Source organism: Gymnodraco acuticeps, unplaced genomic scaffold (genome assembly GCF_902827175.1).
Source record: "Gymnodraco acuticeps unplaced genomic scaffold, fGymAcu1.1, whole genome shotgun sequence".
Taxonomy (NCBI): Eukaryota; Metazoa; Chordata; class Actinopteri; order Perciformes; family Bathydraconidae; genus Gymnodraco; species Gymnodraco acuticeps.
Genome location: NW_022990707.1, coordinates 617,661 through 744,561, shown reverse-complemented (window position 1 = coordinate 744,561; position 126,901 = coordinate 617,661). Strand labels below are relative to the sequence as shown.

At 43.6% G+C, this 126,901-nt stretch overlaps 1 protein-coding gene across 1 annotated transcript; it reads right to left on the bottom strand.

Moving 5' to 3' along the window:
- Positions 1-6,000: 6,000 nt before the first annotated feature.
- shroom3 (shroom family member 3) lies at positions 6,001-102,866 on the bottom strand. Its single transcript, XM_034231603.1, is given in 28 exon segments — positions 6,001-9,389; positions 10,858-10,979; positions 11,083-11,248; positions 11,592-11,691; positions 11,967-12,106; positions 12,467-12,695; positions 12,813-13,518; positions 14,071-14,162; positions 16,496-16,570; positions 21,146-21,177; positions 21,971-22,283; positions 22,890-23,085; positions 23,185-23,412; positions 24,086-24,576; positions 25,364-25,513; positions 25,606-25,739; positions 25,863-26,193; positions 26,195-26,260; positions 26,700-26,978; positions 27,193-27,631; positions 27,768-27,823; positions 30,814-31,054; positions 31,144-31,463; positions 32,344-32,547; positions 38,601-38,726; positions 59,723-59,902; positions 92,745-92,899; positions 102,323-102,866. Coding segments are annotated over 28 exon segments (6,105 nt in total). The 5' UTR covers positions 102,464-102,866; the 3' UTR covers positions 6,001-8,996.
- Positions 102,867-126,901: the final 24,035 nt, after the last annotated feature.

The window sequence follows — 126,901 nt, the reverse complement described above, 5'->3', positions numbered from 1 at the left end:
CTCTCTCTCTCTCTCTCTCTCTCTCTCTCTCTCAGTGGCCCAGGAGTGAACTGGCCAGTCAGTGCCAGTTTTCTATGGGCTCAGAACAGTCTCATAATACACACATGCACACAGAAGGATTCACACTTGTATTTCCGGATCCATACTTGTGTTTTTCAATGCACACACAAATGTGTTCCGTTTCATATACATGTAAATAAAATCCAAATACAGAAAAAAGTTTTACATATGTGTTTTTGATCCTCACATATTTGTTTTCCGTTTAAAACCTCTGAACCTGCAAACACAAACCACTCTCTGTGCACGGATCGCTGTGCATTCGTGTGTGGTTTTTTAGAGACTCCCCTGACAGCCGATTCGTACTTGTGATTTTTTCTATCTATAGCCAATCAGATGTTTCCTTCATTCTAAGACAATCACATGAGCGCGCCCCCACGAGGGTTGTTAGAAATTAAAATCAATGTTTTGATAGCATAATGTACCCTAAACATACCGTCAGTTTAAATGCTGTTTTATACTGAAAAACCAGAAGTTCTTGTGCACAACCAGTTGTTAAGCTTTTATTCTGAAAATCCTTCATGACGACTTCCGGGACTACCGCCCATTAGTATCATTAAAGTGGCTATTGACGCCGTTAACATGTATTACATATAAAGTTATGAAATAGATAAGGAGGAGAAAAGGCATGTGGAAGTAAGCAATGAATGTAAAATGTCGAAATCCTCTGTTTAACGCGATATCGGACACAGACGAACGAGAGGGGGAAGTCCCTTACGTCACTACAGCTCACAGAGAGGAGGAGCGAACAGCGAGGAAGCGGGAAGGACGAATGCTTGTAAGCTCTCTTCTGCACGGCCAGCACTTGGGAGAGGAAGCTGCAGACTTTCTCTCCTGTCGAACCATATCCTGTTTGTGACTTTACCGCGCCTTTTTATTATTAAATTACCAATTTTGAACCTCCAGAGAGTCGAGACTCCATTTAGTCTCCTTTTTAAGCTTCTCTTTCCTGGACTTGAGAATAAGAACACAGTTAACAGGGTATGATTTATTGCGTTCATGACACTTCATATACGCATTTTGCGCTGTCCGGTCAGCTCGCTAAACAGAGGGCGGAGCATCAGGTGATCATGCAGAGCTGCGTGTCTCAGTCAGACTCAGCAGCTGGTCTGATCGCTCTCTCTCGCGTCCGGTTATACTTCACTCGCGTTTATGTCCGTATCGATCAGATCCAGCTCTCCTGATCTACCTTTATAGAGAGCACCGATCAAACTATTAAGAGTGAATATCGGCCGATAATGACCGGCGGGGCTCCCCCCCGTTAACAGGTCACTGTCTAGCACTGGCTTCGTAGTGCACTGATCGATTAGGCTAAGCTAACCTGTAGCTGCTCCCTCCACACTCACAACAACTTCATACAGACATAAATAAAGCAGCTGTATTCGCCACACAGGAAACACACATTTAAAACGGTTTTGCCTGCCGTTTTTGTGTACACAAGCATTCATCAATGGTTCGGAAAGTGGCGCTGTACCTTAATAATATAAAAGATTGTATTTGCGTGCATTTGCTGTTCAGAAAGTGTCAATGTACTGAGAGTGGAGGTGTCCTGAGATTAGCGCCTGCAGGCAGGCTACATGGACCTGTCAGCTCCGGACAGCGCAAAATGCGTACATGAAGCGCTACGTCATGAACGCAATAAATCTACCCTCGTGGGGGTGCGCTCATGTGATTGGCTTAGAATTTAGGAGACTACTGATTGGCTATAGATAGAAAAAATTACAAGTACGAATCGGCTGACCGTCAGGGGAGTCTCAAAAAACCCACACACGAATGCACAGCGATCCGTGCACAGAAAGCGGTTTGTGTTTGCCGGTGCAGGGGATTTAAACGGAAAACAAATATGTGAGGATCAAAAACACAAAACTTTTTTCTGTATTTTGATTGTATTTACATATATGAAACGGAATACATTTGTGTGTGCATTGAAAAACACAAGTGTGGATCCGGAAATACAAGTGTGAATCCTTCTGTGTGCATGTGTGTATTATGAGACTGTTCTGAGCTGGACTGAGGCCTGTGGTGGGAGAAGTATTTAGGGTTTTTACTTCAGAAAGTAGCAACACTACAGTGTAAAAACACTCTGTTACTAGTAAAAGTCATGTACCAAAAGAACATCTTCCTAAAGTAATTAGCTCAAATGTTGTCAGTATTCTGGTATCAGAGATGACTTTGACTATGTCTGTCTGACCCTATGGTCTGACCCAGTAAGTCACAGATGTAAGATATGTGATGTACCAATTGTATAAATATGTGATTGATCTACAAAACAAAAGTGATTGATCTTGCCCGGAAGAGTTTCATTTTGACTAATACTCCTTCAACCATGATCCACAGCACCAATACATGTTAGGAACGGGAGCTGCTTATAACATTGTTGTTCTGTATATAAAGTGCCAGGATAAAAACTGGAAGTGTTTCTTTTCTTTCCATGCAATCTGATACTGTACGAAGTTTCAGGTGTATGGTTAAGGGGCAGGCAGGGACACACAAAGACGTGTTCCCACAGTGAGGACATACAAACAAAGTATATTTATGACTGTGAGATTTTGTGCCATCTGTTGGTATTGCTCCAGGTTCTTGGTCGATGTATAATATTAAGAGTACACAATCCCCTCTGAAACGGTTATATTCTGCTTTATGTTTTGTGCTGAAAATCGAAAAGTTCCAAAGATTTCCCCTGGTCTGATTTGTGTCAATTTAGGGGTCTTTGACATGAAACAGTTTGAACCACTGCTGCAATTAAAACTGTTTGTGTCTCTTGTTTCTTTTCCCTACCCTTTTTGTTCACAATGACACCCTGTGCACCCTGGCCTGCAGCAGTTTCACATATCAGACACAACAGAAAGAAAATCTCTTTGTACGTTTGTCTTTCTTTAAACTGCCTGCCCCTGAAACATAATGAAACTATTCTGTTCAAGATTAACCAGATTTATTATAGTTCTATTACAGTTTTTTATGAAGCTGTCACTATTTGTAGTCCTCTGTAGTTTACACACACACACACACACACACACACACACACACACACACACACACACACACACACACACACACACACACACACACACACACACACACACACACACACACACACACACACACACACACACACACACACACACACACACACACACACACACACACACACACACACACACACACACACACACACACACACACACACAACTTTATTTCATAAGAACATTACAGGGTGTTTTGATTCTGCAGTGATTAAGTGAAGAGAACATGTCAGGAAAGTAGAGAAACACTTCTTCAGTCAGCGTCCATGTCATTTCTAGATTTTGTGGATTTTTGTCTGAACTCCTCCAGGGCTTGTCACGTTGCTGACAGTCAAACAAATATGTCCTGGTTTGCGCATTTCAAATTCAAACCACGTGAACATTCATACCATTAGTCTGTGTTCAGGTGTGGATTAGGGATTTATTTACCTTGTTTATTCATCCATTCATTTCTATCATCCAGCCAAGACAGCTAGTCTTTAAAAAAATCTGTCTTAAAAAGCTAATCAAATGCTGCATGAAAAAAACACAAATATAGAGATTTTATTAAATGCTTTAATCTTAATAATATTTATTTAGAAGGTGGTGCAGTGATCTTGCTGAATAAACACAAATCTCTTCATTTCAAAGTATCAATACATAAAATCTATGTGAAATCATTTATGTTTTAATTTGAGACTGCTGCCTGTTGAAACAGGTTGTATTTGGTTTTCTGCATCGCATTGAGCAATTGTATTGGGTCTTCCGTCTCATCCAATAATCCTTGTAATGTCGCATTTCCACTACACGGCCTCGCTCAGTATTGGCTAGGCCTCGTTAGGCCTGGTTCACTTTATGGCGCATTTCCATTACAGTTTAGGAACTGGGGCAGTATCTATAGTAACGCAGTGTAGGCGTGAATGGAAACGAGTAATAAAGTATATTCATTACTCGTTATTCTCTATTAATAGTTAATTAAAGACTGTATATTATGGCTATTTTGCACATCCCTTTCAAGATTTCTAGATTTTCAAAGGTTTATTGACATATCATACACAACTACGGTGTATGCAATGAATGAAAATCTTGGGTCACAGGTTCCTCAACAGTGCATTACAAGACATCTATCAATATGTGTGTTTACCTCCACCATTAAACTGTCATATTCTGCACATTTCTTATACTATCTACATACATAAGAGTATAATTCATATGTATAATATCAGTTAAAATAAGTGCTTCAACATACACTGAACAAAAATATAAATGCAACACTTTTGTTTTTGCTCCCATTTTTCATGAGATGGCTGGCCACGCTTACGTCGAGGAGGGGGCAGAGGCAGATCAACTCCTGAACAACAACAAAAAGCCCGCGTTTTATCCAGTTTGTACACAACGATGGAGAAACTTAACAAGCAGCAGTGGTCCACTGAAGAGACCAGCTACCTACTGGGAATCTGGTCTTCCTAAGAGGTACAGAGGAAGCTGGAGCACAATCGGCCATTGTTGTTGTTGTCGGTGTGAGCTGTGAGGGGTTTCCGCACGGTTTGGCTTTATGAAGCAGGCACGCAAACGGTTACGTCATGACGCAAACGATGACGCAATGACGCAGCACCAGTCGGACTCTGGGCGGTGTGAAAAGAGCCGGAGCTAAACCGAAGAACCGGTTCTGAACCTAAAAAGCTCTAGCACGGAGCTTGAACCGGAGTTGCGTTGGTGTGAATGAGGTATAAGAGGCTGCTCCGCTGCGGTGTGAACAGGAAAACCCCGTGCTTTTCAAGCTCCAGCTCCGAACCGGCCCTAAAACACTGTTGGTGTGAATGAGGTAATATGTCTTTTTAATGTCTGTATATTTTTTACTGTTGAGTTCTGCACCTTTTCGTGGGCAAAATAACAATAACTGAGCACATATTCGCAACATTTACAGTATAAAAACTAACTAAAACTGTTTTGGTTGTGCCAATTTTCTTTGTTATTTAAGTTTTTCATGACCACACAATAACTAGTTCCTAGTTCCAGCATCTATCAATCCATGAGAACCACATTTCAAAGATAAAGATCATTCCAATAGTTTACTGGTGATATATATATTTTTTAGAAACAATGTCACTGTGTAAAAAAACACGGCCATAGTTTCTTTTTATGCAATCATAACAGTTTGAATTTATCAAAGACCCTGCCACGTCCACATTAGCACTACTTTCTGTGAAATCTGAGGAAATTAACATTTCCTTTTACAGTGAAAAGTGCTGGATAATTAAATAAATACAAAAAGTGAATTCATTTTGACAGTGGCAGTGCAGCTCATTAATACTGTGGACAGAAAGGACTTCTGCACCTCTGCTGCCTTGCATTACATTTCCATCTGTTTGCACTACGCTCTGCATCAGCCAAACGACTCGTTGCGCCCTCGCTGCGAGGGGGACCCAAGTTCCCATCGGCGAAAACACGTGGGTTTGCTATCCTGGCTCCAAGATGGTGGAATGAGCTCCCCATTGACATCAGGACGGCAGATAGCTTGCACATCTTCCGGCGCAAACTGAAAACTCATCTCTTTCGACTCCACTTCGAGCGTTAGAACGATTAACGAAGCACTTTTATACCAATAAAGGACTGGATTACCTAAAGCCAGTTGAGTAGCACTTGAAATGTTTGGCTCTATGAAACCTGATATACTTATATGATTCTGTTTTCTTCAAGGTTGTGTCTTCCTGGTCGAATGTACTTATTGTAAGTCGCTTTGGACAAAAGCGTCAGCTAAATGCAATGTAATGTAATGTAATGTTTCTATCAAGCCCCCCAGCTTTAAAGGAGTGAAGCACAACACTGCTGCAGTGCTCCTTTAAAATGTGCTATAGCCTTCATCTTTGAAGAGTTCAAGAAAACATGAGGAATGATCCCACGAGTGTCCTTGTCTGATCAGTAACTGAGAGAGTCCGAGTTGATGCTGATACTTTACTGAATAAAAACACTTAAGAAAGAGATTTAAATGAAGTATTTTGTTTCTCATTTATGAAACAAGTAATAGCAGTAGTAATAGTAATGAATTCCACAGTGTTGTAATGTGCAGCCTGTGTTTCTCTGACAGTTTGATCAGAACAGGACTTAAAACTAGATTACTAAACATTGCTTTATTTCACATATACAAACAAACAACACTAATGAAATACAATAATACAAAAAAACGTTCATCTTTCATGTATGGTAGTTTCAGCAGCTGAAACTGAGCGAGTTTAAGGATTCAGGCGATTTACATCTGTCAGCATTTTCATTGATTGTTTAATTGTTTCTTCCTTTCTGTTTTTCTTTTATAATATGCGTTAAATATTTTTTGGCATAGTTAATTGTGGAATTTTGAAATTCTTGGTATTTTATGGATTAAATATCTGACCAATTTATCAGAAATTGAATAAGCGATTATTCAGAATTTAAGATTTTTGGGATTCAGTTGTGGCTCTTGTTAATCTTGAAACTTTGAACAGGGAAAAAAAAACATAAAATCAAATCCAAAATTAAACAATGTTGATGCAAACAACTCATCCTGTGAACATCTTTGGAATACAAACTCCATTTTTGACATCAAATGTTTCATCACATCAGCGTTTAAAGAGGCACAAGGAAAACATCATTCAGTGTAAGGTCTGCAACAACAGTTATCAATGCAGGAGCAGAGTTACAGTAGAGTTACAGTAGAGTTACAGTAGCAGTGTTACAGGAGCAGAGTTACAGTAGAGTTACAGTAGCAGTGTTACTGTAGAGTTACAGTAGCAGTGTTACAGGAGCAGAGTTACAGTAGAGTTACAGTAGCAGTGTTACTGTAGAGTTACAGTAGCAGTGTTACAGTAGCAGTGTTACAGTAGCAGTGTTACGGTAGCAGTGTTACAGTAGCAGTGTTACAGTAGCAGTGTTACGGTAGCAGTGTTACAGTAGCAGTGTTGCAGTGTTACAGTAGCAGTGTTACAGTAGCAGTGTTACAGTAGCAGTGTTACAGTAGCAGTGTTACGGTAGCAGTGTTACAGTAGCAGTGTTACGGTAGCAGTGTTACAGTAGGAGTGTTACTGTAGAGTTACAGTAGCAGTCTTACAGTAGCAGTGTTACGGTAGCAGTGTTACAGTAGCAGTGTTACAGTAGCAGTATTGCAGTGTTACAGTAGCAGTGTTACAGTAGCAGTGTTACTGTAGAGTTACAGTAGCAGTCTTACAGTAGCAGTGTTACAGTAGCAGTGTTACTGTAGAGTTACATTAGCAGTGTTACAGTAGCAGTGTTACAGTAGCAGTGTTACTGTAGAGTTACAGTAGCAGTGTTACAGGAGCAGAGTTACAGTAGAGTTACAGTAGCAGTGTTACTGTAGAGTTACAGTAGCAGTGTTACAGGAGCAGAGTTACAGTAGAGTTACAGTAGCAGTGTTACTGTAGAGTTACAGTAGCAGTGTTACAGTAGCAGTGTTACTGTAGAGTTACAGTAGCAGTGTTACAGTAGCAGTGTTACAGGAGCAGAGTTACAGTAGAGTTACAGTAGCAGTGTTACTGTAGAGTTACAGTAGCAGTGTTACAGTAGCAGTGTTACTGTGGAGTTACAGTAGCAGTGTTACAGTAGCAGTGTTACTGTAGAGTTACAGTAGCAGTGTTACAGTAGCAGTGTTACAGTAGCAGTGTTACGGTAGCAGTGTTACAGTAGCAGTGTTGCAGTGTTACAGTAGCAGTGTTACAGTAGCAGTGTTACAGTAGCAGTGTTACAGTAGCAGTGTTACTGTAGAGTTACAGTAGCAGTGTTACAGTAGCAGTGTTACTGTAGAGTTACAGTAGCAGTGTTACAGTAGCAGTGTTACAGTAGCAGTGTTACTGTAGAGTTACAGTAGCAGTGTTACAGTAGCAGTGTTACAGTAGCAGTGTTACAGTAGCAGTGTTACAGTAGCAGTGTTACTGTAGAGTTACAGTAGCAGTGTTACAGTAGCAGTGTTGCAGTGTTACAGTAGCAGTGTTACAGTAGCAGTGTTACAGTAGCAGTGTTACTGTAGAGTTACATTAGCAGTGTTACAGTAGCAGTGTTACTGTAGAGTTACAGTAGCAGTGTTACAGTAGCAGTGTTACTGTAGAGTTACAGTAGCAGTATTACAGTAGCAGTGTTACTGTAGAGTTACAGTAGCAGTGTTACAGTAGCAGAGTTACAGTAGAGTTACAGTAGCAGTGTTACAGTAGCAGAGTTATAGTAGAGTTACAGTAGCATGTGACAGTGATCAGTTACTCTTCAGGATCTGCACACTCAGTTTTGATTCTTCTCGTAGCAGTAAAATAACAACAGTGCCCCTTCAATTTTGGTGTTCATTTACTTTGACTGTACATGTGCAAAAACTGGGCTGATTTTGTGAAAATCCCTAAATATTTAACAAGATGACAAATGATATCTTATTCTGAAGATGATAATATTTTGTCTTAAAAAAACACCAGTTTACTGACGAAAAAGTTCCTGGAAGAACGTCTGAATAAGGTTCCTGAAAGCACCGTCAGGGTGGTGTAAAGACAATTCCAGAGTGATCGTGACTTTTCTTATGTTACATTTATATCAGGGTGCTAATGTTGTCGAATCAGTCTGCAGTATAATAGCTAGTTTTATTAAATCCCTTCGGGTCTTCAGACAGGGTGTCTGAAGAGGCAAGTGAGAATTTATTTTTCGGGTGACCCATTTTCTCTGATCTAAATCATTTCTTGTGAAGATGTGAGTGTGACAAAAAGTCGTGTTGAGCCACAGCGTGGGTTGCTGATGTTTCGGTGAGGTTAACATACAGTCAAGTGTTTATAGAACGAGGCACATTAAAGGAGTTTATTCTTCATGTGTAAAGTCTGCATAGTTGTTTAGTATTCCTTCATTAAAGCTCCTTCTCTTTATGGAGCCAAAAGTCAATCCTTCCCACCCTGCTACTTGTAACTGTCGGTGACATCACAGTGAAGTCACAGTGGTGGACCTGGCTAAGTGGGCGGGGCCTGGAATCACAGCAGGTTGATAAGCAGAGGACCAGTGGGCGATGATAGATGACGAGAACAGACACCCTCTCGACCAACCGCGGGCCTCTGCCAGCTCCTGCGGCAGGCTCTCAGCTAATCGTGTCAGCTGCTCCTCCCCCTGCCGGATGAGCTCGTCCAGGTGCCGCTGGCGAATCAGAAGGCATGGTTTGGTGCTGACGAAGCGCTGGTAGACCTGGAGCTGCGGCTCAGTGAGGTAGCTGGACACGATGGTGTGGACCACTCCCTGTCGCCGGTCCAGGTTGTCCTTCAGCTCCCGGGCGTCTTCGGTCTGAGCGAGGAGCAGAGAGCGCTTGTGATGGAGGCAGTCCTGAACAGGAGGAGACAGCCAGATATACGTCAGCTGACACAACTCATATTTGATACTGTTCATGGCAACATGGATCTGCATTTCAAACAGCAGCAGTGTCCTTCTCGGACCTGCAGTCCCTTTGGTCCTCTGGCATGATGGACACAGTGGACATTCAGCCATGCTGCAGTTAAAAGCAGGTAAACTGTGCTTTTCCAACTGCAACATACACTCTGATTAAGTTCAGTATCAGGGTCCTGGTATTGTGCATGCTTGCTCCAGTAGAGATCCCGTTTTTAAAAGGCTTCATTCCATAATGCAATTCAGGACTGTGACTGCAATCCAGGCTAGCCATGATCAGAATCATTTCACACTCTTTTTTTATATAGATGAACCTCTTAATAACCTTAATAACATGAGTTTTATATATGATACTAAATGAAGGACTCTATTGAATTGAAATAAATGGAAGCCGGGACTTAAATGATGCTGCACTTCCATCGTCATGGAGACATGCAGAAAATAAAGTTTCTCTTCAAGAATTTAAAGGGAGTAATTGATAAACAAATGGCCACTCTGTTGATGAAAGATTTCTTCAAAGTCACATGAGAAATTAAACCCAGCTCATGAGTCCTCTGCAGACACATAGATGGGAAGGTACATAGGCTCATGGGTCACAGAGTCACAGAGTCACTGAGTCACTGAGTCGCAGAGTCACTGAGTCACAGAGTCACAGAGTCGCAGAGTCACAGAGTCGCTGAGTCGCTGAGTCGCAGAGTCGCAGAGTCGCAGAGTCGCTGAGTCACAGAGTCGCTGAGTCGCAGAGTCGCTGAGTCGCAGACTCTCTGAGTCGCAGACTCTCTGAGTCGCAGAGTCGCTGAGTCACTGAGTCGCAGAGTCGCAGAGTCGCTGAGTCGCAGAGTCGCAGAGTCACTGAGTCGCAGAGTCGCAGAGTCACAGAGTCACAGAGTCAATGAGTCTCGCAGAGTCGCTGAGTCTCGCAGAGTCGCAGAGTCACAGAGTCACTGAGTCACAGAGTCACAGAGTCACTGAGTAGCCGAGTCACTGAGTCACTGAGTCACAGAGTCACTGAGTCACTGAGTAGCAGAGTCGCAGAGTCGCTGAGTCGCAGAGTCGCTGAGTCGCTGAGTCGCAGAGTCGCACAGTCGCTGAGTCTCGCAGAGTAACAGAGTCACAGAGTCACTGAGTCGCAGAGTCGCAGAGTCGCAGAGTCGCACAGTCGCTGAGTCTCGCAGAGTAACAGAGTCACAGAGTCGCTGAGTCGCTGAGTCTCGCAGAGCAGCAGAGCAGCAGAGCAGCAGAGCAGCAGAGCAGCAGAGCAGCAGAGCAGCAGAGCAGCAGAGCAGCAGAGCAGCAGAGCAGCAGAGCAGCAGAGCAGCAGAGCAGCAGAGCAGCAGAGCAGCAGAGCAGCAGAGCAGCAGAGCAGCAGAGCAGCAGAGCAGCAGAGCAGTAGAGCGTCCTGTCTCACCCTCTCGCCGGCCCTGTCCTCCTGCGTCTGCTCCTCTCTCTCCAGAGCCAGCAGAGCTCTGTGGATCCTGGACAGCCGGCTGCACAGAGACAGCAGCAGGTTGACCATCCTCTCCAGATCCCCTGGAACACAGGCAGCACAACTCACACTGTGATACACGGCAGCATGTTGACATATTTCTGGCTTCTTAAATCCATTCTGTTAGAGTGAGCGTCAGCCGCGTACCTATGAACATGCTGTACTTGTCCCTCTCGTTGGGTCTGAGGTGTCCCTGCAGCAGCGTCTCCACGCCGGCCCCCAGCTCCTGGTGCCCCCTCTGCTCCTCACTCAGCGCCTCCTTCTCCTGCCGCAGCGCAGCCACGCTGCCCCGCAGAGCCTCACACAGCTCCAACTGCTCAGCAAATCATACAGTTAATAATACTTTTTATAGTCTTTATTATAATCGTTAAAAGCTAATATGTATAATATTAATAATAAGAATATATTTTATAATCGTAACTATAATAGTAATATTTAATAGCTAATATTTATTATAGTAATAATAACAATAATATCATATTTATAATAATAACAATAAGAAGAATATGTATAATAATACAAATCGTTTTTATAATCTTTATTATATTATATATGATTATGAAAGACTTTGTGAGCTATATCTATATAATTATAGATATAGCTCGTACAATTATGATAATTATTATTCTGATGATGAAATGAGAGAAGCCTCAGACCTTCTTGGTGTTCAGGTCCTTCTCATGCTCATCCAGATCTGTCTCTTTCCCTGGAGCAGCCGCCGAGCTCTGTGCAGGATCACAGACGCCATCTTGGATCCTAGGCAGGGAACATCATACATTACAAGTGTTGGGAAAATACTGAATGTACTCTTTCAAGGAGGTGCACATGATAACAAAGGCATTGAATTTGAATACTTTGAATACTGCTTTATATTATGACTAAATAATACCAGGTGACCAGTGAGATTTTTCTTTTTCATCAGTTCACGATCAGGAATATAAATGAAACATTCACACAGAAAAGAGTTTTGATAATAATAAAACTCAGGCAAGTAGAAGAATATACAAAGGCAAAACACATGAGGGAATTACCTGTCCTCCAATCTGCCACTGCCTTGCCACAGTGAGTTACCAACCAATCTGCTGTTTGGAAAAGTCTCCTCCATAAACTCTACGGTGGATTTACCCCCCCACGTGTCCAGGAGGGGCGCCAGAGAGCTGTCCTGCAACACCTAGAAACAAAGAAGTGAGAGTTATAATAAAGTGTCCAGCGGATAAATGCTGTAAAACCAATCCATAGGCGCAGTGTATCTGTAAATGATCTCAAATAAAATGTTGAAATACTAGTGCTAAACCAGAAGAACTAAGACATCAGCACTTAAACCATGGATGTATAAAGGATTAAAATGGAAGTTTGAAAATGAGCGGGGATACATGAAGTGAATTTTACTACACAGAAGGATTCAGAGGACACAAGATGAGTCATCATTTTGGCCAAAACGAATAAAGTTTGAGCCAAGTAAAACAGAGTCAGAAATTGATGTACAAAAACAAAGGTTTATCCAAACAAAGTTCTGACTGGAGGAACCCACCAGCTGCCGGGCCAGCGCCTCCACTCGCAGCTCGTCCCAGGTCTTCTCCCTCCTGGGCAGGTGCTGGTACTCCAGACTGAGGCTGTCCAAGGGTTGGGTGGATGTGGTGAAGGTTGAGGGCTGTGGCGTCAGGGTAGGAAGGAGGATGGGTTCAGACAGAGGAATTGAGGAGGAAGAAGGTGACAATGGAGGGGAGGGCAGGGAGTTGTTTAAGAACTCCATGCTTGGACTGAATAACGGGACGAGAACAGAGAAAAAGTTAATTAATTCAGTCAGTAAAAAAATAATCTAAAAGGTCCATAATCATTATATTTAGATTGAGGTTTAAAATCATTCTTCAACAAACCTCCCAACAGTCTGGTGTCCAGCTTCCTCCTCCAACTCCAGGGGAGGAGGAAGAGCAGGGAAGTCCTCCAGGAGGCTTGTCTCTTTGATATGTGGTGATGGAGGGTCAGGATTTTGAAGGAACACCTCATCAAAGTCGTCCAGCGGTCGGCCTGGCGTAGACTCTACCGGCTGCGGCTGGTCGCTGCAGCTGAAGAGGCTGGACTCAGAGATCCGCAGGGAGGACAGGTGCTGGGGGATGGACGGATGGTAGGATGGGGGCGGAGACGATGGAGTGGTTCCGCTGTCCTTCCTGTTTGGTGGGGATGCCAGCTGGATATGGGGCAGGTGTGTTGGCATCACCGGTGAAACTTGTTTGCTGTTTTCTGCAGAAAACCCTGCTATCATGTCTAAACTGGACGCTCTCTCTCTACACATGTCTCCCGCGGTGTCTTCTAATCCTCTGGAGTCACTGAAACTGTGTCTGGTCGGTCCGTCCGTCACCAGGGTCGTGTTGCTGAGTGTTCCGGGGAAGGTGATGGCGTCCAGGTTGGCCTGGCTCAGCCGCTCACTTGCATGCCACTCAGCGCTGCCACTGTCCAGAGCTCCAGGGGAGGAGAGGGGGGAGGGCAGGCCCACAGAGGCCGCCAAGGTGGAGGTGCTGCTGGCTCTCTGCCGCTCGCTGAGCCTCTGTCGCTCCCTACAAGTGACAGGAGTGTGGGAGGAGCCTGGGTATTGGATCAGAACACAAGGAAGAGTCAGAGAGGAGTCACAGTGCTCTCACATATGTCCATGTGCTCAAGATTCCAGATTCAAATAAATCTCATCCGGTCGTGCCCTAAAGTTATATATTTTTGGCGGTCAATTCGAAGCGAGATTAAGAAAGTGTTTGGTATAGATTCATCTCAAAATAGGAACTGGTCCCCATATAATAGCACTATACATGAGGGAGGAATGGTTCAGTGTTATAACTATGGGCATAAATCTAACGGAATTAGTTTTCACACATGAGTACCGCACGAGTTACTGTTATTTTTCTCATTTCTTTCTATCCTGGTCTGGTCTGGTCTGTTGTGTGGGTTTTATTATGTGTTGTTGTTTTGTCCTAAATGTTTTAGTATTGTATCACTTTGTAACTGCTGAAAATAATAACATATATATTTTTTTAAAATGACAGTTTGACCCCAAACTAGAAGAACATCAAAATGTAGAGACATCTCTGTGTGCTCAGACATTTGTCTTCTCAGTTTAAATGCAGTTAACAGAATGTTTTGAATCACCTTGTGAAGGCCCTGCAGGCTGGACGGAGTTCAGACTGTTTCTGGAGCCTCGCAGAGAGAAGAGTCCGTCTGATAGTTGGACCACTGCAGGTCTGAAAGACAGACACATTTAGAGACAATTAAAGAAATGGGGGAACATGATGAAGGTAATATGTTTAGTTTTGTTGTTGCTGTGTCAGAGAATTACATTTGACTTCATTTAACAATCGAATATGGTTTAGAAAAAGACAAAACAAAAAGAACATATAAGAGCATTGTACACAGTTCAAAAACAAACCATACCGAAGAAAGATATTAGAGAAAAACTAATAAATGTTAATGATATTGTTATAATATGTCCGGGTCACATTCCTTCCTGCTTGTAAGCTTCATCTGTACAGACTCAGGCGTGTGCTTGGTTCTGATTGGCTGTAATGACCGGCACAGTCTGTGGGGGGTGCTGACAGGTTGGAAAGGAATCAGGCCCGGTTCTACGGGGGTGCATACGGGTGTCGTTATGCACCCTCATTTGAAAAATGAAAAGTGAAAAAAAAAGAAAAGTGAAAAAAAAAAAAGTGAAAAATATTACATATATAATAATAATAGTAGTAATAATAAGAAGAGTAATAAGAAGAAGAATTTAGTTGAAATAAAATAAATTGTAATTGTGGTTAAATAACATTGTCTGCTGCATTTATTTGGTCAATTTAAACGGTAAGTAACGTTATTATGTCAGGTGCGCGTGACCTGTGCCGCTGCGCGTTCGTCATCTGCAAGGTGCTTACACAGCAGTCAGTGATGGACATCAGACAATGGTTAAAACAACCAGCCCTTATCGCCAGCAGTAACACTGCATCTACTGCAGGTAATAACAGTTCAGATCATGGGGACATTACGTTACCCGCGGCCACTGTCGTGGACACTAACGCCCGACTCGTCGGCTTTGCCCGCCTCGCCCACGGAGGCGGAGCAGCCGCAGCCATCTTCATTGCCCCAAACACCGCCACCCCTCAGCGGCCCGCAAGTGTCAGAGGACCTCAGCAAAACAGAGCCTGCCCAGGTATATTTAAAAAAGTACCCAACTCGCCTGTACAGCGGGGTAAGGCGCTCATTTTGCAGCTCATGGTTTCAAAACAGAGATTGACTGGAATATTCATGTGAAAAGGATGCCATCTTCTGCTATGCATGTAGACATTTCGGTTCAAGTAAGTCAGATGCCTTCACCACAACTAGCTACAACAACTGGCGCCATGCTCTTGTACGTGATAAGGGACTGGGAAGGCATGAATCAAGCAAAGAGCACATAGATCCATAGATCTCTTCATGTTGCTCTCAAAATGCACCAGATTGATGCTTTTAACTTCAACATTTAAAAACAATTCTTCCCGGGGGAGCATGCACCCGGACCCCCCTAGAGGAGGTGAGGACCCCCCTAGACCTAGAGGGTCCACTCCCCACTTATAAAAATAGCACTTTACCACTGCACCCTCTCTAATCTCAGATGCAGAGTCACTTTGTTCTGGAACCGGGCCTGAAAGGAATACATCTAAAGTTTTAGAAGTGTTGTGTATTAGAATTGTCACTTTCTTATTTCTTCAGCCCAGAGATCATTCACATTCCTGAAGTGACCTTTGACCTTCACATTTATAGGGGGAACATATTTGAGAGTTTCAAGTGAATTATGTCGCTGGACTATTTTTCTTTCTCCGTGTCAGGGAGTTTTCTCTGCTTGTTTAGATTCCTCTGTTCCTCCCTTCTTCACTCCTCTCACTCACTCACTCTGCCCTTTAGAACCTCACTCCTCTTAAATCTTTCTTCCCTTCTTTCTTTCTGGTCATCTGACTCCTTGATTTCTTTGTCTCCTTATTCACCTTCCTCCTCCATCTTCCCCCTGTGCCTCCTTTCCAAGGACCTTTCCTTCTTGTTTCCCCCATTTCTCCTTCCTTTTCACCTCATGCACTTCCCTTCATTAACTTCCTTGATTTGCTCTGTACCTCCTTCACATCTACCTTTTTACTCTGTCCCTTCTTCCCTTCATCTATCCTTTGCAAAATATTTTCTCTTATCTTATGTTTAATCTTCTGGCTGGAGTGGACCACAGCCACACATTCTAAATAGAACTAAATACATTTGGGTTTTCTTCGCAGTATATTTGAATATCTCTATTAAGAGAGATACATGAGGTACATGATGGCCACGATGAGGGTTACAAAAGCAAACACTTAGAAAAATGATCCTGAGAATTCCTAGCTTTTTTAAACCCACTTGTTTTCATAGAGGACTTCATAGAATTAGTTTTGGATCAGCAGAAATAAAGATCATGACTGCCCAACATTTACTGAACTGAGAAACATGATAAATGAGATGACAGGGAGGGGCAGGTGAGGGATTAGAACCATCAGCTGTTTGTTCACGATCACATGACCAGAGTGTGGATGGGACCTACCTGTCCTCAGCCAGAGAGGGGCGTCCAGGTTCAGGATAACAGACCCCCCAACATCCTGCCGTCACCTGCAGGGTCCTGCAACATGCACGCACGCACGCAGGCACGCACACACACACACACACACACACACACACACACACACACACACACACACACACACACACACACACACACACACACACACACACACCACACACACACACACACCACACACACACACACACACCCACACACACACACACACACACACACACACACACACACACAACACACACACACACACACACACCACACACACACACACACACACACACACACACACACACACACAACACACACACACACACACACACACACACACACACACACAGTGACCCCCCAGAATCAGTAAGGTTTGATCTTATCCTATTGTATTTTAAAAGCCATGTGCAATCTTTGTCTTGTTATCATCTTCATTTGAATACTTCAATAGCTTAAGAGCATTGTTATACTGTTATAGTCATCATGAGAGTAGTTTAGTGCAGACATAAATCAAGAAAAGCATCTGTAATGTCTCCATTCTTTCACCTCACCTTTATGGTATAATAACAATGGGCTTTTGATAAGGTTTTTTTTATGGTTGTAATAAATATAAAAAAAACCTTAACAAGTTGTTGTTGTTGGCTGGGCACTTTCTAGAGTCTGTGCTAAAACGTGAGCTCGATTGCAACAGGAGAGTTAAGCAGGAGAAAGAGGGGGACAATGAGCAGCAGAGGTCTGTGGCTTGAATTGAACAATAATTATTGCATTCAGACGGGATGTGTCTTAACCACTAGGTCCCCGGGTGCCCTGATATTCATTTGTTCCTGGAACTTTATTGTTTACCTTTGTTTAATTGTACAGTTAATAGTACCAAATTATTGTTTTTAATTATGTGTTTTAAAAAATATATAAACCTTACGCACCTGCTGCTCTAAACAAGTTGTTGCTTCTGTGTCTCTTACGGATTGGAAAGCAAAATTCCGGTAGTGGCCCCTGCGATCCCTGAGGGACCACAGACCTCATCACACACTAAACTGGAGTCTGACGCTCCTGACTCAGAGCTGTCAGTAGCTTCAGTGCTCAAACCAAAACCACTGGTGTCAAGTAACTAAGTACATTTACTCAAGTACAATTTTGAGATACTAGAACTTTTTGAGACTTTGTACTTCTACCCCACTACAATTCAGAGGTAAATGGTGTACTTTTATTCCACTACATGTATGTAATACCTTTAGTTACTTCACAGATGTGAATGATGTGAAATATAATCAGGTGTTAAATCAGCCTTTAGTTCCACCTGGAGTAAATCCACAAGCTACCCTGCAGTATACAAAGTCATTCAAACTAGCTGCACCTTTACCAGCTTTCAGAACACTTTCATGATCAATCATTATAAAACATATCATATATATTATTCTGAAATGGACCAATCTGCACAACGACTACTTTTACTGTCGCTACTTTCACTATATTTTGATGAGAATACTTTTCTACTTTCACTTGATGAACATTTTGAATGCAGGACTTATACTTGTAACAGAGTATTCCTACACTTCTACTTTGACTTTAGTACAATAAAGTTGCTTCCTACATTGAGTATTTAAAATCTTAAAATTGGGCATATATATTCCACAGTGTGGTAAAACATACACCAAAGCAGTGAGTTGTAGGGTTAGGATACAGCCTCCAAAATGGTCCTTGCTGGTACTGTATGTTCAAAGACTTCTTAATTAAGTGAGATGTATTGTTTAAGGCCCCGTCTACACGGAGACGAAACGGAGATGAAAACAAACTGAATTCGATGTCAAAAAAGTAATTGGAATCGGCTCAAGAAACGTGTCCGTCCCCACGAGACCGCTCGACACGCTGGAGACGCTATAGTACATATGCCGGGCCTGTAAGTGGCGCTGTACTTCCGCCACAAAATACACCAAAAGCAGCGAATAAGACCCCCCGAGCATGGTTGCCATGGTTGCCTGGTTGCCCTTCTGTTATTCTCCGTGGTGGATTTAGCAACATGTAGTTCATGTAGTTCTCCATGTCCACTTGTTGCTGATGGTTGTGGTAGAGGAGCTGTAGATTTTGCACTAACATCTGTAGCATGGTCAGTAGCGTCTGGAGCACGAACGCAACCCTGTGTTCCGCCATTGTTGTTGTTGGCGAAACACATCAGCAATGACGCGGGTGACGCGGGGGTGAGCAGGAGAGGTGGGGAGAGGCGGGGCTATGGCGTCATCGTTATCAGGAAATGATCGTATAGGGCGTACACACGGAGCTGCAAGCATTTCGTCCGCAGATCTACCCACCTTGGGAGCCGTTATCGTTATCCACGTTTCCGTGTCGGCCTCGTGTGGATGAACTATATGTTTCTATGTTCTATACCAGGGGTTTTCAAAGTGTGGGAAGGTGAGCCTCCCCTCAGAGAACATAAGAACAGCCGCGCCCCCCCTCCCAATTATTATTGCTATTATTATTATTATTGTTGTTGTTGTTGTTGCTATAATGCAGGGGGTATTATTATCCAGTGGAATGCCCTTACCTACTGGCCTAGTTAAATCAAAGTGGTTACTTTCTTTTGGCTGGGCAGTGTAGTTTTACACACCGTCTTATTTGACTTTCTCAGGACTTCAAACTGTTTTTTGGGGGCTGACCCCCTCAAAGAAAAAAATATATTTCCACACGTAAGGTCATCATCTTAACAGTTTTTTATGCTCATCGAGTCATCCGTGAGCAGAGCATCAAGTTGGCATGCCTATAACAGCTGAATGCGGCGATTACCATCTTGTTCAGCAAAACGCCTCAAAAATTGATTAAGATCCAAAGCTTTAGTGCGTTTTGATTCAATCCTGAGTACAGCCAAACTTGACAGTCTCTTCTCTGTCATTGTAGACCGCAAATACCTCATTCCTTCAGTGCTTGAGTCCGAATGCGCCGTCCCATTCAAATGAAATCGCCGCCAATCACATTTCCTCGCTCGCGCCAGGCCCGGGGGAGGGGTTACAAGGCTCGCGTCTAGTGCTGCATTCACTTGCACTCGGACATTAGGGATTTTCTCTCATAATGTCCGATGAGCCACAACTTTTATTTCAAAACAAAGCTGACGTTTTCTGCCAGACGCTGTCTCCTCTTTCACTTTAGGTAACTTCACTAAAAATCGATCCATGTTGCCGCTCGTATAAAGTTAGCTGAAGTGAACTAGCTAGATTTCACTGTTTCTCGTTATTTTTTTCTCACGCTGCGCCTCCCCTGAAGCTCTCTGGCGCCTCCCAGGGGAGGCGCGCCTCACACTTTGAAAACCGCTGTTCTATACGATAGATAGAGAACTTTAGCGGATACAACCCGTTTCGTCTCTGTGTGGACGGGGTCTAAAGTTAGAGGACAGAGTGTCTGTTTGTCTGACTGAAGTGTAATGATGTTTATGTGGCACAGCATGCTCTGATCACTGAAGCAGATAGAAGAGCAATTAATCCTTTACTGCATTCTTTAAGAACTCTGTAGACGTGTGAATGATGAAGTTATGTGTGTTATCTTTGCAGTCATCCACATCGGACAGCGCCCAGCCACTGGCTCTCTGGCACCTCACAGGAAACGCTGAAGACTCTGGGTATTTCCTGTGTGCCTCTGCGCCTAATGTCCCTTAATGGCAACATGTCATGAATTAACTGGATACACCATGAGGGCCGGGAATGTCTACATCCATTCTTTACTCCATTTGAGTAGGATATTTCATTTTGGACCAATAGATGGCCAAAAAATGTATACTGGTACACCTTTATTGTATACTTATTAAACATTATACTATTTTTTGAAGCAATATGTACAATTTGTTTTTTATTAACTATGCCAAGAAGTTGACTAGATTTTCCTCTTGCTTTGTGTGTCTGAATGTCTGTTAGCAGGAGTGAGGAAAAACTGCTGGCCCGACTTCAGAACATTCAGTTGAACGATGGAACGAGGATGAATACATTAAATGATGGATCTTAATCATTGGGGGTTAACACAATTATGTTTCACTTTCGTTTATATTGCAAGATATGGAATTTGTGCTGCATGTGATGTTGGAAATATCAGAACAAATATTTAGGGGCTACTTTTTTTGCTGATACAGGCAGGTTCTTGTGTATGTAATTTAGCATTTTAACCCGCACTTACATTGTATGGAATTTGAAATGTCCTTCCTAGGGGTCCCTGTTCTTGTAACGGCAGAAGGAAATGGGAAAGTAGACATGTTGACTAAGTAATCCCTATAAGAACTTTATCGGACATACAGATACCAAACAGAGGATACAACTATCATACATAACTATAAACGCCTTATTGAGCGAAAATCCTGGAACCTAAGTGACAATTTAGCCCGAGGGAAGAGAACAGGAAGCACAGGATTACATCAAACAGGCACCCCACTGGACTATGCACACATTGTAATAAATCACATATTGTCAAACATGTACTAATAGACATTCACAAGTAGGCCCTATGACAAAGAAAGAAGATAATTATTGCCAGGATTATTTGGTGAAAATCTCAGTATTACATTGGGGAATTCTCCAGAAAACATATTAGAGAAGGTTCCTATTTCTCCATGTGCTAGTTGCAGTAAGGCACTTGGTAATGTAAACGCTGACTAACCTCAAAAAGGTGTCGGCCAGTTTGAACGTGTCCTTTCGAAAGCATTCATCAAACCTGATTTATACACTTTAAAAGGGCTTTGAGTTTGTTGAGGCCATAACATTTTCATGTGTGCACAGACTCACTTCTAAACCCATTGAAGCAGCCACACAGGCACATCTCTATCAGGCACTGCACTTTAACTCCCGAGTAACCGTCTGCACCAATAACCAGCCAACACCTAATACTGGTGTACTTTTACTTGAGTAAAAGTAGAAGTACTCAGAACTTGTACTTGAGTAAAAGTAGAAGTACCAGAGTGTAGGAATACTCTGTTATAGTAAAAGTCCTGCATTCAAAATGTTCCTCAAGCAAAAGTAGAAAAGTATTCTCATGAAAATATAGTTAAAGTAGCGACAGTGAAAGTAGTCGTTGTGCAGATTGGTCCATTTCAGAATAATATATCTGATATGTTTTATAATGATTGATCATGAAAGTGTTCTCAAAGCTGGTAAAGGTGCAGCTAGTTTGAATGACTTTGTATACTGCAGGGTAGCTGGTGGATTTACTCCAGGTGGAACTAAAGTCTGATTCAATACTTGATTATATTTACCATCATTCATCCACATATGTGAAGTAACTGAAGGTATTAAATACATGTAGTGAAGGAAAAGTACTAAGTAGCAGACAATGGAAATAACTACACTCATCAACAAATCATTTCATATTATGATTATTTTATTTCTTGGTTATATTATAATAGGGCAAATATTGTTCCTGCTAACTTGCAACTCGCAACAACGATAGTGATAATTTGAAATGGATTATGAGTAGGAGCAATGTTACCTGATGGAGTCTCTGGGCTGTAGGGGAGGAGCGTGAGCGGCAGTGTTGAGGAGTCATCTGTCTCTCCTCAGACCTCCCCAGGAGGTCCTCAGTGGTGGCTGACCTCACAGAGCCTCGAGTGGAGCCAGCCCTCTGCAGAGCCCCGTTCAGCTGCTGGGACAGGCCCAGGTGGAGGGGGTGCTCTGAGGCAGACTGCTGCAGGTCTCTGCTGCTGGAGGTCTGTCTCCTGAGCCCTGCTTCAGGAGGGACATCCTGGAGGAGCCCGTCCTGGAGGAACCCGTGCTGGAGCTCAGGGAGGGAGTCAGAAGGAGCACTGGGAGAACAAACCAGGAACTTTGTCATATATTCATTCATTCATTGACATTATATGAATCCGTTTAAGTCTACCAGACTAGAACATTTTTCATTTCTAACTCATAATGTGTGTATATGTCTACATATCTGTATGAGTATGTACAGTATGTGTATGTGTGTATATATATATATATATATATATATATATATATATATATATATAAGAGGGTGTTCAGATGTGTGTGTAAGTATGTATATATATATATACGTATATATTGTTATATATCCTTATTCTTGGGGACAGTGAAAATAGCACTTTGGTCTCCCTGTTTGTATCACACACACAGAGAAATTGAAAATAAACTGACTTGGACTTGGAAGGAGTTCATCAATTGTAATAATACTGTACAAGTTTAACAACAGAAGTTTAGTTTGTCACTGAATTATTGAACACTTTGAACTGCTGGAGGTCTGAAGTCGTTCATAGCAGTCCATGTTGTTGAGATACTGTATTTTAGTCTGGACCACAGGGATAGCCCTCCACCTGAAAGGCCAAAACAAACAAGCCTCATTGCTGGCATGGTAAAAAATTGATGTTAGATGCAGCTGGTATGGTTTATATTACCCAGTAGATGAGTGCGATGCTGGCCTTGGAGTGGTCACCCTGCCCGGGTAGAAGAGGTTGGACTGGAGGCTCCACAGGTCCTCTCCAGGAGGGAGGGCGGAGCAGGAGGAGAAGCTTCGATCTGTAACAGAGTCCTGGAGGGAGAGCAGGCTGGAGGTGGGGGAGAGACTGCGGGTGTCTGATTGACAGGAGGACGCTGTAGAGATGGAGGGAAAGAGAGGAAGAAGATAAGAAGGGATCCATCCATCCACCACACCTAAATCCTCATTCTACTTCCCTTCCTACCCCAACCCACCTGAATGGTTGTTGTTTTCAGGCTGTAGATAAGCACTCCGGGGCCTCAGTCCACTCCTCTGTCCTCCCTTGTCTCTTTTCATGCTTCTCTTCCTCTCCATGTAATCAGCCAGAGCGTCGTGCTGAAGCTGTCGCAAGTCGGGCCTTGAAGTGGCATTTTGCAGAGGCCCGCCCCCGACTCGATTTGTCTCCAGCTCAAACATCCTCCGACGCTCTGCCACGCTGGTATCTGACGACAGAAGATCAGAGCGCATGGTCAGTCACATGCGGACACTAAATGATATATCTGTTACATATAATGTATATTATATAGATGTTATACTGTATATATATTAAATATATATCTATATATATATATATTTATAAACAGCATATACCAACAAAGACATTGGTTCTCCTTAGGGCTGGGCTCAGTCTTTGCTAAACTTAGTATTCAATAACGTTTCCAGAAGTAAACCTTTATTAGGTACAATATTAAATTATGTTAATATTTGTTTTTGTCCAATATGAAATAAAAAGCCAATCTTATTAAATGCATTGATGCTGAACATTGTCAACACATAGCAGTCGTACAATAACACTTTATACATAAGATAACAAATAAATCTGAATCTGAAAACTAAGCTGTGGGTATAGAGCTATTGCTGCAGCTAGGTTACCACTGATGTCAACTCTTAGCAAGCCTAATTTAGCAGAATAAGTATATAATTTCTGGAAACCAAATGCTTGACTCATCCAGTTATTACTTTTTAACCAACGTTTGGCTAGTTTGTGCAAAAACCTAGCTACGTTTCTGACAATGCAACAGATAACTATATGCCTCTCTAAACCAAGCCCCTAGAGTGTTGTCAACACCATGAGGCATGTCGAGCAATAGTTACTTTTAAATCTGCTTCACTTACCTCCTCCACGCCTGAAGAGGGCAGCAGTCTCAGCATCTGAAACCCCGACCTCATTCATGTTCTCTGGCTCCGAGTATGATCGCTTCTTTTGGTCTAAATTCAGACGTTTGCGGCCGCAGATTCTCGTCAGACCAGGAGGACCAACTGGTGGGACATTGGGGAGGGCAGGGGGGCTCGGGCCTCTAGTTTCCGGGTTGACCACATGCCGCTCCTTCGGAGTGTGAAGGGAAGTGACCAGGGGGAGCAGCTGTGGTGCCATGACGACACCCTGTGGTTTGGGCATGGTTTTTGGACCTTTCTTCTCCAGCGAGTGGTTCTTGGCAGAGACATGTTGAGTCTGATCGGTGATAGAGGAGGAGACGGGAGGAGGAGCTGTGGGAGGGGGAGCTGGAGGAGGTGTAGGGCTGATTGACGAGCTCAGGTCTCTCCTTCTGAAGGAGGTGGAACCCAGGACCTTAGACTGGGCATCTTTCAAAGAGTCCCTGTAAGATCTGATAGAGACATGTTTCCTGTGTGAGACTTATGATACTGATTAGAATAATCTTACCTGTTGGAGGATCCTGACCTATTGTAAGACCCTGACCTGTTGAAGGACTCTGAGACGTTAAAGGACCCTGACCTGTAGGAGGACCCTGACCTGTTGAAGGACTCTGAGACGTTAAAGGACCCTGACCTGTAGGAGGACCCTGACCTGTTGAAGGACTCTGAGCAGTTAAAGGACCCTGACCTGTAGGAGGACCCTGATCTGTTGAAGGACTCTGAGACGTTAAAGGACCCTGACCTGTAGGAGGACCCTGACCTGTTGAAGGACTCTGAGACATTAAAGGACCCTGACCTGTAGGAGGACCCTGACCTGTTGAAGGACTCTGAGCAGTTAAAGGACCCTGACCTGTAGGAGAACTCTGACCTGTTGAAGGACTCTGAGACGTTAAAGGACCCTGACCTGTAGGAGGACCCTGACCTGTTGAAGGACTCTGAGACGTTAAAGGACCCTGACCTGTAGGAGGACCCTGACCTGTTGAAGGACTCTGAGACGTTAAAGGACCCTGACCTGTAGGAGGACCCTGACCTGTTGAAGGACTCTGAGCAGTTAAAGGACCCTGACCTGTAGGAGGACCCTGACCTGTTGAAGGACTCTGAGACGTTAAAGGACCCTGACCTGTAGGAGGACCCTGACCTGTTGAAGAACTCTGAGCAGTTAAAGGACTCTGACCTGTAGGAGGACTCTTACTTTTTTGGTGATGCAAACTAAAGGACTCTGATCTGTGTAAGACTGACCTGTTGAAGGACGTGTCCCCCACGGGGCCCAGTATGTCCTGGATGTCCTGTGTGCAGGGGAATTCTTTACTGCTGTCGACCTCTCTGGATTCAACAAGCTGGAAGGTGCTGCGGCTCCTCTGGAGGGCTGAACTGGGATCTGCTGGGGTCCTACATGGTAGGATGGGAACTTGTCATAAATGATTACTAATATTTATTGTGATAAATTATAGTAACTATATCTATATAGTTGTATCAATTACCTGTATTTCGGGTGTTCACAGCTGCCTCCTCTGTAGCTCAGAGTCCGGTGGGCTTTAGTCCTACTGTTGCTTCTCTCCAGCATATTTCTGAGGTCATCTGGTCCACATGGGGAGTTACGACCCTTCTCAGTCATCTAATTCAAAATCATAAAAAATCAATCAGTGAAACAGTGTCACAGCCAACAAGGGTCAAGAACTTCCAATTTGAGAGGAGTTACGCTGAATTGGTGACCAAATCACAGCTTGGTTTGAGTTACCCTCAGATGTGAGGCTTTGTCCTGTGCGGTGGTGGTGCTGTGACTGCGCTGCTTCCCGGTGCGTTCCCGACGCTCAAAGCGACTGACCTTCTCCAGGACAGAGAGGCTGCGTACAGGTCCCTGGCTGCCATCGCCAACGCTGCTGTTGCCATGGCTACCTGCAGAGATGACACTGTTGGGGCTAGAGCCTCGCTGGACCTCAGCAAGGGCGATCTCCAGACGGCTCAGTGGGTGTTCTCTGTCTTTGTCCTGCTCTCGGTGGTCCCAGTCACTGAGGTGACTAGGAAAAGGGGGGGGGGCAGGAGAGGGGAGAAGGTGTGTGGGTAGGAAGAACCTGTCCCTGTGCCAGCCTAGGTGATGTCACTGGCTCTGAAAGAGTACTGGTCTGGTCCATTGATCTGTAGGGCAATAGGAAGAAACCATTGAGGAAAAGTACAGGAGGGAAAATCATTTCTGATATTTATTGATTTTGCCTGACAAAACATACAAGCATTGAATGAACAAAACAGCGATTAACCGTCAGGTAGCGGCTGTTATAGATAGAAATGTGTTGAAAATAGGGTATGCTATTGTGTTGTTGTGGCTGTATCTGGTTGTGGTGCCTAGTAGCATGATGTTAGTGCATGAGTTTAATGAAAAAAAAAAAAAAGCCTCTCCAATGGTTAAAAGATTACAATCCTTGAGCATGCTTTTGGTTTTCTGCAAAGATATCTCAATCTGGAAGCCTCCTATGGACCACGTTGAAGTACTCTAACTAGAATTCTGACCTAAAGAAGTCTGGCAGATCAATGAAGGACTCTGGTTTCAGTCACCAAAAGTAATTCCTCAATACTTTACCTTCTCCTGTCTCCCCTCGACTGGACAGGTATGCAGGGGTCCCTCCATTCTTCTGAGGATGGAGCCCTGTGTCCAGCGGCCGATTGGATGTGGGGAATATTGAAATCCTGGTTCTCTTCCTGGAACACTAAGCTGTGGGGTCTCTTGCTTGTTTGAATTTGGGACCCTTGGAAGCTTTGACCATGAGGTCCCTGGCGGGTTGTGTGTTCCTCTGATGGATCTCTAGCTGTTTTCATGTAGGGTCTGTAGAGTTCAGAGTAAGACTCTTCCTGGTGAGGCCTGATAAAGGTAGAAGACTGAGTTAGCATTATAGAATAGAATATTATAGAATCGGAAACACCAACAAATAGCATGAAGTTGTGCATTTAGCAATTATTTTATTTAAGTATGACTCTTGGGAACGAACTACACACTAAGCTACACAACTGCTACAGCTACTGGTAGGAAGTAATGACACTAAAAGCACAGCTTTTTGTCAAAAGTATAGTATTACCTGTCTGCCTGTTGTGCTCGAGGCCTGGGCTGAGTGCAGGAAGAAGAAGGGGGATAGGAGTACAGTAAAGAAGAAGGGTTGTTTTGGTATCCGTTTTCTGTAGCTGATATCCTTCTTTCCTCCCGTCCCTCGGTTGTTCCTTCCTCTCTCCCCTCGATGCCCTGCTGCTGCTGGGTGGGGGCAGGGTAGCCTCCCAAGGAGCTTGGCCCCTGGATTGGACTGGGTATCTTTGCATTGAGGGGCTGATGTTGGGGGACATGGTGTATCCCTGTGGGCACAATGAGCTGGGGGCCGGGGCCTGCATGTCCAGAGGTAGGGCCAGGACAGGAGGGGGGGCTGGGAAAGCCTCCGCCCTGCCGGGGCTTTATGGTGGGGCTGCTCTCTGGACTCTTCTCTATCACGGTGTGGAGCTGGCCCTCGGCCCCGTAAGAGCATTTAGCTGCAACCAGAGGAACCGAGTCAGTGTTGTTGGGGGTCATTCAGGGGAAGAAGATTTGGGGCTGTATTTGGGGCTTTTTAGCAACCTTTAGCAGATTAAAAAAGTGTACAATCATGGAGATAGAATTGATATATACCTGCACTTGATGCTACAGGGCCACTGGAGTGATGCCAGGAACCTTTCTGCAGAGACCTGAACAAAATATATAAAACACAATTCATTATAGTGGAAGTTCATTTTACACAAGTATTTTACAACAACAATTTATACTAACTGTTTTATATTATATTGTACCTTACAGGGCAATTCTATAATGTATTGTGTTATAGTGGATCGTAGAGAATGGTAACATAGCCTAGCATATTGCATTGTGTTGTATTGATTTGATCCAAATGGATCCTGGACATCTCCGCCGCATTCGACACAGTCTCCCACACTATCCTACTCAACCGCCTATCCGTCTACCGTGGCCTCTCTGGTACAGCCCTCTCCTGGTTCCATTCCTACCTCTCCAACAGGCAACAGTTTGTGACCATCGGAAAATCCAGCTCTCCCCCAGCCCCTGTCAATCAAGGTGTGCCGCAAGGTTTGGTGCTCGGCCCCCTTCTATTCAACATCTACATGCTCCCCCTCGGTGAAATCATCCGCCGACATGGTCTCAACTTCCACTCCTATGCCGACGACACCCAACTCTACATCAGTACCAATCCATCATCCCAGCTACCCCCACTGTCACTTGTCAACTGCCTCCGTGACATCCAAGCCTGGATGTCAAAAAATCTACTTAAACTCAACAATAACAAAACAGAGCTCATGGTTGTGGCCCCAAAAACACTGCTCCGGAAGGTTGGATATCTGCTCCTCACCATCGATGGCAGCTCCATCCACCCTTCCCCTGAGGTTCGCAGCCTGGGCGTCACTCTGGACTCTAGCCTCACCTTCAACTCCCACATCAGGTCTACTGTCAAAACTGCTTTCTTTCACCTACGAAACATCTCCAGACTCCGGCCCTCTCTCCCCGACCCCGTTGCAGAAACATTAATTCATACCTTCATCTCCTCTCGTCTGGACTACTGCAATGGAGTTCTGATCGGGGTCACCAGCAAAGCCCTGGACAGGCTCCAGTACGTCCAGAACTCTGCAGCCAGGCTCCTCACCCACACTAAGCCCTGGCAACACATCACCCCTACCCTCATCCACCTTCACTGGCTCCCGGTCAAGTCACGCATCCAGTACAAACTCCTCCTGCTAACTTACAAATCTCTCCACTCCCTAGCCCCTCCATACATCTCTGACCTCCTTCAGCCCTACACCCCCTCTCGTCACCTGCGGTCCTTTGACAAAGGGCTGCTCTCCATCCAGCGCTCCAAGCTGAAAACATTTGGCAACAGAGCCTTCAGTGTCGCAGCCCCCACCCTCTGGAATTCTCTCCCCTCTGCAATCAGGAATGCAGACACTCTGGACACCTTAAAAAAACACCTCAAACACCATCTGTTCACTCAGGCCTTTGGCCTCAACTAATATACAGTACTCAGCAACCTGTTCCTGTTTTGTTTTCTTCAGCCTATGTATCTGTATGATTATTATTACTTTTTGTTTTGTTACTTCCCATTGTAAAGCGTCCTTGGGTTTCGTGAAAGGCGCTATATCAATTGAAATTATTATTATTATTATTAAATGCATTTAATCATAGCATTTTATTGCAGATTCTATCTATTGTATAGTTTTATAGGATAGAGAGCATATTATTGCGAGATGTTTCTTATCGTATCATGATATCCTAATTGTATCATAGTGTAATGTGTTAATATCATTGTATCATATATTGCATTTTTACTGTACTGTAGCATAATAGGCTATGTAATGTATCTGAGAATATTTCATAATGTATTAAATTGTACAAGTAATTTCCATGTCATTTACAGAGGTTGTTGTTTGTTTAAAGGTGGGGTGGGTAAGTTTGAGAAACCGGCTCGAGATACACTTGTTGTTATATTCCATGGAATGCTCTTAACATCCCGATAGCAATGAATATCTGAAGTGCTTTGACAAAAAATCCATTAACAAAATGTCATCTGTGGAAGCCGTAATACTGTAAAAAGCACGACCAATCATCTGAGCCGGCCCGGCTAAAGTAACTGGATGGCCTACCTGCCTGTCAGCCTTCCATCTGTGTACAAACTTATCTCGTGCCCTCATTGGTCATGTGCGCGTTCGTGTGTGTTGGAGGAGGGGCTCTGTAAGGAAGTGGCAGATTTCTTCCGGCTGTGTATTTTCAAATTCTAGCGCCCTCGAGCTGGTCTCTCCAAAATTACCTACCCCACCTTTAACTAGTACTTTACAAACACCTGTATTTTTTACTGTACTACTTAACTTATATCACCTGGTCAATAAAAAAAGATACATAAAAACCGTCATATTCTTAGCCCATCAGCTATGATGCACATCATTTATAAATACAAGAATAAAATAATGAGTTGATTTTACTGTAAATGAATTAATACCTATTTAACTTAAAGGGGATCTATCATGCAAAATGCACTTTGGTACGTCTTTTATACATGAATATGTGTCCCCGGTGTGTCAGGGAACTCACCAAGTGTCAGAAAACACAACCCTCTCTCTTTTCCTCCATACCCAAATCTCTAAAAACGGGGCTGCAACGGATTTGATACAGACTGATACAGATTTGAAATTGTTCTGACGTCAGAAACGGGGTGCTCTGCCTATATGGGCAACTCTCCACCTATCAGGTTGCGTGGCATGGTAACAGCATGGTAACATGAAGCTCGTGCCTCGCCCCCCTGCAAAGGTCAGCTGCAGCTCATTTGCCACAGAATCAGCCCTTGCAAAAACAGGGCTGGAAAAGAGCAAATAGAGCGAAATGAGGCATGGCTAAAATGCAGGATCTGTTTGGTATTTTGAAAAAAAAATTCACAGACATGTTTTATATAGGTATGGCCCTACAATATATGTTTCAAATATAGCATTTAAGACTTTAAGAGACAGTGTAGCCCAGTTTCATATCTGCATGTCTGGAAGATTAAATGGATCTAAAACTCATTTTGGAACGCGAATGACTGAAGTTGGGGCGGACATTGTGCTCTTGAATTACATGCTCATCACCATTGTTTTGATTAGTGTTGTTGGATGAGAATGGATATCCCTCTGATGTGACTGACCGTAGTGAGCGGGCGTGATCCAGACTGGACCAGGAGTTGGGTCTCTCGTGGTTCCTGATGGCTGCGTAGCTATCACTGCGCATCGGTGGAGCTGGCGCCCCCTTCAAGTTCTCGTATGAGCTGCGGCTGGCTGAGGGGCCCCATATTGGCCCCACACTGTGTCTTTGTGATGCCGGTACACCCCCACTGCTGCTGCCACTGCTGCTGCTGCCACTGCTGCTGCCACGGTAACAGACCCCACCTAATGCACCAAGAACACAAATAGAAGAAATGATGTCATCAGATAACAATTAGAACATCCCAAAACTATTCCTGAAACAGGAAGTTCACCTTGTAGCTCTCTGCTGTGCCCCGGCCTCGCTTCTCCCTCGCCTCTGGAATCTCTGTTGCTTAGCAATGCGGCGGAGGTGGAGCTCAGCTGGTGTTCGTGGCCCCTCTGGACGTCATACACCGTCTGGGCGTAGCACACGTCCGCCTGCTGCATCTCTCCACCTCTTCTCTCTCTCTGAAGGACCGTCTCGAGAGAATACGAGCGCTCCGGGCTGAAGGAAGGCGTGGAGGCCAGGTACTCTGGGATGCTGGAGCTGGTGGAGAAGGAGGAGTAGGCCGAGTCTCGCTTGCTGTGCAGGTGGTCGATGCTGTTGGAGGACCTGGAACATGACGAGAGATTCCATTTAAAGTCATGATATTGAGATATCTACAGCTCTGAAGCAAACGTCAAATGGCTGGTGAAGCTGGACTTTGTATTTTCAGAAGGCAACCGGTTAATTATACAAAAGCTTAATGCATCATACTAAATAAAGCTTCCATGGTCCTTTCATTCTTTCCTGTAGTGTCTAAACGGTGAATTGGGGAAAATGGGTTGAATAATAATGAATAAATATTTGAATAATTGTGATGTCATATGTTTCTGTATGGTTGTTGCTTTATGTTTTAAGGCTTAATGTGGGCGGTTCTCAAAGTTGCCATCTTGGCGTGGGGGTTGTCAGTGGAGCAGCGATGACCCCCAATCATAAAACCTTTAAATAAGTACGACTGGTGATAGCTTCAACACCAACTTTAGTTACAAGAACAATGTCCCCTTAAACAATAACGTTCCTATATAGAAAATAACATTGTCAATTAAAGGGAAAGTGTTTCCTCCCAGATTACGTTGGGTTTCACCGTCCTGCATATACATTTTAGTCACAGTTTGCAGAAGTCGATGTTATAAAGAAGACAGGATGGATTGATAAAACAACAATGGATTTTCACCCATGATACCAGTATTTAAGTGTGAAAAAGCAGTCAACGTTCACTTATTCTAATTTACGCCTGTAACTAAAATAATGTAACAAAGAATATTTTAAGCCAAACCAGGACCTATGTACCTATGTTACCTATGAACCTAAGCAAGTAGTTGTGTCTCCTCAACATTAGATAATAGACGTGCTTTTCTGTCGTTTTCTATAGTCTTAGTGCTTAGCTAAGTCAGACAGAAGCTGTCCTCTGTACTTCCAGACGTTCAGACGGTAACAGCTGGGGGGGCACCTGGCAGAGGAAAGCTGGTGGCAGGAGGAGTAGGCGGGGTGGGGTCCGCTGTTTGTGTGGTGGTTCTGTGCTCCGGGGTTAAGGTGAGTGGACTGGGGGGGGTCCAGGCTGTCCATGCTGCCCCTCGAGCTGTACTGGTCCGGACTCTTCCTCAGGGAGCTGCCGCCAGAGTCGTAGCCCCCGGACAGGTCTGTGGTGGAGGCACTGACACAGAGACACAACATTTACTCTTTCAGAAGGAGACTCAGAAAAGCTCTGGCGATGGGAATGTTGCTAAATTACCACACAGACTTAAAGGTTTCCTATTATACTATTTTTAGGCATATATTATAGGTCTCAGATATATACAAATGTATAAAAAACATGTCTATGAAGTGTTTTGCTCAAAATATCAATCAATCAATGTTTATTTATATAGCCCAATATCACAAATGTTACATTTGTCTCAGTGGTCTTCACAGTTTGTACAGAATATCAGTATCACAATACGACACCCTCTGTCCTTAGACCCTCACATCGTACAAGGAAACACTTCCAGAGAAAAACCACAGTTTAAAGGGAACATGGGAGAAACCTCAGGGAGAGCAACAGAGGAGGGATCCCTCTCCCAGGACGGACAGACGTGCAATAGATGCCGTGTGTAAAAATACCAAACAGATCACTCATTATAGCCATGCCTCATAGTCCTCTATTTCAGCCCTGATAGAGAACTGCAGGTTTGGGGTCCTTAGCTTTAAAAAGAAAAGAAAAAAAAGAGGGGTAGTGGGAGCTTGTGCCTGCTCAGAATTGGTCAGAAACTCAGCTACATGATGAAATGCCATACCATGTTCAAAACCACATCAAGAATGATCTCTGAAACAGTATGGAGCTCAAACGCTTTTTCTCTCTCAGGTTTACCACAAGGTGAGTTCCTTTTTAGATCCTGCACATACTCTCTCCAGCACAGGTTAGCTCTGAGTGTTAGCCATGCCTGCTAATGAATAATCACATATGTTCCCCATAAATATTCATCTGTGGGAGTATTTGCAAATGATCTGAGTGATCACTGTGTTGTAGCCACAATTAGGGACACTAAGGTCCAAAAGGTTAAACCTCGCATTATCATTAAGAGAGACATAAAACATTTTGTTGAGCAGGGTTTTGTGCATGATCTGTTTGGGTTTGATTGGGGAAAAATCGATCTGTGTGCTGATGTGGAAACCGCATGGTCTTATTTTTATCTTGGTTTTATGGAGATCATTGATAGACATGCACCCCTGCGTACACTTAGAGTGAAGGGACGAGACAATCCTTGGTTTTCTGCTGAGCTGTCTAGTCTCCTTCATGAGAGAAACAAGGCCTGGGCAAAGGCTAGGCAATCAGGCTCAGAGGTAGAATGGCTGCGTTTTAGGCAGCTAAGGAATAGCTTCACTTCAAATGTCAAAAGTGCAAAGTCGAAGTACTATTTGTCAGTTACCACAGAAAACCTAAATAATCCTAGGAAATTTTGGAAAGCCATTAAATCGATATCCACCGGTGAGATCCGTAATGAGCTACCTCCGTGCCTTACCACAGCATCTGGCTCTATATCGGACAGGGCCACTATGTTAAATTGCTTTAATGAGCATTTTGTGTCCTGTGGTTCTCTATTTGATTCTGTTTCTAACTCTGCTTCTGTGAACACCCCAATCCGTGACTCTGAACAATGTGGTCTGGAAAACCCTTTCAGTTTTACTCCTTTAACTGTCAATGTTGTTCATGAAGCCTTATCTAAGCTAGATCCTAAGAAACCGGCTGGCCCGGACAACGTAGAACCTTTCTTTTTAAAGATAGCTGCAGATTTTATTGCTCCTCCTCTCACTACTCTTTTTAACCTCTCCCTCAGCACAAATGTAATTCCAAAAGTATGGAAGTCAGCTTATGTCTTGCCTTTGCTAAAAGGAGGGGAGGCAACTATTTTAAATAACTATAGGTCAATCTCTAAGTTGTCAGTTCTGTCTAAGGTTCTTGAACGCTTAGTGAGTGAACAAGTAAAGGAGTTTTTATGTAAAAATGATATTCTGTCTAAACATCAGTCAGGCTTCAGAAAGCAACACAGCACCATCACTGCCACAATGAAAGTGGTAAATGACATTATGAGTATTTTAGACAATAAGCAGAGTTGTGCAGCTCCATTTATTGACCTTTCCAAAGCGTTTGATACCGTCGATCATCGCATCTTAAAGCAGAGGCTACTCAGTATTGGCATATCCAGCCATGCAGTGGGTTGGTTTGTGAACTACCTCTCTGAAAGGTCCCAATGTGTTCACTTTGATGGGCTGTCTTCTGAGTGGTTAAACATTGCTAATGGTGTTCCTCAAGGCTCTGTTTTAGGTCCACTTTTATTCTCCATATATATCAACAATTTAGGTGATAATGTGAATGAAGCTACTTTACATTTTTATGCTGATGATACCGTGATGTATTGTGCAGGTCCCTCCATTAAGGAGGCTGGTGTTAAATTACAGGCTGTTTTTAACACTATTCAGACTCAGCTCTCTGAATTAAAGCTTCTTTTAAATGTGGATAAAACCAAGGTAATGCTCTTTTCTAAAGCTAAAAAGACACCAGAGACTGTTTTGGATATTGTTACTATGCAAGGACAAGTACTTGAAGTTGTTGCCTGTTACAAATACCTAGGTATCTGGCTTGATGATTGTCTGACTTTTAAACTTCATGTCAATAACCTGCTTAAAAAGCTGAGGGTTAGACTAGGTTTCTTTTTCAGAAACAAGTCCTGTTTCTCGCTTGAGGCCAAGAAAAGGCTCTGTGACCTTTTGACCTGTGCTGGACTATGGTGATTTGATATATATGAATGCACCTGCCCATTGCCTGGATAAGTTAGATGCCGCCTATCACAGTGCCCTGAGATTTGTTACTAACTGTAAAGCACTTACTCATCACTGTACCCTGTATGCCAAGGCAGGTCTGCCTTCACTAACTGTACGGAGGCTCAGTCATTCGTACATGTTCATTTACAAAGCCATGTTGGGTAAACTACCTTTTTATATCTGCTCTCTGATCTCTCGACGAATTGAAAGTACATATTGCCTGAGATCTCATGATGTTGTTTTATTAAATGTGCCAAGTGCTAGGACTGTCTTAGGGAAGAAAGCTTTTAGTTGTGCAGCTCCACTAAATTGGAACAGTCTGCAAACATGTTTAAAACTGATCACTTTGGTTCCCCTGCATCATTTTAAAACTCAGCTGGGTGACATGCTGTTTGATACTCATGATACCTGTCTCTGTGAATAGAGTTTGTAAACTGTACCCTGTACATTATGTTGTTTGTCATCCTTATTGTTGTTCTGTTGTTTTTATGTTACATGTGTAACTAATGTCCTGCAGGTCACCCTTGAAAAAGAGATCTTATGATCTCAAGGGGCTTTCACCTGGTTAAATAAAGGCTACAAACAAACAAACAAATGTAAACAAAGACCATATTACTTCCAAAACACGTCGCGCATTGTTTCTGATACAGCAACGTTTCTGATAGGGCCGTGAGCGTAAAGCCAGCCCACATTTTAGTAATGTCGTCAAGACCGCAGCAAATCTGGATCAGCTCCGTTGTAGCCCAGTTCTTTAAGATTTGGGTACGGAGGAAAAGAGAGTGTTGTATTTTCTGACACAAAGGGGACACATATTTATGTATAAAAGACATAACAAAAAAAGTGCATTTTGCATGATAGGAGACCTTTAAACTTAAACACAACTGTGCTTTGTGCTTTGAGCTCACTAAGGCCGATGGTAACATGCTGATATTTAGCAGGTAAAAACTCCTATATTCACATAGCTCAGTTTGGCATGTTAATTACATTTTACATTCACATTAACATTTATCATCAGCGCTAAGCACAACGTACAGGTTAGGCTGATGGGCATGTCAACAGTACTTGACTTTTGCATATTATGGTATATATTTGTTGATAATCATCTCAATGTTAATGATAATCTGTACTGCTTTGGTAATAAAGGTTTCTGAACTGTCATCCAATAAAGCTTATTTAAAATGTAGAGTGAATTGAAATACTATTTGCTCAGAAAATACTATTAAACAGTTTTGCTTATGTTTAATTTCCTAATCTATGCAATGAAAGAAATCAAGAGGGGGTCCTGCTGCAGTGGTTAGTTTAATGTGTAAATATTCATACAGACAGGTAACAGGTTGGAACAGGGTCAGATTGGCGTCGTAAGAATTCCAATTAAATAAAAGAAAAAATAAATTAGGAATATTTGATACTAACAAGATAAACGATGTAACCACTTGCATGTTTCAAAAGGACGAAAAGTCTGTGATTTGCTGCTGAATCTGCCGGAATTTTAATGTGTGGTTTGTGCCTGTGTGCATGTGTGTACGTCACAGTTTGACCCACCAAGTCCTTCAACCGAACACAATGCAATTACTGGAAAGGGGACAGTCTCCGTCTTCACCAGTTTCTCTATGTCTCCACTCTGTGTCTCCACTCTGTACTCCCTGTCTCTCTTTCTACTTTCTGTTTCCTAACTTCTGTTAAAGCAGAGCTGCAGAAAGGTCACCACAAACCTTTTATTAAAATCCCCACTTTACTAACATGACACGGCATTCAACAGTGTGTGTGTGGGGAGATGTTGTCATGGGAGACCGGGAGGTGGGGGGAAGGGCATGCCCCTTACTGCAGGCATCCATGTCAATGCCCTATCCAACAAACACGCACGCACGCACGCACGCACGACCGCACGCACGCACGCACGCACGCACGCACGCACGCACGCACGCACGCACGCACGCACGCACGCACGCACGCACGCACGCACGCACGCACGCACGCACGCACGCACGCACGCACGCACGCACGCACACACACACACACACACACACACACACACACACACACACACACACACACACACACACACACACACACACACACACACACACACACACACACACACACATCATAGGCTTTTATTTTCTCTTCACTGCTGTTTAAAATAAGTAGTGATGTAATTCCTTCTGAAGCTGCTCTGCTTCACACACAACACTAAATAATGATATTTTTTAACTAACAGTAAGATGGCGTCGAAGAACATTTTAAAAACATTGTTAAACCTTCCAAAAATGTCCTCTCTCCCCAGGAAGTTCCTTACTTTCTGAAACAGTCCTCTCTTTCCCAAAGATATCCTCACTTTCCAAAAAAAGGCCTATTTCCAAAAAGACCCTCTCATTCTGAAAATGTTCTTTTGTGAAAAGAAGTTCAATCACATATTGTAAGGTGTAATGTAAAATCTTGGGGTCAGTGTTGGTACAAACAGATAGTTTCACTTCAGAATGAAAACACAGCGTGTGCACAGACAGTCAGATGTCAAAGGTCACATCATATCACAGACAGACAGCAGCTGAGAGCTCCTCACATTGATCCGTCTGTTGACCTATATCGCCTCAAAACATTTCAAATGGAAACACTGTGCATGTTCAGTAAAATACTAAATCATCTGTGTGTAAGAGTAACCGTGATTGGCTGAGACACTGGCAAAGTCTTTAAATTCACACTGTGTTTGTGAGATCACAGTTAAACCTAATTCCAGAACACCAGAAGGCTTCTAATGACTTGCTTGTCAACGTTTTCTTGTGCAGTCAAGAACTTTTTTTCCTGCGAGCGACAGTAAAAACACATGGAGCACCATGGAAACACCTGCAGAGATCATTCATAGGACTTTGAGCTAGCAGCATTGATATAAGGTGTAATGTGATGTGAATGTGAAAACAAGAAGACATGTCTTATCTTTCAAGACCATAAGCTCAAACTGTTCTTGGGGAAAAATATCTGGGTTGCATGGTTTTCATATTCACATCAGTGTAATTTAACGTACATTGTAGGTATAGCATATATTGTTCTTAAAATGGATCTTTGTTATTGAATTTAAGCAGTTTTTTGTATATTGATCTTGTGTTTTATATACAATTGTGATTTTTTAATATTATTTAGGTGGAAGTTTTAAATAATCCCAATGGGTTTTTTGCCTCATCCTGCACTATTTATCATGTATTATCTGTTATGTATGTGTATTTTTAAATGGTGCAAAACCATTAAATACAAAATTAAAAAAATACAAAAGGCTGCTGTCTCTATTTTGGCACTGATTTTGACAGATTTACCTCTGGTAGCAACATAGCTACACAGCTAGCAAAGAGCTCTACCAAGGGCCCTAACGATGGATATGCATTGTCGAAGTGGTCTGTTTTAGACATGTAGACAGACCTGGCGTGGTAGTTGTGGTGCCAGGCGCTGCTCATGGTGTCCATCCCGCCCCGGTCCACCTGCTGCGGACCCTCCCCCAGCTTTGTGGAGTGCCAGGAGTGAGGCCGAGACGCTGGCTCACTGCGTCTGTGAGAGGAAACACAGAGAGAGGGTTTGTGTACACGCACTCCTTTACTTCCTAAAACTCAAGGAAAGTGTATGGCTTGCGGGGACGAAAACCATCACACAGTCAGCCATGACATAAACAGCTCTGTGTCATTTTCTGTTCCACCATCGGCACATGACACGAGAGAAAAGCCTTCATGTAAGGGTGAACACATCACTAAATGAAAGAAAACAACATAAGAGGAGAAATGCAAAAGAGCCATTTTCTAAAGGAATAGTGTCTTTTTGGGAAGATTGATTAACAAATCATCAAACCCCCATATCTGTACATCTGTAGCTGAGCCAGCTTCCAGCGTTGATCAGTATGTTTCAACAAAATAAGAAAACACTGGATTTAACGGAAAAAAGCCATCAGGCCAAGAAAAAAGAAGCACATGTGCTCAGGGATCCGTTTGTCTCTGGAAACTAGTTGATGAGCACAGTCATGGTTTCTATTTTTGATCTAGTTTGTGTCCTGTCCTTGTTGCACAGATCCTCATTCAAAGAAAGTCTTTTTTTTAAAGCTCCGCCCAGAAAAAAGACAATTTCAACATTAAAAATGTTGTCCTCACGCATGCACGCACACACGCACACTGTTTTCTGTCCAGACTCAATATGTCCTGAATGTTGTCTTGATAAATGATGTATAATGCCAGTTCACAGAGAAACAGTCCTATCATCCATGTCATATTCTCCATTCTGTTCTTTTCAGTTCCTCTTTTTCTTCAGTAAATGTTTTGCCATTGTTAAGCTACTGTCACTGAAACTCAACACTGCTAATAGTTCACATTGACAGCTCTCATGTGGCTCAAAGGGCAAAATGACTGCTTCTCTGATTGACGTTTAATGTAAATTGGGTGTTTGAGAAGAGTTGAATTTACCTTCATGATAATCCAAAGAGAAATACAATATTTGACCTCTGTAACAGTAATGTAATGTAAAAATGTGAAGTGAAAAGTACTGTATGTGAATGCCGCACATTGTGAAAAATATAAAGCAGCGGCCTCGCTGGCGCTGATATTCATTAAATTGGTACATTTTTGTGTTTAGTTCAAATACGAATATTTATGACCTCACCATCATTATTTGAATGTGTTGTGATAAGAGAGACGTTGTGGTTACAATACTCTTCCCTCGTCTGATGTGAAATGTTCTGTATTTATCCACACAGATAAACAGGAAGAGATTGTATCTGAGTAAGTAGGAGACAGAGACATGAAAGCCTGCATGGCTGCGGACAGCAGGAACCTGGGTACAGCCGGACGTGACTGGAATACCTCGACAAGTTATCATGGCTGTGACACGTGTGCAGATATTCACCCTCTCTGGGGACTGGCCTGAAGACAGTGTGGTAACATTTGAGTTTTACCACAGAGTTTTAAATCAAAATATCATTTTTGAAACCTGGACGTCCTGACGCTGCATTCAGAAGCAACCAGGGTCCAACACATAGATATCCTTTCGGAGTCCGTATGTCATGTCTGAGTAATGAATGTCACATCCTGTCATAAATGTTTTGGCATATCAAAGTTAAAAATGTAGTTTGTTGTCCTAAATACATATCTCTTTCCAGTTATAATAAACCCCCAGTTTACTTTACTTGTCTTCCATTAACTGACCCCCCACCCAAACTGTGTGGAGCCACACTCTGCTTTAGATCCTTTCTGTTTTAAAGATTGTAAAAAAGCAGAAGAGGGTCAGGTAGTTGTTTTAGTTTGTGCTACAATATAAGTCCAGAATATTCAGTGTGCAAATGAGTCAAAATTAAAAGGTTAGGACTAAAGTCAGACTCCATTTCGCCAGCAACCATTATAATTAGTTTGATCCAAGCCAACAGTTATGGATTGAGTTACAAAGAGATCCTCAAACAGTTTTCTTTCTTGCACAAATACTAAAGCATAATGTACCAGTCTATTGTTAAGTTACTTACTTCTGAGTATTTATTATGTAAAATCTCTTTCTGCAAAACTTTTCTTGAACAGATCAAAGCTAATCCAGGCTTCCAACTTGTCTAAATGTCTTCTGTGTTTCTGACTAAACTCAGCATGTGCCCTGTGTTACCTGGAGGTGAACCGCAGGACTCTGGAGATGAGGCCGCTGGCCAGGACGCTGACGTTGGCCTCTGACGGGGATCGGCAGAGCGCCCCGTCAGACCGGCCCAGCTCCGCTTTCTTCTGCTTTTTCCGGAGCTTCCTGCGGTAGAACGCCTCCAGCAGTTCCATGGCTACAATTCAAATTACTCTTCTCTCCTGCTTTCTTCTTAGGTGTACTCTTCCTGTCAAATTGTTTCGTCTTCTTTTAGAAAATCCCAGAAAGTCCCATTTCCACACCCTTGAAATGGTACTGTTTGTTTGGTGTTTCCTTCTAGAAAGCTACAAGAAAATATATGTTGTCTGTGTCAACTGCACCAACCCAACAGCTCACATGATCTCCTGAGTAGAAGAGTACTTCCAAAAACGTCTCGTTCTCTCATGAAATTAGAATACTTGGATGCATAGTCCACTACACAACTTGGACCTTTATTTTCTTTGTTTGCGATATCTTTTCTTACCTTTGTGCTGTACTTTCCCTCTTTTAAACTTTAACCTAAGATACCCTACCTGCTTCTTCTCTGCTTTAACTCAATCAACTGTAGATGTAATACACACAAACACCTCTCTCTTTGTTAAACGTGTCCCACATGCTGCAATCCACAGTCAGCCAATCCTTTGAAAAATGTGCAACCCAGAGAAGAAAAATTGCTTCAGCTATTCCTCATTTCCATCAGAACTCCATTGCAGAGACTCTGCACTGCTGATCCGTCTCCACTGTCCTCTGATCTGTCTCTTTGCTGTTGCTCCAGTCTAGGGCTGCCTGGTCAAGTCGCATTGCATTGGTCCCTGAGCTCGTTAAGCAAACGGAGCAATTAGAAGTCATTAGGCTGTATGATAAAAGCATAAAGTAAACATCCTTGGACTGGCTTGTTCTGGATGGTAGCTGTTGATACAGTGTGTGAGCGAGGGACATTCAGAGTCTGAAGAGAGAGAGAGGGAGGACGGGTACAAGATAGTGAGAAAGAAGGAGTAGTAAGAAAGGGAGGGGAGATGGAGGGAGATAAGAGTTGTTAGGGAGAAGGTACTGTGGAATGAAGTAACTGAAAGATTTTCAGAGACATGTGGAAATAGGGAGAGATGTAAAGGAATGGGAAGAGAGGAAAGACAGGAGGACGAGAGAAATGGAAATCCACAATATCTTATTTCCTGTCGAACAGTCTACAAATACAAATCAAACAGAGAATAGCTTGAGGAAGTGCAAGTGCAAAGAGAGATAGAGTTTGTGAACACAGAGGACAGCTGAGCAGAGCCGCGGGGGGGAACATGTCCCATGATGCAGCGTGTGCTCCACACTGAACAATGAACTGACTCTTATTGATTGTTAGATTGTCACTGCAAGACTGGAGCCCAAAGCACAAGAACAAACATGATGTCAGAAGATAGGAATCACTGACCAGTAGTGGGGAAATGCAGCATGACTTTGTTAATGGTTCCTTACTTTGAAAAGTCATTATTTGGAAGGATATTTTCCTTCAATCCAACTTGACAACTATCAGATGGATGGCCAGGACATTTGCTACAGACACACTAGAAAGTAAATGCTAGTGACTTTGATGATCCTCAAGCTTTCCTCTGGCAGCATCAGGTCAACGTTTCAATACGTCCAATATAACGAAAGACATTCCCATCATCCTTAGTTGACTTGTATGTGCTAACTAGCTAATGCTAGCATGTAGCTCAGAGCATCGCCTAGTGCTGCTTGCCTCGTTATGCCTTCATTTTCTTTCAATATTAAAAACGAGCTGAAACCAGTAACCTTTAAAAACTAAAATGACTAAATGTTTTCGGTCCTCGTGGTGAAACAGTCCCTACTCAAAGACCTCTGGTAACTTCTCAAGGATCTCTGGAAATCGCTCTGGACTCTTTTTATTTTCCTCTCTTCTACAACCCACTGAAGGACTCGATGCTTCCTCAAGAACATCTTTCATTCACAAACGGTAAAGGAGTCTGTGAGGACAACTATGATTTATTCTAGGACTACTGTACCTTCCTGGGGAGATCTCAAGGTCCCTGGAATCAATGGAAAAACCCTAAGCTTTCTCGAAGACCAGTGCATTTTCTCGTAATGTCTTTGGACCTCTTTTACAACATCTGGTAGCCTTTTAACCCTCTGGAGTCGGTGGACGCGCCGGCGTCTCTCAGCATCTCTCCTGGGACCACTAAAGCCTCCTCAAAGACAGGTGCACCACCAGGACCACCTTTGAGTAGGACTAGAGATGAGACTTCATATATCAGTCAATACTCATTGTTGTGTCTCAGCAGATTTGTTAATATTATTTCTCTGTTTAGTTTATATTGTCAAGTCCGCGTCTGCTAACCCTTTTTGTTGTCTGCCATTTCCTGTTTTACTTTGTCATTTCCTTTCTCATTTCAGGTAGTTCGACTCCTACCTTGTCACTATGCTCACTGACCTGATTACCTGCCCCGCCCTTATTGTTTGCACCTGTAGAGTTCTTTGTATGTGTATATATTCTGTGTGTTCCCTGTGCCCAGTGCCAGATCGTTTTCAACTCTTGTGTGGCCTGTCAGCCAGTTGTGTTCTGTGCTACAGGAGATTTAGGTTAGCTTTTTTGAGAAGTCATTTGTGAGTTTTTGTATTTCCTTATATCACCACAAGTAAAATCTTTTTTTTTAATCATCTTTTGTCTGGAGTCGTGCATTGCATGCTTTCCCCAGCGATCTAGCCAAGGTGGCATTCATTGTTTCCCACCTCACGGGAAGAGCGGAAGCCTGGGCTACGGCGGAGTGGGCACGGAAGTCTCCGGTGTGTAAATCACTACAACTATTCACGGAGAGTATAAAAAAAATCTTTGACCGAACCACACCAGGGAGAGAAGCTGCCAGAGCCCTGACACAGATCTCCCAGCAGAATCAGAGTGTGGCTGACTACGCCATTAATTTCCGCACTTTGGCCACCGACAGTGGATGGAATGAAGACGCACTATATGACATGTTTTTCAGCTGACTCAGTGACTGTGTGCGGGATCTTCTTGTTCCTCTTGATCTTCCGCCGGATTGGGACAGTATGATCGCCTTGGCTATATGCACAGACACTCGGCTGCAAGAGCGACGGAGGGAGAAAGCCAGGAAAGCGCCACCTCCGCTAACGGCCCGTCCACACTACAGCGTTGACAGCGTCGACAGCTTCAATCTGCCCATTCACTTTGAATGGGGTGACGTCACGTTGCCTCGCTTTTCGCCGAACTGAATTGTGGGTAGCATAGCGGTCCGTCTCCGCCGTCTCTGGTCTGACGCCGGAGACGCCGGAGTAGCCAGCGCCAGCCAATCAAATCCCGTTTCGGAAAATCTGACAGCTCAAGCCGTAGCCAATCAAACCGCGTCTAAGCTGGGAGAGATATCCCGCCGTTCATTTCTATATTTCAAAAAAAGATGGAGGAGAAACTAATTATCGCCGTAGCAAATCACCCGGTTTTGTATGACCAGACCTTCTTCACCTACCGGGATACAAACCGGAGGAACCAGGCATGGAGGGAGGTGGCAGAGACAGTGGGTGAAACTGGTAGGTTTTCGCCTGTTTGGGGAGTTTATATATATATTGCTCCCATAAAATCCCCGGGGGTTTTTGCTTTGTATGTCGGGGGCGGGAGATTCATGTGATTGGTTGTTGGTCGCGTTGCTTGAATAACATCCCCAAGCTTCAGACACGCCCAGCTCCAAGCTTTTTTTGAAGCTGTAGTGTGGACGCTCCGTAACTAAACGAGGAAGCTCACCTCCTGCACGATCTCCACGACAACCCGGATTTCATACCCACTATCCCTCCTTTACCGTGAAACCTGCTTCGTGGAACACAGAAGAGGAACCTATGCAGCTCGGAAGGGCCAGGCTGTCTCCCGAGGAAAAGCAGCGGCGTCTCCGGGAGCGTTTATGTTTCTACTGTGGGAAGCAGGGACATTTCCTGGGAGCCTGCCCGTTAAAAGACGGGGCTCACCAGTAAGACGGAGGGTGCTGGTGAGCCGACTGACAACCGCAGATTTTCTTTCACATTCCATGACCCAGATTGAGCTAAGTAATAATGAGCACAGCATAGCTTTGAAAGTACTTGTAGATTCCCTGACGCTAATCTAATGGACTGGGGTTAGCTAAACGTTTAAAAATTGCCTCCGTGCCATTGACTCAGACACTTGAGGCTCGCGCTCTTGACGGTACTCTCATGTGCAAAGTGACTCATAGAACCATGCCTCTTAAAATAACTATTGATCATGAACACACAGAGCATATGACTTTCCATCGGTTTGATTCTGCACAACATGCAGTAATTCTGGGCTATCCCTGGATGTGTAAACATAACCCTCACATTGATTGGCGGACTGGTAAGGTTTTGGGGTGGGGAAGCGACTGCTCTCATTCGTGTTTCAGGGGTAAAACTGCTGAAACTATTAGAGAGCCCATTATAGACACTGACAGGGAAGATGAAAAGAACCAAGACTCAGACTTCCCGACCTTTCGAACGTGCCCAGCTGCTACCGAGATCTCAAGGAGGGGTTCAATAAGACTAAAGCGACATTCCTTCCTCCTCACCGCACCTATGACTGCGCCATCGATCTCCTGCCTGGGTCCCCCTTGCCCAAGGGAAGACTGTACTCTCTCTCAGCTCCAGAGAGAGAGTCTGAGGGAGTACATAGACAGCTCTCTCAAAACGGGTCTCATCCATCCCTCGTCATCTCCTGCTGGAGCTGGTTTTTTTCTTCGTCGAGAAGAAGGATGGATCCCTGAGACCCTGCATCGACTACAGCCCCCTAAACGACATAACCATCAAGAACAGGTACCCCCTCCCGCTTATGGCCTCAGCGTTTGAACTTTTGAAAGGTGCTAGAGCTTTTTCAAAACTTGACCTAGGTAACGCTTACCACTTGGTAAGGATACGGGAGGGGGACGAGTGGAAGACTGGTTTTAACACTCCAAGCGGACATTATGAATATCTGGTAATGCCTTTTGGTTTAACAAACGCACCTGCCGTTTTTCAGGCTCTCATAAATGATGTGTTGAGGGAGTTTTTGAATCATTTTGTTTTTGTCTATCTTGATGATATTTTGAATTTTTCCCGTGATGAAGATTCACACGTTTCGCATGTTCGCCAAGTATTAAAAAAGTTGTTGGACAATCAACTTTATGTTAAGGCTGACAAATGTGAGTTTCATGTTAGTTCTACTTCATTTCTGGGTTTCATCCTGGGTCCTGACCAGATAATGATGGATCCTGCTAAAGTGAGCGCTGTGGCTGATTGGCCCACACCCTCTTCCAGGAAAAAAGTCCAACAGTTCCTTGGATTTGCTAACTTCTACAGGAAGTTTGTTAGGAATTTTAGTGCTATTGCCGCACCTATGCATGTACTCACCTCTCCTTCTGTTCAGTTTGTGTGGACCCCACAGGCAGACCAGGCTTTCCAGAAGTTAACAAAAGTTTTCACAACAGCTCCAATACTTACCATCCCGGATTCCCAACGGCAGTTCACGGTGGAGGTGGATGCCTCCAACAAGGGCATCGGGGTGGTCCTCTCACAGAGGGCAGAGAAAGACAGTAAGCTCCATCCATGTGCCTACCTTTCACGTAAGTTGTCTGCTGCTGAAAGAAACTATGATGTAGGCAATAGAGAGTTATTAGCCGTGAAGGTAGCACTGGATGAGTGGAGGCACTGGCTAGAGGGGGCAAAACAGCCATTTATTGTGTGGACAGACCACAACAATTTGGAGTACATACGCAAGGCTAAGAGTTTAAACTCCAGACAGGCACGATGGACCTTATTTTTCAATAGGTTTAACTTCACTCTCTCCTACCATCCTGGCTCACAGAACACCAATTAGCGTTATCCAGGCTTTTTGACCCAGAGTCTCTTTCCAAGGAGACCGAATCCATTTTACCGCCCACTCAGGTGATAGGAGGGGTGACAGGGCCAATTGAGGCTAAGGTAAATCAAGCTTTAGAGGGAAAAACTGTACCCAGCAGTAGTCCCCCTAACCGCCTCTTCGTTCCCCCATCTGTCCGCTCTGACGTGATTCACTGGGCTCACACATCTGTATTAACATGTCATCCAGGTATCAAAAGAACTATGTACATGATAAAGCAAAGGTTTTGGTGGCCTAAAATGGAGAAGGAGGTTACTGAGTATGTGGCAGCCTGCACCACCTGTGCTCGGAATAAGACCTCTACCCAGTCTCCTATGGGTCTACTGCAACCTTTGTCCATTCCAAGCCGCCCATCTCGCTGGATTTTGTCACTGGACTGCCGCCCTCTGCAGGTAACACCACCATCTGCACTGTTGTTGACAGATTTACTAAAATGACTCGGGAGGGACTCGGAGTTGAGCCGCTCCTCCTTCGCGTCGAAAGGAGCCAGTTGAGGTGGTTCGGGCACCTAGTTAGGATGCCACCTGGGCACCTCTCTAGGGAGGTGTTCCAGGCACGTCCAGCTGGGAAGAGACCAAGGGGTAGACCTAGGACCATGTGGAGGGATTATATCTCTTCGCTGGCCTGGGAGCGCCTTGGGATCCCCCAGTCAGAGCTGGTTGATGTCGCCAGGGAAAAGGAAGTTTGGGGCTCTCTGCTGGAACTGCTACCCCCGCGACCCGACCACGGATAAGCGGAAGAAGATGGATGGATGGATGGATGGACTCACTTTATCCCCATGCCCAAATCTCCCTCTGCTAAAGAGACAGCAGAAGGGCTCTTATCTCATGTTTTCATGCTGCATGGATTTCCTCGAGATGTGGTGTCAGACCGTGGGCCGCAGTTCGTTTCCCAGTTTTGGAAGGAATTCTGCAGCCTGATAGGAGCCACTCCCAGCCTCACATCTGGTTACCACCCACAGGCTAATGGTCAGTCAGAGAGGATCAACCAGGAACTGGAGACGTGTTTACGGTGTCTGGTGTCCCAGAATCCCACAACTTGGAGCAAGCAGCTGATATGGGTGGAGTATGCCCACAACACCCAACCTACATCTGCCACGGGTCTCTCCCCTTTTCACTGCGCCTATGGTTACCAACCTCTTCTTTTTCCAGAAGTAGAGAAGGAAGTGACTGTACCGTCAGCACATGCCCTGGTGAGGCGGTGTCGCAGAATCTGGGCAGGAGCTCGCCAGGTTCTTCTGAAGAGTGCTGCTCGCATGAAGAGGGCAGCAGATCGACATCGTCGTCCGGCACCTGCCTACAGACCGGGGCAGAAGGTTTGGCTATCTACAAGAGATCTACCCCTATGTGTGGCCTCCAGGAAGCTGGCTCCGAGGTTTGTGGGTCCGTTTCCCATAACTAAAGTGATTAACCCGGTGGCTGTTCGCCTGCGCCTGCCCAGGTCCCTGAGAGTCCATCCGACCTTTCATGTTGCCAAAGTCAAACCGGTTCGGGAGAGTCGTTTGGTTCCTCCATCTAATAATAATAATAATACGTTTTATTTCGAGGCGCCTTTCAGGACACCCAAGGTCGCCTTACAGTGCATTTAAAAGTTAAAACAGCTAAAACAAAAACGGAACACAATTTAATCGAACCGACAAGGCAATACAGCAGCATAAAAGCATAAAACAGGCAAGACAAGAGTGTGGAGTGACGGAGTGAGAGGAGGATCTGTGATAGCAGGTTGAATGTGTTTTAGAGTGAGTAGGCCAGTTTAAACAGGTGGGTTTTGAGGTGGGATTTGAATGTCGTGATGGAGTGACTGTTTGATGTGTGGAGGCAGAGAGTTCCAGAGCCTGCAGCTAAAAGCCCTGGCTCCCATGGTGCTAAGGCGGGAGGTGGGGACAGTCAGGAGTCCGGCTGAGGATGAGCGCAGGGAGCGGGAGGGGGTGTATTCCTGGAGGAGGTTTGAGAGATAGGTGGGGGTGAGGTTGTTGAGGGCTTTGTATGTAAGCAGAAGGTTTTTGTAGTCAATCCGGTGCTGAACAGGGAGCCAGTGAAGTTGGATGAGGATGGGGGTGATGTGGTCAGACGATTTGGTACAGGTAATGATCCGGGCAGCCGAGTTTTGAATGATTTGGAGTCTGTTGAGTAGTTTTGTGGGTAGGCCAGAGAGGATAGCATTACAGTGGTCAATCCGGGATGTGACAAATGCATTAACCAGGATTTCGGTGCTGGATTGTGAAAGGGATGGGCGGAGTCTGGAAATGTTGTGGATATGGAAGAAGGCAGTCCGGGTGATGTTTTTTATGTGGGGTGCAAACGAAAGGGTGCTGTCCAGGATGACGCCAAGGCTTTTGACTTGGCTGGTGAAGGATACAGGGAAGCCGTCGATCATGATGCTTGGGGGTGGGGTGGTTAGGATTTTCGAGAGGGTGTTTTTTGAGCCGATGAGCAGGGCCTCAGTTTTACTACCATTTAGCTTCAGGAAGTTCCTGCTCATCCAGCTCCTGATATCCTGGAGGCAGGTGGTGAGGGAGGTGAGGGAGGTGGGCGGGAGGGCGGTGTTGGGTTTGGTTGAGATATAGACTTGCGTGTCGTCAGCATAGCAGTGAAAGTGGATGCCATGGTGACGGAGGATTGTGCCTAGTGGGAGGAGGTAAATGATGAATAGGAGTGGACCCAATACTGACCCCTGGGGGACACCCAGTGAAACAGGAGAACACCCTGACCTGTGGTTCCCCAGCTGGACAAACTGTTGTCTGTTGTTGTCTAAGCCCCCTCATCCACCCCGGATGTTAGACGGTGGTCTGATCTACGACGTCAAGAAACTGCTAGCAGTCAGGAAGAGAGGACGCGGCCGACAGTTCCTTGTAGACTGGAAAGGATACGGTCCAGAACATCGGTCGTGGGTACCAGCAAGCTTCGTTGTGGATCAGAAGCTGATAAAGGACTTTTTCAGGCTTAATCCACAGGACTCTGGGCCGTCCGGAGTCGGCCGTAGAGGGGGGGGGGGGGGGGTACTGTTGTGTCTCGGCAGATTTGTTAATATTATTTCTCTGTTTAGTTTATATTGTCAAGTCCGCATCTGCTAACCCTTTTTGTTGTCTGCCATTTCCTGTTTTACTTTGTCATTTCCTTTCTCATTTCAGGTAGTTCGACTCCTACCTTGTCACTATGCTCACTGACCTGATTACCTGCCCCGCCCTTATTGTTTGCACCTGTAGAGTTCTTTGTATGTATATATATTCTATGTGTTCCCTGTGCCCAGTGCCAGATTGTTTTCGACTCTTGTGTTGCCTGTCAGCCAGTTGTGTTCTGTGCTACAGGAGATTTAGGTTAGCTTTTTTGAGAAGTCATTTGTGAGTTTTTGTATTTCCTTATATCACCACAAGTAAAATCTTTTTTTTTAATCATCTTTTGTCTGGAGTCGTGCATTTGGGTCCTATCTTTTGTGTTTGCCCCAGTCGTAACACTCATGTGGTGTCTGTTCCAAACTAATATCAGTTCATCTGTTCTCATGTTTTTGGTTGTGACCATCCTGTCATCAGACAGAGAAGAAGAAACTGCTGCAGGATAAATGTGAGATGTAGCTCCTTCTAGTTCTTCAACAGGCACGTGTGTGTGTGTGTGTGTGTGTGTGTGTGTGTGTGTGTGTGTGTGTGTGTGTGTGTGTGTGTGTGTGTGTGTGTGTGTGTGTGTGTGTGTGTGTGTGTGTGTGTGTGTGTGTGTGTGTGTGTGTGTTGTGTGTGTGTGTGTGTGTGTGTGTGTGTGTGTGTGTGTGGGGGGACCTTATCTGTTGATGTGGGAAACTGTTCCTCAAGAATAATAATCTCTTAGATCTGCTCTGAACCAAAATGGGAGAGAGTAGGTGGGCTAGAGTGGATACTGGGGACACTCCACATGTTTGAGAGACTATGCCAATAGCTTTCCTCTGTGCGTGGGCCGGAGGGTCAAACAATTTTTTTTTAAATATATATTTTTTATTTTATTAATTTTTTCAATGTTTTGCTTACCTAAATCCTACCGGCCCACATTTGTAAGTGTTCCGGCCACTCCCTGGAGGCCCAGCCCAGCCCAGTGGGGTGTGGGCTGGGCCGTTTTGATAGGCTACCTATGTTCTATCTATCAGATAGTTTCACTTTCACACATCAGGCCCGTAGCAGCTGTCACTGCGCAGTGAACGATCAGGAGTGAGTGACTGAGAGACCTAGCTGGCAGTTGCTTACAGATGGATAAACAAGCTCCAAAGCGTAAAGGCGTTTTTGTATAGTTTGTGTATACAGTAGGGGTGTAACGGTTCACAAACATTTCGGTTTGGTACGTACCTCGGTTTTTAGGTCACGGTTCGGTATGTTTTCGGTACAGCAGAACAAATTATCACAAAACATAAAATATTTGTTGTTTTTTTTATTATTATTAAACTGTGAATAATGTATTCACTCAAATAAATACAAAATATAATAAAATAAACATTAAGGTGCAGCATTTCGGTGAACTGAAATAATCTGTATTTGAACTTTACTATACTAGTACCTAAGCAGCCAGCTTGACATTATGACTTGCTTGTCATTGTATTTTCATGTTTTTTTAAAGAAAGATGAACTTGTCCACATTACTTGCCGACAGGGCAGATCTGCTGGCACTAACAATGTCTCCTGCTGTGGAGAACACCCTCTCTAGGGACAGAGGTAGCAGATACAGCCAGGTAGCGCTTTGCTAACATGGCAACATAAGGATATTTGGCGTTTGTAATAGCTTTGGCTCGGTCTGAACTCTTTGCGAGTGGTGGAGGCTTAAATGCTAGCGGGAGTTGGGTTTGCACTTCAGTCTTTTTTCTTTTGGTACCGGTGATATTCACGTTCGTGATGCCTTTTCAAGAGTGTGCAAGTTTGATGTATTGCCAGCCGCGTAACCCATTTTAGTTGAACAATGCAGACAAACAGCTTTGGTTCGGTCCACCTGTCTTTGTCCGTCATCCTTGTACGTAACTGCGAAACCAAAATGTTCCCAAACCGGAGACTTCAATGATGCTTGAGGATTTTCGAGCTCAACTTTATCTGCATTCGCCATTTCGACAGTTCCCAACATATCCCTCTGACCAGCTCTCATAGTATGCCTCTCGTCCAATTAAATGACTTGCTCGCTCTATGACGCGTTGAACCCAATGTGAGCAAATTACTCTGAATGCTGCGACGCAGCACCTGAGATTACTTCCAAAAAGTTGTTCACGTTCTCAATTTTTTACGTTTAACGTTATATTCGTTCGGTACACTTTGGTACACACCTGTACCGAACCGAAGGGCCCATACCGAATAATTTGGCTGGGAAACGGGGTTCAGGGGGAGTGGCTGTACCCGTAGGATAGAAAAGGGGGAAGTCACGTCTGACTCAGAGGTCGCGCGGCGGTAGAGAAGAACGTGTTGCCCACATTCTGTTACTGAGTTTAGGCTAGTTAGCTAGCAGGTTTATTGTTTTGGGTGCAGTCACTTTTGCCTCCACTTTCTGTTAAAATAAATGTTGAAAGAAAAAGTAAATTTGTTTACAGTTCTGTTTCATATGGGTGTTGAGAGATGTATCCATAGATTTAGCCCCTAATTTTGCTCTCAAAATGGACCAGATTGATGCATTTAACTTCAACATTTTAAAAAAAAATCTTCCCGGGGGAGCTTGCCCCCGGACCCCCCTAAGGAGGTGAGGTCCACCACCTGCCCACACCCCCTGTTAAATGGTCTCACCCACATTGAGGATGCTTCATACGCCCATGTTTTATTCCATGCGTCAAGTCAGGCAAATTGGGTCAAAATGTTATTGCATCAATGATCTGTTAACATTAAAATCACTAAATATATGCTGTAACTATTCTGCTCTAGGCAACTCAAGGGCTCAGGTAATGTGATTACTATATGAATAATGGTCCAAAATAACATAAAATGCATAGGGTTTTTTGTTAAGTAACATACTTTCGGCGCCGGCCGGCCAATACATGCCGCGCATTAAGTGGGCCTGTCTGTCAATTAATCCCCGGGCCACTTTTTCCTCCCAGTCCGCCCCTGCCGCTGTGTGTAAAATATATATGTAAATGCTGTGTCTATGAAGGAAATTTATCGTTACTAATCCTGTTTTTTGATTGGCTGGCAACAAAGTTCTAGTCAACAATTGAACCACTTGGCACTGAAACGGCAAGAAGCCAAACAACAGTTATTGATCATTATTGGACATTATTGATCATTCATACCATGTTACCAGGGGATATTGTAGGCTAGGTACAGCATGGGAGTGCCGTAGGGGGTCTAGGCACCACCTAGACCAGGGGTAGGCAACCCGTGGCTCTAGAACCAGATGTTGCTCATCAGCCCCTATGCCGTTTCTTCCTGTACCTTTGACATAAATAAGAGCTATTTTTCCAGTGGACAGCTAAAATATGCCTCACATCCCACTACGTCTATGAGGGAGGCTAATCCTACATTTTATGAAAACTAACCATGAATAAATCCAGAAAAATAAGTTACAACAATGCTGGTTTACCTATGCTTGATACTGTTTGGGATAAATTAGCAAACCACAAAAGTGTAATTTTGAAAGACATTTCCAGGTAAAAATAGCAATAGACTTTCAACATGTTTCTGCGTTGTCGATATATAAGTTTGCAGATGCTACAAACTAGTTATTGCATATAGTATACAACTTGAGAATCTGTGTTGTCAAATATGTCTTGGGCTCCAGACATATTTCATTTTGTGGCAAAGGGGGCAAAATGTCTTTTTTGACAGTGAAGGTTGCTGGACCATGACCTAGACAGGCTAGATGATGCCTGGCTGAGGAAGGACACTTCAGGCGACAGGAGAGGAGACTCAGAAAGGCTGATAGATGTGCCGGAGCGTTCTGTACGCGTGCTGCCGGAGGATGTGAGGGGGGAGGGACATGGAAGTGTCTGACAGCTAACTAACAGAGCCCAGCTGTGCGTGTGTGAGGGAGTGTGATGGTACTGCGCATGCATGTGTTTTGTGCAATTACACAATGATGTAGTTTTAGAAAAATTTGATGATTCAACTAAAGAAACATGTTCGGAGAGGAAAGGAGAGATTAATAGAAAGGAGAGGAGGAGAAAGAAGAAAAGAGAGATTAAGGACAAATGAGAAGGACAACACAGGAAAAGAGATGATAGGAATTGAAATATGGAGAAGTGAGGGGATGAAACAGGGAAGAGAGGAGGAGGAAGAGCAAGGTAGGACAGGAAAGGAGAAAAGAGGAGAGGAAAGGAAGGGAGGACAAAGGGAAGAAAAGGAAAGGAAAGAAGGAGTCAGATAAACACAGTGTCCTCTCAAAATAAACACCCAGCCCCACTTCCTACTCACTCAACCCCCTACTCTCTCTTTTTGAATCTGATAGCCACCCAGAGCCCAGGGGATTGTGGGTGGAAAGAGCCAGAGCTTCATTAGCATACATTTTAACGACTGTTGTTACAATCACCTGAAAACATGTTGCTGCTTAAAGGCACTTCAGCAGGAAGCTGAGGAATACCTTTAAACCTGCAAGACGTTCAATAGAACTGTCACCCTTCCAACATAAAAGTATTCTAAGTATCATGGAGCTGTGAGTTTTCCAGATCACAAGACCATGTATCTGTAACTTCACAGTTCAAAATATTTCAAGTATTTGAACTACTTTGAGCAATGAGAACCTCTCCTACTTAAGGTTTTAGAAAGAAAAGAAAACAGGGTAAAAGTCTGTAGTGACACTAGCACCCTCCAGAGGCTGAGCTGTTCAACACACACACACACACACACACACACACACACACACACACACACACACACACACACACACACACACACACACACACACACACACACACACACACACACACACACACACACACACACACACACACACACACACACACACACACACACACACACACACACACAAAGTGTGTTGGCCCTTTCTTGGTCATATGTTATGTCATTATTATATTACAGCTTGATGTCAGATATAATAAGGGGAGGGACCACTTTGAGTGACAGGTGGGTGCCATCTAATGTCGCTAGCTGCTTGCTGTCTGCCCATCTCATTTAACAGATGATACCCATTTTAGATTATCTGGAGTTAGATGCTGGCGTCCCCCCTCTCCCATATTTAAACTGTCATCCGTCCAAGAAATGTGGAAATGCTAAATAATAGAACTAAATAATAGTACTTTTTTATACAGTTCCAATTGCACTGCTGCACATGTTGACAGAGACGTTTCAAACACAGGAACCCCACAAGGTTGTGTGCTTAGTCCCATTCTCTTCACACTTTTTACCAACGACTGCACCCCCATCCACACCTCCAACTCCATATTCAAATTTGCAGACGACACTACAGTAGTCGGTCTTATTACAGACAATAAGTAGACAGCCTACAGGCTCGAGGTGGAACATCTGAAGGACTGGTGTAAGGAGCACAACCTTGTCCTTAACACCTCCAAAACTAAGGAGCTCATTGTTGATTTCAGGAGGACAAACAAGGAAGTCCATCTCCCCCTCCACATCCATGGAGAAGCAGTGGACAGCGTGGAAGACCTACGGTTCCTTGGAGTCAACATCTCCAATAATTTAACATGGACCTCAAACACCTCAAACCTGGTGAAAAAGGCACAGCGAGCAGAGACGGTTTTTCCTGAGGAAACTGAGACAGGCCAGGCTTCCACAAAAACTGCTGGTAAACTTCTATCGGTCGACTATTGAAAGCACCCTGACCAGCCGCAGAGCGGAAGGACCTGCTCAGCGCATCGTTGGGACTGAGCTGCCCAACCTTCACAACATCTACAGGAGTCGACTGCAGAAGAAAGCCATCAGTATCATCAGAGACATCACACACCGGCCACTCACTGGTCGAACCGCTGCCGTCCGGCAGACGGTTCAGGTCAATAAAGTCACGCACCAACCGACTGAAGAACAGCTTCTTTCCCAGAGCTGTGGCCTCCATCACTCCCATCCCTGTCCAACCACAAAACTCACTATAACTTTGAACATGCACACATACAAACACACTACTTCCCATCAAAGACTGCAGCCAAAAATGCCATATGTTATTTATTTATTTGTATATTTATTAAATATCAAACAGATATTTTTAGTAACTATTTATATTTAAACATTGTAGCTTTTCTTTATTAAATAATCTTTAAAAATGTATTTTAACATTCTGGTAAAGTGCATTTAAGTGATGACCCTGATTATACTATCTCTGCTTTATCACAGCTTTTATGGATGTGTTCTTATTTATGTACTGAGAGACGCCAACTGAATTGCGTTTCACTGATGTGTGATGACAATAAAGATATTCTATATTCTATTGTAAAACAGGCTTTTTCCTCCTTCTTTTCTAGAAAAAATGTTCCAGTACACAAAAGCACGGTTTTCCCTGTAGCTGTGACCTCTGTAGCACGTTTCCCAACATAGTGGGTATTAACTATACTTTTATGCGTAAACATATAAACCCTCCTGTTAGCGAGGTTAGAAGCAGCACCACACTGTCCATGTCCACTGTCTGCACCAAATATTGGCTTCTAAAAGTGAATAACAGATCACACTGAAGTTTCAAGTTTCCTGTCTGAAGATATGTACCTGAAAGGAGTTCAACAGATGCACCGTTTTCACACACCTAAAACACTATTCTGGTGTGATATTTAAATAATGAAATGTCGGTACTATGTCATACACATAATATACTATTGTGTAAATAACCTGATGTCTTTTAAATAATTTACTTACTTTACTTTACCTGTTTTGATTCTTATCCCAGCTTCGATCATATTCAGGTCAATATTTGGATGGAACATCACTTTTCGGTTACTGATATCCCTATAGTACATAAATGATTCTTGGACAGTGACAAAATCACAAACTAAAGCAAACTAACAAACAGCTGAACTGAGCAGCTAATAGAGACACAGGAGGTGGTTACCATAGCAACTTATCAGACTGCTCGCACAGTTTGTTTTCCTTTCCAAACCCTGAGTCACAAACACACAACAGGACAATGATGAATCCTCTGCCGAGACACACAAAGGAAGCACCGACAGGACATGCTAACCCAGAGATGATGACCTCTTCAGCTGACCGCACTAAACCTGTCCCTTATCTGACATCACTTCCTGTTTTAACCCGTACAATAAGGTTAGAAAAATAAGAAGATTTATCTATGACAGAAGAAACTGTTATCAGCTTCCAGACAGGAGGCGACAGCTACTACTCTGAGGGCTTTCTTTGAGTTGTCTCACATGGGCCGTCCCTCTCTCTCTTCAAATCACTTTTTTAAAATGTATTATAATTGGCATTTATTATTTGTATTTACATTTTCTTTCAGTTTAACACTACAAGAGGAGAGATTTTAAAGATGAGAACTGCGGTGGCTGACAGGTGCAAACGCGCTACAGCAGCCCAAAACATTTCCATTCATAAAAACAGATTGCACTTAAAAATACACAAATGTGAGGTGCACTACATGCAGGGTTGGGAGGGTTACTTTGTAAATGTAATCAGTTACTGATTACTGATTACATGGCTCTGAAAGTAATCCGAATATAGTTACAGTTACGTGTCTTAAAAAAGTAACGTAATCAGATTACTTTTAGATTACTTTTGGATTACTTTCTTTTTCCATCACAGATGGGTATGTTTTGGTGAACAAGAGACACAAAAAGCAAAAGGAATGTGTTTTTACTGTTTTAATGGCTTATCAAGAGCACAACTGAAACATCACATCTGAAACGATGTAACAACATAATAAACTTGTTGGGGATGCAGCTTGGGATGTGAGGAGTGAGGACACGCTTAGAACGGGCGTGTCGCCTTCTGTCCTGCCAGTGTTGGCAGGACATGAATTAAAATGTCAAACTCGGACTTCATTTTAAGGACATTACGGCCAGGGGTGTAGAGCTATATTTGTTTAAGCACCGGATTGGCAAAACAGGAGAGTGTGTGCACCAGTCTGCCTTGATCTATGAATTCATGTTCGTGACTCTCACAGTATCTGCTGCCCACAGCTGTTTTATAGAAGGAACACCTCCTTCACTTCATGAAATCTCTGCAGCACCAGGAGGCAGCGGGAGGGTTAACTCAGCCTCTGAGAAGAAGAGCACGCAGTGCCTTTCACGCACCGCCTTCACTGTGTTTACCTTCAGAAATAATCATTAGTAAGGCTAAAGAAAGAGCGACCGCAGGCTGATGTGTTTTAACCACACACACGCGATTTAAACGCAGACTTTTGTTCCTCCATGTTTCGTTGTTATTGTTTCACTGAGCGGACCCGCGATTTTTTTTCAAACGCTTTTTTGGTCCATCTGCGGCGGTAATAGGTTTTGTGGGCTGTGATGATTCGGCTGTACCTTTAGTAATGAATATTAAATGTTGAGAGGAAATCTTTCCACCAATAATTCCAATAAGTAATCCAAAATGTATTCACTTCAGGTTTACGAAAGTAACTGTAATCAGATTACTCGTTTTTCAAATGTAACGCGAGCTGAATACAGTTACTTGATTTTTGTATTCTGATTACGTAACGCCATTACATGTATTCCGTTACAACCCAGCCCTGACTACATGCAAATGAACAAATATATTCACCAACTTAACAACACATGTGCAGTATTTAGAAGACATTCACCAGTTTGACAAAACATATGCAGCATTTACTAAAAGCGCTGCTTAAACCAAACGCTGATGTTCAGGGATGATGAAGTTGGCCAAATGTAACTGTGTCACTGGAAATTTACCTAAAATGTTTAATCGGCTTATTTTAACTATGTGATCACATGACTCCTTCTGATGTTACTGGAGATCTGCTGTAAGCTAGCTAGCTAACGTAGGTAACCTAGTCATTTCAGATATACTGACAAACACTTACTGTTATGAGACAGACTAACTCTGCAACAGAGAAAGTTGTCCAGCTTTATAATCCTGAACGTAACCAAGTGCTCTGGTCCCAGCTGTGTGCCTCACTTTTTAGTATCCCCTGGTCTCCCAGCTGTGTGTGTCACTTTTCAGTGTCCCCTGGTTTCTGTTGTGTTTTGAGCTATTGCAGCGTTTCGTTTAGGCAGCGCTTTGAGTAAACGCTGTTCGTGTTTCGTCAAGTTAGTGAAGATGTTTCTTATTTGCATGTGTTTCGGCACATTTGTGTTTTTATATTTGAATACATTTTGAAAGTGTAGCACGTTTCTCCTAATGGAAGTGTTTTTGGCCGTTGTAAAGGCCCTGACACACCAGGCCGAAATCGGCCGTTTTCGTCAGTCGGACGACGAAGCGTGCCCTGTCGCCCAAACTCAATTTGGTGTGTCCCGCATCTTCGACCGTGACACGCCTTATTTGGCCTTTCATGGCCGACGCACGGCCGATTCGAATCGGCCGTGCGTCGGCCACAGGCAGTTGGACAAAGAAATCACTCTGATTGGCTGTTCAGCTAGTGAATCAGTGCATGAGTAGCGAAACGGTTGCTTGAGAATGTCTTCCACAAGCAACACTCCAATGGCTGATAGCTCCAGTACCGCACGAAACATGTTTTCGATGGACGAGAGTGAAAATGGAACGCACACGCTATTTGTTGTTTGTTTATATCACGTAGTCTGTTCTTCTTCTCTGTCTTCCGGTTGTTGCCTCTTTTGAATGACGAATACACACTACCGCCGCCTGCTGGTAAGGAGAGTTATTGCCACTCAAGCATGCGCAGTTCGTACGTGCTCGGCTGAAGTCTTTGCGGTGTGTTCCAGTGCGACACATGGCCAAGACGCAGGAGAACACGACAACGCAACAGTCGGCGTCGGCGAGTTCTCTGGTGACTGCTTGGTGTGTCAGGGCCTTAATGCGTTTGCACCTGTCTGCCACCATATAGGGAACTGATCACTGTGTGTGCTGAGCACTATATTGAGTAGCCAATATTAGCTAGGATTGATGGAGTGTTAAGTTAAAAGTCCAACAGAGCTGGACTGAGCTGCTAACAGTAGCCTAAACTCTGATAGCAGCCACGAGGGAGGGTTCAGGGTCTCAGCCGTCTCCTACCTTTTCTTGATGCGCAGTTGAACTCCTCCTGACGAGCATGGTGTACTGTGGTGGGATGCGGGTGGTGATAGGGGTGATGGGGGTGATGGGGGTGACGGTGATAGAGTGGATGGAGGAGGAAGAGCAGGCAGGGAGGGACGTGAAGTACCAAACTCTTTGATGTATCCTGGATCCAACTCCCTGAGGAGAGAGGCACAACGTGGTTACGGTCCCTCCTCATGCTGCATGTTGTTTCATCATTTATACACTGGTTTACATTTGAAGCAAGAGGTTTGCTTACATATGTTTATAATGTACATTTCCAAAATAAAAGCGGATCGCCAAATGGCTCAACATTGAAGAGAGGTGGAAAACTCCCAAAACAATTCTGGCTCAGAGCAGATTGGCTAATCTACAACCATCACTCACATGACTGCCAAAATAAAGCAGGCCTGCTGCGTTCAGGTCCGACCGGTTCAAACAGGACTGTCTGCATGTCTGTTTCTCTTTCACTTCACATCACATTCATAATTTGGTCAGAACAGTGGCTCATGGAGCTGTAGTCCCAAGATGGTTGATGGTATCAAAAACAGTGATAGAGAGTACAGGTCACATGATCCTGGCAGTAGAAAAACTCCTTTAAGCCCTTTAACTATCCAAACAAACAGATAAGTAAATTACCTTCGGTTTAAGTATTTGAGCCAATCACCTGTCAACAAACACAAACACACACACGCGCGCGCACGCACGCACGCACACACACACACACACACCCACACACACACACACACACACACACACTCGCACACACACACACACACACACACACACACACACACACACACACACACACACACACACACATGCACACACACAAACACACACACACACACACATTGAATACACAGGTGTACTTAGCGTAGTGACTAATTATTGGTACATCTGTACTTAACCTAACAACATAATGTGTTTGCCACTTGGGGGCAGCTGAAACACGTTGTGGACATTGACATATCACCATAAATAGATTTATTGAACTTCTTGCTCTGTTTTTGTCTTTCTCTACTCCTGAGCTAAATGTTTTCCAACAAGTCTCTATCTGTTCCTGTCTTATAGCTTCTTTAAAGCACCAGTCCAGTATTAGTAGCTGTATTCATCTGCTTTCAACTAGCCTGCTGGCTGGCACCAAAAAATAAGGAAAGGTCCGATCAGAGAGCTGGTGGTCTCCGAACTTATTTCTTGTAATAAAAATAGCAATTATTAAACCAATACAAGGAATCGGAACAAAGATACAAACGTAATAAACTATGGAATGGAAGAATCTAGGACAGTGAAATTCATGGAATGGAAAAAACAACAATGGGAATCAGAAACCAATTTCATATATGAAAGATTGTAATAATATAATACATTAACCGTGCTTTACACTAGAGAGGACGGCAGGATTTTAATTTCCCGTGTTCAGTGAATGCAACAGAGGCAAGCACCGGTGCCAGCAGGGACCGTGTTGTTAGCATCTGGTTAGCTAGCTGCACTAACGGACATACGGAGCTGTTTGTTCCACAACAAGCTGGAGGAGAGTCCTCTCCTCTCAGACTGAGAGGCTCAGGTGAGCTAAAGGACTCTCTGAGTGTTTAGATAGTTCACTTTAGTCTAAGTCAGTGATTCTCAAACTTTTTTCAATCATGTACCCCCTTTGAAAAAAAAATTCAGCCAAGTACCCCCTGATCAACACAAAAACAATTTGTTAAGGAAAAAATGCCTATATAAAGAGGTACAGTACAGCGCTGCACCATCAGTGTCTGATTCATTAAAACAACAACCTTGTAACTGAGAAACACTTAAATGCTACATTTCAAATGTGTACAATCCATCACTAAATTCATGGCAAACCAATTTTAACATCAATAACACTAAGACGACATTAGTTGCATTGAACTGATGTTTTTAATAAGTTGTACTTACAATGTAGTGAGAAACATGGGCTTGTGCTTCACTGAGGATATTTGTTATTGTCAGTGACAGGAAGGCCACTACAGTTATTACACTTCGCTTTTTGAAATATGTGTAACTCTGTTAATATAAAACCCACACTGCTCAAACTTTCTTACTTTTCCTAAAATTGGTATTTTTTTTTTTTTCATTAACATAAAAATAAATCTCACGTACCCCCTGCAGTACTCCAACGTACCCCTAGCGGTCCGCGTACCCCCATTTGAGAACCACTGGTCTAAGTTATCTCAGTGGGTCTCAAACGGTTTGGTCAATCACAAATTATGTAAAAGATTATTTCCGAAGCACACCTTCATACGATCAATTAGTTATAAAAAAAACAAGACAATAAATGAAAAATAGTCATGAAATAGCATACTATATGGCAGTAAAACAAGAATACAGTTTGAAAGGGGAGTGATTTGTAAAATATCCATAAAGAAAAAGAAAATCTGTTTACAGTTCTGTTTCATCTGGGTGTTGAGAGATGTATCCATAGATCTCTTTATGTTGCTCTCAAAGTGCACCAGATTGATGCTTTTAACTTCAACATTTAAAAAAAAAATACACTGTGTGTGTGCGTGTGGGGATTGTTGCAGTAGAAAATTCCACTGTAGCGTCCGGTACCTTAATGGGAAACCCTACATGTTTGAGCACCCTCTATTCTTTCACACACAGTGACGTCACGAGCTACCCACAATGCAACGCGCGCCATATATATATATATATATATATATATATATATATATATATATATATATATATATATATATATATAAATACATATAAATACGCTATTTTCCTGGAGGTGCTAATATCCTGGAGGTGCTAATATAAACAGCTAGGTAACGTACTCAGGCAGAGCGCACTAGGTTTTTTTTCGGAATTAACGACCGAAGAAATCACTGCATGTCTTCGGATTACATCTCTGGACTTGAGGGGTGTGCTCTAGGTCGTTACCAGCGTAAACTAGAGCTGTGTGGGTTGTCGGATTGCCCTTACAGACTGCCTGCAGATGTATGCAAAAACGACTCTTGAAAGTGGCCTTCGGTCAATTTTGGCAGCATCTACGTCTATCTTCTGGAAACACCAGGTGAATACCCCACTTGTCACAATAATATTATCATGCCAATGCATATATGTGGTATTTTAGAGTTGACTATATTGATTAAGGCAATAGACTATGATATTCTGGTTGCACTTCGTGTGAAATGGCGGATACCGGAAGTACGGTGTCGCCCTTGGCCCAAAACCTGTATGTGTGTGTGAAAGAATGAAACGTCAAGCTACCCCACAGCACCCCCAAAAGAAAATCTCTGGCGCTGCCACTGTGGGCTAAGCCCCGAATGTTTCCAGGTCCAGGAAACGCCCCTGGTGGGTACGGAGGAAAAAATAAAGGGTTTTATTTATTTATTTTCACATATTTAGGTATAAAAGACATCAAAAAGTGCACTTTGCATGATAGGTCCCCTTTAATGTTGTATCCATTATGTGTTAAATATACCTTATAAGTTATTATCAGTTTTTGTTTGATTGTTTTTCTGATTTGTGGATTGTTATGTAGTTATTTTATGTATTTAAGTGTTTTTTTTTTATGTATGCCTTGTAATCAAATAATTTCTTAACATGCAGAAAACAAAAAAAAGGAAACAGAGAGAGAGAGCTTGATGGTTGATGGCCACTGATGGTTAGAGCAAGTGAAGTTAGAAGTTCATATAGTACTTGTTGTATATGTAAGGTAACAGCCTTGACAGGCCACTAGGTGTTGCTGTTGCGCAGCAAATTGTTGTTTTTGGTCCATTGTGGGACACCGTATTTCTCTTGTTGTTCTGGGTGCGGCCGCCATCTTGGCGCTAATATTTATATTCACTCCGCAAAAGGTGAGCAGTGTTAATGGCGGCAAATAATTGTACACATTATTATGTTAAAAACGTCCATTTCCATTGGAACATTGGAACATTCCATTTATTTAATTAATGGGTTAGTTTAAATGTTTATTTACCTGTTTGTGTATGTTTGGGAGTGAGATGTTTATGTTTTGTCTGTTCATTTGGTTATTGTATTGGTTAGCATGTAGCTAATGCGCTAATGTTTATATTCACTCCGCAAAAGGTATGTCAGAAGAGCTGCCATTGTGAAGAATAAATCGCTACTCAGCGTCTCCACCACAATCCGATCTGCTGTGTCCTGTTTTCCACCCCTCTGCATAACATCCCATCACCAATAACAAACACAACGCAGAGTCCCGTGGTGTTCAGAGAGGCTACGGGACATTTGGGTTACATCTTTGGTGCCGTGACCCGGATGGTGGTGCTCCGAGACTGCTGAGAAGGAGAGATTGATGGCAGTACCCCCCCCCCACACACTTTGCCACTGTGTTGAACTGTATGTACTAGGCTGGTGAGTGAACAGCTTGTTGGACTGAGCTATTATCATCTGTGTAGCTGTATTGGCAGGAAATTCACCTTCTCCAATATATCCTTTAAAGGCTGTGAACTTTGCTGTTTTCTTTAGAGAAATGTTCCTGTTATTATAGCAACGAATATTAAGCTATTGTTGCCAGTTAATCTCATATATATTCTTATTGAGCAGTGTTCTAGATGTAATTTAATTACGAGCTGATATTGTGCTAGACATTATAATTTGTATTGATTGTTTTTGACTCATTACAATACACTAGAAATAACATTTCCACATAAACACAAGTTAACACACAAACAGATGTGGAGTGCTCGTACAGATTCCCCATCAAAGCTTGAGGCATCAGGCCTGCAACCTCTCCCTGGGCCTGCAATGAGCCTCAACTATGACTCCCCTATTAAAACACACACACCTCTTGAGTGAAGGGGCATCCGCTGACACAAGCACAGCGAACCACCAGCTATCAGTGAGGCCAAAACTCACCAACCAGCCCACCAGGTTTGCAAATGCTTCACTACAGTTTGATACTGAAGACCACCGGATCAGCTGGAACCCCACAGACTCAGGCTTGCATAATACCCCACAACCCCCAATCCTATCACCTTATACTGATCACCGTGTTACTCCAGCTCATGTATCTTCATTTCCAGGCCCTGGAGGCTCTGGGGCAAGCAAAGTACTTTTCTACACTTGACCTCACATTTGGTTACTGGCAGGTGGAGGTAGCGGAACAAGACAAGCACAAGACAGCATTCAGCACACCCATGGGGCTGTTTGAGGCCAACAGGATGCCCTTCGGACTGCAGAATGCTCCGTCCACCTTCCAGAGGCTCATGACCTGCTGTTTTGGGGATCTGAACTTCACCCACCTCTTGATCTACCTTGACGACCTCATCATCTTCTCCAAAACCTTTGATGACCATCTGGAGAGGTTGCAGCTGGTGTTTGATCGGCTTCATGAACATGGCTTGAAGTTAAAGCCTTCCAAGTGCCAGCTTGTGAGAAAGGAAGTGCAGTACTTGGGTCACTTGGTATCGGCGGAGGGGATCAGGACAGACCCAGAGAAGATCAGCAAAGTCAGGGACTGGGTGAGGCCCACAAACAGGAAGGAAGTGTTGCAGTTCTTAGGGTTTGCTGGATATTACAGGCGGTACGTTGGTGGCTACTCGAGCATCGCTGCTCCTTTATACCGCCTGACAACTGGTGACCCCAGGAAGAAAATAAGAGGAAGGAAGACAAGTTTGGGTCTAGGGCTGCAACAAACGACTAATTTGATAATCGATTAATCTATCGTTTAATGAAACGATTAATCGACTATTCAGACTATTACTGTATGCCTTGCACAATTTCTCAAAAGTTCTTATTTAGCCATCAACTTTTAGATTTAGCTTGAGGTTGTTTTAGGCATGTGGAAACTAACAATGAAGACAATAAAGATGAATACTTGATTCAAAAATACATATATTATTAAATTAACTTAACAAATTGTGAACAAAATTAACATTGCTTTTTATTTTAATTAAATAAATAATATTTCACATCAAAAGAAACAACAATGTTTTAACAAATCGTATTAAATAATCTGATGACAGAACTGTAAACAGAACAGCTGAAACTTTAACAAAATAAAGAATAACTCAGTTACCTCTAATCATTAACCCATGTTTGTATAATTGAGTTAACTCCGTGTGTTGCTGCTAGCATACATAACACCTGACGTGGAAACGTTACTCGTGGATGGGGCTACAGAGCTGCTAGAAAGACAGTCGAACCCGGTGCATTTCTCCGTCTGAATGTGGAGCACTTTTGCTAAATGTTTAGACAAATTGCTCGTGTTACCGCCCTTACATGCTAAACTCTTATTGCACTTTTGGTAACGAGTATTGTCCACATCGACACGGCTATAGTTTAACCACACCTCGGAGCGCGTTCTCTCCGCCATCTCCGCAGTGTGTTGCTGCATGTAGCAGCCGTGTGTGTGTGTGTGTGTGTGTGTGTGTGTGTGTGTGTGTGTGTGTGTGTGTGTGTGTGTGTGTGTGTGTGTGTGTGTGTGTGTGTGTGTGTGTGTGTGTGTGTGTGTGTGTGTGTGTGTGTGTGTGTGTGTGTGTGTGGCGCTGCATGTAGCAGCCGCGTTTGTGTAAACTGCCCCGCCCCCTCTGACACAGACGGGGGAGAGAGGTCGCGTCTGGATTAGAAAGATCGAAAATACATCAGACGCATTTGTTTGTCTTTTTGCATATTAGAAACGAGTTGGTGACACTAAGACTGCGATATAATGTTTTTGTAGCAATAATACATGACATATATTTTTTAAATGTCTCCATTACCGATAAAAAGACCAATAACGTTGGAGCTTAATGGCGCGTAAAACACACGTGATGACGTCACCGACGAATCGACGACTGAATTAGTTGGCAACTAATTTGGTAATCGATTTTAATCGATTAAGTTGATTAGTTGTTGCACCCCTATTTGGGTCCTGAGCTGCCCTTTTTGTGGACTACAGAGTGTGAAGAAGCCTTTCAGTCCCTGAAGCAAAAGTTGACGACTGCTCCAGTACTGGGTTACCCGGATTACAATCTACCTTTTGTGCTTCAGACCGATGCGTCGGGACAGGGGCTTGGTGCTGTCTTGGTTCAAGTCCAGGTTGGAGCTGAGAGAGTCATAGCCTATGCGAGCAGAGGCTTGAGCCCGGCCGAGTCGAGGTATCCTGCACACAAACTGGAGTTCCTTGCTATGAAGTGGGCAGTGACAGACACGTTTTACGACCATCTCTATGGGCGTCCATTCTCTGTCCAGACGGATAACAACCCCCTCAAATATGTGATGTCCTCTGCAAAGCTGGATGCTACCGGTCAGCGATGGGTGTCTCGGCTGTCTACATTCCACTTTGACATCCAGTATCGGAGGGGACAATGTAACGCAAATGCAGATGCCCTCTCCCGTATGTCAAACCAGGAGGTCACACAGGTCCTACAAACCTGTCCTCAGCGGGTGGGGATCGATGTGAGAGTGCATGGGGAGACACAGCCCACACTAGAACCAGGAGGGCCCCCTGATGAGAACACTGCCGCAGAGAACCCTGACTCACAAGACCTTGGGCCGGGCATGTCAAGTGAGCCCTACAGGGAGGTGGGGACGGAATCCCTGCCTGCCATGACAAAACAGGAGATCCGTGTGGGGCAGAAGGAGGACTCTGTCATTGGCCCCGTCTTGCACTACAAAAGTTTGAACCGGAAACCAAGCCGCAGCGAGAGGGTCAGTGGTGGTGGGCAGGTGTGCCTTCTTTTAAAAGAGTGGAGGAGGTTAATGGTGAGGGATGGTATCATGTACCGCCACATCCAGGACGGCCAAAGGGGAGTAGTGGAGCAGCTAGTATTGCCAGAGAAACTGCATACAGCAGTAAAGACTGCTCTCCATGATGATTCAGGGCATTTAGGATTCGAGAGGACGTTGCAAATGATAAGGGAGAGATTCTACTGGCCAAGAATGTTTCAAGAAATCAAGGCTTGGTGTGAGCAGTGTGAAAGGTGTTGTCTCCGGAAGACCCCTACTGCAGGCTCCAGGGCTCCTGGTGAGTATCCACAGCAGTGCCCCAATGGAGCTGGTGTGTGTGGACTTTCTGACTCTGGAGAAGTCCAAAGGTGGCATAGAAAATGTGCTTGTGATTACAGACCACTTTTCCCGCTACGCCCAGGCCTACCCGACAAAAGACCAAAAGGCCTAAAGTGGCTAAAACACTGTGGAAAAACTTCTTCTGCCGGTTTGGGTTCCCTGCGAAGCTGCATGCAGACCAAGGGCGCAACTTTGAAAGTACAGTTGTGAAGGAGCTGTGTAAGTGCACTGGCATCACAAAGACTCATACGACCCCTTACCACCCACAAGGCAACGGGACCACCGAAAGGTTCAACCGGACCCTCATGAACATGCTGGGGACCTTGGAGCCACACTTGAAACCCCACTGGCATGAGCATCTTGACGCAATGACACATGCCTATAACTGCACACAGCATGATTCAACGAGTTACACACCATACTACCTGATGTTTGGGAGACATCCTAGGCTCCCAGTGGACCTGATTTTTGGGCTTTCCACCGCAAGTGAGCCACGTGGATACAGTGATTATGTCCAAATTCTGTACGACAGTCTGTCACAGGCATATGCACAGGCTAATCAAACCTCTCGGCATGCTAAGGCTCAACAGAAAAAGCACTATGACAGAAAAGCAAAGTCTTCATACCGGGGGATAGAGTCCTTGTAAAAGTATGTCATGTGGAGGGACGGCAGAAACTGGGAGACAGATGGGAGGCACGTCCATACATTGTGGTGAAGAAACAACTCAACACACCTGTATATATGTGAGACGATTGGAGGACAGCGAGAGAGAGAGGGTGGTGCACCGCAACCTCCTCACACAGTGTATGTTCCTTCCAGTGGAACAAGTCAGTGAAGTGATGGGAGAAGAGGTTGAATCGGATGCAGCAGAGGACTGTGAGATCGATCATACAGAGGAAGTTGAGGAGAATGTGGGACCTAGGACACCAGTGGTACACGATGAGCCCAAACAAATGGAGGAAGTGGATGTGGATGAAGGACAAATGGATGAAGGAGATGAGGAAAGTACGACTGTGAGTGACACCAAATCACTTGACAAGGCTCCTAGGAGAAATCCACCAAGAAATCGGTGTGCCCCGAAGAGACAGTCATGTGAGTCACAAGTCCTGAGTTCGGAAGAGGACCAGAGGAGGAGAGAAAGGGCATGGAAGTTGTGGCAAAGGACCAAAGCAAGTAGAGAAGCAGGACAGGGGTGACACAATCAAGCCACAACATTCTGACTGTTAAAATGTATAACACACACACATTTTATAAGACAATCATACATACAGAAAGGGTATTTGTTTCTCTTTAACTGTTTAAATTGTTTGTGCTACATGGCCTTTGTTGTATTTTGTTTGGCCTGATGGCTGGGACGCCATCAATTAAAGAAGGGGTAGATGTAAGGTAACAGCCTTGACAGGCCACAGGTGTTGCTGTTGCGCAGCAAATTGTTGTTTTTTGTCCATTGTGGGACACCGTATTTCTCTTGTTGTTCTGGGTGCGGCCGCCATCTTGGCGCTAATGTTTATATTCACTCCGCAAAAGGTGAGCAGTGTTAATGGCGGCAAATAATTGTACACATTATTATGTTAAAAATGTCCAAACATTCCATTTATTTAATTAATGGGTTAGTTTAAATGTTTATTTACCCGTTTGTGTATGTTTGGGAGTGAGATGTTTATGTTTTGTCTGTTCATTTGGTTATGGTATTGGTTAGCATGTAGCTAATGCGCTAATGTTTATATTCACTCCGCAAAAGGTGTGTCAGAAGAGCTGCCATTGTGAAGAATAAATCGCTACTCAGCGTCTCCACCACAATCCGATCTGCTGTGTCCTGTTTTCCACCCCTCTGCATAACATCCCATCACCAATAACAAACACAACGCAGAGTCCCGTGGTGTTCAGAGAGGCTACGGGACATTTGGGTTACATATACATTGGATTTAGAATAGTGACAAAGCTCTGTATTAGTATGTAGTATTATACAGCTCAGACCCTCACTACGGGCCCTTTGAACGTGAATGCTGGGGGGATTTACTGCAAGACACTACAGTAGGCGATGAGAGAACCAAAACCCTACTGGATAGGCTCGTCTCACTGCCATAGAGATATTTCAATAATCCATCTTCAATGAAGTCAGAGCTCTTCCTCCCTCCACCCAGCAGAGTCATTTAAATCTACAATCCTTTTCAACAGAGAGAAGAATACAGACAATACACAACTGACAAACACACAGTAACACACCCAAAGTTATATTATTCGCCGGGGACATTCCACTGATGAGTATTCAGAACAAAGTTGTGTACAACAAACACACACACCCATTAGAGTGAAACCTGTCGAGCTGGTCAGAGGAATGTGTGGCAGCTACAACAACCTGAAAACACCTGAACACACACACACACACAAGTTTCCAAATATACAAGGCTGCATGGCTGCATAAGGCTGTACATTTGTATGGATGTGAAATAAAAAATGGGGGGGGGGTACAGGTCTCTTCTGCGTGGGGCCACCAGAGTGTCTTGAGACAAAACCAACCAGAAAGGCTGAGCCGCTCAGGGATATTTTGCTAATCGTCCTATAACAGCAGACCATAACAGGTAAATAACATGTGGTAACATCATCTAAAGAGGAATACAATTGGTAATATTATTATAGATTAAGTACGGAAGAGGATTAGGGCCACATAAAAGGTGAGATATTAATTTAAACTTTAATTAAAGTCAGAATCCTGGGAAGAAAGATTAATATTAAAAAAAGAAAATCTGGAAAGAAAAGGCATTTATCTTCTTCAGAGAATAAATACTTTTTTCCTCAGAATTCTGAGATTAGAGACAAAATTCAGATTTGTTCTCAGAACTCACACTTTTTAAAAACTATTTGTGACATCCCACTGAGTTAAACAAAGTTTGAAAAGGTTGTCCTAATTCCTACGGTAAAGGGCTAGGAGCCACCAGGGCCTGGTGGGTTACATGTTAGCTTTGTGATCCTCTCCATCACATCCTCCTCTTCTAACTATATCTGTAGACTTGGTATGTCTTAAATGTCCGGTTAGGATGTATTAGAACGAAATCTAAAATGAAAATTGTAAATAAGCAATCTGTATGTAAAAAACCACCTGTATGTAAATTGTAAATAAGCCATCTGTAGGTAAAATATGTCTTATATGTCTTAAATGACATGATGAATTGGAAATGGGGGACCCTGATGTAAACAAGACGAAAGTCTTTCTCTGGTCTGCATCCCCTTAACAATTGTATGTTTTGAGCTGTACTGTACAGTACCCAATATACAAGCTGTTAATAAACTTTTCAATCAATCAATCAATCAATCAATCCACAGCAGTCTGACTTTAAAAGACGTTTTAGGATCACTAACATGTACACAGTGATTCCCTAAAAGAGGGCTGACAGATGACCCCTCCCCCCCAGTCCCTGTGGGGGAGCTCTGTGTCCCACAATGCTGTCAACACACAGACACGCACATAGAGCAGTTGCCCAGGAAACGGTTGTGCTGTAATGACTTCTTCCTCTTCTTTTTCAGCGAGAAACTCAAACATTCATTAAGCTCGATTACGTCAAGCAACAACAAAAGAGCACAGAGAGATACTGGAGATGAATGGAAGAGGACAAAGAGAGAGAGAGAGCGAGAGAGCGAGAGAGCGAGAGAGAGAGAGAGAGAGAGAGAGAGAGAGAGAGAGAGAGAGAGAGGGAATACCTGCAGTCAGCCTCACACTGGCTGATAATATGAGACAGTGTTAAAACGTGTACATTTACATATACATATATATATGCACCCAGAAATATGTGTAAAATATGATTTAAAAATAATTTGCACAAAATATATGCTTTTCCTAGTACACTGTATGACTGAAGTACTGTGCTGGGGCTTTTGAGCTGGCTTTGCGTGGGCATGACGACACTGACTCTTCAGTCAGCCCTGGCATTTTCAGGGGATTGGTGGATTTTGTTTCCTCCCTGCACATTGTGCTGGGGGAGCACCTGAAGACCACCACCCTTTTTAAAGGCACGTCAAAGACCTACACCACATTGATTTTAAGAATAAGAATAATTATTATTAGTTTGAAACATCTTCAGCTTTTTGTATTACTGTTGACTATGCTGTTGTTCTGTATATATATATATATACAAACATACATACATATGCATATATTATATATATCATATATATATATATATTTCCATACATATATATATATTATATACATATATACATACATTCATACATATATGTATTAGGGCTGTCAAGTTAACGCATTAATAACGCATTAACGCAAAAAAATAATTAACGCCACTAATTATTTTAACGCGATTAACGCATGTGTATTTTTTTTTCTCGGCCGCCCCGTAGTTTCAGAGCGCATCGAGTTTAAAATACCATCTATAAGCTGATGCTGACAGCCCCGCTCCTGCCGTCCGCTTGCGGCAGACCACACTTCCACGCTCACCGGCAGGCACCAATTGGCCATCGGGAAGACCGGGAGGGTGTGTGTATGTGTGGCTCGAGCGAGAGAGAAACCTTACGTGTATTGTTGTTGTTAACATCTGGTGCTAGCTAGCTGCACTAACGGATATAAGGAGCTGTTTCAATGAAAACAGAGGAGCGACATTTCGCCGACAACTGCGCCGAGCACTTGACTTTATGCAGGAAGCCAGACAGTGGGACATTGTATGAAAAGTCAGCACACTCCGCACGGATAGTGCGCAACATGATTGCAGCGTCCAGGCAGCTCCCGTTCGAGCATATGCCTTGAGTTGCACATAGCTCCAACGAACACACACACACACACACACACACACACCAGTTGTATTGTATTATTGAATGAGAGAGGTTCCAGGTTGAATTGAGGCGAATATTTGTAATGTTCAGAGGTTGTTGTGTTTAATATTCATGAGAATATTTGTCATTGTTCAAATGATAATAAACATTTGCATAAAGCATATTTGTCCACTCATATGTTGATAAGAGTATTAAAAACTTGAAAAATATTCCTCTAAGGTACATTTAGAACAGATAAAAAATGTGCGATTAATTTGCGATTAATCGCGATTAACTATTTTAATCGACTGACAGCCCTAATATGTATGCAAGTATTGCTAATGCCATTGTTTTTAAGTTTTTGTACATAGTCCTAAGTCTCAAATGCTTAAATTGTTTATGGAGGCATTAAAATGTAAGACTGGTAAATTAACACTGAAAACTCCTGTTTTCTTTGCATGAAGTCATACTGGGATGTTTTCCGAAATGGATTGCATGTGGCACAGCCCTACCTAGAAAACATTCCACCAGCCGCCACTGGGGCCAGTATAATACCGGCATAAACGAAACAGGCACGTTTCCATGAACTGGTTTGGAGTTAATAAACTACGCTACCACTAACACTTCCTCTCAGCATCAATCCATACTATTGATTTGATAGCCCTGAAGGAGCCAACATGCTCATTTAGCTGGAATACATTATATTTATTTATTCCCACCACGTTTGTCACATGGGTGTGGTTTATGAATTCACCTGTTGCATGCTGGTTTTGTGGATGACAAAGAGGGGGAACTTGCCCATATGTTCTGTTGACCAAGTGGTCCTACTAGTTATGGTTTGTTTCTTTGTTAAACCAACGTTAACTTTTCCACTTCACAACATAAAGCCGAAATTAGTGGGAATTGAACCGACACAAGCCCAATATCACAAATACACATCTGTCTCAGGGGGCTTTACAGTGTGCAGAGCATACGACCCTCTGTCCTGAGACCCCCGCAGCGTACAAGGAAAAACTCCCCAAAAACTCACGCCAATACACTCTTAGAAGGGATGTGTGTTGTGCGTAGACGGCTCTGCTAAGATTGTTCCCTAGTTTAGGTTTCATGTTATGTGTTTAGATAGGTTCCTGTTTTATTTTGATAGTCTTGTCTACCCTCATGTGTCTAAAGTACGTTTCCTACCTTGTCTGTTTTCCCACGGTTGTGATTGTCTAATTGTCTTCACCTGGTGTTGTCTGTCTAGTATATATAGTTCTCGTCTTCCCCTGTCTCGTTGCCAGATTGTCTTGTGTGTTCCAAGCCTTCCAGCGTAAGATCCTTTTGTCATTGTCCATAGAGTTATCGTCCATAGAGTTAGATTAGTGTATTAGTAGTTTTTGTTTTGTTGCTTTATGTATTCAGTGTGTTATGACCTGTCTACATTAAAACACTTTATTTTGATACTTTGTTTGTCTCTGCATCGTGCATTTGATTCCACGCCCTTGTACAGCCCTAACAGTACAATCTGGCCAAAACATGGAATTAGCAGATGCAGAACCAGTTAAAACAGCGATACGACTTCAGGGCGAACTTCTACACCATCATGAGGAGAAGTTCTCTGTCATACACCAGGCAGTGAGGGACCTGGCGGAGCAGCAACATGGACTCCAAGCCTCTGTCAACACCCAAATCAGCGACATGGCGGAGGCGGTGCATCGTGTGCTGGCACGCCTGGATGCCGGTGCCACTGCTCCGGCATTACCTGATGCTGCGGCTCATCCTCAACAGCTGGCAGCCCCTCCTACTACAGCGGCGCCGCTTCCTGGATCTCATGGTGTCCCGTTGCCTCGCTTGGCCCCTCCAGATAAGTTTTCCGGAGATTCCAATGACTGTAGATCCTTTCTGAGTGTGATCTACACTTTAAGTTAATGCCCTACATATATAGCTCTGATTATGCTCAGATTGCATTTCTCATTTCTCATCTGTCCGGCCGTGCGGCTGCATGGGCTACGGCGGAGTGGGAGAAAAATTCTGCAACTTGCAACTCTGTCTCTCAGTTCATCCACTCGTTTAAAAGAGTGTTTGCACATCACACACCAGCTGTAGAGAGCGCACAGAATTTGACATACATTCAGCAAAATCAACGCCGAGTGGCGGATTATACAATTGAGTTCCGCACTATGGCTATTGATTGCGATTGGAATGATTCAGCGTTAAGGGACATATTTCGGAACGGACTATCAGAGAAAATTAAGGATCATTTATTGCTTATGGATCCTCCCACAGACTTAGAAGCTATGGTAGCAGCTGCTATTAAGATTGACAATCACATCTGTGAGAGAGAAAGAAAGAAGACTGCCGTTTCGTCCAGCAGAACCAGAGGGTTCTCAACAGCTGTTCATCCTGTCCGGAGGACATCATTGGGCTCGTCACCTGCTTCAGAGGCCACAGCGCCCCCCATTGACTCGGAGGAGCCGATGCAGCTCGGCAGGGCCAGAATCTCACCGAAGGAACGACGTCGCCGCCTAGTGGAGGCAAGATGTTTCTACTGCGGTCAACAGGGGCATCAACAAGCCATCTGTCCAGTAAAAGAACAGGCTCACAGGTGAAAGGGAAGACACTGGTGAGCCAATCTGACTTTTTTTACTTCCCTCCACGCACATTAACTCAAGTTATGCTATGTGAAGGTAATCAGGTTATTGAACAGGGGGCACTTGTAGATTCTGGAGCCGATGAGAGTTTTTTGGATAAAGAGCTAGCTCTTAGGCTTAACCTGATGTTGACGCCATTACCTTCGCCGTTAAAAGCGAACGCGTTAGATGGGCGCCTACTATTCACAGTGACTCATTGCACCACACCTGTAAAAAGGACAATCAATGACACTCATGTTGAGAACATAGTTTTTCATGTGTTTAAATCAGCTCAACACCCGATCATTTTAGGTTACCCTTGGTTACTTTTGCACAATCCTGTCATTGATTGGCGGTCAGGGAAAATACAAGAGTGGGGAATGTTGTGTAAACAGAAGTGTGTACACGATCAGAGTAAGTTGATACTGAGGAAAATCTCCACTTCTAAAGCAGACTGTCACAACGAACCTCTTTCTGACTATTTTTCTGATTACCCTGATTTATCAAAGGTCCCCACATGTTATCATGATCTAAAGGAAGTCTTTAGTAAAGCTAGGGCGAGTGCACTACCACCCCATCGGCCTTATGATTGTGCTATAGACTTATTGCCAGGATCCACGATTCCCAAGGGCCGTCTGTACTCCCTGTCAGCTCCAGAAAAGGGGTCCATGAAGGATTACATCGACACCTCACTCAAGGCAGGACTCGTCCGACCGTCTTCCTCTCCTGCCGGAGCGGGTTTCTTCTTCGTGAAGAAAAAAGATGGTTCTCTCCGTCCCTGCATCGATTACAGTCCACTGAATGACATCACGGTAAAAAACAGATACCCCCTCCCTCTCATTGACTCTGCTTTTGACCTATTGCAGGATGCTAAAGTGTTCACAAAACTGGATTTACGCAACGCTTATCATCTGGTAAGAATAAGGGAGGGGGATGAGTGGAAAACTGGATTTAATACCCCAACAGGACATTACGAGTACCTCGTAATGCCTTTCGGGTTAACTAACGCCCCAGCAGTTTTCCAGGCGCTGGTCAATGATGTACTCAGGGAGTTTTTGAACGTGTTTGTCTTTGTGTATTTGGATGACATTTTAATCTTCTCTCCTGATAAGGAGACTCATGTGCAACATGTCCACCAAGTACTACAGCGCCTACTGGATAATCACCTGTTCGTAAAAGCAGAGAAGTGTGAGTTCCATGCATCAACTGTCTCCTTCCTGGGGTTCATCATTTCTCCTCGACAAATCCTGATGGACCCTGCAAAGGTCAGTGCAGTGGCAGACTGGGCCACCCCCACCAATAGGAAGAAGGTACAGCAGTTTTTGGGGTTTGCTAACTTCTACAGACGATGTATTAGGAACTTTAGCTCTGTTGCTGCTCCCCTTCATGCACTGACCTCACCAGGGGTTAACTTTGTGTGGGGCCTCAGGGCCGAGGAGGCTTTTAATGAGTTAAAAAGAAGGTTTACCACAGCTCCCATACTGACTGTTCCTGATCCTCAACGACAGTTTGTTGTGGAGGTGGATGCCTCCAATGATGGGGTGGGGGCCATTCTCTCACAGAGAGCGGCTGGGGATCATAAGATGCATCCTTGTGCCTTTTTGTCTCGCAAACTATCTCCCGCAGAGAGAAACTACGACGTCGGAAACCGAGAGCTGTTGGCAGTCAAGATGGCTCTGGAGGAGTGGAGGCACTGGCTTGAGGGGGCGCCACAGCCGTTCTTGGTTTGGACCGACCACAAGAACCTTCAATACATCCGCAAAGCTAAGAGGTTGAACTCACGCCAGGCCCGGTGGCAACTTTTTTTTAACCGTTTTGACTTTACATTGTCTTTCAGACCTGGGTCCAAGAATGGCAAACCTGACGTCCTCTCACGCCTCCATGACCCAGAGCCCATGGCCAAGGATCCAGAGCCAATCCTTCCACTCTCCCGTGTGGTTGGGGTGGTGACATGGCCTATAGTAGATCAGGTGAAACGTGTCAATGGTGAGGGGCCGAAACCTAGTGGCTGTCCATTGGACAGGCTATTCGTGCCTGAATCCATGCGGTCACAGGTTATTCATTGGTTACACATTACTGCTCACTTGTCATCCAGGGGTTAAGCGGACCGTATTCGTCGTTCGACAGAGGTTTTGGTGGCCTTCCTTGGTTAAGGATGTCTCCGAATATGTGGCTGCCTGTGTAGTTTGTGTCAGGAACAAGACGTCATCAAAATCACAGATGGGACTGCTGCAGCCTCTCCCCGTTCCCAGCAGGCCCTGGTCTGACATTTCGTTGGATTTTGTCACGGGTCTTCCTCCATCCAAGGGTAACACCACTGTCCTCACTGTAGTGGACAGGTTCTCTAAGATGGTCCATTTTATTGCCATGCCAAAGTTGCCGTCAGCTAAAGAGACTGCTCAGGCGTTATTGACTCATGTTGTCCGTATTCATGGTATTCCCAGAGACATTGTGTCGGATCGAGGTCCTCAGTTTTCCTCCAGGTTCTGGAAGGAGTTTTGCACCCTCCTGGGAGCATCCGTCAGCCTCACCTCAGGTTATCATCCCCAGTCCAACGGACAGACGGAACGGCTGAATCAGTAGCTGGAGACGTGCCTGCGCTGCCTGGTTTCTCAGAACCCTGCAACCTGGAGCGAGCATCTGACATGGGTGGAGTATGCACGCAACTCTTTTCCCACCTCTGCTACCGGTCTGTCTCCCTTTCACTGTGTCTTTGGCTATCAGCCTCCTCTATTCTCAAAAACTGAGAAGGAGGTGGTGGTGCCATCTGCTCACGCCTTAGTCAGAAGATGCCACCGTGTCTGGGCTGCAGCTCGTCGGGTCCTCCTGAGGAATTTGGCTCGGATGAAGACGGTGGCGGATCAACGGCGGCGGGCGGCACCTACATACAGACCGGGGCAGCGGGTGTGGTTGTCCACAAAGGATCTGCCACTCAGGGTCTTGTCAAAGAAGCTCGCTCCAAGGTTTGTGGGTCACTAAAATAATCAATCCTGTATCTGTCCGTCTCCGTCTGCCCAGGTCACTACGGGTTCATCCAACGTTCCACGTCAGCCGAATCAAGCCGGTTCTGGACAGTCCCCTGGTTTTGTCATTGTCCATAGAGTTATCGTCCATAGAGTTAGATTAGTGTATTAGTAGTTTTTGTTTTGTTGCTTTATGTATTCAGTGTGTTATGACCTGTCTACATTAAAACACTTTATTTTGATACTTTGTTTGTCTCTGCATCGTGCATTTGATTCCACGCCCTTGTACAGTCCTAACAATGTGTCAAAAATGACACAACATGTGTTGAATTTCAACACACCTACAGTGTGCTCAGGGACAACACGTGTTGTGTTAATTTATGTGTAAATCATTTTACACACAAAATGTGTTGCATGCCCCTAACACACAATGTGCACATTTTACACATTGTGTGTCATAAATGTGTAACCAAGATGAACACACTCATTTCTTATTTCTGCACATTTTGTGTTCTATTTCTTTAACCAGAATTAACATTTGATTGTGTTATATCTGCACACTGTGTGTCAATGACGATTACTGGAAGTACCAGGTGGTGGATATGGTTTTTATTCAAAAATCAAATGCAAGAATACATTCATTGGACATTTATTTACAAGGATTTCATTAGCACAATATCTCATTAAGGAAATTATTTTTAACATTTAAAAACATTAATATTTTTCGAATTCATCAAATGTTGACAGAACAGATAATTCATAAAATCACACCTAAAAAAACCTTGGTTAAAACAAACTGAATCTGCAGCAAACTATTGTTGCATGAACATAATCGTCAAATGTTTAATATCACAGAGTCACTACAAGCAGATATGTTATTAAATATTAATATTAAATATACAGTACTTAAGAGTTTTTATTATGAAAATGCCAAAACATTTGAAGTCTTTGACATTGCGATGTGTTTCCATCCAGCTGTTATCATACACATATTTAATTTGCACAATATTTCATTCAGAAAGTCATTTAAACATGAGCATTTTAAAACAGATCAGTTTATAAAAGCCCACCTAAAAAATCTTATACCTCGGATTCAGATAAAGCTTGTCAGTGCTAAAATCCGAAAGTAGATCAAGAGGTATAACATCAGCAACATCGCCTAATGTTATCATTTCAAAGTCTTCAGTTTCTTGCATAACGTATGCAAAGAAATTATCATCAAAGTATTGAACTTGCAGTATTCTAATGAGAGAGTGAAATGCCTCACAGTGGTTAACATAAGTTGAATCATTTCCCCAAATAAGTGCTCCCCTTGATGCTGTGTTTTAAGGGGCAGCACAGATCCGGCCCTGTATGGTCAGCGAATGTGTGACATAAATGATGCTATTCATCATGACATTTCCATCTAGGGCTGATTTCAGTCCCTCCAGTATAATATCAGCTTTTTTCAGAGACCCAATATTCACAGGGCAGGCATTGTCGACGATGCACTTATTACTGAACGGGTCACCAAGCTGGAAATAATACATCTGTTAAACCTGATGTTTCTGAGCTAGAGTTTTTGCAATATTTTCCTGAGGACAGGGTTGTGTCTTGCGTCTCTGATGTGTACAATATCATCACGGGACACACCCAGAGACGGAGGGTCCCCGTGAGGCTCCATGTTGAGATTGACCCGCACGTAGAAGGAGTCGATGCCTTTAAAAGAAGGCGAGGAGAATTGGGAGCACAGCTCGGAGTATCCTGAGGACAGGGACGAGAAACGGAGATGGATTAGTCTCACAGAACACAAGACTGAGGTTTCAAGAATACAGAAGAACACAGACTCACCCTCTGTGTTGATCTGGTGTTTGAGAGACGGAGGGTCGGCCCACCATTGCAGAGAGAAGTGTGCGACCTCAGCGGTGCACTGACCCAGCGAGACACTGCCCCAGCCCCCCCCCCCAAACAAAACCCGCTCCAGCTGGACGACAAGAGAGAAAACATGTTATGTTTCAGCCTTACTTTCTTATGTTTAGGTGATTTTATTTCATGCCGTTTACATTTTGTGATCAATACACTTAAAAAACATCTCTCCGCTGTTGTCAGTGAGTATTTTACAAAGACTGAAACAGCGCCCCTCTTAATTAATCTGTGGTGAAACACAGTATTGCACGCTACACTCACTATACTACACCCACAGTGCGCTGTGTCAGGGACATGTCAAGGAAAGCCGGCCAGCCTTCCCTTCCAACGATTTGATTATCAAATCGTCGGAAAGGAAGGCCTGACGTGCGTGACGCTGCGTCTCAACTGCCGTAGCGACAAGAGGCAGATATGAAATCTCCCTTCTACACAATATAATATTTGTAAGTATAGAGTAGTGGCTGATGTTTTTAGTCAGAAACAGGTAACCTGTAGTGTACACTTACTACTAATAAATAACTTTAGTGCCGTGTTATTTATTTGCACTGTAAGAGACTATATTAACGCAGCCTCTGTCGGTCTTCTCACTCTCACTTTCCCGCCACATCTGGCCGAACAATGAAACCTAGCCAAAGTAGCTAGATAGCATTAAACATATAGCTGCTAATGCTATCAATATAATGCCAAATGAAGAATGATGGTCACAGAAAAGAGTGTAAGCTAAATTAAGTTAAAATAAATATAATAAAAAAAGAAGATGGGCCTAAAGGAAAATAATTTTCATCAAGGCAGCTAAACTCAAACAATATTTAGCTGTTCAACATTGGCAAAACATATTTATTTAAGTTAAAAAATATTTATTTAGACCCCTTGCTCACATTAGGACAATATCTGCTCACTTTGTTAAAAACGTTTTGTTTCTGTAATAGCTTACCTTAGACTCTCCTCCGCTGACACATCCATCCTCCACAGCAGCCAGAGGTGAAAAGGGCAGTTTGGATATTTGATGGACAGTTGAAAAATGATTCTTTCACACACAGTGTAGTCACGAGCTACCCACAATGCAACGCGCGCCATATATATATATAAATACGCCATTTTCCTGGAGGTGCAAATATCCTGGAGGTGCAAATATAAACAGCTAGCTAACGTTGCCAGGCAGAGCGCACTAGGTTTTTTTTCTGAATTAACGACTGAAGAAATCGCTGCATGTCTTCGGATTACATCTCTGGACTTGAGGGGTGTGCTCTAGGTCGTTACCAGCGTAAACTAGAGCTGTGTGGGTTGTCGGATTGCCCTTACAGACTGCCTGCAGATGTATGGAAAAACGACCCTCAAAAGTGGCCTTCGTCGATTTTGGCAGCATCTACGTCTAATTTATGGAAACACCAGGTGAATTCCCCACTTGTCACAATAATATTATCATGCCAATGCATATATGTGGTATTTTAGAGTTGACTAGATATTGATTAAGGCAATAGACCAGGGGTGCCCAACCAGTCGATCGCGGTCGATCGCGAGGAGATTCCCAGTCGATCACGAGATGTGTCTAAAAATAGAACAACAATATTCTGTTTTATCGTTAATGTCCTATAAGTTAATCTTCCTGTGCCAGAATAATGCACTTGAACGCATCAAAGCTTTGTGATTGGCCGGCGTGACCCCATGTGTCGGGGCGTGGCTGCTGGGCAGTGTGAACTAGTTAGCTAACGTTGTCCGTGTCAACAGGAGTGACAGTCCACACACACAAGACCGCAATTACGGCAGAAGCAAAATAAGCCCAAAATATATAATTTTCACTCCGAGTGGGAGGATGATTATTTTTGTATCTATTCCAATTCAAAGTCCATCTGTCTCATCTGCAATGCGAGCGTGGCTTTATCGAAGAAGGGTAATTTAGGGGCGGCATTTCAAAACAGTGCACAAACGCTACGAGACGGAATTCCCTCCTAATTCTGCCCTACGCTCCAAAAGGGGAGGGGCCTGAAAGGACAGCTAAATGCACAGCAGTCCATTTTCACCAGGCCCAACAACAAGAGCAAGGCTGCTACCAGAGCATCTTATCGTGTCAGTCACGTTCTTGAGAAACACATGAAGTCTTTCAGAGACGGCGAAGTTGTGAAAGAAGCATTCATGAAGGCTGCGACGCGCTTTTGGGGGACAGTAAAAATAACAGCAGCATTTCAACAGGTTTTTGATATTTAAAAACTCAAGTTAGATACCGTTATTAATCAGCTGTGAGTTTTAGTTTGTTTGAACTTATTCATTATAATTATTCTAAATGGTATAAGTATGGTATCATGTTGTCTTTTTTATTGCACTTTGGCAGCAGATTCCTGTGTAGCTTCAGATCTGAGTTGTCTTATTAGTAAGCCTAATATATACTTTTGTAGCAACACTATTTTTATATAATGACAAAGAAAGGGTTCAGAGTCTTTTCTTTTTTCCCTGTGTCATATGTGGCAGCACTGTTCAATGTTTCTTGAAAACATTACCCACTGTAGTGACGTGTGAATAAACTCCAACTCTGTATCAACAACACTGTTGTGTAACTTCAGTTAAATACTTGTATGTGTGTAGATTAGAAAGAGGTAAGATAAAGGATCTGCAGTATTTTATGAAGTATTAATCGTACAAAGGTCAGTTTTATACAAGTAGAAGTGTGTATTTACCTGGTAGTAGGCTGTCAGTAACTACGCCTCTCTATTTGGACTGGTAGATCTCGGCAGACTGGCAACTTTAAAAGTAGCTCTCGGTTCAAAAAAGGTTGGGCACCCCTGCAATAGACTATGATATTCAGTACAGGAAGCTTAGTAACACCTAGACATTGTACGGCAAAACCCTCGGCCTGCTTGCACCTCGCGTAAAATGTCGGATACCGGAAGTACGGTGTGTCGCCCTCGGCCCAATACCCGTATGTGTGTGTGAAAGAATACATTTGAAATAACCCCACCGTGATTGGGCAGGACAGTAGACACACTAATATGTTGACTATGTGCATTTTTATTTTACACGTGTGTGTAAAATGCTTCAGAAATGACACTGAATGTGTTGAATTGCCTTTGACACAGCAGTGTGTTAAAAAAATGACACATTACTTCTAAGAGTGTAGGCTATTTTTCTAAACACGTTCATGCTGTGTAGTGTATATCAAAGTCATTATGATTAAAGGTATCGTGCTCTTCATGGCAGAAAGGTTTTTTAGTTTATTGGGTGGAGGTGAATCTCCGTGGTTTGAGACATATCTTTCCAGAACACACAGACTGGCCCGGTTAGCTTTGCATTCTGTCTGAGTCACACAAACAAAACAAACAAAGAACATGCAAATAGTCCTGCAGAACAGGAACACGTTCCCACTGCTGCTCCATGACACCAGCTGACCGACTGCAGAGCAGCCCCAGCATGGTGGGGTCATTCATATTGAGGAGAAATCTCACCACATGCTGAATGTCATATGGCTAAATGAATGGAAAATCAACAAGTCACATTTGTTATTTGTCCAAAGCTTTGGTTTATTTAAAGATGGATTTAGGTGAGATGAATGAACAAACAGGAAGCTTTAAACACACAGCGGCGCTGGGTGGTGATCAGTTTAGAAATATGTGGAAAAGTGCATCCCTCAAAATGAAATGAAAGTTTGGCCTTGGATCTGAAAAGACACGTGCAGTTCATACTCTATAAGGGTGGGACACAGTGTACTGCTCTGTTGGTTATGTATAAAACATGGCCAACATTACAAGCTGCTGCAGCTCACAGAGGCAGCGCTGCTAATGACCACTACAGACCACAGACTGAGAGCATTCACATTCTGTCCCGCTGAGTTCGACCCTAAAGAAGCCAAGCCATTTCTGAGGTTAAAAGCTGGCCCAAAATGTGAGTTTAGACATCCTGCTCTGACACAAAATATTGCAATCAGGGAATTACTTAAAATGATGCATGCTATTGGAGTAGCTCAGGTGCCTCCAGGAAAACAAAAACTCTTCATGTGTAACCAAACGCCATGAAGAGCAGACTGCTAACAGGATCAAAGAGACACAAACAGCCGCAAGGCACACACAAACACAAACACACACACACACACACATATGTCGTATAACCTCAGGTTGAACCTTGTACCTCAAGTTTTTTGGTGAAACCTTGTTCACAGTATGTTCATTCAAATTAAAGAGGGGATGCACAAGTTTCCAAATATACAAGGCTGCATGGCTGCATAAGGCTGTACATTTGTATGGATGTGAAATAAAAAATGGGGGGGGGGGTACAGGTCTCTTCTGCGTGGGGCCCCCAGAGTGTCTTGAGACAAAACCAACCAGAAAGGCTGAGCAGCTCAGGGATATTTTGCTAATCGTCCTATAACAGCAGACCATAACAGGTAAATAAAATGTGGTAACATCATCTAAAGAGGAATACAATTGGTAATATTCCAAGAAGGCTATTGATTTCATGTTGGGATGGAATTACGAATAATCATCTGCCTAATAATTACAACTAATGCAATTACTACTACCAGGGTTTCCCACACATAGACTATACTTGGGCGGGTCGCCCAGGTATATTAACGGCCGCCCAAGTATATTTCGCGACCTGTTTTTGAATTTTTTTTATTTTTATTCGTCCGCGATCACAACGCCATCTGCGATCGATTAACTTGTGGACAATGATCCTCGCTCTGAAATCTCGCGGGACAAAGACGCCCGCAGCCTTGAGAGCGAGGCGCGGCGAGGCGGCGCAGTTCCTCTCCACGGGCTGCGGAAGCTAAATGCTTGATGGGAAACGACTCGCTAGTATCTCGAGCTGAGCGCTCATTGGTGTTTTTTACCACGTGCTGCTGATGAAACTCTCCAATTGGCTCGGCAAAAGTTTGTTGTTGTTTTGTGTCAGTTTTACGTCGCCACTTCCATTCACATTTTTCCTCATTGTTCCACAATGTTTATCATCATGGAATTAATATCTATATATTTTATACTATACTTGCACTGCTTACCGTTTTCATACTTTATATATCTTAGCACATTCATACACACTGTTCATACTGCTCACAGGCTGATATCTTGTGTATTCATACCCCTCAATGTTTATTCATCATTCAATTCATTCTATATTTTATTCTGTAGATTGTGTACATTACTTTTCACTTCACTGCTTGTTGCTCCTGGTTAGAAGCTAAACTGCATGTCGTTGTCTCAGTACCTGTAATATGTGCAATAACAATAAAGTTGAATCTAATCTTGAGCAGGAACAAATGTATTTACTTAGTACATATCTGACATTAACGATTAAACACATGTGTGCATTCTATATAAATGCAAACCGAGTCAAGCCGACTTCGAGAGAAGAAGAAGAAGCCGACTCCGAGCTGTCCGACTTCAAGCGAGCTTTTTGAGACCTGCCCCGGCTGCAATCGGCTATAGAGTGGCAAAGTCTCTCCCCTTCCGGTGTACCGGACCTTATTTCGAAAAAATTATGTATTGAAGTCAATGGAGAGAGAAAGATTATCTTTCGATCCCGTTTGAATTGTGCCATGAATTACACATATGATGTTTGTCAATTTAAAAGATAATTTTGCAAGTCAAAAAAAAATGTGTCGTAAAACTGTGAAGTTACACATTTGTTTGTGTGAAACGCTCAATGAACTACATCTCTGGTCTCGCAGAACAACACACGTCAACAAGATGGCCGTCACTACTGTCAACAAAACGATTGACTACCCTCACTATCACCACAATGAAACACGTCCAGAAGAATGTCATGCAAAGCTGCCTGCCTGCCTTCCTTTGGTTCTCTCTGAACTGCCTGGTCTTTTTTAATGTTTAATGTCAACCATTTGTGCCGATAGCATGAAGTAGAAAAGATCGCCGATGCTAATGTAGCGTTAGCGTTTCTACCCCGGGCTTAAATTGTGTATTATAGAATGATCACACCGGTGACAGTACTCTTCAAAGGGTTCACGAAATATGACTACTACTCTTACTGTTTAACATTTTGGGTTACTTAATGTTACTTCATGTTAAGGCTAATAAAAATGACAAGGCTGTAATGCTAACTAACGTGCTAGCTACTAGCTAGGTAGCTAACTTGATCCAGCCATTCCTGGTCCTTTCATCAGACGGGAAGCGAAAGAACGAGCAAGACCCATTGCTGGTATGATAACCACCTGGTACTAAGCACACAGGCATCTTGTTAAAGTTATCTTATCTTAGCCAGCGCCATATAGATAGATTATACCTATATGGCGCTGATTTGAGCTATCTCTTAGTGGAGGAAAACAATTGTGACATCACTTACGCGACTCTGGGATTTGTAGTCTTTCTATTTGCGTATTTTTCATAGTCTGATATTTCAACAGTTTTACGACAAACTGTGACTTTTTTGACATGGAAATTATTTTTTAAGATTGACAAACATCATATGTGTAATTCATGGCACAATTCAAACGGGATCGAAGGATACGTTTTCTCTCTCCATTGACTTCAATACATTATTTTTCCGAAATAAGGTCCCATGGACCGGAAGTATGGGCGTGACTTCGCCACTCTATTCTTGTCTACTTTCGAGGCGAGCCGTAGCTCGTCTCAAACAAGCCTCGTGTGTTTGTACCGGGGACAGGGTTGCATTCCCATAGTCCATTTAGCTTAGGAACCTTCCTAACCAAGTGAAATGACCCGGAAGTCCCTCAGTGGCAGCCATGATAAGTGCCGTTCCAATTCTCTAAATGAAAGGAAAGGAGGTTTCAAACTTCCTTTATAACCTCCTTTAGCTTAGGAACCACTGGACCTCCCTTGACGAAAGGAGAGGAGAAAATGCTGCCCCACAATGTCGGAACAGTCGGCCGTTCACGGAAACAACCGATTATGACGGAGAAATGATATCATGAAAGTTACGGTGCTTATTAAGCATTTTAAAAACGTATGTGGTAAGTTGCCAAAGTGCTTTTTTCTGAACGTTCATCAGTATTATAATCAAAAAGAGAAATATGAACGTTAGTTTTTACTGAAATGATCAAATAAAGTCAACATTTCACAGTCTTTACTGAGCTGTGTGGGGTTTGTTCAACTTTTAAAAGATGTTTGAATGGTGATATACACAGTGATAGATGTTAAGGACTAACGTTTATAATAAATACATTTGTATTGATTTTAAGATCTTTTCATACAATCATATGTATTGGGATCATTTGTATTAATGTGGACCGGAGGGAGAGGGTGACGAGCATAAGTTTCACTTTCCTTGTTTATTTCAATTCCAACTTTGGTCATGAAGAATATGTTTCTCTGTTGTCCACGTTCATAAAGCAAAACAACAGCATCAGAGCACGGTGCAGAGTCTCTAGATGAGTTTACAGTAGTCCCTCGTTCTTATTAAACATCCATGTTGTAGTCCGCTGTATAGAAAACTGTAGTTTCCATAGTTTCCCCACAGCAGCAGACGCACATTCATGACGTCCGCTGGCGCATCATAAACACGTCGGATAGTGAAAGTGCAGTCGGATTCTCTAAAGCAGTGGTTCTCAAATGGGGGTACGTTGGAGTACTGCAGGGGGTACGTGAGATTTATTTTATGTTAATGAAAAAAAAAACGTAATTAATGCAATTAAACAAACTACTAATAGTAAATTAACTACTTTCTTCACAAGTTTACAGTAATTCTGGATAATAAAATGGGAACAATAAACGGGGCGCTCTCTTTTCCTCTCACTCTCCTGACAGCTCGTCAGGCTCATGCAGCTCGCTGAACCTGTAATAAGTGACCCGACAGTAAAGAATAAATATATGTATAACTAGTTTAGCTTGTTCCAGAGTAGATGAAATAGCTAAGTTTGTTAGGTCTAACTCTTAGTGTATTTTGCTCCGCTCAACGGTACGTCACAGCGGACAGAGCTGTGACGGAGCGTCCACACAGCAGCGTGCGTTGACGCTTGGAGGTGGGCGTATCTGAAGCTTGGGGATTTTTTGCGAGCAACACGACCAACAACCAATCACATGAATCTCCCGCCCCCGACATACAAAGCAATAGCAATGTTAAAACGAAGTAAACTGGATATAAAATCCCCAAACAGGCGAAAACCTACCAGTTTCACCCACTGTCTCTGCCTCCTCCCTCCATGCCTCGCTCCTCCGGTTTGTATCCCGGTAGATGAACAGAGACTGATCATACAGCACCGGGTGATTCACTACCGCTACAATGAATTTCCCCTCAATTTTTTTGAATATGAGGAAATGACCTGCGTAGTCTCTCCCAGCATACACGCGGTTTGATTGGCTATGCGATTGTACTGGCAGATTTGAATAAAACGGGATTTCATTGGCTGACGCCTCCGTCGAGGCGTCAAAAGTTGAACATTGCTCAACTTTTGACGCCAGCTACGCCAGCAACGCTCCACGTCGCTTCCCAAAATGCATTTCGGCTAAAAGTGACGTCACCCCATTCAAAGTGAATGGGCAGAAGCGTTGGAAGCTTCAACGCACGCCGCTGTGTGGACGGGCCGTGATTATGCAGAGCTGCGTGTTCTCCGTCAGCAGCAGCTGATCTGATCTCTGATCTCTCTCTCGCGTCCGGTTAGACTTCACTCGCGTTTATGTCCAAATCTATCTGATCTAGCTCGTTCTAGTTAATGATATGACTGCCCGCTTATCAGAGGACCTAAACAATAAGCGTTGCTTGGCGTATGGCCGCAAAGTATAGCATTATGCATTATGTTTATATTAGGGGTCAAAATCCCATGCTCATAAAATGCTCATATCTTTTTCTCTTCATTCCCCACACCCCAAAATAAATAAATATACTAATTTTAGGAAAAGTAAGGAAGTTTGAGCAGTGTGGGTTTTATATGAACAGAGTTACACATATTTCAAAACGCGAAGTGTAATAACTGCAGTTTGCCTCCCTGTCAGAATGACAAAGATCCTCAGTGAAGCACAAGCCCATGTTTCTCACTACATTGTAAGTACAACTTATTAAAAACATCAGTTCAATGCAACTAATGTCGTCTTAGTGTTATTGATGTTAAAATTGGTTTGCCATGAATTTAGTGATGGATTGTAAACATTTGAAATGTAGCATTTAAGTGTTTCTCAGTTACAAGGTTGTTGTTTTAATAAATCAGACACTGATGGTGCAGCGCTGGACTGTACCTCTTTAGGCATCTTTTCACTAACAATTTTTTTTGCGCTGATCAGGGGGTACTTGTCTGCATTTTTTTTTCAAAGGGGGTACATTATTGAAAAAAGTTTGAGAACCACTGCTCTAAAGTACCGCAGTCTCTTCTCCTAAGTCCTTTTGAATTCTCCTATCCACTATCCCTTAACGTTTCACTCAGAGGTCAAGGAATAGGAGATAGGGTTAGCATTTAGGAGCTGATTTTTGGATTATCGGAACGCAACCCAGGAGAAACCCCCTTGATGAGAAACTCTAAGAAATGATCGGGGAATCCCTCCGGAGTGGAGTCATGACGACAGGATCTGAATACTTTTTTTGTATTTGGTGATTTCTGTTCCAGCTGTCGAAATACAACTAATGTGTTGTGTTATATTAGCTGTTCAATTTACCACATAGGTGTTCTTAGTTTCATACCTCCTGTGTTTTACGAGCGACTTATCAAGTAGGCGGCGAACGGCATAAAACATGATTAAACATGATAGTATATAAAACCATGCTCGTACAATCTATAGAAATGCAAAACGGCGTCAGTTTAGACGTAATTCTGTCCTCCTGCTTACCGCATCATTTATGAGAAAACATTTCATAACATTAACACAACATATTCGAGGTGGTTTTAAATAACATTTCCGTATTTATTTATTTCTCCAAGTTATGTGTTTGTGTGCACTGAGGAGTCTCAAACAGGCGTTTGTTTAATCATTTTAAGATTGGCTTTAATCAATGTTTGAAAATGAATTCTTCATATATGATAAATGAGAGGTAACATTTTGTTTATGGTATTATTTCCACATATGTCTCTCCATTCTTCCTTCTGCCAACGGTGTCACAGTTTCTCGTCTCTCCCGTTGTTGTGCTTAGTGCGTACGCATGGGTTAGAGTTTGCGTGGAGGACTGCACGTTTTCCCGTCAAGTTAGTATTTTATAAATCGCAAACATTGCGTAGAAACTGGCGTACGCCATTTTCTGAGCATATATCGCTTTATAAATGAAGCCCCTGATGGGTTACATGTTAGCTTTGTGATCCTCTCCACAGCAGTCTGACTTTAAAAGACGTTTTAGGATCACTAACATGTACACAGTGACTCCCTAAAACAAGAGGGCTGACAGATGACCCCCCCCCCCCCAGTCCCTGTGGGGAGAGCTCTGTGTCCCACACTATTTTCACTGAGACTTCCTTCCCTACAATTTTCTGGGGTTCCGAGCCAGTTCATCTCCAGGCACCGCTGAGGGACCCTTAATTGTATGAATGATTGTAAAATAATAACCACCAGTGTGGTTGAAATTGAAGTGATATTTCAAACTACAGAATGTGTGGTACAGTTGATGGACCGGCCCTGCAGACAGCAGGCTGAGCACATCACTGTATTATATATCACTTATTCTACAGAGGTCAGTGTGTCCCCCATAGTCTGTATAGAAGAAGTGGGTGTAGCCACTGAAACCTCTGTAAACTAACTCACAGAGAGCTATGCAACCCAACAAGCTGTCTCATCTAATGACGATTGTTCAGTGTGGAGAAGGTTAAATAAGTAGAGTGATATTCTCACTCTAAGGGTGACTGACAATGGGTGCACTTCAAGCTGTGTTCATTTTGTCAATGAACACTAAATACAAACTACTAATATACGTTGCAAATCACCCTTTTTATCCACGAATATGACAAAACGATGATGAAAAGGAACCGATTAAAAACCTACTATGGTATTCAATAGTGTTGATGGGACAGACAGGAGTGGATTGCAGTTTGACTGAGCAGTGTTTGATGCTGCAGAGCTGAAGCAGAGGCCAACACAAAGCTCAGCGCAGGGATTACTATATCTTTATATTGCAGGTTGACTAATAGGCGAAAACTAAGAAGAACACAAGACAAAGATATATAGCTTACAAAAAGAACACTTCCTACAAGGTGTTGATGGATATGTATCTCTCAAAAAAAACAACAGCTGTGTTGGAAATACACTGAAAAACCTGAAACGTTGAATTAAATATAACATATTATGTTCAACTTCATATTATTGCTTCCAACTAACCGAACACAGTTATGTGGAATTTGTTGACATAATACGTTTAATTAAAGTCAACGTTTCAGTTTGTTCAGTGTAGATAGAAGAAGCCTTAAGACATAACAAAGAGAGGAGTCAGTTACCTGTGCTCTCTGTCAAGGATAACCTGGGTCAACTCTCCGAAAAGCAGCGGTTTATCATCCTCTCCTAGCCCAGATGTTTCTGTCTGCACCGTGAGAGTTGCAGCTGTTAGCTGACTCACACAGTGTGTATGTTATTAGAAATGAGCTTGTTATTGTCTGCTTGGATTGCCAAAAGACACTATAGTCCAAAGGTGAGTCCCAGGTGTGTGACTGCAGTTTGACCTGCTGCAGTCCTTGACAGCACGCACACCAAGGTCCACTTTTAAGCTGCTGCTGAACAAGCCAGACAGAACGCAACAGATATAGATATGAGCACACAAGGATTTAGGATATATATATATATATATCTTTACAGCAGAAAAAAAGACCTGTGAGCAGAGGACTTCTCGTGGATCCCCATCAGGAAGAAGATCAAACCAAACACTGCGCTGCACACACCCTCCCACAATGCCATGTGAGCTTCTACACCTGTCCTGTGTGTGTGTGTGTGTGTGTGTGTGTGTGTGTGTGTGTGTGTGTGTGTGTGTGTGTGTGTGTGTGTGTGTGTGTGTGTGTGTGTGTGTGTGTGTGTGTGTGTGTGTGTGTGTGTGTGTGTGTGTGTGTGTGTGTGTGTGTGTGTGTGTGTGTGTGTGTGTGTGTGTGTGTGTGTGTGTGTGTGTGTGAGAAGTCTAAAGTCCTGCTTTGTGTCATGCCTCTCACGCGTCCTGCGGTGAATACAAGCTGAAGTAGCAACATGCTAGCTGTCACATCCCAAACCCAGGTACATTCCTTGCTTTGTACCTGCATCAACCTCAACTCCTCCATCCCAAAATACATGACTGTGACCGGTGATGGGAGAAGATCTCAGATCCTGATGACATTGATTACTTGTTATGGTGCCAGATGTCTCTATCCATAATAGTACATCACAGTGTATTAGTTAGTTGTATAAATAATATAAACCTGCAAAAGTAACTAGTAACTGATGTTTTCAGATAAATGTAGTGAGTAAAAAGTACAATATTTGCAGCCAAAATGTAGTGGAGTAGAAGTATGAAGGAGCATAAAATGGATGTACCTCAAAATTGAACTTAGGTACAGTACTTGAGTAAATGTATTCAGTTACTTTCCACCACTGACTGTGACTGATATAGTGTGTGTCCATCTCCACTAAGCTAAACAGATGTGGTTAATACCTGTCCACATCTGTCTAGAAATCCTTCATTTAGTAAATGGTAAATGCAACGGTATGTAAAGAAAAAAGAAAAAAAAAGTGAATTTATGAAGGATGTTGAAATATAATTTTGTTAATTTAAAACACCTTTACACACACTAAAGTTCAATATGAGGTAAATCAAACTAAAGAACGGCTTTGGAGTTCAGGTTTGGTTTTGGCCAGTCTCAAATTTGACAACATTTATCATTATAGATATGCTGGGTTTGGGTCTCAGTTATATGCCTTGGAAGAAAACACACAAACACACACACGTACCTGCGGACGGTGAGCTGCAGAGTCTTGTAGGACCCTTTGACCAGAGCGATGGCCTCCTGTCTGAACCCGGTCAGCTCCACGTCGTTGATGATGACGATCTCATCCCCCGTCAGCAGAGGCTGGTCCAAACTGTCGGCTTTACCGCCCTCCTCTACCTGCACACACACAAACAAGTAAGGCCAGATTCGCTGAGGAAATGGAATAAGAGCTGCAGAGGTCAATGATTTTTCTGCCACAATTTGCATGTCTTTAGCTAATGATTTACAAAGCTCATAATGCATTGCAGTCCTGAGCTCCAAACACATTCTTTAAGTCTTTAAAAATTGCTTCCATGCACCATGTTTGTTCAAATTCCACCAGCATATCTAATCAGCATATTGAGATCTGATCACAACTAGGACCGAATCAAGATAATAAGAAGGATTTATCATGGGGATTTATCATGTGTGTATTTGTATTGTACACCTGTAATTTAGCAAACAATGCCGGATTTGCTCTGTACCTGAAGAAACGTTCAGAAAGCTCCAGTGGAATCAGCCCTACTATTGAAATGAAAATGTTACCTCGTGATGTAAGAGAAACAGCATGTGGTTCCTGTCATGGCTACAAGATGCTAAGAAACCTCTGACTATAGTTAAAAGTAAGCCCGAAACTAGTACAGATCGAGGTAAATACAGTTTGCATTATTTGCTTCTTCATTGACTCATTGACATACATCCTGTCTTTGCCTAAATCTAGATTTCTGAAAACAAAACTTTGCACCCCTCAGGTACCTCTATATGACCTCACAGATCAAAGGTCTGCGTTACCCTGAGGGAATCCGGCAGTACCGAACACCAAAGTGCCAGTATTTGTTTTGACAATCCTCAACTGTTTTCAGTGATCGACAGTGGTTTCTAGCTCTGCTCTGAAACAATTAACCCCGCCTATCTGGACTCTTTGAATGTTAAAACAACTGCCAATAATTTCTCACAGGGTGTGTCTGACCTGATGTGTTACCTTTCATTCAAAACATAGTGTGTTTTGGCCCACACACTGAAGTGTTTTTGCTCATGAACTGTATTCACTGAGTGACTTTAATCAACTATGTGTGATGGCCCTGAGGGGGAACTCACAACATTACACAAGACAACATGGCAGTTCATAACATGTATCACCCAATGTGAGAATGAGGTGAGGCCCAGGCCACTGAATGATACAGATGTGTTTTCAGAAGAATCTAAATAGTTCAGAAGTATGTCTGAGTACATGATGTGCTGTTTTTCGAGAAATGAAACATCCTCTCAGAGCTGTTCAAATGTAAACTGCTGCTCAGCTCTGAGGAGCAGTGCACATGCCTTCACTGTGTGCCTGATTCAGGAATAAATATACCCAAATAAGGCGTGCAGATCACTCAGTAACCCTGTGTGTGTGTCTGTGTGTGTTACGGACTTCGGTATTCCAGCTGAAATTCATTATCCTGCAGCCGAGATATCCAAACAGAGCTCATACCGTGACTATAACAACATACCTCCTCTAATCAATAAAGACTGTGTGATGGGAATAAATCCTCAGACAGAGCGGGGGGGGGTTCTGCTTAGAAAAGGTTCTGTTACTGAAAGGTTCTCAATAGTTTTAATTCAAGCCAACGCTTGAATAAAAAATTGAAGCAGTACACCCAGCCTTCATCACAGGGTGAGACTTTGGTGTGGATGCGAGTGGTGCAGTTCAACCAAAATGATTCCAATATTTTAAAGGGGGGGAAAGCTAAATATCTAAATGTTAAGCAAAGAATCAAAGTGGTTAGGACAAATGCCACACACTCAGGGACTTCTGCCTCTGGTCTGTTACTACACTATTAGTATATATTAAAGGCAAACAAGCAAATAATTGAAGCTACAGAGACCTGGATAAGGTGACCAACTGTAAGGACTTGGTCAATGTTAGGTTTGTGATTTAAAGCAGACTTTGTGATCCCCTTTTCTAAAGTTGGAAAACATGTTGTGGGTAAGATTATTAATCATCCCTAGCATGGGTGTATTGTGTGTGTGTATGTGTAGCACAAATGCCTGTGTGTGTATTTGTAAGTATAACAAAAAAGAAATGCATGTGTATAACAGAGTGGAAAACTTAAAAGGGATCTATCATGCAAAATGCACTTTTGTACGTCTTTTATACATGAATATGTGTCCCCGGTGTTCCAGGGAACTCACCAAGTGTCAGAAAACACAACCCTCTCTCTTTTCCTCCATACCCAAATCTCTAAAAAAGGGGCTGCAACGGATCTGATACAGACTGATCCAGATTTGAACACTGTCCTGATGTCAGGACGGTGGTGCTACGGCTATTGGTCAACTCTCCACCTATCAGGGGAATGAGAGGTTGGGCCACGGCCGGCCATTGCTGCTGGAAAGCGCTGGAGACGCTGTAGTACATATGCCAGGCCTGTAAGTGGCGCTGTAGTCTGCCACAAAAGCAGCGAAGAAGACTTCCCTTGCATGGTTGCCATGGTTGCCCTTCTGTTTATTCTCCGCTGTGGCTCTTTTTCTCCCTCCCTGAGGCAAGCGTTTGCACCTCCTGCTTTAAAACAAATGAATAATGACTCTATATAATCATATGTAAGGGATAATGTGCAGCGACGCGGTCATTATGGGGAAAAGAACATCGACAGGCTGATCAGGAGCCCGAAGTGGAGGGATCTAGATCGGCATGAAGGCACATTATGCAATGTGCACATTATCCCGCTTATTACATGGCCACATTCTCGACAAAGTAACGACATGACTCCCAATATTAATTGAAATGCTTTTATGGATTTAGAAAATGATTTTATTGATTTAAAAAATAGTTGTATTGATTTAAATTGACATGCATCCGCTAAGAAAAGTAGTCCGTTGTTACTGTTTGAACTAACGTAGCAACGGCAGGAACTGCTTCGATAGCGTTTTTGAGGAGCTTTTTGATTACAGATTTGAAAACATCGCTGCTTGCTTTAAAAGTAGCACAATTCATTATGTCAAACCTTGGAAAGTATTTAAAGCTCGGTTGGATGCTACTCAATCGGAAGCTCTAGGTACCTGTTTATGTGGATAATTATGTAAATTATGCTGTATGATGTCCTTTTGTTGTTCTATTTATGTTTTTATGTTTCATGTGGAACTACTTGAGCAGGTCTCCCTTGAAAAAGAGATCAATGATCTCAATGGGATTTATCCGTCTAAATAAAGGTTTGAAATGAAATCTAGATATCCCTGCCCTGATGCCAAAGTAACTGCACACTGAATATGTGTCGCCGTTTGATGTCTATGTCTGGACCGCTGCGTAAAAAGGAGGGTTTCTGCCCCGTTACTTCTCTTCTTACTTCTATAAGAATAAAACACGGTGGACGGAGATCTCTTTTTCTCCCCCTCTTCTCCCCGCTGCAGCCCAGCAGCTGATCTCAGAGCACGCTCCCCTCTCCTGCAGGGGGGCGTGGTCAGCTGCAGCTCACAGAATCAGCCCCCTGCAAAAACAGCGCTGGAAAGAGCAAATAGAGCGAAATGAGGCATGGCAAAAATGCAAGGTCTGTTTGGTATTTTGAAAAAAAAACTATATTTATATACTTTATATAGGTATGGCCCTACAATATATTGTTCAAATATAGCATGATAGGTGTCCTTTAAGTTTGCAATCCATCCATCCATCCATCTTCTCCCGCTTATCCGTGGTCGGGTCGCGGGGGTAGCAGTTCCAGCAGAGAGCCCCAAACTTTCTTTTCCCTGGCGACATCAACCAGCTCTGACTGGGGGATCCCAAGGCGCTCCCAGGCCAGCGAAGAGATATAATCCCTCCACCTGGTCCTAGGTCTACCCCTTGGTCTCTTCCCAGCTGGACGTGCCTGGAACACCTCCCTAGGGAGGCGCCCAGGTGGCATCCTAACTAGGTGCCCGAACCACCTCAACTGGCTCCTTTCGACGCGAAGGAGGAGCGGCTCAACTCCGAGTCCCTCCCTGATGACCGAACTTCTCACCTTATCCCTAAGGGAGACACCAGCCACCCTGCGGAGAAAACCCATCTCGGCCGCTTGTATCCGCGATCTCGTTCTTTCGGTCATGACCCATCCTTCATGACCATAGGTGAGGGTAGGAACGAAAATGGCCCGGTAGACAGAGAGCTTTGCCTTCTGGCTCAGCTCCCTTTTCGTCACAACGGTGCGGTAAAGCGACTGCAGTACCGCTCCCGCTGCTCCGATTCTCCGGCCCATCTCACGCTCCATTGTTCCCTCACTCGAGAACAAGACAAGCATAAGTTTGCAATGTAGTCGTTAAAAAGCCATCTTAATGTTATGTTATTACTAGGGCTGTCAAGTTAACGCGTTAATAACGCGATTAACGCGATTAACGCATGTGTATTTTTTGTCCTCGGCCGCCCCGTAGTTTCAGAGCGCATCGACTTTAAAATACCATCTACAAGCTGATGCTGATAGCCCAGCTCCTGCCGCCCGCTTGTGGCAGACCCGGCAGACCACACTTCCACGCTCACCGGAAGGCACCGACTGGCCATCGGGAGGACCGGGAGGGTGTGTGTATGTGTGGCCCGAGCGAGCGAGAGAGAGAGAGAGAGAACGGGCACACCTTACGTGTATTGTTGTTGTTAGCATCTGGTGCTAGGCTAGTTAGCTGCGCTAACGGATATAAGGAGCTGTTCAATGAAAACAGAGGAGCGACATTTCATCGAACAACTGCGCCGAACACTTGTATGGAGTCAGATTTGGGTCAATATTCTAGCGCGTAAAACAAGCTACTCACGAGCGGAAAATGTGCTTTTACACGCGCCTAAAATGACCCTCGCGCGCAGATTAAACCCCCGCGAGGAGAGAGAGCCCTCTTGCTCGCTCGCGGGAGTGTCAGCTTCACTCGCTCGCGGAGTCTGTCTACGCGAGCGTGAAAAGTTTCTGGCACTTTGGGGCGGAGCCAGGAAGCCCGGAGTTGCCAGGTTTGATAAATGCATGAACTACCAAGAGCCGAGGAGTGACAGCTGCAAGATCAGGTGGATGAGATTGAATTAATTTGATATAAAAAAATGACACATTAATTCTAGGAGTGCAATACTTTTACAAACACTATAGTAATAATATGCATTCATTATGACAACATCATACTATTACTATAGGAGTGTTCTATAGTGTGTTCAAAAAACAACTACGGAAACACTATATATTATACTATAGTAGTACTATTTAAAATAATAGTCTTAATACGGAAACACCAACAAAAACACTATAGTAATACTTTTACAAACACTATAGTAATAATATGCATTCACTATGACAATATCATGCTATTAGGAGTGTTCTATAGTGTGTTTAAAAAACAACTACAGAAACACTATATATTATACTATAGTTAACTTATACTATTTAAAATAATATAGGAATACTACAAAGATCTAGATACATAGTGTTACTATTGAAATATTATAGGGCTACTATAGATAATAAAATGGCACTACAGAAAAAACTATTGTAATACAATAGCTGGTGAAAAATACTACAGAACACTACAAACTTACTAAAGGACACTATACAACTCTTATAGTATACTATAGTAATACTATAATTCCTTTATAGTTCATTTCGTAAGGGAGGTGCATACAGCAGACAGTAGCTAGCAGTTTTCCACTCAAAAATATATTGTTTTATATATATATATATATATATATATATATTAGGGCTGCGTTAATAACGCGTTAACGCAAAAAAATGAACGCCACTAATTATTTTAACGCGATTAACGCATGTGTATTTTTTTTCCTCGACCGCCCCGTAGTTTCAGAGCGCATCGAGTTTAAAATACCATCTACAAGCTGATGCTGACAGCCCCGCTCCTACCGCCCGCTTGTGGCAGACCACACTTCCACGCTCACCGGCAGGCACCGACTGGGCATCTGGTGCTAGCTAGCAGCGCTAACGGATATAAGGAGCTGTTTCAATGAAAACAGAGGAGCGACATTTCGCCGACAACTGCGCCGAGCACTTGACTTTATGCAGGAAGCCAGACAGTGGGACATTGTACGAAAAGTCAGCACACTCAGCACGGATAGTGCGCAACATGATTGCAGCGTCCAGGCAGCTCCCGTTCGAGCATATGCCTTGAGTTGCACATAGCTCCAACGATCCATCACACACACAACGCACGCACGCACGCACGCACGCACGCACGCACGCACGCACGCACGCACGCACGCACGCACGCACGCACGCACGCACGCACGCACGCACGCACGCACGCACGCACGCACACACACACACACACACACACACACACTGTATTGTATGAGAGAGGTTCCAGGTTGAATTGAGGCGGATATTTGTAATGTTCAGAGGTTGTTGTGTTTAATATTCATGAGAATATTTGTCATTGTTCAAATGATAATAAACATTAGCATAAAGCATATTTGTCCACTCATATGTTGATAAGAGTATTAAAAACTTGTAAAATATTCCTCTAAGGTACATTTAGAACAGATAAAAAATGTGCGATTAATTTGCGATTAACTATTTTAATCGACTGACAGCCCTAGTTATTACTGGACCTGATGGCAGAATTTGAATTGTATTTTATTTGTAATTGTTATTTTCTCTATTCCACTTTTTAAGTATTTGTATTTTAATGTCTGAACACACTGCTGCTTTGTAACAAAATGATTTCCCAAATTGGGATCAATAAAGTATCTCTCTATCTATCCATCCATGTATCTATCTCTCTATCTATCCATCTATCTCTCTATCTATCTATCCATCCATCCATCCATCTTTCTCTCTATCTATCTATCTCTCTATCTATCTATTTATCAGAAGCGGAAATTAACGCAATGCAAATAAAGGTCTAATAATCCTTTGGTCCTGTCTGTTTTTCACCTCTTTTAAGGTAAACCAATCAAAATGAATGTAGGTGGAATGTATCACTCATCAGATTGTGTCCCTAAAAGTACGTTTGCCTCTCCTTGGTGCCTGAGCTGCTCTCCAGATAGTTCCACAGTTCCGTTGATTCATGAGCACAGCAACTCTAAGAGCTGCTGCTATAGATGGAATGCAAATGGAAATAAACGATACATATGAAATCTTCTTTAATGTCGCCACATTTTACACAGAGCTGCACACACAGTGAAAATCTTTAAACCCATCCTAGTATTAGGAGCAGTGGGCAGTTTCTATAAAGAACCCAGGCCACAGCGGTGAGAGCGCCTTCTGGACCACCAGACACTAAACTGAAGCTGTTGGGTCGCTCTGAAACAGGAAACTGAGCAGTGGAGACTCTGGGTTGCAGCTGAACTGTTTCCCCTCAATTTGGATGTGTAACCATTGCAGTGTTGGTGCTCATCCAGTGTGATGCCAGTCATGGGACCTTCAGATTAACACTCATTGAGACAGTTTAACCTGAGCGGAACCTTTTACTGTGACCTCTGAGCCGGGGCTCAGAACCAATGAAATGCACTGCACTGATGATAAACAAGCTAAGGTCGTGTGTGTGTGTGTGTGTGTGTGTGTGTGTGCGCATGTGTGTGTCATGGCTGGTGGGATCCCATCGGCCAACCTCACTCAATCAAATCAGTGTTTTATAGCTGAGTAGTTTTCATGGCAGGTGAAACATAAATAGAGTTTTAAGAACTAATAACATCATCTGAATGGTTACTCCGTGTGGGTGAGGGGGAGCCGAAAGCAACAAACAAAGGTCTAACAGCTGAGACACACACAGCACACACAGCTGTGTGACCGCTCAACAGTGATGGAGATGCCCACTGATCAGTTCTCTGTTGATTCAAAGAGGAGGAAGAAGAGATTCAGAGTGGAGGTAGCACTAACGCTAATTCTATTTAAAATCAATCAATCAACAATCAATGGTTTTATCAGATGTTATCTGAGATTCTATTCCAGTATCACAGAACCAAATGAAAGCATGAGTGTGTTCCAAAGCATGGAGGAAAACACATTTTTCACATTCTTGTCCTATTTTACAGCAGTTTGGCCTCCATCCCAGAATACCCTCTCCACACACACACACACACACACACACACACACACACACACACACACACACACACACACACACACACACACACACACACACACACACACACACACACACACACACACACACACACACACACACACACACACACACACACACACACACACACAACACACACACACACACACACACACACACACACACACACACACACACACACACACACACACACACCACACACACACACACACACACACCACACACACACACACACACACCACACACACACACACACACACACACACACACACACACACACACACTCACACACACACACACACACACACACACACACACACACACACACACACACACACACACACACCACACCACACACAGGAAATCTGGTGATTTCTGGTTTTAGTATACATCACGACAGGTCAGCAGTTATTCAAATATTATGGTACAGCAGACTCACTGTGGCAACATCTATCCAAGGCTACATTTTAAATCAAAATCACACTGCCATAATACTTCAGGCTACCCCTCACATTATTAATGATGATTCAACCACCTGAAATGGTGAAACAGGTATCCAGCTGGTTTTTGCCTGTACTCTTGTTATTGAGGGTAAATGAGAATGTTGACCCATAATTAAAATCAGGAAATCTCTTCCTCCTTTGCTTTTGATTATTTTAAATCTGCCTGTTGTACGACTTTAAGGAAGTGAAATATAAAAATGTTGGAGCAGGCCCTGCCCTTTAAATCACAGACTCAATATAGGTCACAAGGAGGACATGGAAAACACTTACAGAAAGGAATTACAAAAATAATAATAAACATGCACGCCTTTTGTTTAAAATTGTTATCCAATAGAGTAGGATTTTTTATTTATTTTAGTATTTTACTTTACCTCAAAAAGAATCATAACATTGTATACGCCTCCTATCGAAACAATCATTGGTCATAGATAAACACAAATAAATTATAGTTTGACTATATTTGTTAGTATATTAGGGCTATTAGTACACAACAGAGACACTGCATGGTCTCAGTAGCAGTGGTGTTAATAACTAAGCACATTTACTCAAGTATTGTACTAAAGTCCAATATTGAGGTACTTGTTGCTTACTTGAGTATTTCCATGTTATGCTACTTTTTACTTTTACTCCAAGTTTTTAATACCTTTAACTTCACAGATGTGGATGAATGATGTGAAATATAACCAACTCTTAAATCAGACTTTAGTTCCACCTGGAGTAAATCCACAAGCTACCCTGCAGTATACAAAGTCATTCAAACTAGCTGCACCTTTACCAGCTTTGAGAACACTTTCATGATCAATCATTATAAAACATATCATATTCTGAAATGGACCAATCTGCACAACGACTACTTTTACGCTTGGTACTTTAACGGTATTTAGATGGCAATATTTGTTTACTTTTACTTGAGAAACATTTTGAAAGCAGGACTTTTACTGTAACAGAGTATTCCTACACTCTGGTACCTCTACTTTTACTTAAGTACAAGATCTGAGTACTTTTCCCCCTGTAGAGATGACAGACACATGACAGTATGGAGTCCCACCTTGGAGATGATGAGCGGCTCTCCGTGCTCCAGGCCTCCCTGCAGGGTGAAGCCCCAGGGCGCTCCGCCCTGCAGCCGGGCCTCCAGCAGCACCCAGCCGCCCGCCTGCTGCCGGAGCCCCGCCCGGACTCCGTTCTCCATGCCGGCCAGGGAGCGCTGTCTCCCGGCTGTTGGCTCCTCAGCCCGTCGGCGGCCCGGCGGACTGAGGGGGGGACCGGACTGCGGAAAACCGGTTATCCTTCACGAGCGCATTTCCTTCATTCATTTAAAACTTCTCTATAAGAAAAAGAAGGAAGGAGGTGTCCGAGCACCGGGTCCTGCAAAGTGCATTCCTTAGAGAGAGGCTGGTTCTCCGGAAGATTCCAACAAAAACTACCGAGGCTGTGAGGAGCTGCAACAGGTTACTGAGAGGAGGAAGTCCGAAACACCGCTTTATTCCTCAAACTGAAAGAGACCAGAGCTGCTGTAACAGAAACAGGACTGCTCTCTCTCTCTCCGAATTTCAGTTTACCATAACAATAGGATTTACTGCGACTCACTGAGCCAGAAGAGAAAGAGAGAGAGAGAGAGAGAGAGAGAGAGAGAGAGAGAGAGAGAGAGAGAGAGAGAGAGAGAGAGAGAGAGATAGAGAGAGAGAGATGAGAGAGAGAGAGAGAGAGAGAGAGAGAGAGAGATAGAGAGAGAGGACAAGAGAAGTGAGGAAGCAAGGAAAGACAGGAAGGAAATAAATAATCAAAGAAGAAAGGGAGTTAGGAAAGAAGGAATGATTACATTAAAACAGAGGGATACAATAAAGGATACAGTTGAAGGAAGAAAGGTCATAGAATCAAGTGGGAGTGTATCAGGAGAGTTAATACAGCTTTTGCAGATCCCCCTGCTATTCAATATTTTCAGTTATGAGAACGATCCAAACATCAACCAAAATATTTTGATACAACCATCCATTTAAAAACATGACATGAGAGGAATGTGTATAACTGTTATGGCCTTCCTCTGCTGCAGGAGGAAGAGCGTGTTATTTCATGATGAAAGAGAAGAAGAGGACGCAGGACAGGAAGTGTGTTTCTGTGTGAGGAGCTGTAATCCAATCCTTCACAGCACAGCTCACACTGTTTCCATTCACACTGGAACCAGATTACAACTGCTGGATCCAATCATGTAACGCTTCACAACAAACTGAAACACAGAGCTGACATGTAGTGTTTGAGGTCAGATCGATGTGTGGTATTATCATTCAAATAAACTACATCATACCAAGGGCTGGCTGAATCTGAGTGCTTCCTTCTTTTCTTCCCAATAATTCTGTCTTTCGTTGTCTGTAAGTCATGCAAATAAATCATGTTATTATCAAAGAATAAATGATGAGCTAACAAAGCCCGTCGCTACCCCCAAACAGAGCTGAGGACTATTAAACCTATATTCAGAATCAGGTTTGCTGCCAGGTACGTTTACACATACATGGAATCTGCTTTGGTGTCAGGTGGTGCGAACATAAACTAAGAAAATAAGTTGTTGTTGTTGTCGGTCAAAAATATAAAGATAATAGAAAGAAGCATTTTTAGAAACTATTTAGCATTACAAAAGAATAAACACAAGTATTTACACCACATTTTAATTTAACTATACAAAGAACCTAAAAAGCTAAAACACTTAGGACAATGAATATGCGACAATATATGGCAAACTTCAGTGAATTCTATTTTAAAGTGGAGGGCTGTGCAGACGTGTGCAAAGAGAGAGAGTCATGTTGGCTCTAGATGAAAAGAGGATCACCAAAATATTACAATTCCTGCTAGGAAAGGTGAATCTGTTTACAACAGATGGCCATCCATAGAGCCACTTTGCTTTTGATGGCTGACAGGAGTTTGAAACATTAGGCTGTACACATTTTAAACATGTGTGCTCGCCTGGACAGTGATTGCATAAAGTGTGAGTTACCATTAAACAGGTTGATTATCCCCTATCCCTCCTATACGTACATCAGTGATGAAGCAGCAGGGACCACTGAGTCCCAGCTTGCTTCAAAACTCCAACAGACATGTGAGTGATGACACTTGATCTATTGTAAGGCAAAGCAAGGCAAGGCAAGTTTATTTATATAGCACTTTTCAACACAAGGCAATTCAAAGTGCTTTACAAAAAACGAAAGACATTAAGAAAATGGCATTTAAAATCAGTCATTAAAAAGAAAAGATAATAAAAGAAACATTAAAAGAAAAATTACATGGATAAAAGTTACAGTGCAGTTTAAGATGTGAATAGTTCAATTAAAAGCAGCGGCAAAAAGAAAAGTCTTTAAAAGTAGTCAGAGTTGCAGCGGACCTGCAGGTTTCTGGGAGTTTGTTCCAGATATTTGGAGCATAATAACTGAACGCTGCTTCTCCATGTTTAGTTCTGACTCTGGGGACAGAAAGCTGACCAGTCCCTGAAGACCTGAGAGATCTGGATGGTTCATAATTTAGCAGGAGATCAGAAATGTATTTTGGGCCTAAACCATTCAGTGCTTTATAAACCAGCAGCAGTATTTTGAAATCTATTCTTTGACACACAGGAAGCCAGTGTAAAGACTTCAGAACAGGAGTGATGTGATCCACTTTCTTAGTGTCAGTGAGGACTCGAGCAGCGGCGTTCTGAATCAGCTGCAGCTTTCTAATAGATTTTTTAGTGAGACCTGTGAAGACACCATTGCAGTAGTCGAGTCTACTGAAGATAAAAGCATGGACAAGTTTTTCCAAATCCTGCTGTGACATTAGTCTTTTAATCCTAGATATATTCTTTAGGTGATAGTAGGCTGATTTAGTAACTGTTTTAATGTGACTGTTGAAACTCAGGTCAGAGTCCATGACTACACCTAGATTTCTGGCTTTATCTGTTGTTTTGAACATTGCAGACTGAAGCTCAGCGCTAACTTTTATACGTTCTGACTTGGCTCCAAAAACCATTACCTCAGTTTTATCTTTGTTTAATTGGAGAAAGTTCTGACACATCCAGTCATTGATTTGTTCAATGCACTTACTCAGTGTTTGAATTGGAGCATAGTCTCCTGGTGAAATTGTTACGTACATTTGTGTGTCATCCGCATAGCTATGGTAACTTATTTTGTTGTTTTTCATTATCTGAGCCAGTGGTAGCATGTAGACGTTAAAGATAAGAGGCCCCAAGATGGAGCCTATATAAAGAAAGTTGTTTCTGTCCTTTAAGTAGGATTCAAACCAATTTAGAACTGTTTCCGAAAGTCCCACCCGGTTTTCCAGTTGGTCTAGTAATATGCTGTGGTCAACAGTGTCAAACGCAGCACTGAGATCTAATAATACGAACACTGAAGTTCTGCCACTGTCTGTGTTTAAGTGGATGTCATTGAAGACCTTTACAAGAGCAGTCTCAGTGTGAAAGCCTGACTGGAACACATCCAAACAGTTATTTAAATGCAAGAAATTACTCAACTGTTGAAAAACAACTTTTTCAATGATTTTACCTAGAAATTGGAGGTTTGATATGGGCCTGTAATTGTTCATTACTGAAGCATCTAGATTATTCTTTTTTAAGAGCGGTTTAATGACTGCAGTTTTCAGGGCCTGTGGAAAAATACCTGAGTGAAGAGATTTGTTTACTATATGAAGTAGATCTGAGGCCATGCAACGAAAAACATCTTTGAAAAATCCTGTTGGAATAATATCAAGGCAGCAGGAGGAGGATTTCAGAAGTTGAATAATGTCCTCTAGGTTTTTATCATTAATCTGATGGAATTGTGTCATGATGTCTGAATTGATGTTAAGTGGACACAGAGACAACACATTTGCTGTTCCTGATGCAGAGGCACTGACTGCTTGTCTGATTTTCTGAATGTTGTCAGTGAAGAAGGAGGCAAATTCATTGCACGCCCTGGTGGATAGAAATTCAGAGGCTACTGACCAGGCTTGGATTTTCGTCATTTTAGGGGCAAGGCCACTTGGCCTTTGGTGTCACACATTTTTTCAGGGTGGAAAGGCCACATGCCAGGGCACAAAGGCCATTGAGGGAAACATTTGGATTTGGAGCTTACAAATAAATAAACTTTCTGATGAACACACGAATGACATCACTTTTTTTATATCAATAATGTCAAACATTATATCATCATATAGGCCTATGCCTCCTTAGTATTACCGTATATAAAATGAAATACTTTACTTTGAATAATTAGTGTTTGGTATGTTTTCCATCTACTATTTCTCCCATTCACAAATCCAAAATCAAATCAAAAATTCTATTAATATGTAACAAATAGATTCCATTTCAGAGCAGAAGAAACAGCCTTCAAGGGTCAAACTCTGCACATACATCATTCGTGTGTGTGTATACCACAGACTGTCTGTGTCATGTCTGTCTTTAGGACATTGGTGTGAGATTGGATGGAGCAGCTACAACGTTAGTTTAGCCTGATCGATCCGATCTCCATTCAGAAAACACGCATTTTAAAAGGTTTTTCGCCTGCCGTCTTGTCTGCACACTTGTCAAAGCATGGTTTTTACTAACCGTTACCAGTATTTAGTTAATTCGGCATCATTTTGAAACGTGTATTACAATTAAATCACGGTAAAATAGGATAAGTTTGTCGTAGTTGGTTTCCACCACAGTATTTACATGGATATAAGCCCCGCCCCCTCTCCAGCACGCCCTGTGACAGGAGTAAACACAGCTGACAGCCGTGGTGAAACCGGGTGAAACTCCAGCGGTTAGAGCAATGTGAATATTTGCATCGCGTCCGTTGTGAACGCAGCATAATGCAGTTCAGAAACCACTGTTCTGACGCTTTTAAAGCAACTTCAAGATTTTAACAGTGTGAGGGGCCCAAAGGCCATGGTGGCCGTAGGACGTACAATTATTTGTGGGGCATAACGGCCAGACCGAGGGGCTACGACGGCCATGGCCGTCATGGCCTCCGTGAAAATCCCACCCTGCTACTGACACTGGAGGGTTAGTTAGTCTGTCGACGGTAGCAAACAAGGCATGTGCGTTGTTTTTGTTAATGATGTCAGAGAAGAAAGACTGTCGTGCGTTTTTCAATTCCAAATTATAAAGGCCAAGTCTCTCTTTATAGATTTCAAAGTGAACCTGGAGATTTGTTTTTCGCCACCTACGTTCAGCTTTTCGACATTCTCTTTTTTCTGTTCTCACGGTCATGGCCTTTCTCCATGGAGATATTTTCTTGCCAGACACTTCCTTTACCTTAGTTGGAGCAATGGCATCTATAACATTTTTAATTTTTGAATTAAAATGATCTACTAGCTCCTTTACTGAGATGTTAGCAGGGGCAAGTGTGGAAGAAAAATTCTGAGTAAACATTTCCCCAGTGTTTTCAGTTAAATATCGCTTTGTGGTTATCTCTTTTTGAACATTTTTGTGAACAGAAATAGAGCTCTCAAAGAAAACACAGGAATGATCAGAGAGTGCAACATCAGTCACCACAACCTTAGAGATATTCAGACCCTTTGAGATAATTAAGTCCAGAGTGTGCCCCTTATTGTGCGTGGGCTCCGTCACATGCTGAGTCAGTCCATAGCTATCAAGAACACAAAACAGTTCTTTAGCCCCTCTGTCCTGGGGGTTGTCAACATGGATGTTAAAATCACCAACAATGACTAGACGGTCAAAGTCAATACACACTATCATGGCCGTATCTACCATTGAGGTCACCGAGGTCCGGACCTCGGTAATATTTTTCGAGTTGTGTATATAACAAAACTTGTGAAATAATTGCACTAAACGGGGTTCTTTGTAGTACTTCCATTTACTGACGATGGGGGCGCTGCATAACTACGTAGCCTCGATTAAAGCAAACAGAAGAAGAAGACATGTATCAACCGGTATCAACAAACCTCCGCAGACCGGACTTGAACCGGAGCAGCGGAGGAGTGGTGAGGTATCTAGAGATCTGAGTCCAGCGGGCTGCTTGTGTTTCTGTTCATCAGGACATCATAGGACCAGCAGATCCTGTGTGAACTCTCTACGTTAGTCAGTGGACGTCCGACAACATGCACACTAACTTATATTGCAGCTATAGTATAGGCTATACTTTGGGTTAAATTGCGTGAATAAACTAGCTAGAGAGCTAAAGTTAATTACATTCATCCAATGTCAGAAGGATTACCTTTTAACAAACGTTGTAATGCTTTTCTTTCATTTCAATTTGAATACAACATTGAAGATATAACATTGTATTGTTTTCTTTTTACACTGACTCAGATATAATTAAAAGACTACGTCAGTCGAAGCTCAGCTTTGGTAAGAAAGAGACAGGACAGGCAGAGAGAAAGAGAGAGAGAGCAAGTGATGGAAGTCAGGGAGGAACTGCAGGTACAGTCACACAAAATAATGTAGGCTTAATAAGCCCATCTATGTATCTATCTATGTATCTATCTATAACAATAGTCTTAATTTACAATAGGCATAATTTTTAAACAACATAGGCCTACATCTATTGCAGTTATGATGTCATAATCAGTGGCGGTTTCTCCTGGAGGCCAAGGGAAGCCAGGCTTCCCCTGTTTTTTCGGAGTGTAGTTATAATTTTAATAAATAAATAAAAACACTTTGTTTAGTTTCGGAAATTCTTTGTTGTGTGTTGCTGCCGGCCCGTCTCTCCCCCATTCTCATTGAGTATTTTACAAAGAGTGAAACAGCGCCCCTCTAGATGTTATGGTGAAACAGTAGATTGCACTCTCTGCTGCGAGAGGAGGCCAGCCGAAATTGGCTCCCCTTGGTGAAAAAAAATTGAGAGCTTGACCAATCAGATGAGGCTCACGTGATGCCCCTGCCAACCTGTGATTAGTCAGGGCCATGCCAAGGGAAGCCAGAGGCGGCTGGCTTCAAAAATAATGTATGCTGCAGCCCACTGACTTGGTTTGAAATCAATATATTATCCAATTTGTGACCCCCCACAGGACATAAAAAGCACCTAACTAGATCATGAAAATCCCAAAAATCTCGAGGGGTACCCCCCGAACATGTTTGGACCTCGGTATTTAGGAAATCCTGGATACGGCCCTGCACACTATAGACAGCAGTTCGGTAAAATCATCAAACAAGCTTGCACAGTATTTGGGTGGTCTGTAGATATTTAGGAACAGAGCTCGAGAGGAGCATTTCAGCTGAAGGGCCACATATTCAAAAGAAGCAAAGTTCCCATAAGATGTCTTCCTGCATTGAAGGGAATCATTGAGCAGAATAGCAACTCCACCCCCTTTCTTATGCATTCTTTCCTGACTCATAAAACTAAAGTTGGGAGGTGTTGATTCGATAAGAACAGCTGCACTGTTATTTTGTTCAATCCAAGTTTCTGTTAAAAACATAAAATCAAGATTGTGCTCAGTGATTAAATCATTGATTACAATGTTTTTCCTGCCAGAGACCTGACATTTAATAAAGCTAGTTTAAGTTCGTTAAACACGCTATCAGTCAGGTTTTTTGTAACAATTGTAGGAACACATCACCAACACATCACTGACTGTCTACACTACAGCTCATCTGCATTAAAGCGGATATTCAACAATTCACTCATGCCACAGACTGCAGATGCTAGATCCAAATCACACACAGGTTACAGGATTTATACATCTGTAACTGACCTGTAATCTGCAAGTATCTCTGAATCAATTCCCTCACACTCCTTACTGTTGAACAAAGCCTTGAAAGATAGAGTGAATTGTAAAAAGAACAGTAAGGGGCACCTTCAACAACATAATAATCTACTCTTTTGGACTTGTAGGAACAACAAGTTATCTGCGAAACAGGTGTTTAGATATACTTTTATACTTTTTTGACTGTTGTTAAACGCGCCCTTGTGTATTTCAGCTGGACTGGGTACATTGATGGATTAGGCTCAAACAGAAGACGAGGAGCCAGAAGAGTTACTATTCAAACTGCAGGGTTAAAAGGGAAACCGCAGCTTTGAAATGTTCGCTCTAATGAAGTCAAAAGTGCCACAAATAGCTGATCTGTAAGTGGAACTTGATTTGTGAGTGTTGATGTCGGAAGGTTAAAAAGTAAACAAGATTTTAAGTCGTGTTTCCCTCTTTCTCTTTATACGTGGTTCTATTTCGTATATGGCTTCGCCCTCTAAGGCTAACGCGAAGCACTGAAACACTTGTAGTCCACGCCCACCCGCAAGGTGGGCCCCACCCTCGGGCTCCCTTCCGGTATAAATAGGAAGGAGGCCCGACAATCTGCTCCCTCTTTTCTTCAGCACCCCGTTACTGAAGCACAAGAGACACTTCAATTGCAGAGTAAACATGAGTAACAATTGTGTGAGAGATTGTCCCTCATGTGGCTCTGGGTTCATAATGAGTTATGACCAGACACAGTATGCGAATCCTGCCTGGGGTCAGAGCACGCGTACGCGGCTCTAAACCAGCAGGTAGCATGCACCCACTGTGCCCGTCTCCCCTCGGGCGACAGGAAGCGGAGAGCGGACGCTCTCGCTGCTGCGGCCGAGGAGGACGATTGGCCCGTCCAGGCTTACGAGCCCACGGACGGGGGCCTCGTGTCCCTGGGGCCGAGAGCCGGGCAGGAGTCGGACGACTCCTACCCCGCCTCCCTCCACGGTTCACCGTTCGGTTCTCCCCTCCCTCCTCTCCCCCGGATGGGGGAGACAGAGTCGGAGCAGGGTGCCAGCTTGGCGGCCGAACATGCTTTCCTCTTCTCCGTCACCACAGCGCTACCGGCGATAGGTGGCATCCTAGGGGAACTGCCGGAGATCATACGCAGATATCCCTGTTCCCCTAGCTCAGGAGAGGTGTGCTCCGGATGACATGACCCGAGTAACCCGATCTGGCCACGCTTCCCAGCCATCAGGAGGTTCCAGGAGGGGGCGGCGGTGAACCCGAGGACCCTGAAGGTTCCGGTGGCCACATTTGTTCCCCTCACCAAGGTGGAGGGGTTCACAGATGCTGGTTTCCCAGCCACCCCTTCTCTGGAGCCGAGCCTGACGGCATTTTTTGGAGTAAGACAGGCCAACATAATCGCCGGACGGCGCCCTACGTTGAGTGCCCCCAGAGACCAGTATGTCGCCCGCCAGGCTGACCGGGTGCACCAGTGTGCTTTTCAGGCGCTGCTCTCCAAACTCGGTGGTGACGCTGGTAGAGCGGTCCACCACCTTGGCCGCTGACGAGGCAGAGGAGATCAGCAAGGCGGCCAGCACGGCGCTCACTCTGTGCGCGTCCGTCGCTGTCTCCCAGGCGAGGATTTCCGCGTGGGTGACACAGATCCAGGCGTCTGTCATCATCCTTCTGGACGTGTCTGCTGCATTCGACACGGTGAATCATCAGATCCTCCTTTACACTCTCCAAGAACTTGGAGTTTCAGGCTCTGCACTTTCCCTCCTCACCTCATACCTCAAAGACCGTACCTACAGGGTAACTTGGAGAGGGTCCGAGTCCGACCCTTGTCAATTAACTACAGGGGTCCCTCAAGGCTCTGTTCTTGGTCCCCTCCTCTTCTCCCTGTACACAAACTCGCTCGGATCTGTCATTAGCCCGCATGGTTTTTCATACCACTGCTACGCTGACGACACCCAATTAATTCTGTCCTTTCCCCGCTCAGAGACCCAGGTCGTCGCACGCATCTCTGCTTGTCTAGCGGACATCTCTCGGTGGATGTCTGCTCACCACCTCAAGCTCAACCTTGACAAGACTGAACTGCTTTTCCTTCCGGGAAAATATTGTCCCACTCTTGACCTAACAATCAACATCGGCGCCTCTATTGTTTCCCCGACTCAGACTGCAAGGAATCTGGGTGTGACCCTAGATAACAACCTGTCCTTCACTGCAAACATCGCTGCTACAACCCGCTGCTGCAGATACACTCTTTACAACATCAGGAGGATACGTCCCCAGCTGACCCAGAAAGTGACGCAACTTCTGGTCCAGGCTCTCGTCATCTCACGCCTAGACTACTGCAACTCCCTCCTGGCTGGTCTACCTGCATGTGCCATCCGACCTCTGCAGCTCATCCAGAATGCAGCGGCTCGCCTGGTCTTCAACCTTCCAAAATGTTATCACACCACGCCGCTCCTCCGGTCCCTCCACTGGCTTCCGGTAACTGCTAGAATCCACTTCAAAACAATGGTACTTGCGTACCATGCTGCGAATGGATCTGGCCCTTCCTACATCCAGGACATGGTTAAACCGTACACCCCAGCACGTGCACTCCGCTCTGCATCAGCCAAACAGCTCGCTGCACCCTCACTGCGAGTGGGACCCAAGTTCCCATCAGCAGAAACACGTGGGTTTGCTATCCTGGCTCCAAAATGGTGGAATGAGCTCCCCATTGACATCAGGACAGCAGATAGCTTACACATCTTCCGGCGCAGACTGAAAACTCATCTCTTTTGACTCCGCTTCGAGCGATAGAATGACTAACAAAGCACTTATATACTAATAAAGGACTGGTTTATCTAAAGCCAGTTGAGTAGCACTTGAAATGTTTTAGCTCTATGAAACCTGATGTACTTATATGATTCTGTTTTCTTCAAGTTTGTATCTTGTTGGTCGAATGCACTTATTGCAAGTCGCTTTGGATAAAAGCGTCAGCTAAATGCAATGTAATGTTACGGAGACGGCCAGAAAAGTGCTACTGGACACTCCAATCAGCCCGGACGGGCTGTTCGGACCCCAGTTCCACGCCATGGTGGAGTCCATGAAGACGGCCAGATTACTCCTTCGAGTTTCGTACCATAGCCGCCGAGAGTAACTGGAATGCTTCTTCACTTCTCGATGCCTTCTACAACGGTCTGTCGGATCGCCTTAAAGACGAATTGGCAGCTCGCGACCTTCCTGCTGATTTAGCTGGTGGCTCTCTCCATCCGCATTGACAGCCGTCTTCGGGAGCGGAGGAAAGAGAGGGTTTTCTCCGTCGCTCCTCAGGCCCCGCTTCTTCCGTCTGCGCATGCTCCTGAACAGGTGACAGGAGAATTTTTTAACTCTTCTGAACCAATGCAGCTGGGGCGGACCCGGCTCTCCGAGGCAGAACGACAGCGCCGCCTGCGGGACAACTGCTGTTTGTACTGTGGCCAGGAGGGTCATTTTGCCTCCTCTTGTCCTATAAAAGGCAGGGCTCACCAGTCATCCAGAGGACGCTGGTGAGCAGTGTTGGGGAAGTTACTTTTAAAAAGTAGTGTTTGCTCGTTACTCGTTACTTCTTTAAAAAAGTAATCCCTTACTTTACTTAGTTACCCTCCAAGGAAAGTAACTTTTTACGTTACTCGTTACTTTCACGTTACTTTTATGTTGCTCGACTTTGGGCAGAACCCCATCTCTGTTCCTAAATGTGTAGGCTTACATAAAGTTCTACTATGGAGGACATAACAGATATTTCTTTTGTGCTCTTTATTATAAAAAAAATGCCACAGAGCACTTTACAAAACATTGGGCTATAGGCGTCAACACCACCACTAAACAATAATATCAAACAATATCAATATAAAATCATAATCATTAAGGGTTACAGGCTAGCCCCAAAATAGGTGCAAAGCTAGTGCAAATCATATCAATAGGCTACTAAATAGGCTTGGACTCGAAATATCATAATTTCCCCGGGGATCTTGAGCTACTAGCTTCCTGCTAGCATGTTTTCCTTTCAAATGCTTGGTGAGGTTGGCAGTGGAGTTAACGGCAGTGGACACAAGTTTCTGGCCAGGGCACAACGTACACCTTACACTTACATTTTTCCCCTTAGTTTCAACAAGTTCGAAGTAATGGGAATACCTCCATCCCTCGAATGTTAGCGTTGGCTGCGCCTGCTTCTCGCTTGCCATCACTGCTCTTCAGTCTTCATGCCACCACCAACGGCCAGCCTCTATCACGTACAGTGTGGAATGAGAGCTCGTGCCTAATGCGTAATGTTAGAAATTAAAATCAATGTTTTATGGCATAATGTACCTTACATACCGTCAATAATGTACCTTACCGTCAGTTTAAATGCTATTTTATTCTGGAAAAAAACGGAAGTTCGCAATACCAAGCTTTTATTCTGAAAATTCTTCATGACGACTTCCGGGACTACCGTCCATTAGTATCATTAAAGTGGCTATTGACGCCGTTAACATGTATTACATATAAAGTTATGAAAGAGATAAGGAGGAGAAAAGGCATGTGGAAGTAAGCAATGAATGTAAAATGTCGAAATCCTCTGTTTAACGCGATATCGGACACGAACGAGGGGGGAAGTCCCCCACGTCACTACAGCTCCCAGAGAGGAGGAGCGAACAGCCAGCAAGCGGGAAAGACGAAGGCTTGTGGTCTAGGGGTGGGCGATACCACAAAATCTGGATTCGATCCGATACCAAGTATTTCAGGGCCAGTATCGCCGATACCGAAATCGATACCGATACTTTTTTTAATGAAAAGCGTCTTATGTACTTTCATATAGGGGAGAGCTGCATGACATGATTTTTGAGCTGAAATCATCATAAATAGACTAAATCTGAATTCATTTTCATGAATAAAGACAGGACAGTTTTTATAGACAAATACACGTTTTACTTTTGCAAATTTAAAGTGCAAACATGAAAAATAACAATACAAAGTGGCCAAAGTAGCGAACTGTCTTCTTGCACACATCACAGTTCGCTAAGTTTTAATTGCCAGTTGTGAAATTGCTCCACACAACGCTGCTCTTTCTCTCAGCCATCATGCGCGTGTGTGTGTTGCACTCGCGAGTCGCTGGCTGCTGCTGTCCTGCCCTGCTGGCTGCTGTCAGTCAGCTTGATAATCGGCGTTCAGGCAGGGAGCCTCGAGGAGAAGAGGACAGCAGTGGAGAGAGAAGAAAAGAGCATATACTTGTGTTCGTCTGCACATAGTTTTTTTGAAGAAATTGACGAGTAGAGGAGACGAGAAAAAAAGTATAACAGTATTGATCCTATTGGCTCTAGTATCGATATTTTGAAACGTAACGTAATATCGGAAGTATCGATATTTTGGGATCGATCCGCCCACCCCTATTGTGGTCTCTCTTCGGCACGGCCAGCACCTGGTAGAGGAGAGGAAGCTGCAGCCTTTCTCTTCTGACTGAACAATATCCTGTTTGTAACATTACCGCGCCATATTTTTTATTAAAGTACAATTTGAACCTTCTCAGAGACTCCATTTAGTCTCCTTTTTAAGCTTCTCTCCTGGACGCGAGAAAAACGATCACGGTTTACAGTAAGCACACTGCTGAGTAGGCATCAGAGATGTTCACAAGTCTTTTTTTGCAAGTCCAAGTCAAGTCTCAAGTCTTTGGTCACGAGTCCACGTCTCAAGTCTTTGTGGGGTGAGACTTGATCAAGTCTCAAGTCTTTGGTCACGAGTCCAAGTCAAGTCTCAAGTCTCTAAAAAATAAAAGTCTCATGTCTCTTCTGGTTGTAATACGCCTTCTATTGTCTGCTGCTATCCAGTCTGTTAAGAATACTGCACAGCTATATATAAGAAATTCAAAGCATTTACTGTATTATTATCACTCCTATATCTATTAGCATACAGTATCAGTACTGATTAGTTGTTTGTTATATGATCACTTTAAACAGGCTATTGCAATGCAATATGAGGAAAAACATCACACTTTAGCTAAATGCAAACAACTTATAAGCAAAACACTTCAGAATCAGAAGCCTGATTTATTATTGAGTTTATTGTCGAGGTAGATGCGTCGGACACTGGAGTTGGGTAGGGATGGGTATCGTCAGTGGCGGTTCTAGACCAATTTGACTGGGGGGGCCACTGGGGGGCCAGTTATTTTCTGAGGGGGGCACAATAAATGCAGGACGAAAAAGAGAACTAGACAGTATGAAGTAATTGCGCATAAGAAAACAATGCAATACAGTTATTGGTATTTGTTTCAGTACACTTATTTATTTCAGATATATCTTATAGTTATTACTGTTAGCTTCAGCTTAAGTTATAGTACAATTTTTGCACTAACGCCATATTTATATAAAAATAAAGGCAATGAACAGTTACATCTCTACTTTACATCTACAATTACACCGATACAATAGTTTAACTCACCTTCAATTATCGTGGTAGTCTCTCGAAACGTAGGTTTCAATCAGTCTTTCTTGGATGCAACAGCCTCTGATGATCCGAGATGAAAAGTGTTTGTTTTTCAAGCCCTTCAGCCGGACAGTGAAAGTGAGTGCACCGCTCTAATGGGTCCTGAGTGCACCGCTCTAATGGGTCACCTGAGTGCACCGCTCTAATGGGTCCGATTAGAATGACGAATAACGTTAGTTTAGCCTATTCCGTCATTCAATAAATCGTGTAATAAAGCATACATTTTTTATTTTTTTCACTTTTCATTTTTAGGGGGGCCACAGGGGGGTCAGAGGTCAGTGTTAAGGGGGCACTGGCCCCCCCCCCTGGCCCCCCTAGAACCGCCCCTGGGTATCGTTTGAAATTTATCGATTCCGATTTTGCTTATCGATTCCGGTTCTTATCGATTCCCTGTTTCGATTCCAAAATATTAAAAGAAAGAGGTCAAACGTTTAGATAACAAAAATATCTTTATTCTTTTAAGCTTTAACTGACATTTTTACAAATAAAAAAATATACATGCAATACAAATGTATTAGCTGCGCTTTATTTTAACTGAGCTAGATGCCTTTGGCAAGCTATTAACAGGCATTACACTGTGCCTTGTCTTTTTCTTTTTTAGTGTAGTGGAGCCTCACTTCAGAGCGTTTACCACGACCCATCTTTGGTGTTATGAAGTGACTGAGCTCGTGAACTGTCTACGGGAGGGCGGGGGGAGCCTCACTGCGGGCGACCGCAACTGTGGACGAGCGCAACTGTGGACCTCTGTCGCCTGTCGCCTGTCAGCGCAACTTACATGATGCCGTTTAAAAAAATTAAAGGCGGTGCCGGTCGTCAGCGTACCGAGCCGGCCGTCAACCCCTTTTCCCTGCACAGGAACGTGAGGCCAGCGTCCAATCTGCCCAGGCGTTTGTAAGCCGATGTCGACGCATGTGGTTAAAGGCCCGCTCCGCGCTACTGCGCTCTTCCGACCACGGTCAATCGCCGTCGCAAGCCAGCTCCACAGTAGGCCTACTCCCCAGGGCAACGTGTCTAGCTCCCCACACACATCAATCCTGCAGCTGTCCGCCTGCGTCTGCCCCCTTCTATGAGAATTCATCCTACCTGCTACCTTCCATGTGTCCAAGATCAAACCAGTTAATGTGAGCCCTCTTCAGCCTCCCTCTAGACCCCCACCACCACCCCACATTATCGACGGGGAGACTGTTTACACTGTCCGTCGCCTCATCAAGTCCCGGCGACGTGGAAGAGGGTTGCAGTATGGTACACTGGGAGGGTTATGGTCCTGAAGAGCAGGGCCGACCCTGACCAAATTGGTGCCCTAGGCAAGATTTTAACCCCCCCCCCCCCTGCAGACACTCACTATGACTCACGCATGCATGCACGTGCACGGTTGTGCCATGACCACCAAAACAGAAAGATATGGACACAAGATGTGTGCAAATGTATTTAGTATCCTATCCATGTGAACATGATTTAAGTAGGGGGTGGACCTAACATCCTCTAGGGGGGTCCCGCGGGAAGATTTTTTGTTTTTAATATTGAAGTTAAAAGCATCGATCTGGTGCACTTTGAGAGCAACATTAAGAGATCTATGGATACAAATCTCCAACACCCATATGAAATCAATCAATCAATCAATAAAAACACTAGATACATCCAAAGGCACATTGGTCTGACATGTTATTCTGATGGCATCGTTGTGAGAAAACTTTTAAGGACCGAACATAAACGACAAAATGTTTCATTTTTATCTTGAGTGTTGAATATCGAATATTAAAATGATCTATCCCATCTATAGAAAGAGATTCTTAGGTGTAAACCAGTGTTTGGCCATCATTTTGGGCATCAATAATAATATTCAGGCTGTATGCATCCAAACAGACGCATCTTCATGTCTGTTGATTAGTGTTGCTGAGCAAAATACTTTCCGAGGCCCAGTTTATCAGTCTGCCCTCACTGAGCACAGGCCTCAACCTTGGGCTGCTCTCAGTGTTTTGCCTCTCTGTTCCTGCCTGCTGGCGTCAGCTGATGAGTTATAGTGCTTCTCCTGTTTTATCTTGTTATGCAGCATGTTGATTATTCTCTCAGAGCTAAATACATGGGTCTGGGGTAGAGATCTTCAGAATTGGTCCGGCATGATCTGTGTCACCTCGTGTCTGCAGTATGTCTCGTCAATTCTCGTAATTTCATAATAAACCTTCAGTGTTTGCCATCACACTCCACCTTTCCCCATCTCATTGTGTTTCCACTCCATGCTCCAGAAGTTTCCATTACAATTATCAGTTTATAACTAGCCTTTAGTCGCACCTGCCCCAAACTGCAGTGCATCATGGGATACTTTGAGATCTGAATACCACTTGGAATTGTATTTGAAATAGGGAGCATCAAGTAAGGGAAACGTCCACCTTTTGGACAGAGTTAACATGAAAATTCTCCCGCACTCAATTGCATTGAGACGTCCTCTTCATATACACATTTTGGCCAAATCTCAGCCAATGGCAGGAGTGTCGTGAAAGTGTCACAAAATGCAAAAATGAAATTTACAATTTCCAGCAGGGGGAGCTCTAAGACAGTGTAATATCTTTGCTGTACTTGGGGAAAAATAAAAATAAAGTGTATTTATGATGAAATGCGCTTTAAATGGGTAAACAAGTGTGCCTGGCCCCCAAACTTTATGGGTGTGCTACAGCGGGTACCACCTGTCACTATACCAAGTTTGTAATCCCTGCGATGTTTATAAATATTTGACATTGTCCAAATGTCTCAATTTTCACACCAATACATCATATGGTGGACTTTATATCACCGTTCAAATATCAGCTCCCTCTGTCTATGCATTGTGGAAATATGAGCATGTCCATGCATTGTGGAAATATGTTCGTGTCCATTTAAAGGAACCTATTTTGCATTGAAACGGTCCCTGGAATGTACAACATTGTACACTTCAGGGACGGTTTCAATTTTAAATAAGTTCCTCCAATTGGACATGCTAACACTCGTCCAGACGTTCAAAACACTTTCCCCGACCTTTTAAACATGATTTCCTGGCTCAGAAAGTGCTCTATTGAAGCCTTGTTCATGTCCAATTGATGTACTTTATTTAGTATTGCAAATGTCCCTGTGTTGTACGATTCAAATACCTTTTTAATACTAAATACAGTCCATCAATTGGACATTCTATACCACTCGTCCAGCCGTTTAAACCACTTTTAAACAATTTTCCTGGCTCAGAAAGTGAGGTGCTGCAATCTGGTTCGTGTCCATTTAAAGCAGGGGTCTCCAACCTTTCTTCATCTGAGAGCTACTTTGAAAAAATGAAAGTGGCCAAGAGCTACTTCCATCACATCGCTTACATTTATTCACGTAGCCATCATCAGTTGAATTAAGCTACTTTTGTACACGTGTGAAATTGCAATACCTAAAGCTTATCAAAACTCTTGACTTCACATCAAGGTCCAAGAAAATGACAATTTCTCACATATTATTATGTCTTGCCGAAATGTCCTTAAATTAAGTCTGAGTTCGAAATATATTTCAAATAATGTATGCACTGTCATTTCCCCAAACATAACAGTCTGCAATGAAAAAAAAGTCAGGATAACGGGTTAGTTTAACCGACTCTTTTTTTTTTCTCTCTCTCTCTCTTTTTTTTTCTTTTTTTTCCCATGTCCCTTTAGGGTCTCCGTAATATGCCAACATATTTGGTAGCAAAAACAGAATAATTTTAGGATTCCACATTGTTATGTTTCTCAATGTATTGATAATATGACGATGATGTCATTTTTTCCTCTTCTTAAATCCCTTTGAGGTCATAGAGGAGACAGGTGTCTGGATACTGAGCAATGAAGGACTGGATGGGAAATAAACCCCATAATACTTAGGCTATAATGTGTACCAAGTGAGGACAAAGAATAATAATAAATAAATATATATTATTATTAATAATATGAAGTTCTAGGTGCTTTGAACAGGGAAGCAGCCATATGGGCCGAGTTTCTGTTTGAATTAAAATCCTCAGACGCAAATATCCTATTTGCCCATCATGTGTTTTATCTGTTCAACTTACAGTACCAGTCAAAAGTTTGGACACACCTTCTCATTCAATGGTTTTTGTTTATTTTAATTTGTTTCTACTTTGTAGATTAATACTGAGGACATCAAAACTTATACATATGGAATTATCTAGTAAACAAAAAAGTGTTAAAAATCCAGAATATGATTTATATTTAAGATTCTTCAAAGTAGCCCCCTTTTGCCTTGATGACAGCTTTGCACACTCTTGGCTTCTCCTTCATGAGGTCGTCCCCTGGAATGGTTTTCCAACTGTCTTGAAGGACTTCCCAGAGGTGCTGAGCGCTTGTTGGCTGCTTTTCCTTCACTCTGCGGTCCAACTGATCCCAAACCATCTCAATTGGGTTGAGGTCAGGTGATTGTGGAGGCCAGGTCCTCTGATGCAGACTCCATCACTTTCCTTCTTAGTCAAATAGCTCTCACATAGCCTGGAGGTGTGTTTGGGGTCATTGTGTGTTGAAAAACAATTGATGGTCCCAGTAAGAGAAAACCAGATGGGATGGCATGGCGTTGCAGAACGCTGTGGTGGCCATGCTGGTTAAGTGTGCCTTGAATTTTGAACAGATCACCAATGGCGCATTTCCACCATGGCGCGGAGCGCGGTTTAAGCGTGCCGTGTCGTGCCGGGCCCGTTTTTGGTTGCGTTTCCACTATGCCTAGTTCCGGCCCGGGGCTACTTTTTCACCTTTTTTCTGGCCCGACAAAATCATGGTTCTATCGTGGCCAACAAACAGGGCTGAGTCGGGCTGAGTTTGCTAAACTAGAGAGAATCGCTGGCAAGGGGGCTACAACAAGATGAACATATTTGACCGTGATTTAATTGTAATACACGTTTCAAAATGATGCCGAAGTAACAACATACTGATACCGGTTAGTAAAAAACATGAATTAATGCTTTGACAAGTCTGCAGGCGAAAAACCCTTTTAAAATGCGTGTTTTCTAAATGGAGATCGGCTAAGCTAATGCACTATATGCTCTGACCGTCCACACTCACAACATCGGCCTATACAGACATAAATAAACCAGCGACTGTATTCGCCATGACACAGACAGTCTGTGGTTTGTACTTGTTTAACTTTTGTCTAGTTTCTGAACAGATATGAAGAGCTGTGAGCTCTGAGTGCTAACAGCTAACGGCTGATGTTGGTTTTCTGGGGTGCTCATTGAAGATGACATCATGGCTCCGCCTACACTGCGTTACTATAGATACTACCCCAGTTCCTAAACTGTAATGGAAGCGCAGCATAAAGTGAGCTGGGCCTAACAAGGCCTAACAAAACCGTACTAAGTCGAGCGAGGCCTGCGGTGGAAATGCGCCACAAGAGTGTCACCAGAAAATCCCCCCCCCCCCCACACCCTCACACTTCCTCCTACATCAGGCATCCTCAAACTACGGACTCCGGTCCGGATCCGGACCGAACCACCACTGTCTCCGGACTCTGAGCAAATTATACTTTTCATATGTATTATCTCTCTGTATTATATGTGAGACATCGCCACAACGCATTCGCAACGAGTCAAAATTCTCCGCTATGTCCACTGCAAACAGCGCTCTGCATGTCTGACTGTTCCACCTGTGTGTGTCAACGCTTTGGTCCAATCACATTCAGCATCCAGTCAGCGTTTTTTCCCCCCAAACAATCTGCGAATCAGAGGCACAGTAGGGCGGGTCTTCACGGACTACGGGTGGGAAAAATGTGTGTGTCTTTCAACCTGTCTAAGTCAGAGCGAGAATTTAAAAAAAAAAAAATTCAGAGCGAGAGTTAACAGCTCATCTAGTTCCATCTGTACTGTAGCTAGTAGCCTAGTTTCACATACCGGGGTGGCAACTGACACCCTAAAAATAGGCCTTGCCACCCCAGCTGCCACCCCAGTTGGCAGCTTTATTTTGAAAGAAAAGTTGTGGCTCATCGGACATTTATGAGAGAAAGTCTCTAATGTCCGAGTGCAAGTGAATGCAGCACAAGATGCACGTCATGTAACCCCTCCCCCGGTCCTGGCGCGAGCGTGGACATATGATTGGCGGCGATTTCATTTTGAACTGGACGGCGCAAAACGAGAAGCATTCGGACCCAAGCACTGAAGGAATGAGGTATTTGCGGTCTACAATGACAGAGAATAGACTGTCAGTGTGGCTGTACTCAGCATTGAATCAAAACGCACTGAAGCTGTTGATCTTAATACGTTTGTGAGGCGTTTTGCTGAACAAAATGGTAATCGCCGCATTCAGCTGTAATAGACATGCCAACTTGATGCTCTGCTCACGGATGAGCATACACAACTATTAAGATGATGACCTTACGTGTGTAAATATATTTTTTTCTTTGAGGGGGTCTGCCCCCAAAAAACTGTTTTAAGTCCTGAGAAAGTCAAATCAGACGGTGTGTAAAACTACACTGCCCAGCCAAAAAAAAGTAACCACTTTGATTTAACTAAGCCAGTAGGTAAGGACTTTCCACTGGATAATAACTGCAGTATAAAATAATGCATGACTGAAGTGATGGAGACCATGTTGAAGGCAAACAAAAAGAGGAAATAACAGGTCAAATCAAGCAAATCCCCTCAGATTCCACAGCAACCAGAAGAACAGAAATACTGGCTGGTGATTTGATTCATCAGCTTTGTGATGGAATAAAAAATGCACAGTGCATTTCCTTAGCTGTGGGTGAGTCCACTGACACCACTGACAATGCTCAGTTGCTGGTGTTTGTGAGTTGTTATGATGAGGCAAAGGGGGAGTTTGTTGAAGATGTGTTGGGCCTGACGAACTTCAGTGGACACACAAGGGGGAATACATTTATAAAGCAATAATGGGAATGCTGAATGAAAGAGGGTGCAGCTGCCTTTATTCATAACTGTGCAGCTCTTACACTGCGACTCTGAGGGGTCAAGCACAGACACAATAACAATGAAAACGGCTGCATACAGATTATTTTTGTTTTTGCAACCTCGTGTTAAGAATCTTGTTGCAATTGTTTAAAAGTTTGAATGACCGTAATAAACGGACCTTTGTCTTATTGAAACATTTATTTTGGACCTTTAAGATTTGTATTTGAGTACCCCTGTCCTACATGATTCACGGTGGGAAACACAAATGCAGAAACTATCTGCTCACCTTCTCTGTGTCTCACAAAGACACAGAGGTTGGAACCAAAAATCTCAAATTTGGACTCATCAAAGTACAGTTTACACTGTTCTAATGTCCATTTGATGTTTCTTGGCCCAAACAATTATCTTCTTCTTGTTCTTCATCCTTGTTGGGGAAATATTTTCCTAGGCCCATAACTTTGACCCAGTTTATCCGTTTATACTGTCCTGACTGAGCACAGGCACCTGTAACCTTAGGTGCTGTGCTCTCAGTGTTTTGTCTCCCTATTCCTGCATGTTGGCGTCAGCTGATAGAGGTGTTATGGTTTTATCTTGTTATGCACAATGTTGTTTCTTCTCTCAGAACCAGACGACATGTCTTGTGAATTCTCCGGCCGAAGCTCCAAATAAACCATCAGTGTTTGTCATCAAAGTTCCAGTTCTCCTCGTGTCTCTCTGAGTCCTGTCTCCATTGCTTCAGAAGTTTCCACCACAATCCTCAGTCGTGGCTTCTTTGCAGCGATTGGACCATGAATGCCTGATTCACGCAGTCTCTGTCATGTCTAGGAAACTAATAGTGAAAGTGTATTCTTTATGTTAGTTTTGTCATGTCCCTTTGCCCTGTGCTTTATGTTTATTCCCTTAATTAATCATTCCTCTCATTTCAGGCCTCCACGCTCCCCGCCCCTTTCTGTCTCCTGCGTCCTTGATTGTTTTCCCCGCCCTGATTGTTTCCACCTGTGTCCCCTTTACCTGTGTATATATTGTGGTAGCTTCCTCCTGTTCATTGTCAGTTCGTTGTCTTACTATGACCCACGTTCCTGATTACCTCACGGACTTCCCACGGATCTACCTCATTGATCACTTGCTAGTTTTCCTCGAAAGAGTATATTTGTTTTCCTTGTTTTGATTACTGTGCTAAATTCCAGTAAAGTCTTTATTTTTTGAGAACACTATCTGTGTCGTGCAATTGAGTTCATGCCTCAGAGTCTCTCCTTGACAGTACGAACTGACCATTAAAATGAACTCAGCCGACTCAGACCAGCTAAAGAACGCCATCCGCTCTCAGGGCCAACGTCTTGGGCAACAAGAAGAGCAGATGGCCGCCATACAGCACGGAGTGCAGCACCTATCCAACAGCCACGGGGAACTACAATCATCGGTGACAACCCAGGTGAATATGCTGGCAGCTGAGGTCCAGCGTGTGCTCACTCACCTGCAGGCTGCTTCTCCTCCCACGACTCCCCCGGTTCCGGCGGCGACCGGTTCCGATCCCAACCGGTCTACTGAGCCGCACAGTACTTCCATGCGTCTGGCTCCACCCGAAAAATACTCCGGAGACTCGGTGGGCTGCCAGACGTTCATTGTGCAGTGTGAGTTACACTATCACCACCAACCGGCTGCTTTTCCCACGGACAATTCCAAAGTGGCTTTCATGATCTCCCATCTCTCCGGCCGAGCAGCAGCGTGGGCTACGGCAGAGTGGTCCCGAGGCTCCCCCATCTGCAGGTCTCTGGAAAACTTCCTAGACACTATGAGAAAGATCTTCAATCAAACCACGCCGGGCAGGGAAGCAGCTCGGGCTCTGATTAAGCTGAAACAACATCAGCGGAGTGTGGCTGACTACGCCATCGAGTTCCGGACTATGGCAGCCGATAGCGGCTGGAACTCCGCTGCATTGTTTGACGCTTTCGTCAGCGGTCTCTCGGATTCCCTACAAGACCAGCTGTCGCCTCTCGATCTGCCCGCTGACTTGGACTCTGTCATATCCATGGCAATACGGATAGACAATCGTTTGACGGAGAGGAGAAGGAATAAATCCAAGGATGCGGTTGATCCGCCTCCCCAGAGGAGACGCTCGCCGCTGGATACTACTTCTTCTTGGAGGCCCCGTCACCCCTCACCGGCGTTCCGGACAACAGCGCCCCCTGGCTCCGTGGAGGAGCCAATGCAGTTGGGCCGCGCCAAGCTTTCGATGGCAGAACGTCAGCGTCGATTAAGGGAGGGTCTGTGCTTCTACTGCGGGCAGCGCGGACATCCACAAGCGGCTTGTCTGGTAAAAGAGGAGGCTCACCAATAAAGAGGAGTACGTTGGTGAGCCGGATCTCTTCTTCTGACTTTCCTCCTCGCACCCTGACCGCATCCAAGTAAAAATCAGAGACAATGTGGTTACTCATGGTGCACTCATTGACTCAGGGGCAGACGAAAGTCTGATGGATTGGGGTTTAGTTAAAAAATTGGACATAAAAACTAAACCTCTACCCCAGCCTCTTGAAGCGAGTGCTCTCGATGGGCGGCTGTTGTTTAAAGTGACTCACCAAACAGAGCCTTTAGAAATAAGATGTGATGATAACCATCACGAGACAATGTCATTTCACTTGTTTAATTCAGCCCAACATCCACTCATTTTGGGGTTTCCCTGGTTGAAACTTCATAACCCTCACATTGATTGGCAATCTGGGAGGGTGGAGGGGTGGGGAAAGAATTGCAGAGATCACTGTGTTAAGCAGGTAGCGGAGATTGACAGAAGAGGTAACACTGGGAGGGTTAGGCAGGGAACTATCCCAGAAATATATTTTCCTGATGTTCTTTCAGTCCCTTCCTGCTACCACGATTTAAGTGAAGTATTCAGTAAATCCAAGGCTCTGACTCTTCCGCCTCACCGCTCCTATGACTGTGCTATCGACCTGATTGCTGGGTCTACAATTCCTAAGGGTCGACTATATGCTATTTCAGGACCTGAGAAAGAGGCCATGAAGGACTATATTGATGCCTCCCTCAAAACAGGCCTTATTCGCCCTTCCTCATCACCAGCAGGAGCGGGGTTTTTTTTTGTTGGGAAAAAGGATGGGTCTCTTAGGCCCTGTATTGACTACTCGCATCTCAATGACATTACGGTTAAAAACCGGTTCCCCCTTCCTCTCATCTCGTCAGCCTTCGAGCAGCTTCAGGGAGCCAAGGTTTTCACCAAGTTAGACCTGCATAATGCTTATCATTTAGTCAGGATCAGGGAGGGTGATGAATGGAAGACGGATTTCAACACCCCTTCAGGCCACTATGAATACCGTGTAATGCCATTTGGATTATCAAACGCTCCTGCTGTGTTCCAGGCTATGATCAACGACGTGTTGAGGGAGTTTCTGAACCGTTTCGTTTTTGTATATCTGGACGACATTCTGATCTACTCCCCTGACCTTGACACCCATAAACAACATGTCCGCCAGGTTCTACAAGAGCTGCTCAAGAATAGGTTGTTTGTCAAAGCAGAAAAATGCGAATTCCATGCAGAGACAGTCACTTTCTTGGGCTTCATCATTTCGCCAGGTCAGGTTAGGATGGACCCAGAGAAGGTTAGCGCAGTAGCTTGTTGGC